Raw genomic sequence first — 144179 nt, 5'->3', positions numbered from 1 at the left:
TTCAGCATGAAAATTCCACATCAGTCCATACATAACTGCTTACTATAATAAATTACAGCTAGGTACAATGAGAGCAAACTGTAGGCAAAATCAATGCATCAAGTCAACCACTGACTGCCAAAGCATAACCAGCATCAACTAGGCATAAATCATCATATGAAAGTCATATGGACATCGAGCACACATTCAAACATATCAAACGAATCCATTAGTAAGCCGGCACACCCCCTAAGTAATAGGGCAAAGTGTACACAACATTGGCAAGACCTGACACAAAGAGGTGTATGCTTAGGGAGTGCGAAGCCCAAATCAGCCCAAGTGCATGTATGCGGACCACAACATATCAAACATGCAACATCCAAGTGAAGAAGATCCCAGTCTTAGAAGACTCAAAGCTCAATAGCATAAACCACATGCTCAATGTCTATCAAACATCCAACGATGCTTCCACTGGCACAAAAGACATATGGATCAAGCCAAGAACCTCAAGAAATGCATATGAGAGCGCCAGTGATGAAAGATCCAAGACTAAACATCAATAAGACATCATGAGCATATAGGCTCTGTAGCCTCCAATTAGAGTATCCATATACATCAACTGTATCCCAAATACAACTCTGGCAAGCCAAGAAATATCCCAAGTAAGTTCAGGGAAGCAAATGCAAGCCAAGTCAAGGCACTAGTAGCAATTGGCTCCAAACAATGTAACTAGCATGTAGTAGTGGCATAGGCCAAGCATGTCAAGACCAGTCAGACATAAGTAACATACATGCCATATGTACATCCAAGACGGAGCATAAAATGCATTCCAAAGATAAGCTCAAGCTCAAATGAAGATCCGAAACCAAAGACAAGCTCAATGTTGTACCCCAAAGGTCAATACTTCATTGCATATCCCAAAGACATAGCCCGAAACCAATAGGCATAACCAAAGTGGAGGTAAAATAACCTGTCAACCAAGATAGCGTAAATCCCAACCAACAACGAAGCATCCACATCCAAATCAAGGCTCAATAGCTCTCAAATAGCATATCTTGGCATAAACCATGAGGACCAAGCATCAATACATCCAACAGGACACCCGAATGTTAACAAAGAGCATTATGTAATAAGCCGTCCCTGATAAAACATTGCTGCCCAAACAATGTATAGCAGTAAATCCTTGCATAAATCGAGCTATGGAAGCTCAAAATAGGTCTCGAAGCATCTCAAAACATTGGGCAAATATCCCCAAAGCATCTGGGCATTAAATACCAAGCCTTGGGAGTATCACATAAGCTAAGAGCATGACATTTTCTTACTGTAAATCAACTCAGATTTGTTGCAGAAAATGCTATGATCAGAATTTGGCAGATTTGACATCACCATCACATCTGGAGCATGCCAAAACCCCAACTTAGACTCTTACCTTGCCTAAATCGTGTTTCGGATGCTCAAGATATGAGAAAAAAATGGGATTTCTGAGCCAGATTTTGAAACAAGCGCAAAAAATGTGAGCTGCTACTGTGGGGCCTATTGGTTATGCTAAGGATAAGAGGGGAAATGGGGGCATACAAGGTGCCCAATGAAGCCAAGGAATACCTGCAAAGAGCCTATGAGGGCCAGGGAGAGGTGGGAGATGAAATCTTACCTCGAGTAGAAGAAGCCATGGCTGGCATTGAAGCTCCATTCTCTAGGTCTTCAATCCGGGCTGTTGAAGTAATGCCAGGCCAAGCTCCATGATCAAGCTCTAATCCAAAGCTCTTATACCAGTTGAAAGGTGAGAAGGATCGAAGGTTGCTTGGAAGTGAGCTATGGCGGAGAGCAAGAGCAAGAAGAGAGAGAGAGACACAAATGGGAACTTCAACAATCACAATGTGTGACTGGGCCTTCCTTTATTCAAAATGTCACTAAAGAATAAAGAATAAAGTGATGGTGACGGGTGCCCTCCACCTGCAATGTGTAGTGGCAGGTACTGTCAATGTAGTAATACGCGGCCGGCTAGGCAGAGGCACCTTTACCCTCGACATTAAGTACACATATTGCATTCTGACAATATATTAAGGATGTCTAATTAGTACATTAGATGTGTGCCATGATTCCCTCATTACATGTCTCTTTAAGCATTGCATTACTTTATTTTAGGTTGAATCTGTGAAACAAAATTTCTATATTTTTACTAATATAAATCCTCTAGAATATTAGCTTTCTCAACTCCATTATTGCATATCGTATGGATGAATAATATGGATGTGCTTGATACCATGGTTTTTCCATCCCTTGAGTTGACTAAATTGATATACTATTATATTTTTTTGGGAGCCAAGCAATGTGATTCTATTTGTTGTGTTGTCAAAGAATTCAATGAATTTTAAATTAGTAAATCACCTTGAAACCCAATGTTAAACTAGTTAAGTATATGACACTGTTTGTCTGATACAACTAAACCTTTTATACAAGCAAAGCTCCAACAAATAAGATTTCTATCACAAAGGATTTGTTACTTTGACACATTCAATAACATTCTAATATATGTATCTAAGTGCTTTTTAATTGAATGGATAGACATATTTTCAAAAATCTATGGTTTATTTCAATAAAGCAAGGGAAAAATATTTGAGATATAGAAATAATGAGCATCAAGAGATGTTTAGAAAATATCTTACTTCGTTACACGTATCCTCTTCTTTTTTATATGAATCTATTGCAACTTCATATCCTAAATATCTCAAAGATTTTTGTTATATTACAAAATCTTAATATTTCTTTAGAAATAAAAGACAAAAAATATTATGTAAGGATTTATACTTATCACGATCAAGATCATTGTGAAGATAATGTACATCTTGCAGCTGCCTCTCTAATGTAGATATGACCATCTCCTCAAACATTTGTATATATCAAGCTTGACAAGAGGTGCTACATCTCTCTTATACCTCTTTGATGATGTCCATCTCCCTCTATAATGTTGATCTAGCCCAAGCTTACAAGGCCCAAACTTGAGTCCAAATCTCCCCTAATGCACCTAACTCATTAATGTAGCAAGCTATAAAGTGGTGTGAGATTCATAGCAAATGCTCCACAAGGACAACATTAATTGTAGGAGATTTTAATATGATTATGATGGTCGATCTCTCATCCATAGCCAAGGGTGTTGAGGCAACATCATTCATCTGTCAAAATCATCAAAAGGATGTTTCATGAAGAGCCACCAAGCTTGATCAAGTATATAACAATAACGGTTCATGGTGGTTGGCTCTAAAATCAAAGATCAGACTAGTGGTAGATATGACTTTCAAGCTCAATACCTCTTTCTTGAAGGAAAAGGATTATATAAAGCAATCAAAAGACATATGGAGGAAGGACACCACAAAGTATAGGGATGCATTTAGCAAATTAGAGAGGTGCATCCAAGCTTTAGTCAACTACTATTAACATCATGCTAGGCTTGCTAACAAAGATGACATGGATTATGTTGTGTCTTGTTGCCCTGTTATATCTTATGCTATTGCTTTGCACCCTCATGATCCCAATCTTATGTGTTTCATGCAATATCTTATTCTTAAGGCTAAGGAAAGACACAAAATTAATGGTATTAAAGTCCAACCGAGAGCCAAATTTAAGGAGATTGAAGCTAATCATCTTGTCTTTTTCTTAGCACTGCAAGTTAAAAGGCACCAGTCCACTACCTTGGTCATGAGGCTCTTCTTTGTGAAAGACTTGGAGTTTGTAATTAAGAAAATGAAGACCTAGGTCCTCATGGAGTTCTACAAAGATATAGGTGAAACTTGTAGGCAAAATGTTTGTAGCTCTACCAACTACTTTAGAAGATTGGGAACACTCCTAGAGTCAATACATCATGGCTTGGTGAAGCTTATCCCTAAATTTGCAGACTGCTTCACCATAAGACCCCTCTTTATACACTAATGGTTGTCACCTTTGTACCTCTTTACTATGGTAATGAGAAGACACATTACGAGTGAAAGTAGCCAAATGAGAGGTGAGAGTAGCTATGAGAGATGGAGAGAGAGAAAGGTGCACATATACACATGTAGACACTTTCTAACGTTGTATTTGCTATTGCAATGTTTGCTTTATTTTAAAGCATGTTAACATAGCAAGCACATGCAATCTGTGGTTTTAAAATAAGCTCAATCTACAATCTTCTACTTGCTATTGAATTATGAGGACCCCAAGTTAGCCATTATCCCATTGTTAATATAAGCTCAATCTAGGATGTTCTACTTGCCATTGAATTACTGGAATCCAAGTTAACTATTATCCCATTATTGAAATAAGCTCAATCCAGGATGTTCTACTTGCTATTGAATTACTGGAATCCAAGTTAGCTATTATCCCATTATTATGGGGTTTTTTTTAAGGAATGATTGAGAGCATGTGGGATGGGTTTGGATGGTTTGAAGTGGTTTTGGTTTGACCTGTATGATTTTTATACCTTCTGTTTGACCCTCTGAAGTGTTCTATAGAGCCTTTATCTCTATTCTATAAGCCTATGTTTTCTTCTGTATCTATTTTGATGGATGGATTTTAGCTTGGGAATTTTTTGCAATCCTAGAAGAGGAAGAATGCAAGCTTGAAATAGCTCAAAGAAGCTGAAGAAGTAACTGAAGAAGACTTGGAGTGAAGACTATAGTGATAGTGACAGTAGTGAGCTCTCAAGGGACACTGCAGTGGCTCTGGTGACTCTTCATATCAAACATACCTTTGAGGATGGGTATCCACGACCAAGAGAGGGTTATTGAGGATTATTCATGATTATTACAATGTACTATTGAGTGAGAGCATGTGTGAGAGAGGTCAAGTATGAGATATAGTCATTTTTATGCTTAAAAAACATTGCATCTATATGAGAGGTTGAGTGAAGACATTGAAGACATTGAAGATGAATACTATGTGATGAAATTCCATTCAAACTGGAGAATTCTTTTGTGTTTTTGTGGTTTTTTTATTGTTTCTAAGAAGAATATGAAGAATGTGATCAATTTTTTTAAAAGAAAAGTTTGTGGGAGATTCTTTTTATAATGTTGCGTGAAGATTTGTTGTGCCTGGTGTTCTTTTTCATGTTATGGTTACATAAAGGATGAAAACAAGATTTTTTATTAATATAAGATAGATTTTCTTGCAGTAAGATCCTCATTTTCTTAGTTTTCTCTTGAGAGATCCATGTTTTTTGTACACAGCCAAGAAAATTACCATCAATAAGTGCCAACAAAGGTTGAAAATGGAAGAAGTGTCATTGTTAAAGAGGAAGAAAAGCAATGGAAGATTGTAGAATTCTTGCTACTATTGAAGAATTTGAGATCTTCATTTTGCCAAAGCCACTTTCTACAAGAAGTGCATTTCTCAATGGTGGAAGCATGTCACTATCTTGATGTGGACTCTATGTGATAGACTAATCTCACTATCTTCTAAAGCTACAATAAGTTGTCTCACAATAGCCAATTGTTTCCCACCACAAAACTGAAGAGCAAAGCAAAAAAAGAGAGAATGACCATCAAGGGGAGATTTGTTCTTCATTGAAGAATTTTCAAACATCATCAAGTGCAAGATTGTGAAGAAGCTTTAGGAGTGGTGGTCAATAGAAGTTTATAAAAATATATATTCTTATGTTGGCCTCTGATCTAGTTGAGAACATAGGGGATGACTTGGACACATGCATTAGACGCTTGGATGCTACCTTCACAATGCTTGCTAAAAGCTACAAACGGTTGGACCTAGGCCTCCTAGACAAACCTTTAGCAACTGATGTATGCACGATGCCATGTACCTGGGAAGAATTCGAGTTCATGTTCATCAAAGTCCCCAATGTGGTAGTAGCCAAGGAATTGATCACCACTAAGATCTCTCATGAGCAAGCTTGCAAACGAAGGCTTATCACCTCCTATAGCAAGAGCAAGGTCTTTGCCACAAACAAAGAGCTAGAAGAACTTAAAACACTGGCCGTCTCACTAAATCCTCCTTTCTACGTAAATGATACACTCTCCACCTTCAATGGGAACAAGAAGGATGCCCAATCATGACCAATGCCAAGCAAAGATGTGCTCTCAAAACCTCTGAGTATGACCCTACTTATCTAGCTCCCACCTCCTTTAGAATATCGGTCATCACTCGCAATGGACCCTTAGAAGATCATAACATGGTCCACCCCTATTTAGATCAATTCCTTACTAAGGAAGAGCCACACATTGCTAGCTGAATCAACTCTAGTGACTTCCTAACTAATGTCTTGACCTACATCATGCATGTAGGTATTAGACTGCACGACATGGACCGTCATGCTCACTTGGAGTATAACCCATATTTCTACACCTGGCTAATGCAAAGTGAAGCATCAAAACCCTAGCTTAATTTCCTTAACCCTTCATTCTCCAATCCTAGGAAGGATTCACATCATTCCTAGGGGGAGAGGGGGTAAGGTGGAAAAGAAAACATGTCTCAAAGCTCAACCAATGTTTAAAGAAATAAAAACTAACTTATGATTGAGAAAAATTGTCATAATTTCCTTTGGATTGTGTGGACTACTTGAAGAAGAAGTCTTTATTCTATACTTAAGCACTTCGCCTTTCCATAGCTTACATTCATTATCTGCTTATTATTTTGCAAGAGTTATCTCAAGAAAACTAATGGTAAGTAGTGGCATTGTGACATGTACCTATGATGGCAGCCCAAGACAAAGGGAAGCTTCCATTCATAGAAGAAGAACATGAGAAGTACAGCCTAACGATAGAAATCAGGGCCTTCAACTGATTCAAGTTCAAGAACATCATCAACTTGGACAACATGGTCATGGAAGAACCCATCGTGAAGTGGCTTGTCGACCAATGCAACCTGGGAAAGTACATGGAGAAGGTCAAATAAGTTATTGACTACAACAAGCGCACGGAGTTCCTATGGACCTTCAATGCTAATAGGAACCGTGGCACTGTAACAGTGCGACAAGGAGACGAACCCTACAGGGTCGAGGTGGAATTGAGCCCAAAAATGGTGGAAAGAACATTGGGCCTGGTCAACAAGGTTGAGAGGCAATCTAAGAGGGACATCTACTCTACGACATGCTGGGGATGGACAAAACCCTGGTCCACATCAATGATGGAATCAGTCTAGCTGATATTTCAGATCCAAAAAAGTCAGGTTACAAGCAAAGACAATCCATGTACTATTCTCTAGTCAAAGATACAATGCCTTGATGTGAGTAGAATTGGAGTGCCCTTACTAGAGAGCCTTGTAGCCAAGTCCTTGGATGAAGTGAATTGGAATGGCTACATGCAAAAAACCACTGAAGCTTCAGCAAAGTCACTCGCCACAGGGACAAGAACAATGGGTGGGGATGGCAAAGAAGAAATCATCATCAAAAGCATCAATTATAGGGTTTGATAGGGTGTTAACTGCCATAATCCAAGAGGTTGTGGGAGAGGTGGAAGATGAAGAGGAAGTGGGGGAGACACTTGAAATATCACCACCCTAGGAACAAGAGCAATCGAGCAAAAGGACAGTGAGCGAGGGCAAAGAGCCGGAGACACCATCTGACCAAGGAGGGCCTAGGAGGCCAAAGAAGACAACTCCTCAAAAGCAGCACAAGAGACCAAGGAGAGAATGACCAAGGAAGAAAAGAATTTTAGAGAGTGTAGGTGGAGTCAAGGAGGTTTGAAGAAGAGAGGAGGAGGAAAGCTGAGGCAAAGGTAGAGGCAGAAGAGTTGCATAGAAAGGAAGAGGAAGATTTGGCTCAAGCCATCCGTATATTGGTGGAGCAGCCTTCTAGAGGGAGGAGGAATTAGCTGTTATGAGTCCACTAAGGGAAGAAGGCCCAAGCACTAGCACCAAAGTACCAAAAATTGAACCACCACTAATGAAAGAAGGCAAAGAAAAGGGCATGTTGAATCCAATCCCGCTTGCTCTTGTGCCCCAACCTATAACTACCACAACCACCCAAGGCATCACTAGCACAATGGATGCAAGAAACCTCATGGCCTGGGTACAATACCTACTGAATAAGGTGCAAGAAATAGTTGTGGATTCAAGAGGAGGAGCTCCGATGGTTGGAACGAAGAGACCAAAAGTTGTAGATGTTGAATGTAGGCAAGACCCCATGAAGTAGAGAACAGAGGCATCGACGCAACAATGGCCATACCTATAGCACCCCTGCCATCCATGGGCTATGATGAGTACTTCAAAGAGCTTCTCACATAGCTGGATAGAGCAAAGGTGGAGAAGAAGACATTTGTAGCTGAATTGGAGGCCAAACAAGAAGCATTGGAAGCCTTCCAGTTGGAAAGGACTTGCCAAGTAGCAGGATACCAAAAGGAAATCTACAAGCTGAAGGGAAGAGCTCATAGATTAGCCAAGGAAAAGGAAAAAGATAATTGGCAAGGAAGGCTCGAAGAAGAATAACAGGAAATGATAGGCTTGCAAAGGGAGTACAAGCTCATTCTCATGCAACACAAAGAATTAAGAGAACAATTGAAACGGATCGAAGAGGCAGCAGACAAGCTTGAAGCAAAGGACACAGAAAAATCTCAAAAAGAGGAAGAGCATCGAAGAGACATGGAGCTAATGGAGCATAGGCTACTAATGGGTCTGGAAGAGCAAGAAAGGCTAGAAAGGGAAACTGAGCACTTGGAGAAGGAGAAAGAAGAAGCAATCCAGAGGTGGAAAGAGCTGGAGCTGAGGATGGTGGCCTTAACACAAAGGCAAAATGAAAGCCTAGAGGAGGTGAAGCGAAAAGTAGAGGAATGGGTAGCCAAAAGCGAGGGAAGAGTGAAAGAATTGGCAAGTCATCTAGCCCATGCTAAAGGTGATCGAGCGTTAGCAGAGAGTAGGGTAGAGGTGAGAGACGAGCATGGAAGCCCAGCAACGTGCCTTCCTCAGCACTATTTTAGATGTCATGCATCTAGAAGAGGAGGAGGCCATTGAAACCTTAAAGAAGAAGTTGAAGATTACCCGCATGGCCATAAGGCACGGCTTGTGTGTCTAGGTGCATGAAGTGGAAACGAGCCTAAGCCAATGAGAGAAAAATGAGTACTTACTAAGGGAAATACTAATAGTTCAAGAGATGTAATTGCTAGGGTATGCGGAGTAGTAGTAAGCACATGAACTAGTGAGAGAAGAAGAGTAGTAGATACCACTTCCTGAAGTAGGACACAATTTTGAGGTTGGGCAACAAGATGAAGAACAAGTCCCCCAACCACCCTCTCCAAGGCCAAAAGCTCAATAGGAAGTGCCACGAGAGGATGCAACTGCAAAAAGAAAAGTAGAGGTTAGGCAAAAAAGGAAGAAGATGTTGCAACAAGCATGAAGAAGACTAAGGGTGCAACCCCTAGCAATCTCGAAAGCTCCCACTCCACAAAAAGAAGAATGATTTCTTGTCAACTAGAACATGGAACTCACAGTGTGGGAACAATGGGAAAACAAGTGCAAGCCCTTTGAATTTACTTTTTGATACCCACCCACATTGAGCAGCCGAACCGTTGACACGTCGTCGAGTACGTCGGCGTCGAGGGCTCACTCCGAAAAAAAAAAAAAACTTCTAGAAAGATAGAAGAATCCAACACTGTGGGGCATAGAGGCACAGGACTATTGGGAAGACAAAGTTATGGAGGTGCCCAAGAAGAATCCAACATTGTGGGGCATAGAGGCACAGGACTATTGGGAAGACAAAGTTATGGAGGTGCCCAAGACCATAAAGGGGTACTAGTCATAGCCAAAGTGGAGGCAAAGAATTTGGGATGGGAACATGGATGCATGGACGTCATTTTGCATCACCCTACCCTATAAGAGAAATGGCCCAACATACATGCCGTATCCAAGAAGGGTAGGGGTGTATACAATGTAAATGCTACTAAGCCAGAGGAAGCCCTTACATTCTCCAAAACTGACCTAGGGCTCTCCAACTCCCATTTCCTTAGTGAATTCTCTTCTTGTCTCGACCTTGCTTTCATTACAACTAGTAACTACCTTAGGCTACTCAAAGTTTTACTTAAGCAAGAACCTACATCTCATGAATACCGCTTATCGCCCTTGTTTTTTGACTTGAACGTTGGCATAGATAGATGTGCAATGGTGGCTAGGCTCATGATGAGAGCCACCCTCCTCCCATCCTTTTGCATGGCCCAACTAGAGGACTTGAACAACAGCCAATGTACTAGATGTAGTCATCCATTTTTATCAACAACCCCTCTGAATACACATGTAGAGTAGGAACTTCCTTAGTAGGTTCCTTAAGTCCCCAACCTCTTCCTCTCGTGACCCCAAACACAAGGACTATCTCCTTATATACATTCAAAAAAAAAGTGAAAAAGAAAAGAAAAAGAATGCAAGAAAAAGAAAAAGAAAAAAAGAAAAAAAAAAGGAAAGACAAGAGCAAGGAAATAAAAGATAGAAAGTGGGAAAGCACACCTCACTTGATGAATGCCACAGCCACTGCACCTAGGGGTCCTCAAGTTAGGCATGTCTGGTGTGGTTGGTTGGCTCTGTCCTTGACCCTCTAGCCCCTTTTGCTTCCCACTTCACGCTTAGGGCACATCAAGGGTAGGACACACCTAGGGAGATCACACTCACCTATGATTAGACATGTCTCCCTAAGCTATACCTATCGCACTTTTCTTATGCATGAACTGGGTCCCCAAGTGTGGGACAACACCCTAGGCTCGACCCAGCTCCCAGTTCCACTAGCACACGAACACAATGTACCGCATAGTAAGGTAGGCATGCCCACTAGGTAGTGCACTCTCTTTTCTTTTCCAGGTGAGTCTAACAACCCGCGCCTAACCATCGACTTTTTGAAGGCCCCCGTCACCCACTCAATATACCCTTGGTCTCCACAACCTCAACCATTTCCATATGCTTCTCTCCCATGTCCAATCCCCATAAAAGCCCCATCATCGACTCACATGACCACCCTTCAATCACGTAGCCCTGATCAACAAAGCCCTGCAAGTGCCATGGGACTAGCACTCAAGTAGGAGGGGGGTGATATTAACCCTAGTACAAGATAGAAAAAAAGGAAGCAAAGAAAATTTGATAAATTTCAAAAATGTGGAGCAAGATAGAAAAAGGTGATTTGACAAAAGGGTAAGAGGAGAAAAGGCCAAAGAGCAAGGGAAACGTTAAAAGTCGAGGCAAAGACAAAGGCGCATTTTAAAATGTAAAGGCACCCCCAATTTTTTGTAAAAGAGTGCCAATCTCCCTCCTGTGCAAGTTGTAAAGAGTAGTCAAGCATAGGTGACGGCATAATGTAAATAAGGGAATAGGAAAAGAGAACCTTGGCAAGATGGTCAGCTATGTAAAAAAATGGGGTGGGTGCCCAAAAGGATAAGGGCATGTATAAAAGCCAAAAGTGAAGGGAGAAGCTCATTCTTGGTGTGTGGCAAAAGTGGCTCTTCTTCTTCTTCTTCTTCTTCTTGCTTGCTTGTGCTTGTGCTTGAGAGCGGGAGTGTGAGAGTGTGAGGGTGAGGGACCATGGTGGAGAAGCTCTCCACCTTCTCCTCTCTTCTTCTCTTCTCTTCCCTTCTCTTGTCTCGCACGCACGGCTATGGAGCATGAAGCTTGAAGGAGAAGGATTGTGTTTGCTTGAGCTTGCATCTCAGATCTTGGAGCTACCAATGTGCTTGAGAGAGGAGGGTACTTGATCGGGCATTGCAATAAGCTCATTACACTTGTAGGCTTGAGAATGCGTATAGCTATGTGAGAGGTAGCCATTAGCATTCGGCTTGAAACACTTGAACAATAAGTGGTGTGTGGGTCTTGGTGGTTGAGAAAAGGCTCCCACATATTACATAAGCAATGATGCCATATCCTTTATCTATAGCTAAGGATTTATTCATGTGAGATGTTAGAAGGGTTGTATTTCAACATCCTCCATGGCTCAATCACATGCTAAAAAGAAATATAGTTGGTTTGGTGCAACTCACTCCCTAGATCAAACTAAAAATAACCAACACAAAACAAATGTCTAGAACAATCCATGATTTCAAAGCAGAATCAAACATTTGGAAATTTCAAGTTTTATGGTTCTCTTAAAAATCCAAGAAACAAGAACTAACATACACAATCAAGAGATACATAATATGAAACATTGAAGATTTATGGTTCTCTTCAAAGTTCAAGATTACAAAGAAATGGAGGAGTTTTCTACATACATAATATTGATTAATATAAAGTAAAGATATTAATTAATGGTAACATGATTAAGCAGATCCATATGCAAAGTCCTTAGTAGGAATTCTAGTCCCATATAAGTTCCAATGGTCTAAGAGAAAGTTGGAGTAGTCTCTTCATGGAGTTCTCTTGCCTCAACTTTATTCGAGCTTCAAGGACTTTTTGTCTCTTCCAATTCTAGTGAACTCTATCATCCACTTTTTGATTATATACTTGGCTTCTTTTCTCTTGATATGTTTGATGCTAGATGACTCCATGAAGCTTGCCATCTTGTAATGAGGAGGAATGAGAGTGTGAAAATACTTAGCAAATCTTTAGAAATGAATGTTAGTAGCTTAAGAACATTTGGAACTGAGCTTGGGATGAAAATGGCTATGGTTGGCATAGGAGGTGGTTTGAGAAAAATGGATATTGTGACTTGCTAAGAGGGAATTTTAGGGAGCCCTTTTAGTTGATGTTGAGAGACTGTAAAAACCAAAAGAGCCCTATGGTACCACTCAAGATAATGTTTTATGATGAGAGAGATAAAATCATGAGTTTGTAGTATAGAAAAAAATGTTCCAAATTTGGGGAGAATGATAATGCTAGGTATTACATTGCCAAGGATTTATGTGCTAACCTAGGATGCCTTGATGTTAGGGATATTCCCACAAAAGAATTTGAGAAATGGTGAAGAGAATATTGAGATTTTACTTCTCTGATGTAGGTAAATAGAGAGGGCTAAAGATAATGATGAGAAAGGGAGAGTATAAATGAAGGGCAATAGAGAATACTTAGCTCCTCTTGCTCTCACGCTCTTGGCTTTTCTAGATACAACAAAGCTATTAAATGAGCTTCACTAGTGCCTCAAATGCAACTAGGATTACAAGTGGAGTAATGATCTCATGGATGATAACATTCTAGTATTACATAAGGAATGATTTCATAGCCTTTATCTATAGCTAAGGGTTTATTCATGTGAGCCTATTAGAAGGGCCATATTTCAACCAACAAGCCATGGTGTATAGAATAGGCCCAAAAAATGCATTGTATTTTTTAGCCTGATTCTTGTTGCTAATAATCATCATGTTGTTTTTGGTGCTTCTATTGGTTTTTTGCAAGTAAAATCCTCAAGAAATCGTGAAGATTCATGGCATTCTCTTCCTCTCCAACTTCTACAAACCCTAGCTATGGTAGCAATGAAAGCTTGAGTTCAAGCTTTAGCTTCTCACAAATTTCTTAAGCATTTAGGGAGTATCCAAGTCTTCATCAAGTAATAAAATAGGTACTTCTTATGAATTCTTGGTCTCTCATATTCATCCTTTTATTGACCTTTATCCATTTTTGGGAGAGATTAAAGAATTGAAAGTTTTCCATCAAATTTATGCCCTTCATTGGTTAAATCAACCCTTTCATGGATTGTATTGCTCTATTGATTCAAACAGTGAATTAAAAGCTTTTATTTTATCATTTAGCATTGCATTCAATCGTATTTTGCTTGAGAATTAATTGGTTGATTGTAATTGTTACTCTAATCATATACCTTGCTAATGTTGTTGCTCATAACAAAATGAATAAAAGCCATGTAAAGGGTAAGTCAAGCAATGAGTCACTGCATGGTAAGACCCTCTCCCTATTCATTTTATGGATTCCAATTCTATTCAATTGCATTACATGGAATGAGATGAATGATTCTTTTAGGGGGCTCTAGAGTTCCAACTTATCCATCATTTGATGCTTCAAGGCCTTATAGTAATTTCAAGATAGCAAATAGACCAAGAATGTATCATAAACAAGGGGAGCAAGCATAAAAGTACTTTATCATTTCATAATCTAAAGTCTATTTCTATGTACTTATATAATGAAAGAAAGGAGAAAGTGTTTTATTTCAAATGTGGTGAAAAGAATACAATCAATCATGCAACAAATTGTGCTTATAGAAATGCAAAAGTCAAGGTTCATAGTATGTTAGCCCTTGAAAATTCAGAGGATGAATATGATGATGCAAATGCACTTATGGCTACTACTGAAAATGAGGATAATGGGTAAGAACAATTCTAAGATCATGTTGGTACTTTTCCTTTTGACCTTGGTGACAATATTTCTTTTAATCTAGGAGGGATTGATGATGAGGCATGTCCTACCACTATTTATTCCATTTCAATGGTTGCATGGATAGAATCAAGAAGCCCCAACACACTTCATATCTAAGGGAGCATTAATTAAAAAAATGTATTTATTTTGGTTGAGAATGGTAGTACCTATAGCTTCATTAATAGCTCAGTCATAGACCAATTGACGTGTTTCCCTATTGATTTACAGTAGCCTATGAAAGTTCAATGAGCCAATGGAGATAGAAACATCAACAACCAAATGTCTCCTAAGGTGTATATTTAGTTGGTTGAAAATTATGGGCAACAAGTAGACTTAATTGCTTTGGTTATGGATTCCATTGGCATTGCATTAGGCTGTGACTAGCTAATGCAATTAGATAAAATTGTTATGGACTTTTCTCAGCTATACCTAGAGTCTGTCAATGGTGGACAACTTAAACGCTTGGATGGAATCCATAACAAAACTAATTTTTAGATCATTACAATATAGAAAGCCAAAAAGAAGTTCAAGAAAATATTGCAAATCTTTATCTTGCATCTCAATAAAGAAATGTTAGATCAGCCTAGAGAATTACCCAAGAATTCAGCTACTGTAAAAGCTCTTTTGGAAGAGTACAAAGATCTGTTTTAGATATCTATAATATTATCCCCTAAAAGATAACTTGAATATCCAACTGATTTAGAGCCTCATTCAAAGCCACTTAACAAACCCTACAGGCTTTCCAAGTTCAAAAGAGAAGAAGTGGTGAAGTAGATTAAACAGATATTAGAGATGAAATTTATAGAGTCTAGTTCCTCACCTTATGCATCCCCAATCCTCTTGGTGAAGAAGAAGGATGGATCATTTTGGATGTATATATATTACATGGAACTTAATGTGATTATGGTGAAGAACACGTATCCTATTCCTAGGGTCCATGAATTACTTGATGAGGGGGAAGGGCAAGAAGTGGGTTTTCTGAGCGAGATTTTTTGGCAACCCCTCTATTCTTGTTCCACATAGTTCACTTATATCCATCCTTAGATGTATCCATATCCACTTCCACTTCCACCACTACCACCACCACCTTCTCTCTCTCTCTCTCTCCATGAAAATATTTGTGCAAGCACTCCAATTCGATAGAACTTGTATAACATTGGATTGTGACATGTAATCTAACGAAAAATTCTCTCTTTACTAGAGTATAGATCTCTCTCTCTCTCTCTCTCTCTCTCTCTCTCTCTCTCTCTCTCTCTCTCTCTCTCTCTCTCTCTCTCTCTCTCTCTCTCTCTCTCTCTCTCTCTCTCTCTCTCTCTCTCTCTCTCTCTCTCTTGTTTTCAACATGGAAATATTTGTGCAACCACTCCAAATCAATAGAACTTGGATAACATTGGATTGTGACATGTAGTCTAATGAACAATTATCTCTATACTAGTGTATAGCTCTCTCTCTCTCTCTCTCTCTCTCTCTCTCTCTCTCTCTCTCTCTCTCTCTCTCTCTCTCTCTCTCTCTCTCTCTCTCTCTCTCTCTCTCTCTCTCTCTCTCTCTCTCTCTCTCTCGTTTACAAGACAATGATTTTTCAAGTAACCAGATCTAGATTTGTATTACATTGACCTCTTGCAAGTGTACGACTGTTCCACAAATTAATAGATAATGATAGTAAAATATTTTCATAAATTTAATAATAGTTAATCAAGTGAGGTATATATGTATTTTTTCAACAAAATAAAATGCATTTTCTCTAAAAATTAGCAGAGTCTTTGCTTTTTTGGCTATATTATGGGTGACATTGGAAAAGTTATTCTCTTTCTAAATATGAGATGTAAGTTCTTTTTAGGTAAGCATGAGTTGGTATATAAATATGTCTACATTTGCATCCATTCCAAATACTCACTAAATATTTTTCTTTATACATGGTTCTAGCAACCTCATTAAACATTGGTTAAAAAATAAAAACTCGTTATTAAATCTTATACATTTGTAGATTATTTATTATGGTGGCAAATAAGAAGGGATATTGATTGGTGAAAACAAGTATAAATTCGATGCTCAATTAATATGCTTAGAGAGAGAGAGAGAGAGAGAGAGAGAGAGTATAATCTTGACCTCTCATTGTGTATGTCTTTACTAACTTGACATCATGTTATTGTAATATTAATATTCATAGACTATAAAATATACTTATACTTCTTTGAACTAATCATGTGTGTGTGTGTGTGTGTGTGTGTGTGTGTGCGTGTGTGTGCGTGTTAGGACTTTCAATACACACACACAAGTACATGTACACATACATATGCATATATATTAATGAGAGAGAGGGAGAGAAAGAGAGATATTTTTAGTGGCAGGTTTGAGAGAGAAAGAGAGAGAGAGAGAAACAAGTTCCTAATAAGACACACATGCGGGGACATATGCATATACACATATACACAGTGAAAACAATCACAGTAAGTTTGACTAGTGTATATTGCATGACTAAAGATATACCTTTAAAGATTATTTCTCATACAAACTCTAATCCACCTTGACTAAGTAATTCATCAATGGTTTGCCTGGTCTTTAAAATCAAAAATATATTCTAGATACTTTGAAGGTAAGGAATTTCAATTGGAAGGGTATTATGACTCAATGGAGAAAACAAGAAGAAGAGAGAGATAATAATAACTTTTGGATATGAAAGAGAGGAGATAAAAATAATTGTTAATGAGAGACAAGAGAGAGAGACGTCTTTTAAAAAATCATTCATAAGAGAGAAGAGAAAGAAATGTGAACAGTAGTTTGGATAGAGAGGTACCTTTTTCAAATTAATGTAGCAGAGGCCTAAAAGTAGTATTATACCAGCCCCTACTTTAGCTTCAAAAATTTCTAGCACTCTCTCCTATAATGCTCATTGGCTTAAAAATTTTCTAGCACTCTCTCTATAACACTACCTTCTTAGACCCTCTTCTACATTAATAACCTTGGATCTTTATTAACACACACACTCTCTCTCTCTCTCTCTCTCTCTCTCTCTCTCTCTCTCTCTCACACACACACACACACACAATACTATAATACTATCTTTGGGTCTTTCTTACACATTAATAACTTTAAATTTTTATCAAAACACATATACACATAATCTGTGTGTGTGTGTGTGTGTGTGTGTGTGTGTGTGTGTGTGTGTGGCTTTAAAAAATTCTAGCAACTCCAGTCTCTTATAATACCACAATACTATCTTTGGACTTGTCATATATTAATAGCTTTGGAGATTTAACAAAGTACACACACACACACACTCTCTCTCTCTCTCTCTCTCTCTCTCTCTCTCTCTCTCTCTCTCTCTCTCTCTCTCTCTCTCTCTCTCTCTCTCTCTCTCTCTCTCTCTCTCTCTCTCTCTCTCTCTCTCTCTCTCTCTCTCTCTCTCTCTCTCTCTCTCTCTCTCTCTCTTTGTGTGTGCGTGCGTGCGTGTGGCTTTAAAAAATTCTAGCAACTTTCACTTATACTACTACATTTGGGTCTTTTTTACACATTAATAGCTTTCTATCTTTATCAACACACACACACACACACACACACACTCTCTCTCTCTCTCTCTCTCTCTCTCTCTCTCTCTCTCTCTCTCTCTCTCTCTCTCTCTCTCTCTCCAACTTAAGATTCAAATTTCTCTACTTAAATGTTTTTGGCCTAAGTATAATTAGACTGAAAAGTCATATTTGATTATAATTTCAATAGTATAAAACTTTTCAAAATATTTGATAAGGTCTTTATTCTTCCAAAAACACAATGCAAAAGACAATAACCATTAACATTATGTTAATAATTAGTTTTCTATATTAGATTTAAAAATTTTCCAAAAGAGAGGATGACTTTTTGTTTATAAGGTCCAAACATTTCAATATAGTTCATTCACAAAGTCTCAATTTAGTATGTCTCACATTAAAACATATCATAAATACACACATAATATGATATTCTTAGCTAGCAATTATTTTTTATCTCTTTAATGAGTCTCTCTAATTTTTTTTCATTGAACAAGAGGCTGTATGTAACCCCTTCCCATCTAAAAAATTTTCATAAGTCCCTTCAGAGAGATGGAGGCAACATTTGAATTTTTTTTGTCGAGAAGGGGTTGTCAACAACCCCTATCTAATGAAAAAAAAATTATGTCCCCTTAGAGAGATAATAGAGGGGAGTTGTGAATCAAAGCTCTGTGTGTGTGTGTGTGTGTGTGTGTGTGTGTGTGTGTGTGTGTGTGTGTGTGTGTGTGTGTGTGTGTGTGTGTGTGTGTGTGTGTCTCACCGAGAAAGGGTCAGTAACCCCTATTTGGCAAAATAAAATTTCATGTCCCCTTAGAGGGATGATGATAAAGTGATATAATCTCTCTCTCTCTCTCTCTTAATGAAAAAACTATTGCAACATTCAAGTGGACTAAGATTTGTTCTTCTAGTTCATATCAGAGATAAAGAGAATTTCAAACGAGATGATGATATTGAGTATCATAAGTTGTGCAAGTTAGCAGCATGGAGACTTCTCTATAGGAATAACTTGGTATGGTTCTATAGAAGTATATTTGCAATGGTATCTTGTCAATGTATTCTCTATATGTAATAGAACTATGAATGGCATGTTCATGCATAGGTAATTGGAGAAGGAGGTGTTGCAAACTTTGCCATGGGAAATGTAGGGATTAAGTGTACTTATAGGAGGAGTATCTCATAAATAAAGATCACTAGATTGAGAAACACTAAAATGAGAAGGTGTATTAGAGATGCCTATCTTCTTCGACTATCTAAAGGGGAATTCCCCTCGAATGAGAAGGCATTATACTAGAAATATAGCTCGAAGAAAAAAAATTGCAAGAGACATAAGGATCTACATTCCTGATAAGTAATTCTACATTTATTCTTTAGAATACGTCACACTTTTATGTCTTCTTCTAAAGAGACTATGACTGATTGTGGAAAAGTGATACCATCAATGCCTTTGTTCTCATAATTCATTCTTTGCGAATGAGCTAGGATGAAAACCACAATTTTTAAAATACTTTGATGATATTGATTGGCCACACTTTAGCTCTACAATGATACTATTTGTGGATGATAGCATAAAAAAGATGCAATATAACCCACCTAACTCCTTTATATGTCCATCTACATTTCAAGAAAATCCCATGGATAACATCATCTTCAAATACATACTTCCCTATTTGACCGAGGAAAATCCCATGGATACTATCCTCTTGGATATATGCTTCTGTATTTGAAATAGCTAGTAGGTTTTCATGGGTGAGTCTAGGAGTTTGTTAGAGAACACCCATTTTACCCTCTAGCAATGGAGTTGGATTGATATTTAATATTTGCAATAAATATATTCATTTACTTTACCCATAGTAGTTCACTAACTTGTAAATGCATTTTTGGATTTAGTATATGTTTTTGTAGTTTTTGAAGTAAGTTTATATAGCACAATATGAAATATATCAGTATATTAAATTATATGATTGTTAAAGTTTGGGATTCAAAATAAAAATTTCTTTGAAAAAATAATAGCTATAGGTAATGAAGCGATACAAAGCTATATTTTACGGAGATCATGAAGGAATTGCTTGCAAGGGTCTATTGTAAATGGATGCATAACTTCAATCCATATATAAGCATAATCAAATGAGAGAGAGAGAGAGAGAGAGAGAGAGAGAGAGAGAGAGAGAGAGAGAGAGAGAGGACTGTTTAAGTGGGTGTGTTTGTGGTTTACTTGTGTGTGCATAATTGAATTACTAACATACCAAGATATAATTATAAAATATGTGCAAAGAAAGGAGAGAGGGGAGATGTAAATGTATATATAGTGTGATATCTCATATGTATGCTTACTTGAACCATTAACATTGTGATAATATTATCAAAGATAAGTACATAAGCTTAATCTAGTGACGTAAATAAGTTAAGAAGAGAGAACTGCTAATGCATTGTTTGAGAGAGAGAGAGAGAGAGAGAGAGAGAGAGAGAGAGAGAGAGAGAGAGAGAGATGTTTTTGAAGGGGAATGACATATCAATGGTTGGTTTCCAACATATGAGAGAGAGAGAAAGATGCATAAGTGTAAGTGTATCTGGTTTTGCTTATGTGTGAACTATTGAAGTACTAATACATCATGATATAATTGTAACATGTATGCAAATAATTGAGAGAGGGGATATGTGAATGTATATGTGAGTGTGATATCGCTTGTGTATGTGTAATTCAACCACTAACATTGTGATAATATTATAAAAAATAATCACATAAGCTTAATGTAGTGATGTAAAGTAGTTATTAAGAAGAGAGAACTACTAATGTGTTGATAGAGAGAAACAAAGAGAGGTAGACAGAGAGAAATGAGAGAGATGGGGGTAAAAAAGAGAAAGAGATAGAGATAGAGAGAGGGGGTGTTATTGAGGGGGAAGAGGAGAGGGAGTTGCATGTTGTGGGTCTCCAACACATACATACATATGTACATACATACATACATACATACATATAGAGGGAAGTGAGATGTCAATGGTTGGTCCCCAACATATGAGAGAGAAGAAGAAGAAGAATTGGTTGTGGTTCTAATGAGGAGGGCAAGAGTAAGATGTGGTGGTAGTGTTAGTGGTGGTGGTAGGGATAGTGGTGGAGGTGGTGGTACCAATGGAGAAGTAGTAGTGGTGCTTGATATATGCCTAAAAGAAAAAGAGGACTAAGTGGACTATTTGAAATAAAACTAGAGATTGCTAAATAAAGCTAACTCTAGCTCACTTCTCACATACACTCATTGATGAGTTGATATCAAAATAGATTTACGATCTAGCTATCATCAGATTTAAATGAGATAGGGTGATGAAGTTAAGACTACTTTCAAGATAGATCATGGCCTCTATCATTTTCTAGTCATACCCTTTTGATTCACAACGGCTAGGCTTGCTACCTTTCAAAGTCTTGTGAATAAGATTCTACATCCTTTTCTATTTCACTTTGTGCTAGTATTCTTTGATGAGATACTTATCTATAGCAAGACTTGAAGGGAGTAAGCCTAAAGTGAAAGCATGCAAGTGGAAGCAAGAGCTATGGTGGAAGGAGCAAGAGCAAGAGAGAGAGGCAAAAAATATAGGAACTCCAACAGCCACGATGTGTAACCAATCTTTCCTTATTCAAATGTCACTAAAAGAATAAAGAAAGAAGTGATAGTGATTGGTGCTTACCACTTGCAGTGTATAGGTGTGCGGATACTGTTAATGTAACTAATACATGGGAGACTAGGCACATGTACTTTTATCCCTTACAATCTCCCACTAAATTTAAGGCGAGTGTTTTCCTAGTGAGGAGAGAAGAAAAAAAGTGACAAAGTACAAATGTATATAAGTACAACAAGATGAGAAAAGAAGTCATCTCGTCCAACATCCATAAGCTTTCTAAGGAAGGCAAAATGCTCCGTTGAGAGAATTTTTGTGAGTAGATCTACAAGATTTTGGTTAGTTGAGCTCTTCACAAGATCAACATACCTACCCTCAATGACCTCTTTGATGGAGTGGTAACGCACCTCAATGTGTTTCATCTTTGCATGAAAGACCATATTCTTGGCTAATTGACAAGCACTCATAGAATCTGAATGCAATGTAGGGATCACATCAATCATATCAAGGTCTTGCCACTAGATAGCCTAACTAGAGAGCCTCCTTACCAGCCTACTAGTTGTAATATACTCGATCTTGGTTCTAGAGAGAATTGTGCATTTATGCACCCTAGACATCTAAGAAACAACACATCCAGCAAAGCTGAAGACATAGCCAGAGGTGAACTTTCTACTAACATCATGTCCTACATAACTAGAGTTAGTGTTTCCCACGACTCCTGTATCCTAGCCACCATAACATACACACATAGCTTCTCTACCTTTCAAGTATGTCATTATACCCTTTACAACATCCCAATTCCATTTGCCAGGTGTAGCCATATAGCATGTCGTAACTCCCACTACAAATGCCATGTTAAGACGAGTGGCTATCATGGCATAAATCAAATTACCCATTGTGGATGCATAAGGGATCTTGGCCATCTCAACCTTTTGCTCATTAGACTGTGGACAATCAGCCTGACTAACCTTCACATGAGAACGAAGAGGATAGCAAATAGGCTTACTATCTTGTATATAAAATTGCTCAAGGACTTTCTAGATATACTCCTTCTATGATAGATAAAGGGGCCCCATAGAGCGGTCATGCATGATCTACATCCCAAGAATATGTGAGGCCAGCCCCATGTCCTTCATGTCAAAGCTCTTATTGAGCTGAGTTTTCAAGGAATCCAACTCATCATGAGCTTTTCTAGTAATAAGCATATCATTCACATAGAGTACCAAAGTCACAAGGTTGCCATGATGAGCCTTTTCATGTATAAACATGGGTCCAAGACACTATGGCTATATCCCTATGAGTGCATAAAAGAATCAAACTTATGGTTCCATTTTCTAAGTGCCTACTTAAGGCCATAAAGACTCTTTCTCAACTTGCACACTAGGTGTTCCTTACCTTTTTTCTCAAAGCACTTAGGCTACTGCATATAAATCTCATCATGCAAGTCCCCATATAGAAAAGCTATCTTCACATCCATCTAATAAAGGTCCAGATCGAGTTGAGAAACCAATGCTAGTACCAAGCCTAGGGTCATCATTTTCACCATAAGAGAAAATACTACATCAAAGTCACTACCATGTTCCTGCTTGAAATTGTTAACTACCAATCTAGCCTTATAAGTGGACTTGGTGTGTCTAGCAATGCTTTTCAACTTGTATACCTATTTCGGTGGCAATGCTTTCTTGCCACTAGGCAAAGGAACCAAATCCCATGTATGGTTTATCTAAAAAGAATCAAACTCTAATTGATAGCCATGTCCAATGAGCAACTATCATCTCAATGCATGGCCTCATCATAAGAGATAGACTTACCTACATCTGTCACCATAACATAGTCCATGTAGGATGTAAAGCACTCCAAGCTGACATCCCTAGCTCTAGTAGAGCATCTCAACATAGTCTAATCTGGCACAACATGCAGATCCTGGGCCACAAGAGTATCAACTAATGCAAGCTATCTAGTTGGTGGTATGGGAGTAGGAGGCTCCTCTTGAAAGATCACGCTATGTACCTCAACTGTATGCTCAAGCTACTTATACATATTTTCCTCATGAAAAATAACATCATGGCTATAGATAATCCTATGAGCTTGTGGATCCCATAGGTGATAGCCCATCTCACTTGCATGTACATAACCAAGAAATATGCATTTCATGGACTTAGGGTCTAGCTTATTACACTTGTCCTTGGGAACATGGTAGAATGTCAACTAAAGATGCACAAATGAGCATATGATGCAGGTTTCCCAATCCATATGTCCTTTGTAACTTGGCAATCATTAGCAATGCAAGGGAACCTATTAATCAAGTGTATGGAAAGAGTAACTGCCTTTGTCCAAAAGTGTTGTGGTAAGCCGGCACTAGTTGGACTCACTCTTGAATCGTCCGGTTCATGTGTTCAACGATACAATTTTGTGGTGTGGTGTAGGGTGGACAATTAATTATTAATATTCTTCTCACCGCAAAGTTGCTCAAAATCTTTCGACACGTACTTACCCCCATTATCAAACCATATTTTAGTCTATACCCAAAATAGTTATCAACTAGAGCAAGCCAACGTTGAAAGGTAGATAAGAGACTTGATTTCTACTTAATAGGGCAAGCCCAAACCTTATGTGAGTAGTCATTAATGAAGGTGACAAAGTACTTCTCACCACCTAATGACTAATAGGGCATGGGACCATATATATCCAAATGGACAAGAGTCAAAGTCTCATCCATGCGCTTCATGTGACTTCTTATGTGTTCTACGAGTTAGTAGTCCTCTTGGTGAAGAAGATGGATGGATTATTTCGGATGTGTATTGATTACAAGGACCTCACTAAGATTACAACAAATAACAAGTATCATATCCCTAGGGTGGGTGACTTACTTGATGAGTTGAAAGGAGCAAAGTATTTTACCATGATAGATTTATGATCTAGCTATCAGTAATTTCACATGAGATAGGGTGATGAAGTTGAGATTGCTTTCAGGATAGACCATGGCCTCTATCATATTTTAGTATGCCCTTTGGATTCACAAACACCCCAACTACCTTTCAAAGTCTCATAAACAAGATCTTACATCCTTTCCTTTTTTGCTTTGTATTAGCATTCTTCAATGGCACACTTGTCTACAACAAGACCTTTCATGATCATATAGCACATGCGAGGAAGGTATTTGATGTTTGTTGGCACCTCCCTTCTCATTAGAAAAAAAATTTCACAAGTCCCCTCCGTCTCTTTGAGAGGATTTGTAGAATTATTTTTTGTTGTTGCTAGCAATTCCTTCACAGTCGTGAAACAAATTCCAAGGAAGTCACATTAATCTCTCTCCCTCTCTATCTTTCTCTCTCTAGCTTGTTCCCTCTCTCTCATATTTCTCTTCCCCCTTTCTCTCTCCTTTGCCTATAAAAGGACCCCTCCCCCCAAATCTAGATTGCAATTTGTCTCCTTGACCCTCTCTCTCTCTCTCTCTCTCTCTCTCTCTCTCTCTCTCTCTCTCTCTCTCTCTCTCTCTCTCTCTCTCTCTCTCTCTCTCTCTCTCTCTCTCTCTCTCTCTCTCTCTCTCTCTCTCTCTCTCTCTCTCTCTCTCTCTCAAAACATGAAATGAGCGAGGTGTAGCCTTGAAAGCTTCATAAAGATGTCAATCACCTAAAGCACAATTAGTAAGCCTAGCCAATAACATTGATCATGCTAGCCAATATTCTTAAATTATCATGGTGCTGCCATAGACGTTTGCACAAAAATACCGCATTAATGGAAAAATCTGTGTGTGTGTGTGTGTGTGTGTGTGTGTGTGTGTGTGTGTGTGTGTGTGTGTGTGTGTGTGTGTGTGTGTGTGTGTGTGTGTGTGTGTGTGTGTGTGTGTGTGTGTGTGTGTGTGTGTGTGTGTGTGTGTGTGTGTGTGTGTGTGTGTGTGTGTGTGTGTGTGTGTGTGTGTGTGTGTGTGTGTGTGTGTGTGTGTGTGTGTGTGTGTGTGTGTGTGTGTGTGTGTGTGTGTGTGTGTGTGTGTGTGTGTGTGTGTAATGTCTTACAATTTTTTAAAACAAAAAAGAAAGGAAGAAGAAAAACAAAATAAGATAGTTGTCACCTGTTCCAAGGCCTCATCATGTTTGTCAAATATCAATGTCATCTTTGAGGCCGTCATCACAGTCATCACCTCTCACACAAGTCCTAAGCTAGGATACACATCCACAAAGCAAGGGCAAAGATCCACACTCAATTAGCTAATGATTCTCCATTTTAAAAGCACAAGCATGTGTCTGCAAGGGCTAACAAGTGTACGGATAGCTTAGAGGCTATATAAGGCTCAAGTATCAAGCTATAAAATACTAATAATTACCCCCCTTTTCCCATGCGCACTAAAAACACACAAATAGAGAGAGAGAGAGAGAGAGAGAGAGAGAGAGAGAGAGAGAGAGAGAGAGAGAGAGAGAGAGAGAGAGAGAGAGAGAGAGAGAGAGAATTAAAGAAGATGAAGAGGAGGAGGAGGAGGAGGAAGGGAAGATAGTGGGGGGGGGAGAGAGAGAGAGAGAGAGAGAGAGAGAGAGAGAGAGAGAGAGAGAGAGAGAGAGAGAGAGAGAGAGAGAGAGAGAGAGAGAGAGAGAGAGAGAGAGAGAGAGAGAGAGAGAGAGAGAGAGAATTAAAGAAGATGAAGAGGAGGAGGAGGAGGAGGAGGAAGGGAAGATAGTGGGGAGAGAGAGAGAGAGAGAGAGAGAGAGAGAGAGAGAGAGAGAGAGAGAAGAAGAAGAAGAAGAAGGAGGAGGAGGAGGAGGAGGAGGAGGAGGAGAGAAGGAAAGGAAAAGAGAGGGAGAGGGAAAAAGAAAGAAGATCATTAAGAGAAGGAGAAGGTGGGATTGAGAAGAGAGATAGAAGAGGAGAGAGAGAGAGATACAGAGAGACAGAGAGGAGGGTATGACAAGTGATAGCTAGGGATGCACGTGAGCCAAGGGAACTATTTCCACACTAGTGTTGCATGGTAACTCTCACTCACATCTACAGCACAGAGATTTCTTTTCACCGAACTACTTGTCATTTCCTTTGCCCTATTTGCCTACTTCAAAGTAATAACTATCCACTTCTATCGATTTCTCCCACTACATGTCATCACCACCTTGCTCTTATCATATCTCTTATCCATGGAATTATGCCTCAAACTCTTCTAGGATTTTGCCATAATCTCATGACTCAACCACCCCTTTAAACCAAATTTCCCGATCTCTTAAATCCCACTCACACTTTCCCTACACATATTCCCTTACTTCTATAAACTCTCGCTCAAAGTTCAAGTCTAAAAAATACTAAAGAAGGAGGAATTGAGAAAGTGCTGATAAGGATGGCCCCAAAGCAATGGAGAGCTGGAGCGGGATAAGAGGTTGCATGTATGAATGAGGTCCCATCCGCACTAACTTTTGTTCAAGTGCCTTGGATAAATTTAATGAAATTTTGCTTGATTCAAATGATTGATTGATTTGATTGATTAGTTTATTGTCATTACTTGCAACAATGAAGAGAAAAGGTTAATTTCTATTCATGTAGGCAAGTACCTTGAATACCCTTAAATTATTATGCATTTAGGAGGAAATCACAACTTACAATGACCTTAGGATACGGAAATGAATTGTTTGTCTAATTAAAATCGTTTAAAGGACAAAACTAGTAGGAGCAAAGATAGATGCTCATGCACATTAAAGTATTACATGCTAACACGTTATATCATCTAGGAGAAAAGATTATGACATTTGAAAAATACAAAAGAGGGTTAAGGAGTATTGCACCCTAAACACTAGGGGGACTATTATATATCACTCTATATGATTACACTCTAGGAGAAATAATTTGTGGATTGTATATTCTCTTATGGGGTTGAGGTGGAGCTTTCCCTATGGGGTAGACTCAAGTAGCTCAAGATTGTGAATGTCCAGTTATTCTAACAAGTTTTGGATAGCAATAGTCTTGATTACTCCTTGATGGGCTATTAAAATAGGTGCTATTGATATTTTTTAGGTAGATACATTATGCACACACACACACACACACACACACACACACACACACACACACACACACACACACACACACACACACACACACACACACACACACACACACACACACACACACACACACACTATATATATATATATATATATATATATATATAAAATCTTAGTTCTCTAATTCAAGCTAACATAATGTATAAATTTTCCATTACATAATTGTATATCTCTTAGAGTCTATGATATTGTGATGTAGAGGTAGAGAGATTGTAGGTGCACATGTGAGCATGTCTCTATAATAAGTAAGCACACAAAACATATGTTCAACTATTAGATTATAATTATTTTTCTTCGTCTTTTTTCCTAATGAGCAATATGAACCATTCTAACTATTGGGAGGTATCACTTCATTGAAAACCACATCTTACTTCAACAAAGTTAAAGGATCACCTAGAGCTAGTAAATGACTATGATGTTCTCCCCTTCCTTTTATTTCCACATATCCCAAGAAAAATTGAGTAGTCCATCAAATATTTCCCTACTTGATATCCAAGAAGGCTAGTCCTTATGTCATTTATTGATGTATACAATCAACTATGCAAGTGCATATTTGCCAAATTTAACTTTAAAAATACATGAACAAAACAAATCTTGTTTGATTTGCTGCAAGTACTTGATAGTGCTGGATAACTCATAAGATCCATCAAATTCAACTCCAAATATGAGAACCATCTTGACTTGTCTCCTTGACTTGAGAGATTGAGAGGAGGACCTTACCTTCGCAAATTATAAGCAAAGGCAAAACCATCTAGAGGCAATGGTAATAGATCAAGTTTGGCAGCTCTTAGCTACATCTTTCTTTCAAGGAGAAGATTGGGAATCTCTCTCTCTCTCTCTCTCTCTCTCTCTCTCTCTCTCTCTCTCTCTCTCTCTCTCTCTCTCTCTCTCTCTCTCTCTCTCTCTCTCTCTCTCTCTCTCTCTCTCTCTCTCTCTCTCTCTCTCTCTCTCTCTCTCTCTCTCTCTCTCTCTCTCTCTCTCTCTCTCTCTCTCTCTCTCTCTCTCTCTCTCTCTCTCTCTCTCTCTCTCTCTCTCTCTCTCTCTCTCTCTCTCTCTCTCTCTCTCAATGAAGGTGTGCAACATTACCTATGGTGTATCCACAGCTCCCCACTATGCATGTCCATGGACTCAACATGGATAGCAGTCTACTTTTCTCATTGTTTTTCTACAACCTTAGTAAATAAGATTACATCTTATTACTTAAGAAATAGTATCTATTTCCTAAAGAATTTTTTGTATTTACAAATAAAAATGAGATCAAGCGTTCTAAAAGTGCCATACATCTCACCACCATACATGTTAAATGGACTCAACCATGGATAGCATAGTCTTTTTCTCATAGTTTTGCAATAACCTTAGTTAATAAGATAACATCTTATTACTTGAGAAATAGCATATTTTTTCTAAATAATTTTTTGTATTTACAAATAAAAATGAGGTCAAGCGTTCAAAAATTTCCATAAATCCCAAAATACAATATGTGCAACCTAATGATGTTTGTACCTAGGTAGGGGGTGTCAACCCAAAAGAATCTACTACCACATCATCCTTGATATGACCACCTCACATATGAAAAACTAATTGGTTTATGGGGTGTGCTATCACACATATCCACCGTGTCTTGCTCCCACATTTTTTCTAACTTCTATCTTTTATAACAATCCTTCATTACTTGTAGAGAAGTTTGAGAGAAATCAAACCCTCACATAGTGTGACAATTGTGAGGCCTACATGCAATGTTACAATTACAAATATGAGTTCCAAATTAAAAAATGAATACCCTTAGACATCTTGTGATAAACATAAAGCCTAGTTATAGAATCAGAATGTATTCTATACATTATTGGGAGCTTTGCCTTAGGGGTCTCGAACCAACAAAAAAAGGCTCTCAAGCCTATGTGGCACAAGGACAAGAAGTTTGGTATTCAAGAAACAAAGATGGGTTTTTCTTGCAGGGTGAGTGGGGATTATATATATTTTCCATCATCTCCCCCACCCAATTGAACACACACACACACACACACACACACACTCTCTCTCTCTCTCTCTCTCTCTCTCTCTCTCTCTCTCTCTCTCTCTCTCTCTCTCTCTCTCTCTCTCTCTCTCTCTCTCTCTCTCTCTCTCTCTCTCTCTCTCTCTCTCTCTCTCTCTCTCTCTCTCTCTCTCTCTCTCTCTCTCTCTCTCTCTCATTTCTTTTTTAATTAGATATATGAAATGATATAATATTTTAATAATTGAACATGTGTATGCAATGTATACATACTCTAAAAACATCCACAAATACACATACACTATTTAAAAAAAGAGTTGGATTTCTTTTTTTATTGAGCATTATGAGAGGGGACAATAATTTTAATGGTTGAACATGTTCATGCAATGTATACATACTCTAAAACCACACACAAATGCACATAGACTATAAAAAGATATGAACAATATATGCGCGCGCGCGCACACACACACACACACACACATATATGTATGTATGTATGTATGTATGTATGTATGTATGTATGTATGTATGTATGTATGTATGTATGTATGTATGTATGTATGTATGTATGTATGTATGTGAGAGAAAAATGGAGAGAGAGAGAGAGAGCAAAGGAGAGAGAATGTATATACATTAATAAAACGTGCACTTGTAAATATGCATGTATGCACATATGTAGACACATATCCACACACAAATACATACATATACATATACATACAATGCATATACATATATACACATGTGTACATATGCATATATACAAGGTGACGAAATGTGAGATATAGTAGAAAAAAATGAAAGAAAATAAAAATGTTGAGAGAGAAGGAGAGGACACACATTTATGAGACTACACAAATAGACACACATATATGTACACATATATATACATACGTACACACATACGTGTGTGTGTGTGTGTGTGTGTGTGTGTGTGTGTGTGTGTGTGTGTGTGTGTGTGTGTGTGTGTGTGTGTGTGTGATCATCATTATTAATATGTACATAATAATCAATACACATTATTAGTATCATTATTATTATTAGTATAAATATATAATAACTTTTATATAGTATTATATATATAATTATTAATATATTTACACGATTTATTATGTATTAATTATCAATAAAATATATATAACATATACATATATAATAATTAATAAATAGGTTAGTATGTATGTGTGTGTGTATACGTACGCACATGCACATGCGTGTATGTGTTATGTATATACCTGAATATATAACTATAATTTATAATATTAATTAATATATGTATACTTTAATATGTATAATAATTATTATAATGCTACATATAATTTTCTTTTATATTAATTATACTTGTTAATATATTTATATTATTTATTATTTATGAATTAATAATAATTAATATATCAATTAATTATTCATTAAATATATATAATATATATATATGTAATAATTAATAAATATATTAACGTGTGTGTATATATATTGTGTGTTATGTATATATATTAATATATAATCATAATATATAATATTAATTGATATATTATTATTTTAACCAATAATTATCATGTATACTTATCTTTCAAGCATTACTTGTATCAATAATTAATTATATATCTATTTATTTATTTATTTATTTATATTTTAATTAATGTATTTTATATATATACTTGTATACATATGTTATTAATTATTAATTGAGAGAGAGAGAGAGAGAGAGAGAGAGAGAGAGAGAGAGAGAGAGAGAGAGAGAGAGAGAGAGAGAGAGAGAGAGAGAGAGAGAGAGAGAGAGAGAAGAAGAAGAAGAAGAAGAAGAAGAATGTCTCAATATAGTTTATGGGTTATCAAATTTATGTTATGTTATTGGCTCTGTGGGTGATGATATATGCATGCCATGATAGGCTCAATGTGAATAAAACAACCATTAAATGTGTTTGTCATTGCGAAACCCTGAGAAATGGTATAAGGTTTTGTTAGAGATATAGTTTAAGCTTGATCTTGTTAATGTCAGTCTTTCGCTCCATATGTATTAGTGAGTGCCACATCCCCATATATTGTATTTTCATGCATTCAACATTATATTAGTCTAAGTTGAGAAAGCTTGCAAAGTTCGGATAATGTTTATATATTAACCTCCCATAAATCCTCTTGCCATACAAAATATGCACATAGGCCTCATACAAAAAGGACTAAAAGAGAGTTGTAAGAAAGCAAGGTAGTTATGAATTAGAATGGATTTTATGGATTAGTTGCAACAAACTGATTTTGCAATTAATTATAGATTACTAAAAGTTTAATCGTACAATCATGTGATTAATGATAAGTTATTATGTAGCTGATTCGATTATCTTATCATGCCTTTGGTTTTATGGAACTATGGTGATAAAGCTAGTGAGGTTGGCTCGGCCAAAGCACTTGGCGACAAAGACTATGGCATGGCCATGGGCCTTGGGGACTCCATCCACTACAACCACAAGTGCAGGATGCATGAGTCGTTGTATCCTTTCCTGGTAACATAGGGCTATTCTAGCCAATGAGCCCTACAAGAGTCTCGAATTGTCCGCTGCCTATGAACTATCTAGCTTCATTGAAGATATAGAAAGCAAGCTAATTTGATTTATTGTAAGAGAATTGTAGCCAAAAGAAGGCTTCGGCACTTCCTTTTTCAAGCTATCAGACTTCTTTTTCTGAATCGGATTGAAAACTGGAGATGCTCTTCCCATTTAAAGGAGCTTAATATATTACCTATCGAGACATTTTTGTTTCTTGATTGTGGTAGCAGTATGAACAAGTTCACCAGAATGCTATGAACATTCATTAAGAATGTATATAAGCTAGGACAAGACACAAGCATTCGGCCTTTGCCTAGGTGACAAGATAGGACATGGTACACCAACTTAGACACGACGGAATGGAACACATGACAAAAGAAGACGAAGGTGGAGATGTAGAATAGAAATGTATCCCTCCATAGCTACACAATAGCCACACAACCGAATGATGTCGCGCATTGGAAAGAAGAGGTGGTGAGATGCATTCATGTTATACTCTATACATACATACATAGAGAGAGAGAGAGAGAGAGGGAGAGAGAGAGACAACTATCTCATCTCACCATCGCAGCAAATTGCATTCCACCATGATCTGCAAAGCATAGCTACATTGCCCACTGATATGCGAGCACTAATGGGCACGCTCACACGTTCGTGGCATATGTATATAGGTTTTTCCGATTGCCAGCAGAATAATGGTTGTCCTTCTTGTGGCATGTAGAATCAATATCAAGAAAGCCATACTAAGATTCACTTGCAAGCTAGAAATGGCTATACTAGGAAAAATCCATGGAGAGGAGGGGAGAGAGAGAGGGGGGGAGGGATGTGTGTGTGTGTGTGTGTGTGTGTGTGTGTGTGTGTGTGTGTGTGTGTGTGTGTGTGTGTGTGTGTGTGTGTGTGTGTGTGTGTGTGTGTGTGTGTGTGTGTGTGTGTGTGTGTGTGTGTGTGTGTGTGTGTGTGTGTGTGTGTGTGTGTGTGTGTGTGTGTGTGTGTGTGTGTGTGTGTGTGTGTGTGTGTGTGTGTGTGTGTGTGTGTGTGTGTGTGTGTGTGTGTGTGTGTGTGGAAGGTGTGCATTAAAAGAAAGGAGAAAGAGAGATTTGAAAATAAAATAATACTAGCACTTTGTGTGAGGATCTATGCAAACGTGGGTCAACATGGTGCTTGTAAAGAGTGGTATTTACGTTAGCCTTGCATTTTGTTCTACCAATCAATCATCTCCTAGTCGTAAGCTCTATTAGAGTTTGACACTAAGACATTGGAGCTCTAACTATATTTTCCATTCGATTTTGTGGGCATTTCATTCCCCAGTCTATTCAAGTGTGTAATGCACAATGTTTCTAGATATTCACACATATCCTACTAGAGGTTGTGCAGCTCCAGACATTAATGATCAATCTAGATAGTGTCACATCAGCATATTCTCCACCAGGCAAGGCTAGTAGGCTAGTTTTGGAGTAGGTCGATTGCATATTTTTAGGGTAGATTTTAGGTCAACTAGATTTGGAGGATCTTGGCTATTTATAGCTAGTTAGTTTTGGGGTAAATCATCATCTTTTGTCTTTTGCAAGTTGCACACTCCATCTCCATCTCTAGTACTACCATCATCATCTTCAATCTAATCCAGTAACCTGAGGTGATTGATGCTTTGGGCTACATGCAAGGACTAATCAATCCATCATTGTATTGAACAATATTCTTTCCAGATGCACTGTAGATTTCTCTTTCGTTTCTACTATCTTTCTCTTCTCCTTTTCTCTCTGTGCTCATGTTTCTCTTCCATTTTGCACCCTCACATGGTATTATTTCCTAAGTGAGGACATAGAGGTTTCCTACAAAGAAGTCCATCCTACTTGTGAAAACATAAATTTTCAACTTACTATTTGCTACAAAAAGCATGGATTTATTATAGGTATAGCTAATTATTCTCTCTGTTTGGGCTTTTCTAGACCAAAACACTACAAATTTAGTGTGTTTGTAGGTCTAGAGACATAGATTGTTATTGGGTCCAAGTCTTTGATGACTTAGATGAGGATTCCGTTTCATACTCCCTCTGAGATGCATCATGATCATCGCAAAGATTGGAAGCCAAAATCCCATTGTGCATGAGAATGATTACCTAACATGTCACAAAGATTGGAGCAGCCATCTCCTACTCCCTCTCTTCATCTTTACCATAAGGCCTGTCCTTCTAGCCCTAGGATGCCTATCATGGCACCTTCTATCCAGGTGCTTGTTCTTCCTTCTCTACCCAAAGAAGATTGTTTGGATGGATCTAAGTACTCCCTTTGGTCCTACAAAGTGGAGTGTATTCTTGATTCATTTTATCTTTGGGATTTTGTAACTATCCCTATTCCTCAGCTTGTGGAGGATCCGCTATTCATCTATGAATCAAGCAACCCTTTGGGATAGACTTAACTCTTGAGCTAGATTCTTTCTCATTATGAGCCTACAAGATTCCATATTTTTTAATGTACACAGGTTAAAGGCAATGGAAAAAGTATGGATAAAGCTTCCTTCTCTCTACTGTCAAAAGACTTTTTCCCATCACATCAACTTGGAGAAGAAGCTTCGCATTTGGGGGGTTCACTAGACATATATCCAATATATTATGTGCATTCAAGGCATATTTATAAATACCCTTACCTATGAATTTTTTTGAGAAAATTTCCATGAATAAAACACAACCTTTTTCTATTCAATCTATAAATAACCCCTTTGTATGACATCCTTCTATAGTATAGAAAGAATATGTAGAAATGGTATGTAACAAATCACTTATCTTGAACCCACATGATACACATATATATTTATGAGTGGCCTCCCCAAGCTTTGCATGCTCTCAATTGATGATACTCCTTTTATGAAGGATCACACAAACAAATAGAGGATATGAGGGATGAGCTTGCATCCCTTAGATAAACATTAACTTTGGAGGATATGGCAATGGTTCTTCTTACCCAACTACCAACTCCTAAGTATGCTTTTTTCTACACTAGTATTGTTACTTTGAGAGTACAAGAGGCTCTTCTTTTGGAGGAGCTAGCCATGCTTGTCTTGGAGCATGATGAGCATCTCAAAGAGATAAGAGCCAATGGATCTGACTCTACTAAAGCTTTTACTACAAGTCTAGTAAGGGGACCAAGAAGGGGAATAAGAAGGCAAACAACAACAACAATAGCAAATAGGAGGATAAGAAGGATGAGGGAAATCCAAGCCCAAGTGCCCACATTATGGAAAGGGCACTCATCCAAAGCAAAAGTAGTAGCAGAAGTATCCCCATTGAACCCAAAAGATGGTTTGAAAGAGTTGAAGGCTACCCCTGCTACTAGAGTCTATTTTTATGCATCTATTTGAGGTTGATGATACAATTTTTGCCTCCTCCATTGAGGAGAATCCATGGCTCATTGGCAATGGGGCCACTTCCCATATGACCTATCAATAGTATTGGCTTCAAGATCTTCATTCCAAAGGGGTTTTGATCACCATTGGTGACAACTCTTCTATGCTAGTTCATGGAGTGGGGACTATTCTCCTTCTTCTAGATTGTTAGGCTTCAGTGCCAAAGTCCTTTCTATACTAGATTTGGGCTTTAACCTTATTTTGTTGGCATAGTTAGGTAATCACGTGGTCTTTACCCAACATGTTGTGACCATTGAGGAATCTTCTACATGTTATATTCTTTGATTAGGTACTCAAGAGGGTGCACTTTATAAGCTTGCTTCCCTTACTACACAGAATTTTCACAAACTTGGGCTACTTTGGCATGCCTGTTATGGGCTCCTTAATTTTGGGGTCATATGCAAGGCTTCTCAGAAGAAGTTAATGGAGGGACTTCCATATTTTCCTTTCATTACTTATGGGGCAAGTGGCATAAGTAGTTTTGTATTATAATTGTGCATCATTTTTTGAGAAATATGGAATAAAAGAGTTGCAAGAACTCATGAAAGTATTAGTTTGCCACAATGAACTTCTATGTGTAATACTGACTACTTTGTGTCTTGTAGTAGGGTTGTTTATTGGCCTTGATTTGGACACATGTGACATGGTTCGACAAGTGGAGGTTTTCATATCTCAAAAGAACAAAAACCAACAAGGTATGCATATACTAAGAGAATATCCTCTTGCCTGAGAAGATATGGTGAAGACTATTTGAAGGTCATATCATACAAGAAGTTAAGGTTTTGCTTATATTTGAGGCTTTAAAGGTATGGTTGACATTGAGTGTCATAGAGAGGATATGCTCTTAGTTTGTGCATCTATCTTCTTGGGTATTTCCCTTGTGAGAGAATCTTCCCTTCATGTGTTGGACTATTCAATGTGAAAACTATTCTCAAGGGGTTGCCGATAAATATGTAAGCATATCACGTGGATTCAACAAAAGAGATTTTCATAATATCATTTTTACATATTTCTCACATACAAAAGGGTGCTATATAAAGGGGTTATTCACATATTGAAAAGAAAAGGGATGTATTTTATTTAGGAAACATTCACTAATAAGGGTATTATTTGTTTATTCTTATAGGTTGTGACTACAACTAACACTATGAGCTAAAGTCATCAATTGATAAATGAGGAGATATTTTCCTTCATAAATAGCATGCATGTTAGCACCACTCAACAGTTCATCGATACCACCATGATACAGTCATTGTCATTAGTGCCACCATGGCACAATCATTTTCACACTCAACATCAACAGAATTGGAGTGCTTGATTATATTGGATAGATTTAATGCACATATTATTATCACTTGGGTTATGGACATTGTAATGGTTACAACATTGTGGTGTTGATGATGCTATCTTTCCATCATGGTAGCAACCCTAAACATAATAAATCCCCATTCTCCCCTTGTCATAGGGACGATGACTAGCACCTTCTTGTTTAATTCCTTGTCCATTGGGCCATTAGAAGAGGCTACTTTTAGGACAACCTCTTAGCCCCTTTCTCAACACACACTTTGGGGACAAACACTGGACCCATATAAGTATGGCTTCACAAGTTTTGGTAGTTTCATTTAGTAGTCTCCAAGGTTTGGCTCCTACCACCTTGGATCCACCTCCAATACTCTCTTGCCCCTAACCACATCCTCCCTTTTCTAGCCATCAACACCGTGGGTTACAAGTTAAGAATATATAGTGTCCTTAAGGGCCCATCCCGTAGGATCCCCCCTCTAAATCCAAGGCATCCACAACACATCAGCTCACTACAAGGAAATGGCCAATAGTGATTGCCGGTTCCGATGAAAAATATTGGCATTGCTATTGACATCACTATTAGCGTTGCTAATTTGAGTTTGCGACACTAAGAGCAATGCTCATAGAGATATTGATAGCAACACTCATAGCGATGTTTCTCTGAGAAAAAAAATACCAAAAACCTAAGTGCAACATTTCTCGAAACCATTTGTGAAAGAGAATGAAACAGACAACAAGAGAGCTCAAAGCTTTGGGAGAAAGAAGGAGAGGAAGAGAGGGAGGGAGGGAGAGCTCATCACCACCTCTGCCAACCGCTTTCATCCTATGCAAAGAAGAACAAGAAGGGTGTAAAGAAGAAGGGAGCACACCCGCAACGAAAGGGAGGCACAAAGGGTTTCATCTTCGAGCCTTTAAGATAGGTACATTGCCTCTTCTTGCTTTGTTTTTTTGTTTTCTTCTTTTCTTTCTCTCTTTTTTTTGTGGAGAGATGCATTGGGAGGGAGGGGGAAGAAGGGAGGGATAGAAAGAGGGAGAGAAGGAGGACAAGGGAAATAAAGAGGGAGGAGAAGAGAGGGAAAGAGAGAAATAGAGAGATGGAGGGAGGGAGAGAGGGGGGAGAGAGAAAGGCAAGGAAATAAAGAAAGGGAAACAAAGAGAAAAAGAGGGGTGGGAGAGAAATAGAGAGGGAGGAGAAATAAAAATAGAGAGAGAGAGAGAGAGAGAGAATGGGGAGGGAGGGAGGGAGGAAGGGAGGGGAGATAAAAATAGAGAGAGGAAGAGAGAAGGAAAGGAGAGAGGGAGGAGGGAGAGACAAATAAAAACATGAAGAAAAAGAAAAAAATAGAGAGATGGAGAGAAAAATAAAAGAGAGAGAGAGAGAGAGGGGTGAAGAAATAGAGAAATAATGAGAAAATGAGAGAGGGGAAAGAGAGAAAAAAAGAGGGAGAGGGGGGAGAGAGATATATATATAAAAAGAGGGAAAGTAAAGGAGAGAGAAAGGAAGGGAGAGAGAGGGAGATTCATGAAAAATAGAGAGAGGGAGAGGGAGAGAGAGGGGGAGAGAGATAAACAAAGAGAGAGAAAATGAGGGAAAGGAAGAGAGAGAAAGAAAGAGAAAGAGAAGGAAGCGGGAGACAAAGGAAGGGAGAGGGAGGGAGAGAAAAATAGAGAGATGGAGGGAAATAGAAAAATAGAGAGAGAGGGGGGGGAAGAGAGTTATAGAGAGATAGAAGGAGATAGAAAAAGAGAGATGGAGGAAAAGAGAAAAATAGCAAGAGAGAGTTAGGGAGGGAGGGAGACAAAAATAAAGAAACAAAAATAGAATGAGAGAGAGGGGAGAGAGGAGGGGAAAGAGAGATAAAGAGAGGGAGAGAGAGAGATTTCTTCCCATTTCTTTGTCTTTTGAGTTTTTTATTTTCTCTCATTACTTTTGTCTGTGGAAAGACAAATGGGAAAGAAATAGAAAGGGAGACACAAATAGAGAGATGGAGAGCATGAAAAGAATAGAGAGGGAGAGGGAGGGAGAGAGAAAAGTAGAGAGAGATGGGGGAAGATAAATAAAGAGGAAAACAAAAGCATGTCGTCTAGTATAACATAGACGAAATGGAAACGATGATGGCCACGACATTCAAGATCATGAAGCGTATCTCAATCAGTATGTGTCCTATGCCCTTGCACTCAGTGCAAGTTGGTAATTCGATAAAAGTGTCGCTTGTCTATAGACCACGTATGACACTCCAGTGATTTTCAAAGGAAGATCATTAACCAAGCAATCTTAGACTTTGAGCTAACGGTGATAAGAAGAGTGTGTACCAATCATGCTTTATATTCAAACTGTGATTGAATATTATATACAATAATATTAGATGTGCCTTGAAAATATCTATACAGAGGTGCCATTTCGTCCCAAGAAATGCACCTACTATTTCAGCCTGTAAGAAGAGTTCATGGGCATGTAATGGATGGAGTGCATGAGCCGATAAACCCATTGGAGGGCATGCCACTAATTACTCCCTTTATACCAGAAGAGATGGTGGACCTTGTAGACCTTCCTCCAATCTTGGAGCCTGAGATGGATGCAATGATTGATGCATTAGGGTCCATGGATACCGAGTCATCTGATCAATTGAGAGAGGAGGCATCCATACCATTATATGATATGTATTGAGTATCTTTCTTAAAGATGCTACTGGGCTCTGAAGTGTATAGGCAAAGTACGAATTGAGCGATGCAAGTGTGACCGAGTTGTTTTGGTACATACTACGCTCATTTATCTTTGACTCCATTATAAAAACAGTTTTTACGCTCTTCAAAGGTACTTGGATTTTTTTCAAGTTACTAAAATATCACATATTGCCACCTAGAAATATGATGCCCAAGTCTCATAATGATGCATCACTGGTGTTATGAAAGCTTGGCATAGACTACAACGGCATTCATACATGTTCAACAATTGTGTGCCATTTTGAGGAGACCAAGACTATGGAGACATATTCGAAGTGTGGTGTTCACAGGTATCGATAAGACTTGCAAGGGCAATTCATCTCTCAGAAGGTTCTCAAATACTTTTCACTTTTACTGCATATATATCACATATTTTGCACGTCAAGCATGGCGAGCTTGACAATGTGGCATGCGTAAAAGAGATCCACATATAGAGTCCAATGAATACCAGTTGATTCACATGCATAGACTCACATTGACTCCACCTTTCTAGGCTTTTCACAAGATCCAAGGAATCTTCGGCTCAGTCTTGCTATGGAGGGTTTGAATCCATTCAGTCTCTATACTCCACTTCTTATAGTGTGTGTCATGTAGTGCTTGTAAACTATAACATCTTGTTATGGATTTCCACGAAGAGGGGGCACCTAATCCTTAGCTTACTCATTCTTGGGTGCTATAAAGTCAAGAACATAGACATCTATCTCCATCCATTAGTTGATGATCTTTGCTCTGGGAAGACATGGCCAACCATATTGGTCAGTGGTCTGCTAATATACGAGTCATTCTTCTATGGATCATGCATGACTCTTTGGGATTTGAGGAGTGCTCAAGTAAATGAGATTCCATTCTCATTTTTTATATCTAACATGGCTCTTTTATATTTGTGTTGATTAGATAGAAATATTATGACAAGTCTAGTTACCTCAAGTTATCATGCATATCCATTATGTGGACCACAGTTAAGACTTCCAAAGGTCGTGGACCATAAAGAAGATGGCATATCAAGGACATGCCGCTTTCTTGCTAGAGGTCTATAAATTGAGTGCAAGTTTTCTTGGACAACCTCTAGCACAAATGAATACCCAAAGCTTATATGAGTTGAAAATGGTCCATGAGGAGTTGCTTCTAAGCCCCTAAATGTGATGGTTCTTAGTTTTCCATGAGTTGCCATATTGGACCCACTTTACAGATCAACCACTTGTTGGATCCTATGCACATTTTCAAGAATAGGGACAACTTATTGTGGGACCACATCACAAGAAAGAGAAAAACTATAGGGGCATGGATGGATTTGAACGAGGTAGGCAAGGTGGAGGTGCTCTTATGGTCATATGCAACTACATGTGCTCCCTTAGGTCCTATCTACTAGAGAACAGTGCATGGTGAAGCAAATTATCAGGTCTATTCGCACCCCGATGGGTATGATGTGTTTCCTTATAATGCTTTTTCTAAAGATGATCAACTAATATGACTAAAATCACATGATTGCCACAAATATGCCAGGTTTTTCCTAGTCCTCATAGCACACACAATCAATATTTTACTATTTTGTGTTGATTTGATATTCATAAATCTTTGAATTTTTTATAATTTGTACTACCAATCATGATTGCAGGGTGTCTCACTCTAGAAATACGCTCAATGATTAATAAGTTGTCGAATCTAGTACAATGCATCTTACAGAAGGAGATCAAGACATCCTCCTATTGAATCCACAAGGCAAGGAGCGATAGACACGATTTGTCTCCTCTTTGAGAAGTACCCACAAGTATGATCTTGATATAAACTCACCTCCTAGTACATCCTCGTGGATGAAGTGGAGACTATGAGACCCGTCCATACCTGATGGATATTCTTCTTGGAGCACTTCATGAAAACCTTGAAGGGCTTTATGCGACAAACTCACCTCCTAGAACATCTCGTGGGATGAAGTGGAGATTACAAGACATGTCCATACGTGATGGATATTCTTCTTGGAGTGCTTCATGAAAACCTTGAAGGGCTTTATGCGACAACGAGCTCATCCAGAGGGCAGCATAGCTAAAGGTTGGCTAGTGTGGAAGGCATAAGTGCATATTTCAAAGTGACTTTCGATAGTGGATTTGATAACAGTATACTATGGACATTGAAGGGCGATGATAGACTGAGAGGAGATGTGGTGATTGAAAATGGGATAGAAAGGAGGACGGATGGTGCCATGGAGGAGAAACTAAATCGTTTTTTATGTTGCATCATACATCCATGGAGAAGTGGCTCAATAGGTGCAAGCATGCCAGAAGAGAACGGGAGGAAGTATGATCTGAATTCTAATGCAACACATGTCATCAACAGGTTTGATATCCTAAGAGCATGGAGTAGATGCCACAGTTCATACCTATGAGGTGGTTACATGAAGCATTGAATGCAACTTCGCATGAAGAAGTAGAGGTCTCTAGGAAGGAGTGGAAATTCTCGAGGGAATGTAATCTGAAGGAAACTGTATGCTTTTTTGTTGTCATATCTAGATTTTATATGCAACAACCTAGCCATTTGAATGTACAGTACAAAATCTACAACAGGGCATGGTCAAGTGAGGGACATTTTTGAGTTGAGTGCATCAACAAAATGCGCTCCACAACAAACTGTGGTATCATGTGAAGTTTGAGCAAGAGAGTCAACGACAGGCCACGAATCTAAATATGTAGTACATGAGATGAAGTGCTTTGGCAACTTACAAAGTGTTATCTCAGTGGATTACCATAGCTTCTCCATAATCATATTTGATATACACTGGTTTGGAGTGGTATTGGAAGGAACTAGGACAACCGTTCGGCAAGGTCCATCTTGATTTTTTGAGATAGATTTCGAGAAAAGATAGAACAATCTACGCAACACATTTGTCTTGCTGTTGGGTCATTGTGAAAATGTGCATGGCTTTTTTTGTTTTAATTCTACTATACAAAATAGTCACAAATGCTGATTCATTCTTTACAACACACTTATATGTGATATTAAACAAGTAATATTCTATCTAAATTTCCAGCAACCTCATTGGTGGTATGTTGTGCCATCAACACTTCAAAGCACTCGTGTCTGATGAAAGAAATGTCCCTAATGTGGACGAGGAGAGTATGCAGGTAGAGGAGTCCACGTTCTAGGGGGGGTGGAGAGTGAGGAGGGCTTGGAGCATGCGGAGGAGACAAGCATAAGTAATGTAGACGAAGAGACAAGAGGCCAAGAATTTTTTGAGAAGGAGGTGGACTTCTCTTTTTGTGGAGACCTATGTATAGACCTACTATACGTCGAGCTATGCCAAGAGCTTGACGTGGAGCCATATGGTTGATTGTATTTGCGTCCACTTGCTCAATTTTTTGGATAATTCACTTTTACTTATACTTTAGTATATGCATTTTAATTAACATCCTTTTTTTTAGACTTATGTTATCATGCTTTATCTAAATCCTTATCTTTATTACATTAACATCATTTTTTGATTGTATACGTTACCTTTAATGATACCCAAAGAGTAGGATGATTTGAGGGATGACAAATGAGGAGCTTTAGGAGATCTTCACATGTATGTCTCTGGATCAAATGGCTTGCTTCAAAGATATGGTAGACCAAGAGTTGTCTCGGTCTCATCATCTAGCCATTTTGCAACTGTGGTCTACCTCAGTATGCTTTGATGCTTCAATCTCCAATAGGTGAAGTCGACACTCTAGACTAGCCCCGGAGGGAGGCTTAGAGACACATTGCTCGACCAGGAAGGGATGGTTCTAGGGGGTGTTGAGGAGATGCAAATGTTGTGACCCCATGGCCAGTTGCTACTCCTCGCTCTCGTATCGATGCAGTTCCCTATCTCGTCAATCCAGTGGACACTTATCACCTCTAGGGTTTGTCACACTTGTAGGGACGTCTACTCCTATGACTTCAGGTTTCACTCAGTCACCCATAGGTGGCACCCCTATGGGTGCTACTCCAAGAGATACCACCCTGTACGTATGCCAAATGGACAAGAATCTCTTAATTATCCCTAAGAGCATGGTCATAGGCAAATACCTAGTGAATGAGAAAATAGGTGTTGTGATCATGAATGATCAAGGGAGGAGGGTGATGGCTCGCATGAGAGAGTTGTGCCAACAAGTACTTAGGCACAACATTTTATACCACTAGAAAAGTATACCGAAGGGGAGCAAGGACTATGTGGTAGTATCCTTGCATGAGGAGTTCTCGGTAGTACCTATTACAATGGCAAAGAGGTTTTTCACATGATGAATAATGGATTTTATGTGTGCATATATGTCGCATAGACAATCAGATGTGCACAAGGCAATCAAGAGTGGCACTTCAAAGTCTGAGCGATTGGATGCAGAGGATTGGTGGAGACTCAAGGATGCCACAGACTCTCCAAGACGATGGTGACAATGATAAGGGCACAATTGGAGGCAAGGGTTGTGCATCATCTGGGAAATGCGACCATAGTCTAACTTAATTGGAGGATTTTGTAAGTTTTCTTTTGGTTATTCTCACTTTCGTTTTTGGAATAATAATAACATTTTTTGTCCTAGTTGTATTGAGAAAGACAAGTGGAAGAAAATAAAAAAGTAAATTAAAAAAGCTAGACAAGTGGATGCACACTGTAAACCATCATGTGAATAAGCTTTTCTAACATAGGGAGGACCACTAATCATAGACTTCTATAGGAACTTGCATGTAAGGTTTAACCCACGTGACCTTAACTCTAGTTTTTTTTATTGCACGATTGCCATGATGAGTGACATTGCAGGAGGACGAGAACTTTGATTAGGGATCTCATTATACTATAGTTCATTTTTTTACATATTATCATTATTGAAATTGATGCATCATATCCCCATGAAAAAATTGATGCCATCAAGAGAGAGTTATAACCTAGAATGTGGATGCAGTCACATGGGAGAGGAACAATTTGCATGTCCTAGTGGGCTTACAAGAGCTTGCTACTCTATCAATCTTTGATTTGTCCTCCGTGTAGGTGGAGTATTTCTAGAGGTAGCTTGTGGAGCCTCAAGTGAGTTTAAAATCATTGATGCTCACTAATCACTCATATTTGTCAACTTTCTATCAAGAGGTCATCACCATCTTATGATATGTATAAAAATCCGAATATCAGAAAAGATGAATTTAGCCTTTGCAAGACAAATAAACAAGATAAGTTTAAGGCGAATGAAGGGCATGGTGGGCAATGATGGTGGCATGTTGACATTGTATATATAGTAGCCCCCAAGCACATATCATACTTGTGGGGAAGAATGAGGAGATCCATCTAGCACTCATATAGAAAAACTCCCCTTCAAGCTACTAAAGAAGCCAAAGTTTGGTGAGTCAAAAGCACCGATAAAACTCCACAGTTCAAAGCACAGATCCCAATGGGCTGGTGCACAAAAAGAGTGACAATCTCTATGGCGAGATAGCAACATGAATGATAGGGAGCCAACACAAAAAAAAAAAAAAACACACACACACACACACAGTGTGTGAACACCATATTGGGGAATATGGGAATTTCCCATAGGTTTGGGACACGTGATCAAATCTTTGGATTTGACATAACTTGAACATTATAACTCCAAATCGAGTGCTCTATAGCTCAATAGATTCCATTTTTCAAGCGCTTTCCAATGATAGGTCACATCATATGGTTTTGAGAAACTTATGGGCATGTTATCTAGGTGACACATTTTTAGTATTAAAAAATGAGAATTGGGATATTCCCAAACTCACTAATATTGTATTCGTGTGTATTTGCACATGCACGTGCATATGAGAGAGAGAGAGAGAGATCCTTTGACATGGTGGGCTGAAAGCATAGTTTGGTGGTGCAAAATGTGGTGTCCTTGATACTAACATGCCTTTGGTGAATTGTGTGTAGAATAATGAAAATTGCAAAGAAATGAAATAGTTAAATTAAAAAGGGAAAGGGTAAAACAATCCTTCCTTTATTTTCTTTATTGTGGACGTGGAGGGAGTGGTGGTGTGTGGCAAGGGGAAAGGATAATGGACTAGAGCCACTCGTTGTACCAAGAGCTCCATCACCATAGTGTGCCCTCTTTCTCCACACACACACACACACACACACATCAATGTGTATATCTATATGTATGTATGTATGTCAATAAAAATTTCCATATCTTGCTCAAGGGGGTGGAGGTAAGTAACAATGTATCGAGAGTTCCATCGCCATAGCCTACCTCCCTCTCTCTATGTACATGTGTGTGTGTTGAGTTATCGAGAGTTCCATCGACATAACCTACATCCCTGTCTCTATGTACATGTGTGTGTGTGTGTGTGTGTGTGTGTGTGTGTGTGTGTGTGTGTGTGTGTGTGTGTGTGTGTGTGTGTGTGTGTGTGTGTGTGTGTGTGTGTGTGTGTGTGTGTGTGTGTGTGTGTGTGTGTGTGTGTGTGTGTGTGTGTGTGTGTGTGTGTGTGTGTGTGGGCGCGTGCGCGTGCGCGTGCGCGTGCGCGTGCGTGTGCGCGTGCGCGCGCGCGCGCGCGTGCGTGCGTGCGTGCGTGCGTGCGTGCGTGTGTGTGTGTGTGTGTGTGTGCACGCATGCGCACTAAAATAAAGCATAGCAAGATAGCTATTGTTTTAATTGGATTCTAAAGAATATTTTGAAGGAAAATCTAAATAAAATTTTCTTATACAAAATCAATGAATATAAGGCTTGAAATAAAATTATACAATCCATTTTTTCCAAGAAATAGTCAAGACACAACCAAGAAAAAAACATGTACATGAAGGAGGGGTACCATCTGTTACTTGCAAACTAAGTAAGTTGATTATTAGTAAGAACTAAGTAAGTTGATTATTAGTAAGAACTAAGTAATCATACTTATGTTGCAAGTGTCAACAGCATTATACAATTGCTATCCTTGTCACCATCCTAGAACAAGTTTAACTTGTCCATGGAACTATTCCAAGAATGGTTGAAGTAAGACTTGAGAAGTGTAGAAATGCCACAATAGCAACAATAGTAGGACAATACAAAGGTACAAAGGTTTAAACCCAAGAATAGGCTCTTCAATAAGGAAGTATTTTTCCAAGATTAGGGCTTATGTATTTATAAGCCTCCAACTATGTACACACCAGCTAGAGTTCCAAGAGATTTAGTTACCACACATGATGGTGGTTATCCCAGAGGGGTATGATTTAGTTTGAAAGTAGTACTTCATGTTGATTACCAAAGTAGCAAGCTAACTAGCACTCATGTATCAAAAAGGTATGTGCTATAACTCCATAGCAATACCAATACCTCCACACCCCTTTTTTGGCAATAGGGATAAAGAAAAGGGCTTGGTTATCCCTTATTCCATAAAGGGATTTGTTTAGGATTATCAGAAAAATACTGAGAAATTCACGATGTATTAAAGAATCTAAAAAGTTAAATCCTACCATTAAATAGGGACTAAATAGTAGATAACATACAAGGAGGAGCAAAGGCAATAGCTTTAACTTCTCAATTAGAGATTTCTTAGCATATTAATACGAGGATGGGATACTAACCATAAAGTTTCAAAGTTAAAAACTATAATCCTAAAAACTTTGAAGGGAGAGTAAGTCAATCTAGTAACAATCCCAATAATCTTAAGCAATGGCAAGTTACTTAAAGAAGAATGAAGAAGTTAGAGAGAAACTAATACTAGCTATGCAAAAACATTTTCAAAAGTAAAAGGCATAATGGATGCCAACACATTTTAACTACGCTCATGAAAGACAAACATAGGCTAAGTGGAGTGCCATAGTAGGAAGAAAATCCACCATCATAGCCTCTAAGTACTAGTAATAACCTAAAGTTTTAACCAAAACTGAAAGATAATAGATAAGCAAACACTACTTACAAGGTAAGTAGAGTGCCATGGGAGGCAACAAATCTACCATCATTGCCTAGAAACATTAGGTATTTACAAAAAGACACCACAAAAGCTGAAAGGCAACAAATCTGAGCATGACTGAGATTAGGAAAAGTTATTTGTAATCGAAAAGGAGGGTTAGGAGAGAGACACTACCACCTAGGGTTAAGCAAAGACAATTAGTGTACTTAAAGTACAATATACATTATTGAAAACTATAACATTCAAAAAAATTAACTATTTATACAAAGCTGAAGTAGTATCTCATAATCACATAACTATTAAGTAGAAAGGAAGGGAGAGTACCATACAAGAGATCTATTCACAATTCATCATGACAACAGGTAAATTGGTAAATTCCATGTAGTTCATCTCAAAAACTTGCTACACCAATTCAGGGTTTAGGAGGAGACACAATTCTACTAAACCAAAAACTTATTTTCCACCATATGTATTAGCACTAGACTTGTATACATAAAATGCTATTACAAATAGAGTATCATCCATCAAAGATATGGAACCAACAACATGCAAAGCCTAGAGAAACTTGTATAAAAAGATTGAATCCATGGAGAATCCATGTACAAGAGAGGAGATGCAGATCCAATGATGGCTAACTAAGCAGCAGCATGCAACAAAAATCATACCCATGATGCACAAGATAAAAGCTAAAATATCTTCCATCCAGAGTGTAAATGATGTATAACAGCATCAACACAAATGAATTAACAAAATTCCAAGGAATGCAACTTATTTTATTTTTTAAAAAAATAAAAGTATCACCATTAGTTATACCAAAAATTGGCATCCAAGACATTATTATTCAGAGGAGTTCAAAAATGAAAAATTACTATGCGCACAGAAAACTTGCCCATGCATATTCAAACAATAAAGCAAGGTGCAAGTGGCATATCATCCATAACTAGAATGTCAGATGCCATGTGATCACAAGCTATGTGATAGGTAGCATAAGGTGAGAAGGCATGTGAATCAAAAAATGTAGCTAAGAGGAGTAATCACATTATAGTGAGCAAGCAGCCGATTAAACATATACATTTTCTCAACGTGCCTGCCTCTATGGACACTTAAAACAATAGCCTTACGGTATTTAAAGGCCCATGTGATTATTTGTCCTATTATTTCAACTGGACCAAAATCCCCATGATGAGGAATGTTTTAATAACACTTTGTTATGTTTGCAGAACATCAACTAAAAATGGTATTCGATAAGTTAATTAATGCTTATTGAGTAGAATTTACAATCCAGTAAGATTGTATACACAAACCAATAATTAGATGAATATTGTCATTGAGTTTCGCGAGCACTTCTTTCATGACATCATAACAATCCTCTAGAATGCATCCTAAATTGAGAATATAGTCAATATAAATTGTATTGGTTGCATTAATAAGCCACCGGAAGTCATTTTTATGGGCTTTAGAAATACCCATAAGAAAGGGCAAGTTGGACATAGTTTGGTGAGAGAAGTCAACCTTCCCAATTTGTTGAATCTCTTGTTAAAGAGTATTCAGGTTAACATCAGTTTGCAAAAAAAACCATGAATTGAACCTTTCATTTGGAAGTAAGAGAATAAGTTTCTTGCAAAAGAAAGAGGGGTTGTTAGAGGCTTTGTCTACACTAGAAGTATAGAAAACCTTGAGAAGTTGTATCAAGTCCTTTGAATACATACTATCATCAAAGAAGAAAAAATTATACCTAGGGAAGCTTCTCAACTTATTATCTAGGAAGGATCCAAATCTATCCAAATACTTGGATTCATCAAGTTTTAGCAGCTTCAGAAATTTGCAAAAAGCCATACATGAGTGAATATTTGGCATCTGCCTGATTGAACGACACCATGGGGATACAATTTAGTCATTTTGCCAATTGTTTCCTTAGATATAAATTGGAAACAATTTCAAGACAAGTTGTGCCAACATGTGCATATTCTGTGAAATAAAAACCATGATGATAGCTATGACAATTACAACCATGATGATTTTGAGGGCGTCTACTGCCCCATGTCACCAGAACTCCTTGTAGGTGGGGTGCCATGTGCACCATGTTGCATCTTACATGGATTGAAACATCTATCAATAATCTTAACACCTTCCCCCTTCATGTTTGGTAGAAGGCTATGACCTTTTTTTGAAATGGTATGATTTTTTTTTAGATGTAGGACCATTTCCTTAAAGTATGCAAATACTAGAGAAGGCTTGATTGCCTCATTAGAAATCCAATTGAAGAATAAAATCATGGAGACCTTCAAGCTTTTTGCCACAAAAATAGAATCCACATTATGCATTATAATCCATAATGCGTAAGTAAACCAAAGAATAGTATTGTTTTTACATTCTCCAGGATGGCTAGATAAATCACAATAGCATTTGATGAATGGCTTGAGCAAGTTAAACACCCCGTACAAAAAGTTTCCATCTAGCTTTTGATCATTAAGCTTGGTGAATTTAGCAGCCAAGCAAACACCATGCAGGGGAGGGCGTCTACTTGCGTCAAACAATGGCATGCTAATTGGGCCATTTAATATAATAGTTTTGGAAAGTGAAGAAGCGGTGTCCAATGCCAAAGAATAAAATTATTTACCAGTAGTAGAAATATTGACTTCACCCAATAATAGGAACCACATTTCATTCGGGATAGGAGCAGTAAGAGTAAATACTACATACGACCAAGGCTGATGATTGATAGGTTGCAAATAAACTTCTACAAGACACGGTGAGATGAAAGCATCCACATCTAAACCTTGCTCCTATTTCTTAACCCATTTTGGGGTCTCCCACATAGCATTTAGAAATTCTATATCTTATTCACAATAATCCAAAGGGACCAAAGCTTTTCTATATGTTCCATCAAGGGGAGTAGGGGTGTCGAAATCCAAAGATTTTTTAGGTCTTGGATTCTCCTCTTGGAAAGGAATACCAATTTGCTGAAAAATATTCTTGATGAGTGTCTTGGAAGAGTCCATATAATTGTTGCGGTTGGCTTCATCTTCCTTTACAAGACTATTAATATTGTCCATTAAAGTTCTAAGTTTAAAGATGGCCCATGAGGGATCGAGTGGGAGATATGATATATCTTAAGCTAACTCGCTAAATCCAACTATAATAGCAATAAGTTCTCCATATCCTAATTGATATGTTGAGGCTAGCTTTGTCAAGCTAGATTAGAGTCTAATGGAAATCTCTAGCATTGATGCAAGCTAATAGACCTTAGACAAAAATGGAAGGTACGAGAAGAGGATATGCATAGCCAAAGGCAACTAGCTCAGGGTGCCACCCATTGTGCCACATAAAGAAACAAGGAATCAATGGAGTATTAAAAAAGAATATTACGTGGAATGATTGCTTTAGCATAATTCCCATGAGTGTTAAAACAAAGCATACCAAGATAGTTACTACTTTAATTGGATTATAAAGAATATTCTGAAGGGAAGCTAAATAAGATTTTCTTATACAAAATCAATGAATATAAGGTCTAAAATAGAAATTATACAAACCATTGTTTTCAAGAAATAGTCGAGACACAACCAAGAAAAAAATGTACATGAAGGAGAAGTACCGCCTATTACTTGCAAACCAAGTAAGTTTATTATTAGTAAGGACTAAGTAATCATATTTACGTTGTAGGTGTCAATTGCAGTACACTGTTGCTATCCTTGTTACCATCATAGAACAAGGTTACCTTGTTCATGTCCATGGAACTATTCCAAGAATGGTTGAAGTAAGACTTGAGAAGTGTAGAAATGCCACAATAGCAATAGTAGTAGAACAATACAAAGGTGCAAAGGTTTAAACCTAGGAACAGGCTCTTGAACAAGGAAGGATTTCCCCAAGATTAGACAACGGGCTTATGTATTTTTAAGCCTCCAGCTACATACATACCAACCAGAGATACTCCAAGGGATTTAGATACCACACACAATGATGGTTATCCCAAAGGGGTATAAATTAGTTAGAATGTAGTACTTCATGATGGTTACTAGAATAGCAAGCTAACCAACACTCGGGTATCAAAAAGATATGTGCTATAGCTCCATAGCAATAGCAATACCTCCACACCCCTTTTCTTAGCAATAGGGGTAAAGAAAAGGATTTGGTTATCCCCTGTTCCATAAAAAGATTTGTTTAGGGTTATCAAAAAAAGACTATGAAATTATCGATGTATTAAAAATTTTAAAAAGTTAAATCCTACCATTAAACAAGGACTAAAAGGTAGGTAACATACAAGGAGGAGCAAAGGCAGTAGCTCAACTCTCAATTAGAGATTTCTTAGCATATTAATATGAAGATGGGATATTAACCGTAAATTTCCAAAGTTCAATAAATTTTCAAAGTTAAAAATAATAATCCTAAATTTTTTAAGGAAAAGTCAATATAGTAATAATCCCAATAATCTTAAGCAATGATAGGTAACTTAAAGAAGAATGAAGAAGTTAGAGAGAAACTAATACCAGTCATTCAAAAACATTTTCAAAATTAAAAGGCATGATTTTGACTGCGCTTATGAAAGACAAATATAGGCTAAGTGGAGTGTCATAGCAAGCAACAAATCCACCATCATAGCCTCTAAGAACTAGTAATAACCTAAAGATTCAATTGAAATTGAAAGATAATATATAAGAATAGAAATTAAATTAGGGAAAATAACATCGTAGAAAAGTAGGGTTATGAGCTACCTATTACCACCTAGTGTTAAGATGAGATAAACAAGTTATAGACTAAGTAGAGTACCATGGAAGGCAACAAATCCATCATCATTGCCTATAAACATTAGATGTTTACAAAAAGACTCCACAAAAGCTTAAAGGCAATGGGTCTGAGCATAATTGAGATTAGGAAAAGTTATTTGTAATAGAAACTGAGGGTTAGGAGAGAGCCACTACTGCCCAGGGTTAAGCAAAGACAATCAAAACTTAAAGACAACATACGTTATTGAAAATTTGGAAATTTAAAAAGGTAGAAATTGGCAATACCAACAATAATATAAAAAATAGACAGAGGTAGTATCAAAAAGCACCAAACATACTAAAGAGCACCAAACGTACTAGAGAGGACTAGAACTATCAAAAGATGCCAATAATAGCATGATACCAAAAAAAAACCTTAGTACCAAAAATAACTAGATGTAGTATCAAAAAGCACCAAAGGCACCAAAGACTACTAGAAAACAATGTAGTATCAAATGTCCCAGAAGGCACCAAATGTACCAAAGTCTACCAAATGCTTCAAATACTAGAGAGCTTGAAATGTACCAAAGAGGACCAGAACTACCAAAACATACCAAAAAGATCCAAAGACAATGTCAAAAAGCACTTTAGTACCAAAAAGAGCTAGAGAGATTACCAAGAAGCACTAAGCACCTTAAAGGTTTCACAAAGCACCAAATATACCAAAAACTACCAAATGCACCAGACGTACCAAAGAGCTCCAAGTAGATCAAAGAGGACTAAAACTATGAAAAGATACAAAAATGCCTACAAACAATTTCAAAAAGCATCATAGCACCATAAATATTCAAAGGCAATACTAAAAAGCACTAAACGTACCAAAGATTCATAAAGCACCAAATATACCTTATAGTTTCAAATTTACTTAATTTACCTAATGTACCAAAGAGCACTAAATTTATCAAAGAGGACCAAAACCACCAAAAACTTTGAGAATCTGTACCAAAGCTAGTCAGCTAAAGAACTCTATTAAGGGTTTCCATATAGCAGTAGTACTAAGGACAAACTAAGACAAAGTACATAGTGTAGCTCTTCAAACTCTAAGCTCTTTTTTGAGCCATTGCATGTTCTCATGACCTTGAGGTGTTGTAGCATTGGTTGGCTCGCTCCTAGATTAGCTTTCACCTCCTTTCCCTCTACATCATTATACTTGGAGGCGCATTTCATACACTTCAATGTCATCCTTTATATGCTCGACCACTGCATCCAACCCCTCATACCTAAGCAATGTCTCCTTTTGCTGGATCAAAGTCTTCAACTTCGACAACCTATTCAATGTACCCTTGGTCTTACCAACAGCATCCTCTCCACTAGTGACTCCAAGGCAACAATGTTATCACAAACTCGCCCACATATCCAAGCCTCATCTCTACAAATATTGCTCGCGGACTATGTCAAGTAAGGGTTCTTCTCAAGAGGGACAACAACCTAGGAAGCACCATTCACCCTCCTCAATGTCTCAATCTTCCATTCCAACCCCCCTAGCTTGCTCCTACACATTTGAATACACTTTCCCCAAACCCGACCCATGTCACTTTATGGCTTGCAAGGTCTTTTATCACAACATGGTATCGCTCAAACACACAGCAGCATGCAAACTTGGCAGTAATCTCACCATAAGATGGGATGCTTGATACACCTTATGAAAAAGTGACTTGCAGTCATCCACCAAGGAAGGGTGCACGTGGTTTAGATAGATCTTTGCATATTTTTTGTGCTTGTGCTTGGAGCTTGTCGACCACTGGTCTTCAAGGAGAGCATTGTTGCTTAGGTCCTTTGGAAGCACCCCTTCCAAATTCTTTTTGCTCATCTAAGAACCAAAGTATTATACTCTTTTCGTGCAACACAACACTAACATACCTTTCTTAGATCATTGAAAAACCTTGAACCTTCCATATCTACAACTTGCCCAACTATCCTTTCTAGTACCCGTGCACTAAACCCCCAGTAAAGCTAATTCCATATCTTGATTGTACTCAAATGGCAATAATATACATTCTTTCACCATCCCACACTGACCATCAAATGACGAATGTAATGCTAAAGGTGACACTCTATGCCAATACATCAACTTTGTTAATCATGAACCTCTTAACAAATTTATTGGAGGATAATTTGAAAATATATTCACCTTTTTTGTGAGCAACTTTGACACACATTTTTTTATTTGAATGTGTGTCTAAACAGTATGGTAATACAAAGAATGGAGATCCCTAAATTGAAAGTTTTTGCTAACATGAAAGGGTTGTCAATCTCAATTATCATTCCTAATAGAAGTAACCATTGGTTACTTTGACCTTTAGTTTTAACACAAATTTTGTGGGTAGTAAATCCTTTGAGCCAGATCTGGAAATAGAAAACTTATTGTTTCTATTGTAGCAAAACAATTGAGTTTTTAAAAAAAAATCGTTAAGAAAAGGATGAGCATAAGGATTGGGGATAGGTTGTGGCTGCTCTAGTTGAAAGATGGAATACGGATGAGGGGTTATGGAGAATCTTCAATGTCTTTCCTAAAATGTATAGATGGTTCTTGGAACATGTTTGTAGGAACCTATTCTCCCACCATTGAACTATTCTTTAGAGCCTACCAAAGCTTCTATTGCAAATAGCTCTCCATTGCAAGTAACTCTCTATTGAAGGGTACAAAAGTTCTCACCTTTCTTGCACTCCATCAGTTTCCCTATGAATCGACTGTCATGCTTTTAGTAAGCCCCCCTCTTCTCAAGTCTAATGCAGTACTTTAGCCAAGAATCCTGCTATAAGTTGCTTTAGTTCTCTCCATGTTGCCAAACGTGTATCCATGGGTAACCTCCTCAACAACTTGACTCCTGCAATCTAATGTAAGAATATAATTTCAAAACAAGAATCAAGCACAGTACACTTGTTTCCAAGGACAATCCTCTCGAACGCACATCAGACAAGGTTGGTCAAATGTCCATATTTCAAGTTAAACTTGTTACATCATGTAAACGTTCTCACCCATCAACTGCTAGTAACAATAAACTATACATTGATGAAACCATGACAAATGTACACTCAAAAATGCTCAAGGTCATGCTCAATATATTTTTATATGCTGGTCTATTCGAATTATTTAAGCCGTAAAAATTGATCTTCAATATTCATGTTGACAACCTTCAAAATGGACTTAATTGGCACAAATCTGAGTGGGAGTGGAGCACCTCAGGGTATAGAACTGTACTATCCCTGCTCGTATGCAAATGCAGTCTCCCCCTGGAGCTATTGAACGGATGGTGGAACAGGAGGGGCTACTTCCCCACACAAATCAAGTTCTTTGTATTTCAAGGATTGAAGCAGGGTTTTCCTTGCTTTTAGAGCTCTCATTCCAACACTTTTCTATCAATAAGGTTGGACAGATCTCTCTCATTCCTGAACCCGACTTCTTAAGTTGGGAATGAACCACACACACCAATTTTAATACAAAATAATCAAATCTCTCTCAAGATGCAAAGATAGCAAACACTAGCCAAACACCATCATAAGATACAGCCACTACTAGCCTGAATGCACTTTTGAGGCCACCATCAGGTCATACTCAAGCCCTTTAGTGCTTGAAGCAACATTCATTGTCTGCTTTTGTTAGGCCATACTGCAAGATACTTTCTTGCAGCAAGCACAATTCATTATCTATTTCAGCAGCCACCTTGACATTGAATAACAAAGTTTGTTTGTATCAGACGCAGAAATTGGACAATTGCACTAAACAAAAGCAAAAGAACAGAGTCGGTCGATATATGCAGCATGTTAATGCAATCCACTCAATACAATAATGTAAACACCTCCTTATCCAAAACGAAAGAGACTATTGAATGTTAAAAAGGTTTAGTGTGAAAAGACCATCCAGCAGTTTGACTTAAACAATACCGCTTAGAAAAGCTATCCAAGGCTCCAATTACTACAAAATGAGTCACAAGGTGAAGAGACTACCCTAAAGATGAGCTTTACCTCCAGTAAAACTCCCAAATTGTCATGCTTTGAATCAAACAACTCAAAGAAAGACAAAAGTAGGCATAGGCTTTTCATTCTGCACACACATTCATTGACCTAGCACAGTATCAAAATAGAACCAGCTTGATAGCTAAGGGGCTGGACAGACCCACTTTCCGTATCCTTTTACACTGTACATAAGTTTGTAGAGGCAATCATCAGAAAGGCTTCTGTGATTTATTCTAGCCTCCACATCTTAGCCCCTTCATGGATTGTTAAGACTCTCTCAAAAAAGAACGATAAACCAATTACCTTGATTGATCATTCAAATCAAATTGCTTTCTCTTTCATGCACCTGAGCCTTTTTTACCAGAACAGGAACCTCAAACTCCAAAACCACGGATAATCTACTATAATCTAGCTAAAGTCAGTGGTCCATTTAAGGATCGTAAATTTGAATCGTACCATTTACATTTTGCCTACATACAGGACATCTGCAATTAACATCCTGTTCCACCCTATGTGCACAACCCATGCAACAAACACGATGTCCACAGGGGATAAAAGCTGCTCGCCGGCGTCTGAGTCGACAGACCACACAAAGTTCTCCATCTGGTGCATCTGTTGTATCCTCTTCATTTTGTTCAGCTATAACTAGATTTTGTCTGGCTGCTTGTCGTCGCCGCTCTCTCTCAAGCCTCCATACCTTATATTTTTGCCAGTTTCTGTGTTACAAGACCAGTTATGTAAAAACCACTTGAACATTGTACAAGTGCTGATATACTAATAGACTTGCTTTAGAAGCGTGAAAACTACGGCTTCTTTTTCATCGAATATGAAGTACAATGCCCTACCAAAGGCAGGCTAAAAACTTGAACCTCTAACCTCAACTTGATAAAACAGCATGCAAGCTCAGCACTTTCAAGGGACACAGGCACTCACACAAGTACACAGACATATACAGGAACACGCAGCACCCAGGGGGGTGGGGGAAGAGAGAGAGAGAGAATAGTGTATACTTGAAAGAGGCATAGCCCAGCACACCAATAGCGAGAGTGCTGAATAAGACCCCAGTCCAAAACAGAACTTTTGTGCTAGTGGTCATCTCAGTGATCAACTGCTCCCTTGTACAAGAAGTCCTGATTATAGAAAATAAAACCTTAGATTATCCTCCCTCACTCACTCTCACACTCATCCTTTTTGGTAAAAGCAATCTTCAAGATACATTATCAGTGATCAGCATCAGAAAGAACATCAAGAAGCATTGTTGTCTAAATCTTCAAGTAAAATTTAGCAATGCATTGACTGCTGTAATAATGACATATGAAAGAAGGATGGAAGGTCTCCAACTGTAACATGATTTTACATTCATATAGATAGTCCAAACACTAAGTAGGCCGTTCTGCAGGATGCCTAAAGCTAGACCTGTCATTCAAAATGTGTTTGGGAACTTGCATCTGAGTTGACTTGACAATCCATCAAACAAATATCGATTCTCTGACCAATGCCATTATATATGTAGCGTTCCCCCATGAAGCAAGGAAACTCAATGCTATGGAAAAACAGTTCTAGTTGAGATTGATCTATGTATCAAAGTCTAAAATAATCACGCAAAACTCAAAACACCCCCCCCCCCCCAAACCCAAAACACACACACACAAAAAAAAAAACGGGTGATGTAATCACAAGCACCTGCCCATTTGAGTACTTTGAGGAGGCAGTGATCATAGCAACTGTAGTAACACATTATTTAAGAAGTCTAAAATAATCACGCAAAACTTACAAACCCCCCCCCCCCCCCCCCAACACGCACAAAAAAAAGGGTGATGTAATCACAAGCACCTGCCCATTTGAGTAGTTTGAGGAGGCAGTTATCATAGCAACTCTACTAACACATCTAAGAAGTAAGAATGCATGAAGGTAATTTTCATATAATGGACTTTTGAGAATGACATAATGCCTTATATATTAAGGGTAGAAGTTTCATTAAGAATAAACAGACATGCTTGATAGAAATTTAGTTTTGTTAACTTTCTTATTGAAGATAAATAGTGATACATGTATCAAAGACCCTCAAAACTTACACCGTTAGAATGTACTCACTGTATTAATTTGGGCAATAAAACTCCACGCATTGGTTGAAAACATCCCTATGTGCACGCATGCAAGTAATGTATATATGAAAGTATGTTTGTTTGTTTGACCCTGCGTGCGTGCGTGCGTGCGTGTGTGTGTGTTTGTTTGTTTGTTTACCCAACAAAGTGTGTACATTTTCTTTATGTGCGTTTGTATGTGTATGTGTTGATAAAGTAGGTTGATGAAACATACCTTCAGTATCAACCAAAAGGAAATTTTGCATTGAGTTGCAAGCACAATAATCTAAAAACAGTAAATCAACAAAGTAGATACCCACAAACAGTGAAGCTAGAAGGCTACTAAATGGCGATGACACCAAGTGGCCCCAAAACCTGATGCCCCTTGTGGTATGTTTTTAAGATTATTGAAAAGTTTTACAAAAGCTAGTTGCCCAGCTAATCAAAGTTTAGGATGGACTTCACCAGTGACTAAGTACTCCTGATAAACCAAACAATGCCCTATTGCAAACCCTGATTGTAGCCATTGCAAATCAGTCCCAATTTCACTCCGAGTACATAATTCCCTATGTATGAACCCCACAACTAACCAATGTACCTGAGCAGCACTATTCCCTATGAATGTAGAATTGTTTCAGGGGCACTATTCCCTATGAACCCTGGTTGTACAACAGCAAAACTATGCTGAAAACCCTAATTAAAAGCAGTAAATCCATCCTCATTTCTGGCCCAAATTCTCTATGTTGGCACTTCCAAATCAGTCTCACTTTGTCTTTATGCATGCACCACAAAGAAGAACCTTTCATGCAACAAAGCTGATTAGTATTCCCTCTAACCAGTCCTACATTGTCCCCCCTGACTTGGCAAGTTGTTCCTCACATAAACAAGGCCTTTCACACATTACACAACTGATAGGAATCCCCTTTGATCAGTCCCTCTTTGTCTTCAATGCACTTACCATTGGTTGCTGTCACCACACATGACCTTTCTCACAACAATGCTGACTAGAGTTGTTTGAATCATAGTACAGAATCACATTAACAAGGCCTTTCACACACACAAAACTGATTGGAATCCCCTTTGATCAGTCCCTCTTTGTCTTCAATGCACTTACTATCGGTTGCTCTCGCCACACATGACCTTTCTCACAACAATGCTAACTAGAGTTGTTCAAATCATAGTACAAAATCTGAATGCTCAGCTAATTAGGATCATAGCTTCAGGTGCCAAAGGTACAATACAGTGCGGTATTAAATAGTATCATAAGATTGTATAAGATACGCTACAATAAAAGTACTTTTTTCTACTTAGTTATATTCGGCAACTCATGATAGAACACATTTTTGAAGCCAAAATAGCAATGTTGTTAGAGTATAAGATGAATACAAGAGGGTAGCAAACTATAAACTCTAGCACATGCCTGGATGTGCAACATGCACTAGAAGTAGATATTCAATACATCAAACAAAAAGAGAAGTGTAGGGCTAGGACCATGGATGGAGAGAGGGGCCTAGGAGGAGCTATCACTATCATCATCAATGTAATCGGCATCAAAGTGATCATCAATGAGAATCCAAAGATGACTCCTCTGAGCTGGATGATAACACACTCTCAAGGCTCATCCTCACTGATGAGGTTACCATCATTGAATGACAATTCTCTAAGCAATGAGGTATCATCATGAGATACGGGATTGGAGATACTAAAGCCCCACCTTGCATGTGTCTATATGCCACCCTCCATTTATATTGAAGGACAGCGAATAATCAAGCATTTGCTGCCACCTGCCCGGACTCCTCTCCCACATCCATGCTAACTTGAGTGTCGTGAGCGCTTACTTCCATGAGCTCTCTATTAACCCATAATTGCATTTTCCCAAGAATCACCTTTACCATTTTTTCCCATTGTTCTTGCTTGAGGACATTAAAGAAGAGATTGCACTCAATAATGGTACACACGATCTCTATGTTCGCAAGTCATTGCCACTCTCTAAGTTGCCACTCTCTAAGAAAGGCAACCAACCTCTCACACTACCCACGGCTTGAGAGAGAGTGGATTGCATCTCCAATTATGCATGAGGCTCCAACCCCTTGTCTTTTGCATCTTGTGGAGCCGGACATGGATCTCAATCCAAAGCCACCAATAGTGGAGGCATTAGTGGAAGACAAGCTGATGTGGAGGCTTCATTATGGGTGGGTATTGGTGTCGATGCACCTCTGCTAGATACACCTCTCATCTTGGAGAGAATCTCGTCCATGATACTTCAAGGATCACTTTGCATGGAGTGACTGCCCCCCCCAAAAAAAAGAAACTTGGATAGGTGTTGGAGAAGCCTAGTTGCGCTACTTGTGAAACACTTACCACAATACTTCCATGTCCAATGTTGGAGTTGGACTTCTCTTTGTCTTTCTCCATGTATATGGCATGCAAACAAAAGGCTTCACGCTTCTCTCGTGTCATGATAATAGAAAATGGTTGGATGAAAGGAGCAAGAGAGGGTTGGATGATGGAGGAGAGAGTCACAAGCACATGATGGAGTTGGAGTAGAGGATGGAGGGGAAAGAGAGAGGGGGGGAGATGTGAAGATATGCTAGGGGTTGCATTAGGAAACATAGAATACATGAACACAACTAACTCATACCAAAACGCAAAAACAAAAAACAAAGGCAGCAAAAACCCGGCATGTAGGAGTGTATCAAAGTAGGTGGCCCCTCCAGAAGCAATATGACGGCAGGGTAAATGATCGCACTAGAAACACGACTGTCTACCAAGGCTGAATGGGCAAGGCAGCAGCTAGGAACAACGAGTTAAGAGCTGGAGCAGTCAAGAAAGTTATCCAACATGCAAGAGAGTGATCGTCAGACTATTGCCTGGCTGTGGACAGCAGAAACGGAGGCTAACCATGTTGTGCAGATGGGCTGAAGCAGAACACAGTAGGCACCTCTAGCAGGCTGGGTGACAGCTAGAAACAAGGCTCCAAGCTGTAGAGGACAGGTGGCAGTTGCCAATGATGGAGCTAGCAGCAACTAAGTGATAGATATTGGATAGGACAAGCTAAAACTGAATGACCAAGATGCTAAGTGACTGAACACACCGTCTATTTATATATGAGGAATCAACTAAACTGTGGGAGTTTGCTTATGGGACACAAACTCTTTTAGCATTAAAGTTGGGTTTTGGGGCTGTTTAAATTAGTTTATTTTGGTTTAATGTGAATTGCAACTCTTATAGCTTTACACCCCCTCTCATGCCCAAAACTAGAACTAGGAGAGACTGCAACCATGGCTCAACCCCATGTGTACCCCAAGAGGTCCCACCCCAAACCAGTCAAGACATTGGTCAATGGGTGCACGTCGGCTGCCCAAGAACCTACCAAGACTACAAAGGGAATGGTTATCTTCCCTTGAAAGGTCAAAGAAGCCAAGGCCTCAAACAAAGGGTACTTGTTGGCTGCCCAATGGCCTACCAAGACCTGCAAAGGCGATGTAAACCACTTTGAACTTTATTTCTTTTTTTTTGTTTGATGAATCTCTACCCAAGAGGGGGAAAAAAAGGAAAGGATGCCAATATCAAATACAAGAAGACAATGCTGAAACTTGTAGATACCAAAGAAAGGGTGGTAAACCCCTCTCATCCATGAATATCCATGGAGGAGGAGGGGGAGCCTGATGTCAGGCCTTGTGTGGTGCCAAGAACCATAAAGAAGGATGAATAAGCACCCTAGCTGGAACAAGGGAGAAGCAACCACCATGGTAGTATCAAGAGAGACTTGAAGATTATCCCGAAATGGCATTTTGGCAGCCCCAAAACAGAACAGCCGTTTTGGACCAAAAAGGGGACGGGGAACTACCGTTTTGGCACCCCGTGGCAGACGGACAAACAAGTTATATAGAGAAAAAATGCATGTTTTTTTTCAATTTTGCCTTTGTCTTCTATGCAATGGTCTCCCGACTCCACCATCTCCTCCTCCTCCTCCTTCCTTCCTTGCTTTTTCTTCTTATTCTTCTTTCCTTCTTCTTTTAAGTCGTTCTCCTTCCAAGTTCCTCTTTCCTTCTAAGTTCTTCTTCGTCTTCAATCCTCCTTTATTCTTCTTCCATCCTCCTCCTCCTCCTTCAATCTTCTTCAAAGTTCTTAACTCCTTTCATGGCGCCGGATCTATTTTGGAGACACGTCACTCCAATGAAGGGATACAAGAGTTTTGATGGATCGAAGTAGCAATACAACTATTGTGGATTGGAGAAATCAGGAAGTGTAACCCGACGTGAAAGACCATTTGGTGTGCATCCCCAACAAAGATATCGAGTCTTGTGCAAATGCATGGGTGAAAGTAACGAGTAGGTCTCCATCTTTGGCACCCAATACATATAGGGATTGATCTACAAGTGAATGAATCCTCTCATCCAATACCACATGGGGATAATGAAGCATAAGTGGGGCAAGGAGAGGCTAGTGGGTCTAGTAGCGCTACCCAAATTAGAGGTGCCAATGGCCTATCAAAAAGAAGTGCATCCAAATCTGTATTGGATCCAAGTGCAAAAAGGACTCCATTGTCATTTTCTAGTACTAGTGGGCAAAGGGCTCCTTGCATGGTGCAAGTATCCATGTAGCACTTCAGAGGCAAGCTATTGTAGAGGTCACTAGGGAGCTCACATGCTTATTTATTCGGTATACCATCCCTTTCAATGTGGCCACTATACATCAATGGAAAAAGATAATCATAGTTGTACTCGTACGTCGTATGGTACTATCCATACCATATGATTTGTACCGTACCGTATCCATACAATTTCGTACGAAAAAATGAGCCTTTTCTAGCCACCATGTCTACCACATCTCTCCGTATTCTTGTGCGTGTCTTCTTGCATGGCACTTTTGGGGGGGATGGGCTGAATACACTTCTTCCCCAGCCCCCCTTGGATTGCATCTAGCTGGCAGCCTTGTTTGACCATTGACCCCTCTTTGGCTGTTTGACCCTTCTCTTATCTACAAAAGGTGCTCCTCTCCTCCATGCTTCCACACCAATTCAACAAGCATTTGCCATTCTCATCTATCTCTCTTGGATCTCAAATTGATTTGTGATTTGTGAAGCTCTAACCTCTCACTCTCTCCTGCTTCGCGCATCCTATCAAGGCTCAAGGCTCAAGGCTCAAGGCTCAAGGCTCAAGGCTCAAGGCTCAAGGCTCAAGCATCCCCTCTCTCTCACCTCTCGTTGTTTCAAATTTACCCCAACCCTCTCCCTCTCTTTCAAGTTTCAACTTTCAAGTTTCAAGAGTCAAGACTCGAGCATCTCACTCTCCCTCCCTCTCTGTCTCACTCTCCCCTAGGCCTCTCCATCTGTCATCGGCACCATCACACCTGAGAAGCACGAGGCCTTCAATTTGCACACAATCCATGTGGAGAGGGACACAAAGAAGTCCAACTTCCACCATTGGATGTGCAAGTATTACGAGAAGTAATAAAGTCGTGCAATCCGGCTTCTTCAACATCTTTTCAAGATGGGGGAGCAAGTTGCTCCATGCAAGGAAGTCTCTCAAAACATCGCGAATGAAATTCTTGCCAAGATAAGAGAGGGATCCACAAGAGGAGAAAGTCACATATTGGCACCAACTCTGATGATGGTAAAAGCCATTGCCAATGTGGGTCCATGTGAAGGATGGACCAGTATCACATACAATAACATGAGGACGAAAAAGATTGATGAAAAGAACGAGAGGATTGATAGAGCCCTTGATCCTATTCAAGCCGCATGAATAAAATATGGTTGCTCCATTCTCACCGACGGATGGAGTGATCGTAAGAAATAGGGCATCATCAACATACATCTCATGTCCACTCAACACTAACTTTTTGTGAGCCGTAGATATCGGCAAGATGGGAAAAAAAACGACGTGCACATTCATCTACCGCCACATTCGACAAGCTATCATTGAGATATACATTGCCTTTTAAATTTATTTCACTTTCTTTCATTATAATTTATGCATAACTATCTATCTCCCTATTCTCTTTAATATCTATCTCGATTCTCTCTTTCCCTCAAAACCCTATCTCTTGTCATTCTTAAATCTTGAAAGTTGAAACTTAAAAGGCTCAACTCTCTCTTTCTCTCTCTAACCTCTAAGTATTGTTACTTGTAATTTGTGGTTGTAGTTGGACCCCTCTAAATGTGATGCAAGTTGTTACCAACAATGCGTTGAATTGTCGACGCATGGGCGGCTTGCTTGAGGCCGAGTTTCCCACGATTGTGTGGATTCCATGTGCAAGTCATTATTTGGACTTGCTAATATATAACATTGGGAAGCTCAAGTGAGTAAAGAGAGTGGTCCACAAAGCTACATCACTTGTCACCTTCTTCAAGGTAAAGATAAAGGTGCTTGCAATATATTGTGAGTATAGCACAATCGAGTTGAAGAAGCCTTCTTCGACTCAGTTTGCTTGCATATTGTTGTTGCTCAAGCGCCTTTATAAGGTACGGTCCGTCTGATAATGGTGTCCACTCTATGAGGTGCGGTTAGCCTTGCGCCTTGATATTGGTGTCCACTCCATGGAATGAGTAGGATAAGCATGAGATAGAGGAGGCCAAAGCCATGCAACCCTTATGCCTTAATGAGCAATTTTGGCATAAAGTTTGTGATGTTGTCATTGTCGTTACTCCCTTTTATATAGGGTGTTTGTAACTAGCCTTCCTTCCGTGGATGGGTGGTGAATCCCTTATTACAACTTAATTACAGTAGCAAATAATTAATGCAAATCTGAAAATACAAATTTACCTACTGATCTTAAACAATGCACACCCGATTGGACCCAAAATTGGCGCCCCTTTCGGTATATTTCTTTAGCTTTATTGAAAGTTGATTTACAATGGGATTCTCTTGATCCCTTTCACAATCCAAACTCCCCTTGCTGTCCAAAGTGACCAGCAAGTCTTCAATCTATTTTCCCCTTGATTCCGGCACTTAATTGGTCTTCACCCACTTCACAGGTGATGGAAATGTCCCAAATTCAATGGCTGGCTAGTCCACTCGAATTTAGCTGAAATTCACCTTCAGCCCTGTTGAATCCAAGTCTTGGAGCTTCCAATTTTTGGCAACTTCCCAAGGCTGTTGCTAAACCCTAATTTCTACTGAAAATAAGGGTTTACAACAGAGAAATTTGCAATTTCTCAACCTCCAAGAATCCAAAAGCTGAGATCTTCAGAGCAAGGCTGTGAAATGGCTAAGACATGAGAGAGAAAGCTGTAAAGAGAGAAAATTCAGAGTTTTGTCGCAAAGAATGACTGAAAATCAGTCAAATGCAGCTGCTGCCCTACCTTGCCACAATAGCTTGTAGATGCAAAGAATTGAAGAAAATCAGTCATTTACTGCTGCTGCCCTGTCTCAACAATCTGTAGATGCTGTCACCTACTGTTGATTAGTCTTCTCTAGCCCGTGGCTGCCTCAGTAGATCCTCCAATGGCTGCAAATCAGACCAATAGCATCTCCTCCCTCTCTTTTGCAGGCTGAATACACTAAAAATACCTCTCTCCAACCTCTAAAGACGTTTTCAATCTTTCATGGGCATTTTTTTACAAGTGGCAACCTTTCCAAATGGTTTTTCCAGCATTATCCATAATTAAATATTAACTTTCAGTCTTTAAATGCTGAAAATTAATCTAATAATTATTTCAGTCTCCTGAAAAATAATCTGATTGGCCAATAATTAAATTGGCTAGGCATCTTCCACTGCCGAGTGTCTCTGCGCCATCTTTGACCATCAGATTGGTGTTAGGTACCATTAAACGCCACTTCTCTAGTATCACTAACTGACACTTATGGCCAAATGAATAACCTAGCCAACAACTGACACTAGATACCACCAAGTACCTGTGCTGCATCACTTATAGCAACTTTTGCCTTTGACATCTTGTGATTTCCTCGGGTCCCGGGCTCGTAAATTTATTCTAACCCCAGTTACACCTCACGTGTGCAACATTTACTTAACCATGTGATTAAAAATTAATCCACATGTTAAGTGAGGTTTCAAAAATACATGTCCTCATTATAGTGTTACATATGAGTAATTGCAAGGGAACCACCATGGGCATTCTTGTTCACTTCTTTAGAGTGGCATTGGTAGAGGCATGTGCTTGCACGGTAATCACAAAGACATAGCATGCACATGTTCTAAAGATAGCAGAGAGGAGATGGGCATGGATGTATAAGCCCATCCATGGTTTTTCCGCATTGGTATATCCGGCCTACAAGTCGCTTGCGGTCATGGATGATAGAGAGCTCAGTTCAAACCAGCTTGCTTATTTGACTCGTGTGGTTCCTGTGGATGACCACAATGTAGTGCCCGAGTAGCTGGGATACTATGCGGATCAAAGAGAATATGTGGCTTTTGCTTCTCCCACTTATTGAAGGAGAGAGTCACTTGTGAAGCCTTTATTTTGGTGGCAAAACTTTAAATACGCATTGGAGACTCTTCAGCTCTTAGCCATGGAAGCAGTCCTTAGCCATACGAGTCCTTGCTCAGGATTGCTCTTCAGGTGCATGTGAGAGAAACTAGAGTGTCTTCTCTCATTCACACAAAGATTCGCAATTGGCTTAGCACACGATAGTTAGAGCAGCTAGACTATTGCCGCACTCGCAATCGGCTTAGCACACAACAATTAGAGCAGCTAGTCTATTGCCGTACTAACTTACACGTGACGAGGGCTATGATGAGTATGGATAGTCCAAAACAGGTAAACACTTAACTATAAAATTTAAAATTTATTGTTTTTAACTTTTAAGTTTATACTTTACAATTTAGACTTAAGCATTTACAATCTTATGTGCATTGTGTAAGTGAATGTTGATACATTCAAGTTGACGGGCGACACTCTTCTGACTGTATAGATTTTGTGGAGCTCTATAGGGAGCTCGTAACATTCGTAAGCAGTATACTCGTGGGCAAGGAGTTCGAGTATGTGGTAGCAAGGGCACAGTCATTCAGTGCCCTTCGACATCGAGAAGGGGTGGTTTGAGTGGCTTGCAGATATATGTAAGGCGAGACTCTAATAGCTCACATCCTATGCCTCATTATGGCATTCCCTCCCTTACTTACACAGCCGGCACCTAGGAAGCCATCATTATGATGACAGTAACCTCATCAGTGTGAAAATGAGTATGTAAGTATCTCATCATCCGATACCGAGGAGTCATCTTCAAATTCTCTTAATGAGCACTCGAATGGTTGTGATGATGATGATAATGACGATAGTAATACCTCATCATAGATTCATAGATCTCACTCTTTTTCGTATGATGTTTCTGATGATGATGATGATAGTGATGCCTCATCATAGATTCATAGGTCTCACTCTTTTTTATATCTACTATCATTATATTCACATACTGCTATGATGCATCATCCATGGACCATGTATATACTAGACTCTAGTTATATCGCATGTTGAGTGCAACCCAGGCAACCGCGATGGCCACTCTCATGTATTCATCTTATTTTGTAATGAAATGGCTATTTCCACTTTAAACATGTGCAATGTGTTCTATCATTTAATGATTTATGGTTTTTTTAATTGTGTTTTTTTTTTGTATTAATATCGTACCATACTCTATAAAATCATAAGATACCATTTAATACAATATTTTAATGTACCATAACGTATCGTATCTTTCGTACCTAATAACTATGAAGACAATCAGGGCAATGAACCACATAGAGCATAAGTGGGAAGGCCTCTCCATGGATACATTACACACACGGAAGCTTTGAAAGAAAAAAGCATCCATAGAGACTCAATTGGAACCCTTGAAAAAGACATGGGTGAAATATAGATGCACAATTTAATATGATAGAAGGATAGATATGCACCCAAGGAATATATATAATGTTTTGGTGTCTTCATGTGAAGACACCATGTTCATTAAGGCCATCAATACCTCTATCTCAAGTCTTACCATCGCATGAACTTTCCTTTGAGAGCACATGTGGCAAGTCATCATGGATATAGAAGTCCAAAATGTGGTGTAGATGGTAACAGATAATGAAAGCAACTGTGCATCCATTGGACATATGCTTCAGAAGTTCCCCAGCATAGTATGGACTCCATGTACATCTCATTGCCTTGACATGCTCATTGAAGATATTGGGTAAATATCTTACATGAATGATATCTTCAAAAATGTAACACGCATGGTAAGATTTATCAAGAAAAGACCATCCATCACAAGCATGTTTCAAGCCAATAGCACACTTGCAATTAAAGCTCTCTGCCACTAGATTTGCTTAAATCTTTATTGTATTGAAGAAAATGATTTAGATTCGTCCGAATTTAATACGAACCATTGCATACCAAGAGTGGCTCACATGAAGTGAGAGAGTCTCTCCAAAGGCTCTTACTTTTAGATATAATGTTTTGAATAAGAGTTAGTGGGTTCAGACAGAGGCATTGATGAAAAATACCACTCCTATTTACATTGTATTACGCATCATTGATATGGAGAGGAGTACTTTGAACCTTCTATACGAGTATATGGATAAAATTAATGGAGTTTTGCTTCGCAATAGCTTTCTGCCCCAATACAAGTAAGTTATTATTTAACTTTACATATGCAATATGGATAATTGTTTAGTGTTAACGACTCATTGATGATTATTCTAACTTATTGTATCTATGATCCATCATCAATCGCTCTGAAGGGTTGATGAGATTCACGCAATGTGCAATACACGATGGGATTGGTTTCATAAACCAATCCATACTGTCACACACATATTGCATCTCCTTTAGCGTCGTCAAGAGCAATACACTAGCGAGAAGTTTAAGAATGGCTTCCTGGAGTACATGTGGTGCCTCACAAGGGATGATCTAGATATCATGAGGAGAGTAGAGGATGATTTGGTGGCATTCTACAACCATTCTCTTCATTTTGATTGATCCGTAACCAGGCTTCGAGAGATGCAATTTCAACATGTTCCTTAGTTGAAGAAATACGGCAATTGTGCTCCTACTTTGGTATATGAGTCATGATTTTTATCATTTGAATCTTGATAATCTAATGCATTATGCAACCTAGGTTTTATCCTAACCTCAATCTCTTAAAATTGAATAGAAATGCATTGTCATTCATATCCTCTCCCAAGATTTTAGTTCAAGGCCTAATGAGAAGTACTAAAGTACATGGACCCTCTTCTACACCAAAAAGAGACAAGATCACAACCACCCATTTGGAGCGTCTAGTATTTTGCCATTGTAATCTTCAGCTTGTTGAGAGGACTAATTTGTTCCCTAAGCCTTTATAGATAGTGAATCGTATTATGTATAATTTAACTTTTTACTTGTCACTGCTTGCAAGTTGGAGGTCGATTAATGGGCAAGGACAAGAGAATTATTAATTTCCATCCCTTAATTCATTGCTGGAAATTAGGTCTAGAGGGTAAGTCTTGCATTAGATGCAATGCCACTTGTCAGATGGAGAGAGAATCTTCCATGTAAGCCTATGGGAGGTTATTTGGGGCTGGTTGAGACTGAGGAGGCTGTTTCAGCTAGGAGAGAGTTCTTGTGTGCATTCTATGGGTTGCCAGATCAGCTTGGAAACGGGCAACAACAAATTGCTCATGTGCAACAAGACAAGGGTAGTAAATTCCTTCTCGGCCTCAATGAGAGGCTCCGACAGAAGACGAGGGCTTGCCAGCTACGCTCAACTGTGCTAGGGGTTTTACCCCCTTTTAGAAGTTGTTGGTGCCATCATAATTATCATTTCAAAGATTCTCTCTCCTTTACTAAATTCACAGACATTCTCAGCAGATTGGAGGTGGACAGCAGTGCATTCGCTATCAAAACCCTAATTTTTCTGCAGAAATTAGGTTTCTCAATGACCTTGAGAAACCTGCCCATTATCTTAAACCCAATGATCAGAGCAACAATTGCAACTGAAGAAATTACATCTGATCTGAAGGGATTGCACATCCGCATATGTATTGACCTGCATGCAAGTATTCTACATTCAATTTGTGCCTGAATTGTGTCAGAATCAAGGGGCAGATTGGATCCTGATACTGCTGGTCATTTATATCAGACCAAAGTATTGGATTTGAAGAGAGATCAGCCTATATCTCAGTGTACTAAAGATTCAAGGCAATACGAGTTTTAAAAATACTGCTAGGGGTGCCAGTCCAATCCGATGTCAGATGTCCAAGATAATGTGTATCTGTTTCAGATGTGTGATTTATTTGCTTGCTGGATTTGGTGTTAAATCAGGTAATCTACCATCCTATCCAAGAAGGAAGGCTGGTTTTATCCTTCCTCAATGGAAAACTCTTGCGGAAGCTATTAAGAATCAACAAATTCAACTTAGAATATGGGCTGGAAGAATCCAAGTTTATCACATGTAACTTAGGAGCATACATAGCCCAAAGTCTCTTGCTTGTTGCTGAACTAGCCCATTAATAGCAGCATGTTTGTGCACATCCTTGCATGCATACAGAACAGCATAATTAGTTGGAACATTCACCTCAACCCTACATGGACTCCCTTTTAATGTATCTATCTTTCCTCTTAAATCAGTATCATCATTTTACAATACCAGGTTGAACCAACACAAAGGCTGTAAAAGATACCTACAAGAAGATGGGTAACTGATCAGATGACTTGATTGCAGGCTGGCCATCGGCAGCAATATCTAGAATCCCCACAGCTGTAATCTCTTTTCCTGGAGGCAAAATTCTCTCTACATCTAGAAGACCAACCTGTAATTTTGTTTGGATAATAAAGACAAAATAGAGAGATTGAATAAGTTCAAAAACCAAATAGGCACCTCTTTAAATATGTTGTAGACACATCCAAGTTTAACAAAAAACAACTACAATTAGATGGACAAAAGTCTACTTGATTCTTACAGGATAAACTCCGCAGAATATTGCTTGCAGAAAAGTGTATGGAGATGCTTGAACAGGATGTAGGTGTTGATAAACAGTAACAAGTGGTAAAGAGTGTTTTGAAGAATCATCCATTTGTATGTGAGCAAAATCCAGATTATGAGGCCCTCTCTCCTCCACAAGTACAAATGGCACCTGTACAGAACAGTTATGTCAGGTTTGTAATTATATCCTGAAGATGACATACTCTATGCATATGAAGTAGTTTCAATAAAGAAATTCATATTTGATTGTCTGACACCTCCTCTTATAGCAAAGTCTAGGGATTTCGCAACTGCCTTAAGAACAAAGGCTATTCCCATGGAGACATTTAGTGGGAGAATTGCAAGTAGGCAAGATGTTGGAACAAAAGAAAATTGCAATAACCTACTGTTAAAAATTGGGGGCTGCTACTAATGACACGTGTCACCTCCTCTGGATGGCTTGCCTCAACCATAATCTCCATTGGATCAACCACTTCACAATTGCATGGCTGGTAAGCAGATTATGCGCCAGGAAGTTGTGTTTCTCTTGACACCTACTTTTTTGCATGGACTAGGGCATGACCCATCCTTCCTCTTCTTAAGCACGTCTTCAATAATCATTTTACATCGTATGCCCTAATGATGTTGACGTTTCCATCCTTTATGTATTCTCTCAATGTTTATAATGCATTGAATGTCTGTCCGATAGTTTAATCAAAACTTTTTTTGTGCATGTGCGTGTGTGTGTGTGTGTGTGTGTGTGTGTGTGTGTGTGTGTGAGAGACATCCATAGAACAATGTCAGAATACTAGGTAAAGCACATCCATAAGAGAAGCATTCGAAATGCCAACAAAGCAGCTATGATATAAGGATTGCTACAGTGAGCATCTAAAGAAACTAGATGTTGAAATGTCAGAAGTTCCAAGAATGCATGAGTTCTTTGAGACCAAATTGCCCACAAAACCCCGTATCTGAACTAACTAAATAAATAACTTGAGAGTAATCTAATAATCTAAGACAGAACCTGGCAAACGAACACAAAGATTTCCAAAATGTCCGGGCAGGAAATCTTGTATGCAGGTGATTGAAATTCCTACGGCACTCTCTCTGTAGCCAACAAACACCTTAGACAATGGGGCAAGGCAATGTTAGTGTAGATTTTGTCCAACTAGTGGCACTCAAATCCTGCACCTCCAAAGAACCATCCCTTTTTAAAGCTACTTTGCTTTCAAGATTTCAGTTACATTTTGCTTCTATCATTTTTGTGATTTGTCCAACTGCCAAAGAACAAGCATCATTGTCCCCTAAGTTCATGGTATAATTTGCATACAGGAATTACTAGAAGAAATTCCTTGAAGAGAGAGAGAAGACCACAAGGTACCTCAAAGTACTTCCAAACTTCTAGCTCCTTGGATTCATTGACAGGGATGGCCGATAATCCATTATATATGACTTTTGATTTCACTGACTTCATCTAAAAGTTATGGACTATACTAAATTGCTAAGACCACTATAGTTGCATCCATACATAGTATGAACTGGTTCTTTCCATACGAACCATACCATACAAGTAACAATACCATATGTATCCAGATGGTTTCATACAGAAATCTGCATGGTTTTGGCCACCATGTCTAATTGAGTTGACTCTGTGGACTCCCACATTTTCTTGCGTGTCCTGCCTGTTTGGCGCCTTTTCCCAGCCAAGGGGCCTTGGATCCCACAAGCCCACAGTCCCTTTCCAGCTGTTCATACCCCCCCAGTCCCCCTTGGATTCCATATGCCAGCCTCTCACACACTTCAGCCCTTCCACCTCCAGCATCCCCTTGGATTCCAGCTCTCTTGGATTCCAGCCCTCTTGGAATCCACTCTTCTCCGCCTCCAACAGCCTTCGGCATTCCCCACACTATCAAAGGAGCCTTTCCCCTCCCTCCTCCCACACCAAACCAGAAATCATTCAGCCTTCTAATCTCCCTCTTCTAAGCATCAACCTTGGCAAGCGCTCACACACTCTCCCCTTCCCCCACCCCCTGTTGAGAAACCCATTCATTAACAGCATTTCTTTTCCTTAATTCATTCTGGTTTCACATTTAAAGCCCCGAAAATGGATGGGCTCCCACATTTTGGGGTGCCACTCAAGATTGTTTCTGCCTATAAATAGGGCACTAACTCCCCTCATTCGACACATTCTCTCACACACTTTCAGTCATCTTCTCTTCATCAGATCAACTCTTCCTTCTCCATCTGTCCTATGCCTCATGGATGCTACTCGTAACTCGTGCAAGTGGTTCGCATGTTGCTGATTCGAGCTGTCTGGCTGCCACCCATTGCATCTGCAGCTGTCACCATCATCATGGGCTGTCACCCAGCTGCCACACTGTCCAGGACTGCTGCCCACTTGCATCTACGTCATCAGCATCTGCGTTTGCACCTTCTACTGCAGTCTACATTTGTGTTTGCTATCGAGACCGGGCACCCTGCTCCTGGAGCTGCCATTTTCACCATCAGCATTTGCATTTTTGCTGCCAGCAGGTCCTCGTCATCAGCCACATTAGCACTTTGCCATTTGGCAGTCATTCAGTCCTAATTGGAGTTGCTGGTCATCATCTTCTTCACTCTGATGGCATCTGAGGACTATGTTCCGCACCCTCTACAGTTGTCCTTCATCATTCAGCATTTACCTTGATACCAGCTTCCCATTTCCCCTCCTCCCTTGTTTAGCTCCATAGACATCGACTCGAATGTAGGAATCAAGGAGCTTATGTGTGATACCCCTCCAAGAGTTTATGTGCGATACCCCTCTCTCCCATCCCTCTTTTACTTAGGTTCAAGAGGCTACCTCTGTGCGCTGCCTAGCATCTATTCCATTGGAGCCCCAGATACCTTCTTTGGCACTGCCAACGGCATTTCCTTCGTCATCCGACACTCCGAATCCCGTGATCCATGAGTTTCTAGATTCCCTCTCTCTCCTAAAGGGAGATTCAGAGGAGGCTCATCTTTCTTCTACTTCCAAGGGGAATCCCATTCCATCAGCTTCAAAGGGGGCCCTACTCATCGTGCGGTTCTTTACGCACCCTTTACCTTCTTGGGTGATTGACATCCCCATGCCATCTCACCCATTGATACCCAAGATCCACAAGTTCTTCCTAGTTCGGGGCCTTGGGTGTTTCAACCATGACTTGGTGGCTATGCCTTCATATTCCTTCCACTATGGAGTCACAGAGCTTGTGGCTTCTCTCCTAAGGTTGAGTTTCAAGTATTATCAGCTCATCCTATCTATTTTTCTTCACTATAGTTACCTCACAGGTGAAACTCTAGGATTACAAGGTGGATCTTCTCTCAAGCATGTCTCTTATGGCTCCTTTTTGGGCCTGAGAGGGGGTGTTGAGAAACCCATTCATTAATTGTGTTTCTTTTCATTGATTCATTCTTGTTTCACATACAGTGCCAAAAAGGGCTGGGTGCCCACATTCTGGGGTGCCACTCAAGATTTTCTCTGCCTATAAATGGGGCACTGAATTCCCTCATTCCGCACATTCTCTCACACACTTTCCATCAAATTGACTCTTCCTTCTCCACCTATCCCATGCGTGGTGGATGAACTCACAGGAGTGGTTCAAGTGCTGTCGTTTGGAGTTGTCCAGCTGCCGTCCATTGCATCTAGAGCTGTCACCATCATCAATTGGCTGTCGCCCAGCCTGCCACACTGTTGGGGACTGCTGCCCACCTGTGTCTACGTCATCAGCATCTGCGTTTGCACCTTCTGCTCTGCAATCTACATCTGTGTTTGCTGTCTGGAATGGCTGTCCTGCTCCTTGAGCTGCTGTTTTCATCATCAGCATTTACATTTTTGCTGTCAGCAGGTCCTCATCATCAGCCACATCAATGCTTTACATCCCAGCAGGCTGCCCAGCTGTCCAGCAGTCATTCAGTCTTGATTGGGGTTGATGGTCATCATCTTTTTCACTCCGACAGCATCTGAAAATTGTGTTCCGCTCCCTCTACAGCTGTCCTTCATTGTTCAGAATTTACCTCAATACTCTGAGGTGCAGAAAACTACATTTTGCTCCCTTGACTATGCAAATTCCCTACAGACATTGTCGCCTGATCAGCCAGGACGGTGCACTCATCCTCAAGCTTTGCTCCATTGTATCAGCATGATTTATTCAACATGATTCAATGTTCATCATTCTTCACTCTTCTTCTAAGTTTTCTTCTCTAAGTGTTTGCCATACACTTGTGTTTCTCCCCATAAACCCTATTGTCTCTCTGATATGGTATGATTGCATACCATCCCATCACTTTTCTTGACACCCCCTCCCTCTTCAAGCACCAATCTATAAAGCCCTTCACAACCTCTCTCTCTCCAACTTTCAAGGGTCTCACTCTTTCCCCCCCCCAAGCCTCTCTCTCTCTCTCTCTCAAGCCTCCATCAGCATCATGACGCATGAAAAACACGAGCGAGAAGGGCTATACAAGTGGCACGACCTGACTTCTTCAACATCTTTCAAAGATTGGGGGGCAAGTCACTCCATGCAAGAAGATCCCCCAAAACATCGTGGACAAGATTCTCGCAAGATGAGAGGGAGATCTACAAGAAGACATGGCACATTAGCACCAACACCCACTCGTGATGAAGCCTTGAACATAGGCTTATCTTCGATCGACACCTCCACCATTGGTAGTGCCAGCTTTGCATCCACATCCAGCTTCGACAAAAGATAAGACTGAAGCCGCATGCAACACCAAAGAGGCAATCCACTCTCTCCCAAATCCCCAGTAATATGCAAGGGTCAATTGTCTTTCTTAAAGAATGGCAACAACTTGCGCACATTGAGATTGTATGCACCATATTGAGTGCAATCTCGCATTTAATATCCTAAAGCAAGAGCAATGGAAGTAAATGGTAAAAGCCCTCACCAATGTGGGTCCATGCAAAAGATGGACATGTCACCTACATGACACGTGAACAAAGAAATTTGATGAAGAGGAGAGAATCAATAAAGCCCTCAACCCTATCCGAGGCACATGGACAAAGTATGGTTGTTCCATTCTCACCAACGGATGGAGTGACCAAAGGAAACAAGGCACCATCAACATACTCATGTCTTGTCCGCTTGGCACATACTTTTTGCAAGCTGTAGACAACCGCAAGAGGTGGAAAAAAAGCAATTGCATTCATCTATCACCACATTTGACAAGCCATCATTGAGGTATGCATTGTTTTTTAAAAATTGCTACCATCTCAAGCTTTCAAGTTTCATATTTATGATTTATGTGCATTGTAGAATGTATTGGAATCCTCTACCCCCCCCCCCCCCCCCCCACAAAAGAAAAGCCTCTCTCTCTCTCTCTCTCTCACATCTTATAAGGCTCAAACCTCTTCTTCTTTTTTATAATAGGTAATTATATTATTAACCACATGAGAAATACAAGAGTCACAGCAATGTAGCACAAGAGATTGTTGTAAGCCAAGGGACTAAATCCTCCTTAGGGAGAAAAACAGCGTGCTAAACAAGATGAAGCTACCAATGAAGAAGACCTTTCAGCCTAGCATACTGACTTTGAACCCCAAAGGTAAAATCTGTGTGTGTGTGTGTGTGTGTGTGTGTGTGTGTGTGTGTGTGTGTGAAGTATTGTGCATGTAGGTATAGCCCTCAAATGTGGTGCAAGTCATTACTGACAATGCATCCAATTGTCAACGCATAGACCGCTTGCTTGAGCCAAAAGTTTTCCGCGATTGTGTGGACTCCATGTGCAAGCCATTGTATTGACTTGCTCATGGAGGACATCAAGTACTAAGTGAGCGAAGAGAATGGTGCTTAAGCTACATCGATTGTCACCTTCATCACAGTAAAGGTAAAGGTGTTTGCAATATATCATGAAGAAGCCTTCTTCAATTCAATATGCTTTCATGGGGCTTCTTTTGGATTGACTTTATGAGGTGTGGTCCTCCCTTCACCAAACAATGGTGTGCACTCCATGGAATGAGCAAGACGAGCACAAGACAAAGAAGGCAAAAGCCATCCACAGTGCTTGTGCCTAAATAAATTGTTTTGACAGAAGGTTCATGGTATTGTGACTATGGTGACACATTTTAATAGGATATAAGAGCATATGACCGATTGTGAGGGCTCCACCATGGGCCTTCCCATTCACTTCTTTAGAGCAACAATGGTGGAGATATGGACTTGCATAGTTGCTATAGAGATAGTGTACACACCTCATAGACATAGCAGCCAAAAATGGTAGAAATGTTTAGAAATAAAATGTTAGAAACCTATTTCATAAGTTCCTTTAAAGAGGGGGTAAAATAAGAAACACGGATTTTTAATATAGATATTTTTTATGTTTTTAACTAGGAAAAGAGATTTTAAACCTCTATGGAGCTCTCTCTTAAACAAAAAATGGCCAATTGAGTTTGAGTGATAATAGATGAGAGTCAATTGAGAATAATACGTCACACATCTATGATCCATTATTAACTTATATCAGAGTTAGTCTTTGGACAAACCTATACTATGGTTAAAACCTGAAATATTATGATTCATACATATCAGATAAAGGAAATAGAGGTTAACATGTAAATTGAAACCAGCCTTCCTTCTTGGAATGGGTGGTGATAACCTTGTTGGCCCCAAAATTGGCCACCCTTGCGGTATTTCTTTAGCTTTCATTCAATTGAAAGGAGCACAACTCGAGATTTCTTCAATCTCCTCCTGCTAACCAATTGCTCTTGTTGCCATAAATGACCAGCAAGCCTTTTGGGTCATTTGCCCCTTGATTCACCAAGGACTTCTTCTCCAATTTGACCCTTGGCTGGCCAAATGCTGCCCCAAATCAATTTGGGATGGGCTGGCCCCTGAAATCCCTTGATAATCTTCAATTATCAGCTGTTGATTTCAGTCCCTTGAACCTTCAATCTCTAGCACGGATCCCAAGGTGGCTGCTAAACCCTAATTTCAGCATTACTACAGAAATTACAAATCAGCCCACCAAAAATGCCTGAAATCTCCTCCAAATGGCTAAGAATTGCTGAGAATGGCTGAGCATAGGCTGAAGGAGATGAGAGAATGCTGTAGAGAGAGAAAATTCTGAGATTTGTCGCGAATAACTGAACAAAATCAGCTGCTGCCCTGCTGTACCAGCCCCAAACGGATGCACCAACAACAATAGGAGCATCAGAGACTGTGATCTTCAGGAGAAAGTGTATCAGCAGCAATTACCAGCTTCCCAAGGTCAAGAATATGCAATCTCCATCACCAAAATGGTCTCCAATGGCTGGGAATTGGCCCCAAGAGCTGGCAACAACAGTCCAACGCCTCTTTCCAACAGCTCCAAAATGAAAAAACGAGATTTCCCTCTCCCTTCAGCCCTATTTAGCCTTTCCCCCACTTGCATGGGAAAGTTTTGCCAAGTGGCAGCTTTCTTAATCCATTTTCAGCAATTTCCAATCATTTAATTAATTTTCAGAATTAATTAATTCTGAAAATTAATTCAGCCCTTAATCCATGCCCAAAAATTTGACCTTGCCCATCCAAAAATTAATTGGCTAGGCCATCTGCAACCCAAAGTGGTCCCATGCATTAATTGACCCTTGGACAAGCATTAATCCATTAATTAATGCCTAGTCCCTAGTGTCACCACTGACACTTAATGGCCAATTAATGGTCCTAGGGGCAAATTGACACCAAAATTCACCTAGAATCTAACAAGTGTAACTTGTCACAACTTTTGCCTTTGACACCCATCTTTTTCACTGGGTCCTTCGGCCTTCAACTGTGAAAAAGTAGCTTGCACCTCACATGTGCAACACATGTGCATCTTTTAATTGCACATTTGATTAATCCTTTAATCAAATGTCAATTAAATATAAGCAAAGCATCAAATTTTCACGTCCTCGTGACATAAATAGCCCATGTAGAATATGGACTAAGTCAAGTTGCAACATCATGATTCTCATTCCAAAACAAACGGATAAAATCTCAAAATCCATAATGAATCATACTATATCATAAATAACTCATATAATGAGACTAAAGTCGTATAATAATAAACTCTCAAGACGAGAACAAATACTAGATAGAGTCTAATAACTAAACAAAATCTCAAAAAAACTAAGTCTTTCAAACTCTCATTCAAAACTTTAAGCCCTCACAAGTCATTACTCATCATCATCATGATGTTCAACATTGCCCAACAGTTTTTGTCACCCGGGGGGGGGGGGGAGGTAAGTTTCGAACTCGAAGAATCGTATTTCTTTGTTGCTATGCTCATAGATATAACACAGAAGAGATGGAAATGAATACGTAATCCCATCCATGGTTTTGCATCTTTGGTGCATCCAACCTACAAGTCACCCACCATCTTGGATAACACAAAACTCCAATCACATCAGCTTGCATACTTGACTCATTTGGTACCCATAGATGACCACAATGCAATGTTGGAGGAGCTTGGGTGCTATATAAATCAGAGACTCAAGAGGGCACGTGGAATTTTCTTCTCCCACTTTTTTGAGGATAGATTCACTTGTAAAGTCTATCTTTTGAAGGTAGAATTTTGGCTCTGCACTAGAGAGACTCCAACCCTTAGCCATGAGAGTTCTCAACCAAGATTGCTCTGCAAGTGTTTATTCTCTCATATACATAAATATTCACAATCGACTTAGCACATGATAATTAGAGTGGCTAGTTTATTGCTGCACTAACTAGTGCATGATGCAATCGATGCTTAATATGGGTAGTCCCAAGCATGTAAACACTAAACCATAAGTCCTAAAAATATATATTTCAATTCAATTTGTTGTTTTCAACTATAAGCTTTACAATTTACAGATTTTACCTTTATATATAGATGAATGTGAATACCTTCAAGTTGATGGGCAACAAACACTCTTGTGAGTGTGCATCAAGAGGTTGATGATGAGGAGTATATCTTTGTGGAACTCAATAGAGAGCTAATGGCAGCTAACACTCACAGTCAAAATGCTCGTGGGTGAGGAGTTTGGGCAAGTGGTTGTAGGGACTTTATCATTCACCGCCCTTCAATGTCAACAAGGAGTGGTCCAAGTGGTTTGCAAACATATGTGAGGTGAGGCTCTAGTGGTTCCAATCCCATATCTCATGATAACATTTCCTTGCCTAGAGAACCATTGCCTAGAGAACCATTGCCTAGGGAGCCATCATTTGATGATGATTACCTCATCAATAAGAATGATCACATGAGTGTTTTACAATCTGCCTGTGAGGATTCATCTTCAAACACTCTTGATGAGCACTCTAATGCAAATGATGATGATGTTGTTGTTGTTGATAATGACAGTGATATCTCACTCTAGGCCTCTTTTTTGTATTAACTTCTATCTATGTAAGTTGGAACTTGTAGCACATGTTGCACATGTGGCTGTTAGCATATTCCAGAGAGATTTTGGCTTTTAAGCTCATGTATTTGTCTTATATACTCTAATGAAATTGCTCTTTTGACTTCAAGCATATATTCTATCATTTGTAGTTTTTTAAATATCAAGTTTCTTTTTTCGTACTAATATTGTACCACACCTTATAAAATCTTTAGGCACCATTTAGTATCATATCTTATCGTACCGTACCATATTGCACCTAACAACTATGAAGACCGCCTCGTGTCCATATAAGAAGATAAAATCCTCTATGGAAAAATATGTTTACAAACACACATAATGTCAACTTAACAAAGTCAAACAACATAAAGATGTTGGGGCCTCATACCCCTTACCAAGGTTGTCCACGTCCAATGGACGGGTCAACATATCCGATCCATCCTGTCCAGTCTAACACGGACAGGTCCTGTCCAAAGGCATCCGATGGCTTCACTACATCAATCAACTACATCCCATCTGAGGTCAAAATAACTATTTGGTGACCGCTTTTTGCACTTTTTCCTTCCATTTTCTCCAACGGCTCTCTCTTCTCTACCACCTAGTCTCCTCCAACAGCTCTCTTCTCGTCCAATGGACGGGTCAACATATCCGATCCATCCTGTCCAGTCTAACACGGACAGGTCCTGTCCAAAGGCATCCGATGGCTTCACTACATCAATCAACTACATCCCATCTGAGGTCAAAATAACTATTTGGTGACCGCTTTTTGCACTTTTTCCTTCCATTTTCTCCAACGGCTCTCTCTTCTCTACCACCTAGTCTCCTCCAACAGCTCTCTTCTCTTCTCTCTTTAATACAAAGTCTCTTTCCCGCCCTCCCTCCCTCCCTCCCTCCCTCCCTCCCTCCCTCCCTCTCTCTCTCTCTCTCTCTCTCTCTCTCTCTCTCTCTCTCTCTCTCTCTCTCTCTCGCGTCCAGCTATCGACGTTATTACTGGATGTGATCGACAGGCACTGCTGGACATCGCCCAGGCCACAGCGCCCCACCCTTGTCCAGCTATCGACATTGTTACTGGATGTGATCAACAAGCACTACTGGACATCGCCCAGGCCACAGCGCCCCGCCCTCGGCCTTCTGATCTGACCTGCCCGCTCTACTCTGGCTCCGCCTCTACCTCGGCCAGTTCCTGCACATGATCAGTACAAGCGTCCCACCAGCTCCTGATGTTGACCACCCATGCCTTTGCCTCCAGCTCTAGCTCCCAACCTTGACATAAATAGCTCCAGCTCCAGCTCCCGACCACCCATGCCTCCCACCTCCCCCCCACGCCTCCAGCTCCAGCTCCAGCTCCAGCTCCCGGCCGCCCACACCTCTAGCTCTAGCCTGGAAAAGGGCGGAAATCACACCACTCCAGGAAGGGCCTAACAGGAAGGGCACTGGAATTATATTCGAAGGCCCTCAATTGTGTTCACACCGGTGGAGCAATATGTCATAATCAACTTGTGCCCGACACAACAAGACGGAGTTCGCCCCCAAAATGGAGAAGGTCCAAGTAGAGCAGATGATTACCAATGCCATCAACAAAGTCAAGAAGGAGTATGACAATGGATTGAGCATAGTGAACAGGCAGCTGAATGATAAGATCAAAAAGCTGAAATTAAAGATAAAAGCCCAAGATGGGGAGATTCAATCACTTAGGCAACTACTGATTGACATTTAGTTCAGCCCCAAGCTAGAGGAAGGAGATATTCAATCTAGCATGACCGAGGAGCTCACCCACATCAAAGAGGAAGTACAACTCCAAAAAAAGGAGGAGACGACGACGAAGGAGGCTGTTTCTTGGGCAGAGATGCTCAAGAAAACCCAACAGCAAGTAGAGGAGGTGGAGCAATGGATTCAAATTGCAAAGAAGGGGAAACACCTAGCACATGCACCTACAACAACCATAATCAATGACACATTGGAGAAGGAACAAAAAAGGAAAATGAGAGCACTCCATGTTCGGGTGACGGGGCTGAAGATGCATGAAAAAGTGGATGAGGACACCAAAGTGCTATACACGTTAATAAATATCAAGAAAGACACGCATGTCTCCGCTTGGAGAGTGGGCAAGAAAAGCACAGAAAGGGAGAGCTCAAAAGAGCGTGCACTCATTCTCCGCTTCCCCACCATGGAGGCTAGGAGAGACTTCCTAGCTCAACGCCGTACATTGAAGGGGACCGGTGTGTTTTTGGGTGACAATCTCACACCAACCCAACTAGCCCACATGAGGGAGTGCATGCCAAAAATTAAGGCAGCCAGGGAGGAGGGCACACTCGCCTTCTACAAAGGAGGAAGAGTGGTAGTCATGGAGAGGCGCCACAAAGGACGGCGTGAGACCTATGGGACCTATGGGACCTATGGGACCAACCTTGCAATGGCAGTTTGGAACTGTAACGGAGCCCTCCGATTGGATGTGGGAGCTTTTGAGGAGACATTCAGAGGGAGAGATATAGTGTTCTACTTAGAGACACATCAAGGACCACATACTACACTTCCACGGGTGACAGGCTATAGGTGGGAGTCAGCTTGTAGGAAGGAGACGCACAAACCACAGTAATCGCGGGTCGGGAGGAGTGGCAGTGTTATTCAGGGAGGAGCTACAGCAGATGATCCAGGTAGTCTGCAGAGATGAGCATGCCAGATACATGTGGGTGAGAGTGCGTGGTGAGGAACGCACTTTGTATGTTGCCATATGCTATTTTCCCCCTATGACATCCCGATATGCCCCATCCAAGGGGTAATCACCATATGTGGCTTTGGATGAGGATATTTGGGAGTTCTCGAAGGAGGGAGAGGTTATCTTACTAGGAGACTTTAATGCTAGGACAGCCTCCCATCAGGTGTCTTTCTTTGATGCATCTGAGGAGATGCTACAAGAGCAGGATGTGTCAGAGCTACAGCTGGAGAGGACATCTCAGGATATGGGGGAAGTCGCCGAATATGGGAGATACCTTGTGGAGATGGGCACAGCACACAAGTTGGCCATTCTTAATGGCTTGGCTAGATACCCCCTATCCAGCGCCTTCACATGTTATTCTCACTGACATGGCGCCAGCATAGTAGACTATGTTCTTGCCCCACCGATGCTGATATCTCACATCTAGGACCTCTCAGTATCCCCACGTCTTCTCGGAGTTGCAGTGGATCATGCCTACCTATCATTCACCATCGACCTCCAATGCACTGACACGCAAACCCATCATGCAGCTCACCGGCACCTGAGATATCTCTTCTCCAGAGAGACAGAGGATACCTATGAGACAGAGATCCTTAGATTGTTACATAATGCAAACCCCGACATTCCATTACAGGAGCTGACTCAACAGTTCAGTGAGGCCCTACACATCGCTACAGGTGTAGCCTTCCCACACTAATGACCCACACAGAGAGCCTCCACCGGGGTGACACATCGAAACAACTAGTATGATGATGAGTGCCATGAGACCAGAGCACGACTACAAAGAGAGATAGCACTGGGGTCCACTACCCACAGACACGCACAAATACTCTTTAGATGCCTCACACAGTGGAAGAAGAGAACATTCTTGGCCCAGCTAGAGCAAGACCTATATTAGTTATTCTTGAGCCATGACTCTAGAGAGGCTTGGAGGCTTTTTAGAGAGCATTGCCCGACCACACCTATTACGTCCACTGCTGTATGGAAGGAGTATGCAGCTAGTCTTTATACTGTGGAGGGTCAGCCACCTCTTCCTGACCCACTTGAGCCTTGTCCAGAGACCACCACTTTCTTTACAAAAATTAGGGTCCGAGAGGCCATTAACAGACTTAGCAGAGGAAAGGCACAAGATAACGATGGATTAGTAGCCGAGCACTTGATCCACATGTGTGAAGGCCTACCAGAAAGCTGGAGCACGAACACTATTGTGCCTATCCTCAAGTCACGGGACCCTACTCTACCCAATAACTATCGGACTATCATGGTTGGGCATACATTGACTAAGTCATACGCTTCCATCCTTGAGGATGAGTTAAGCAGGTGAGCAAAGATGTGGAGTCTTAGAGCCCAGGGACAAGCTGGCTTTAGGAGAGGCCTCTCCACATTGGATCACATCCTCGCACTCAAAGCGATCATTGAGGTGGGCCCATGGCCGACGGACCTACTGCTGCTTTGTGGACTTCCGTAAAGCCTTTGACACAATACCGAGAGACAAGCTAATAAATAGATTGCATACCATGGGAGTACTGAAAGAGCTCAGTTGGGGTATTTTGGCACTGTATGAGAGAGTTGTGGGCAGATTCCGGACACCTGAGTACCTTTCGGCACCTATTAACTCCACCATTGGGGTGAAGCAGGGATGCCCCCTCTCTCCAACATTATTTGGCATGTACATTGATAGGATTGCTAACTACATTTCACATGAAGGAGATAGAAGAGCTCCACAAGCTGACACTTGGATACCTCTCCTACTGTATACAGATGACATTGTATTGATAGCTGACTCTCCAAAGGATCTACAGAGACACTTGGATGCACTACACTCCTATCCTTTGAACAATGGGCTTTCAGTGAACCTTAGTAAAACCAAGGTGATGGTATTTAATACTACACCACAGTGGGTCAGGAGATCAACACCCAAAATTCACATATGGATCTGAGGAGCTGGAGTATGTGGATTCGTATACATCCTAGGAGTCTTATTCACAAGGCCCACCTTTTCTATGCGAGAGGCAACAAACACTAGACTGACTCGCAATACACAGCACTAGGTGGTTTGGAGAGGATGTGCTCACAAGTGCAATTCCAAGAACCCCATACCAAGCTATGGCTCTTCAATACACTAGTCACATCCACACTACTTTATGGAGTACAGATATGGGGGCCTAGTCTTGATCACTGTAGCAGATCAGGGCGCACTTATGACAGATGGAGGTCGATGGAGAAGCCCCTAGTGTCCATGATATCCAGGATGATCAGATATAAGGCCTCAGTGCTATATGAGATCATCAAAGCCGAGCTAGCAGCTACATCGATTGTGATAGAGGCCCTCACCTGATCGGTCACATACATACATAGCCTATGGGACTTATCCAGACACAGATATGCACGGTTGGCCCTTGAGTCCTCCAGGCAGCTTGCCAGAGAGGGTGATACTTCATGTTGGTATGCACAGATGTCGGCCTGGTTTGAGCTGCATGGCTTTAGCATAGACAAGTTACCCCCCTTCCAGTACTCCCTTGATGCACCATCTCTTGATCTGAGCAGGTTAGAGATCCGCAAGATCATCAAGATGGATCTTACCCAATTGGAAATCACGCGGGCATGGTTGATGCCAGGGCAAGAGCTAGGGACAAAGATGGCTTTCTACCGTGTGCATTTCCTTCGTACTATAGATGATGGATTTATTGTTCGCCCGAGATACATGGACACCCACCTTTCCCATGGGATCAAATGTACTATTGGCTAGTTGCGCACCTCCTCACATCAGCTAGAGATTGAGACTGGCAAATATAAATCCATCCCACCAGATGAGCGCATATGCCAAATATGCCAATTAGAGCCAGAGATAAAGGAGCATTATATTTGCCGCTGCCCAGCATATTATGAGGTCCATGGTCGTTTCCACTATCTCTTTAGAGACGGATTTGGACCACTATCTAGAGTCATGGATTTTACCAATCAGCGATGCCTTGGCCTCTATCTTCTTGAGATACGACAGCTTCGTGACATGCGCCTCAGGAGTACAGCTGCCCTAGGACATCGAGGCCCTTCACAAAGGCAGCTCACACACTTCTTTGCAAAGGAGACTCAGAAGACTTCAATACAGTTACAGCCACAGTCCACACGAGAGCCTCTCTCACCACCACAGTCCACACGCAAACAAGGAGTACTGATTGATCGAGCCGTTCAGCTTAGCCAATCCAAACGTCCTAGGCCTTGGCACAGACACCGGCGACACCTTCATAGGCGGATACAGGGGATTATTGCTTGGGCTAGAGCTAGGTCCTCCATACCCATATGAGACTGTACCATTTGGAGGTCAGTGTTACTAGATAGAGCTCTATGTTTAACACATAGCTATAGTTTGTTTCCTTTCTTATTTTGCTTTGTGCTACATACATATTTTGCCCAAACAGTTGTACCATCATACACATGATTGTAACTCATGGTCTCATAGGTCATTTTGGCCTTTTGTAGACGTTAATATATCATTTCTCTCTCTCTCTCTCTCTCTCTCTCTCTCTCTCTCTCTCTCTCTCTCTCTCTCTCAACTCTAAACCCTAAAACACTCTCCCTCTATAAAAACCTCTCCCTCTCTCCCATCTCATTCATCCTTTCTAGTATCTACTCACTTGACTCTTGAGCTTCCCACACTCTCTTTTGCACCTACTTTTGAGTAAAGTCTCTAAATTTATGTTTTAAGTCCAAACGTTAAGTATAGCCTTTAAATTGAATGTAAATTTTTTTCATCATACATAGGTCCAAGATTTGATAGTCCAATTAGTACCGTCCTAGTATCGGACGGTACTAACCGGACATCATCGGACATGACAACCCTACCCCTTACAAATTCCTATATATCCATACATTTTATAGTAAGATTGCCCCTTGCCATTTTGCATTAGCAGTGCCCCTTATAGCCATTTGCCTTGATGTTGGGATCTCATATCCCTTACAAGTCAAACCCTGTAAAGCCACAAATTAGCTCTCTCAAGAGATTGATACAAAGAAAGTAGTTTGCACACCAAAAATAGGCACGGACTTTCAAAAACTGAAGACCTACCTATATATAAGGTTTTTTTCCGGGTGAAATATTTAGTGATTGTCATCCTTCTCACCATTTTTTGTGAATGAACTTCTACACTCGGAGTGTTGCTCCTCCATGCTATCTCGAAACTAAAGAAATCAAAAGATAAACCATACAAATAATCAAGCTTTGAAAAACATGCATCCAACATCTCTCATTACCAATCCAATTGGGATCGTTATCTTACAAGAACCACATATTGAGTTTGCTTGTAGTAATGCTATGCACTTTGCTAAATGCAATTCCCAATCGACACTCTACAATGCAAGGAACATTGATGATTGCTTTTATCCTTAGCACATTCACACCTAGTGATCTAGTGGTCAGCAATGAGTACATAGTGCTGCAAGCATCCATTCTCAATGTCCAAAGATGTAACAAGGCACATCCACGCTCAGTTGAGGATTTGTGGGCAATGCTACAAGTGCATATCCAAGATGTCCAAGAATGTAACAATTTTCCCTTTGTGCATGATTGTTGTCCTCAACAATATACTCAAGGACAAAGTCAAGAAATCGACTCTTGGCTAAGCAAACCAAGGCCCATGTTGTCTCTGCCTTCGGCAAAAAGCAAACTCTTGACAAAGAATAGTTGCCTCCATGCATGTCACCCAAAGCTAGGGATTGAGGATAAAAGCCTTTTCAAAGCATGATGAAGAAATAGTAGGTGTAGTTGCAATGTTGGATTGCGATATGGGCTCTTATACAAAAGACAAAACCTTGTGTATACACTTCACCTTGGTCAAGAATATAGGACCTTGTACATAACACAAAAGGTCACATAGCAGCTTTACCTTCGCTTGTGGGTTGCAAAATTTTGCAAAATAGCTTTACCATTGTCTATGGATGGCAAATGCAGTTCTAGCTTGTTTCTACACCAAAAGAGGACCTCCATGCTTGGAGGTGGCCACAACATTCACAACATGTTGATAGTGTCCATTGTTGAGCTAAAAAATGCATTACATGATGCTGATTAGCCTCTTAAACAACCCCAAAACATACTTATTTAATGAAAAACGCAAAAACAGTGCGCAATTTGAGAGAGTTTCAGTGAAACCCTAATTTGGGAGGGGTCCATCCACATCTATAAATAGACAAGCTACCCCCATTTAATCTTCATCCTTTTGTGCAGGTTTCTCACTCTACCGTGCACATTTCAACCATCAGCTACCTACCATTCTCTATCCAACCATCACTGACTGCAGCCCATCACCATCCAGCCCTAACGAGCCTATTTCCAGCCATCGCTCTACTATCTAGAGGCCTCCATCTGTCGCATCATCATAGCACCTAATCAGCTTGTGTTTTCAACATCCGATGCCAGGCAACAAGCTGTTGCCATCTCTCCCGCCAAGCAATTGCTGCAGTACCTACGTTCTTGTGTCCAACGAGCCACCTACATCAGCACACACCTGTCCTATTGTCACTTGACAATTCTCTGCCTCAGGTGAAACAGTTTTCAACCTTCTTTGGTAGTACATTGATGCGTTTACCAAATTCAGCCTCCAACTATTGTGTTCTAGTGACCAAGCTGCTGCTCTTCCTTATTCAGCATTCTCACATCTCCAACTAGTGGTTACAGCACTCAGGATCCATCTCCGGTGGACATAACACTCCGACACTCTGTTACTCTATCCTTGAGCATTCTATACACTCTTACATTCATTTGTTGCATTGATTCATTCACTTCAAAGTTCTCCTCCTCTCTCTATTTGTATTTGTGTTTTTGCATTGTGAGTTTTAAGTTTTATGTTTTGCATTTAGGGTTTGAGTTTTGCACATCTCCTTTATGCAAACCCTAGCAACTACTCCACAATTTTCTTCACACCCACTTAAGAAACATCTTCTCCTGAACACGTTGACCTTGACCACCCAATCAGGCTAAAGCTTCTGAATTTTCAGTCAGTGTTGAAATAAGCCCAACTTACATTGTGTTGCATGCATCCCAAAAGGTAAGCCTAACTTGTCCTCTCAAAATCTGCCAGAAAGCTTTAACAGCATTTCAATTTATTTTATAATTAATTAACTCATGATTATTATATTTATCAAAAATTCAAGTAAATCTTGAATTCTTGATTGAGTCTGTTCATTAGATTTGAGATTACCAAGACTATTAATTATCCATAATTAAGACTACCACAGTGTTAGTTAATTATACACTCTACGTAGAGCACCTCGTATGCAAGTTGCAGGGTAGGTAACGGGCCTGCATTCACAACTGCAACCATCGGTTTCGCACCAATTGCAGCAGCTTCAAGCCTATCCCAAAAGTGATCGCTTAGCAGATAGCACTTGGGCTCATAATTGTAAGGTTGAGGGTTCAAGCCTCACTAGGTGCATCACTTGGTTGGACACGTCTGTTTATGTAAGTCCAAGCTCTTGCCCACTCAAATACTCAGTCGGTCATCCTCCTTGGTAGGATCACTGGGGAGGAGGGTCCAAATGCGATCAAGCTCCACTGTTCTTCGGCTTGTGAGCTCTCCTATCTGCACACAGGAAAGTGCCAGCATAGCTCTTGCCCGCTCTATTGGCTAATATTTGGAGGAGAGGTGTCTAGATTTTTGAGCATGTGTCTCTATCAGCTAATATTTGGAGGAGAGGCGCCTCCCCCCCCCCAGATGTTCAGATGTGTGTGTCTTATCTCGCAGTCCACAGGTCACCTTTTTCAGCCAGGCGACATTTCCCAGGTTGCGCGCAGGTCAGTCAGTCATTTTCTGGTCAGCTCGTCACTGTTCTTGGACAGTGTGCAGTCAGGCGTGCAGTTCCAGGCAGCGTGCAGGTCAGGCGCAGGTCAGAAGTGACGTGTTTTGCACAGGCCCTGGTCACGCAGGTCACGCCAGGTCAGTTCGTGACTTTCCAGGCCACGTGCAGCTGGCGGCAGGTCAAAACGCAGCAGTCGTCACGTTACGGGACAGTTTTCGTCAAATTTCTCTTGCAAAATTTTTTAATTTTCAAAGGTTTACTGGAAGCTGCCCCCTTTGCCCACTGACGGGAGTTCGCGCGTGTAAGCACAGTTCTGTGTTTTGGGCAGATTTGAGCCACAAATTTGGGGATTTGTCCGGATTTGACACGAGCAAGACACACAGTGAGATTCTGTCTCAGAAATTGCAGGAATTTGTGACATTTTGCCTCCGAAATTTGGGGCTTTTCATGTACATGTTAAAATTGGGCTGAAATTAACCCAATTTCTTGACATTGATGCACATTGGACCCCGTGCAATTTGGGGCTTTTGCTGTTTGAACAAAATTTGTGCGCAAATTGGTCATTTTATGTACATGCGGGTTTAATTTCATGCAATTTGGACGCCCGACACTTGAAAAATTTGGGGGTTTTGCTGAAATTGCTTCATTTTGGCAAAATTGGTCTATTCTATGCATGTCAGAGACAGTGCAGATGTATGGTTGATGTTTTGAGCACAAAACTTTGGGGCTTTTGACCGTGCGGGTCAAATTTTATGCCCGTGGGTGCATGTACAGCAGAAATTGCAGCTAAAATTTGGGACTTCTCATGTAATGTGATGTATTTGTCCTTGGAACAGCTGTCATCAGTTGTGGAGTGCTGTAGCACAACATTTGGTGCTTCTGAAAATTGATTTGCAGATCTGAAATTTCTGCTTTTAACTGGTACTTATTGCTGGTTGGTACTTGTTTGTACCTTGGTCACTTGTTTGACAGTTTGGGCCTGCATTTGCTGAATTTGTGGTCATATTTTGGACTGAAAATCATGGCTGGCAGCAGCAATAGCAGCCATCTTATGCACATCAAGAAACTTGAGGGTGCACATAATTTTGCAGTGTGGCAAAAGCAATGCTACAATATCCTGTTGCAGAAGAAGCACGCTAAGCCGATCAAGGCCAAAGGGGTAAAGCCCGCAGATGTGGAACAAGATGACTGGGATGAGTTGAACGAGCTTGCACGCTTGACCATTGAGCTATCTGTCTCTGATGCTCTGCTGTTTAACATAGAGGGTTTGGACACTGCCTATGCCATTTGGACTAGACTGGAGGAATTGTATGCTCAGAAGAGTGCAGCTAGTAAGGTGTATTGGCTAAAAAAGCTTATGGATTTGCGGATGAAAGAAGGAACTGCTATGTCAAATCATCTGAGTGAATTCAACTCAATTTTCAACCAACTGGTTGCTTTGAAGTTTGTCATTGATGACGAGTTTAAAGCTACCTTTCTGCTTTGCACTCTACCAGAGAGTTGGGATACATTCAGGACTGCCTTGAGTAACTCGAATGCTATGCTTATGTATTCTGACGTGGAAAGCTCTTTGCTTATGGAAGAGATGAATAGGCAAAATAATGCATCAAGTAAGTCGTCTAGTGCCTTGCATACCAGGGGCAGATCACAGCAGAAGGGAAAATCTGATGGCAAGGGTCGCAGCATGTCTTGCGGCAAGAATGTGGAATGCCACCACTGTGGCAAGAAGGGTCACTTCAAACGTGACTGTTACAAGTGGAAGAAAGAGAAAGGGAAAGGCAAGAAGACAGAGGACAGCAAGGAAGAGAAGAAAGAGAGCCAGCCCAAGAAGAGCAGCGTCAAGATCGAAGAGGTGAATGTAGTCACTCAGGGCAGTGACAGTGGGAACGATGTACTCTTCGTGTCTTCATGTTTTGATGCCCATGAATTGGTTGCCGATTCGGCTGATGACATGCATACCTGGATTTTAGATTCGGGTGCCTCCTTTCATGTCACCCCTTACAGAGATTGGTTTTCCGATTATACAGGCGGTCGACATGGTGTTGTCCATCTCGGGGACAACTCAGCATGTGATATTGCAGGCATTGGCAGTGTGCAGCTTCAGTTTCAGCATGGTTCTGTCTTTACTCTTCAGAATGTTCGTCATGTACCTGAGCTCAAGAAGAGCTTAATCAGTACTGGACAGCTAGATGATGATGGTTATCATACCACATTTGGTGATGGAAAATGGAAGATCAGTACAGGATCTAGAGTCATTGCCAGGGGTGCAAAGAGTGATACTCTGTATCCTCTTCATGTATCTAGTGTGCGTGACCATGTTGTCGCAGTAACCGAGCAGCCAAGTGTTTCTTTGTGGCATGGCCGGTTAGGACACATGAGTCAAACAGGAATGAAAGTTCTTTCTCGTTTGGGTTACTTGCCTTGTCTCCGTTATGCTGATTTTGAGCATTGTGATCATTGTGTCTATGGTAAGCATACGCAGACATCTCATAAGAAATCGCTTTCTTTGAAATCTTCACCTCTAGAGTTAGTACATTCAGATGTATGTCAGATGCCAGGATTGTCTTTGGGGGGGAAGAAGTACTTTGTCACCTTTGTCGATGATGCTACACAGAAGGTATGGGTTTACCCCATTCGTAGCAAGGATGAAGTACTTGACAAGTTTAAAAACTTCTTGGCATTGGTTGAAAATCAGACTGATAAGACACTTAAGTGTCTTCGCTCTGACAATGGTGGGGAATATGTATCCAAGGCCTTTCAGGCATTTTGTGACAGCAAAGGGATAAAAAGGGAGCTCACTGCCCCTCATAATCCACCCCAGAATGGAGTTGCAGAGCGTATGAACAAGACTATACAGGATAAAGTCCGTACTATGCTGTCTCATGCTGCATTACCCCATGGTTTTTGGGCAGAGGCTGTTATGACAGCCGTTCACTTGATCAATCGGTCACCAAACAGGTCTTTGGGGGGGGGAGTCCCTCAGGAAGCGTGGTCGGGCAAGCCATCTTCTTATGCTCATTTACGAGTGTTTGGCTGAGAGGCTTTTGTGCACATTCGTAAGGAAGACCGCAGCAAACTTGAGCCAAAGTCCTGTAAATGCATATTCCTAGGATATGGTGACGAGGGTGAAATGGGATATAGATTGTGGGATCCCGTGAAAAGGAAAACAATGCGCAGCAATGGTGTTATCTTCCGGGAAGGTCGCATGCATAAACAGCCCGAAAAGACTGAGGAGGTTCGTAGGGTTGTATTCCGGGAAGAAGTACCTTTTGGACAGCAAAATGTGCCCGCTGTACAGCAGCAAATACCTGCTGTAAATGAACTTGCGAATGCAGAAAATGATGCTGGAAATGATCAGCCAGCCATTGCCCATAATGATGAGCCACTAAATGTGCAGGAACAGCCAGGACAGCAAGCTGTTAATGTTGATTTGCAGGCTGAAATGCCAGGACAGCAAGCTGTAAATGATAATATGCAGGCTGAACAGCCAGCAAACAATGATCATTGGGTTAGGAGATCGTCTAGGGCTACTAGACAGCCCGACAGATTCGTTCCTGGTGCAAATAATGTGGCTGATTATGTCATGATCACTGACTGTGGTGAGCCGTCATGCTTCAAGGAAGCAATGGACAGACAGGACAGCAAGAAATGGTATAAAGCCATGCTGTCAGAGATGGAATCTCTTGAGAAAAACGGCACTTGGGACTTGGTGCAGTTGCCTAAAGGGCAGAAAACGCTTCCATGCAAATGGGTTTATAAGATGAAGGTCACTTCTGGTTCCTCGCCAAAGTACAAAGCCAGATTGGTTGCTAAGGGGTACAAGCAGGAACATGGAGTTGATTTTGATGAGATCTTCTCTCCTATAGTCAAAATGACTACATTGAGAACCATTTTGGGCTTGGTTGCAGCTGAAGATATGGAGCTCATACAGATGGATGTAAAGACTGCATTTTTACATGGTGATCTGCATGAAGACATATATATGCAGCAGCCTGAAGGGTTTGTGGCTAAAGGCAAAGAGAAGATGGTATGTAAGCTCAAACGGAGTTTGTATGGGCTGAAGCAAGCACCAAGAGAATGGTATCATAAGTTTGATACATTTATGCAGTCTCAAGGTTTTCAAAGAAGTCAAGTGGATCACTGCTTGTACACCAAGAAGGCCGCAAATGGCAACCTAATTATCTTGGTTCTGTATGTTGATGACATGCTGATTGCTGGCAGGGATACTCATGCCTTGGATTCGTTGAAGCAAAGTCTTCATGGCAGCTTTGACATGAAGGATCTTGGTGATGCAAATCACATTCTTGGCATGCGAATACTCAGAGATAGGTCCAAAGGATTACTCTTTCTATCTCAAAAGGAGTATGTCTCTAAGGTTTTGCAGCGTTTCAATATGGAGGGGGGGAAAGCAATTGGTGTTCCATTGCCTCCATATGTGAAACTCAGTGCAGAGGACAGCCCTATATCTGATGATGAGAAGGCTGAAATGGCCAAGATTCCATATGCTTCAACTGTTGGCAGCTTGATGTATGCTATGGTTGCTACACGTCCTGACATTGCCTTTACAGTGGGAGTGGTTAGCAGATATATGGCAAACCCTAGCAAAAAGCATTGGAAAGCAGTGAAAGGTATTATGAGATACCTCAAAGGCACAAGTGATTTGTGCATCTGCTTTGGAAAGCAGAAGGCATCTGTCGTTGGCTTTACGGATGGAGACTATGCTGGTCATGCGGACTGTAGAAAGTCCACTTCTGGGTATGTGTTTACCTTCACAGGAGGAGCAGTCTCTTGGATCTCCAGGCTACAGAAGTGTGTTGCATTGTCTACTACAGAGGCAGAGTATGTGGCTGCTACTGAGGCATGCAAGGAGGCTTTATGGCTTTCACGTCTGGTGGGAGATCTTGGCATTACAGAGTTACCCGTTCTTCATTGTGATAGTCAGAGTGCTATCATGCTAGCACGGAATCCCGTCTTTCATACAAAGACGAAGCACATACAGGTGAAGTATCACTTCATCAGAGATGTACTTGACAGCAAGAGCATTGAGCTTGTCAAAGTGCATACAGATGATAATCCTACAGATCTTCTCACGAAGGGTCTTCCAGCAGAGCGGTTTGCTCATTGCCGACAGATGATGGGAGTTGGATAGATATATGTATTTCAGCTTTGTACATACTTAGACTTAGCTGATTCTTTTCTCCTCTTAAGGCACATTGCCTTTAGGTGGGAGGTTGTTGGGAATAAAGGGCCATCGTGCCGTTTATATGTGCACGGGTGTGAACGCACCCTTAGCACACTTGTACTTTCATATATATCTATCTAAAAACCTAAAGTGATATACACTCCAATTGTACCCAAGAACATCTTGCATCTCTCGCTCTCACTCGCTGCTGTTGCTCACGTGTTTGCTCTTTACCTGACATTTCATCGCCGGACATTGCATCTCCGCAGCGCATCACTCACTTCAGTCTGAGCATATTTGAACTCTTTCAAAGTCCTTGTTACAAGAAACTCTCAACCTTTAGTTTGTAAATGACTACCAAATTCACAAGAAAATAGGATAGGTAGTTTGAAGAGCCTCTGTTTGCCTAAAAGCTAAAACTCTTTCACAGAACCCTTATTACCAAGACTGTCAAACTTAAGTTTTTAGATGATTGTCTCAATATTTCAGTGAGCCTTCAGAGCAGAAGTTGCAGGCTTGACCCCAAATCCTACCAGCTTCAAGGATAGCCCAAGTGCACTCAGTTTATGCATAAACTGCTTCTCAGTAACAGAAACCCAAATAAAAGCTTACAATCAAATGTTCTCAAAGTGAATTCATGGATTTTGTCAATTTGGTTGTGATTCATCATGTTTGATAACAAAGCAATCTTGTACTGTGAATATAGGAATCAAATAGAAGAAAGACATGAGACAATAATATATAAAGCAGCAATGACTAACAAGGGAAGAGAAATCATGAATAATACCTTCCTGATTGATGAGATAACCTCTTCTTTTACTGAGCCCCAACCAAGCAAACCTCTCCAATCAGAACTCCATCCGAACACGCCCCTCCATTCATTATACAAGCACTAGGACAACCAGACCACAAAATGCAACTTGTTGGAGGGTGCATTTTAGTTTTCAACCCCAAATCATGAGCAATCTAGTATAAATAACAAAGAAACTTCAAAAAAAAAAATTAAGTAACAACACTTGCAAGGCTAAAGCTAATGTTCAATTTGCATAAGCCCTCGTCAAATCTCAGTCCTTATGTTGAACAATAAGCACCAAGTCAGTGAGCCATGCTTCAAAGAAAACTGCAGAACATTCTTGCACATCAATTACACAGTTTATTTAATTTGAACCTGACCTATCACACAAGTCACACAAAGGCCCACTCAAAATTCTCCTTTTCAGATTGGCTGAAAAAAAAATAATGTCCTTAAGTGCATCATCCCTTTATTGGAGGTGCTGGTGCACGTGTGAGGCCTTGAAGGTAGCAATGGACTGACAGAAGGATACCTTGGATCAGGAGGAAGCAATGGACTGACAGACAAAATAACAACGTGCAGGAACAGCACTGGAGCAAAGCCACTTGTGACAGGCAAGGGTGAGACTCTAGCTCGAGCTGATCATTGATCTAGTGAGAGTGAGGGATTCTGACATCTGTCCTTGTTACTCCATCCAACAACTACAAATAGAAGGGAGATGCATCTTCTAATGACTTGGAAAATTCATAGTGGGTTTTTAAGTAGAGTCTAGACTAGGCCTATCAATTAACTTAATGGCCTCAAATCTTTTAGAGCTCCCTTGGACAGTACTTTATTGAAGCTTTAGCCAATTCATGCCATAGCCTCTTGCAGTTCCTGCAGTACTCATTCCTTTTGCCATCTCTCCTTATGGAACTCCACATGGGCCTGTGTCTTCACCCTTTTTACCTCCTCAGTGAGCTCCTCCTCCAAGGTTCTTTAGTTGTGAAAATTGCTCTTCCATGTCCTTTTGCCCCTATATGAGGCTTGAGAAGTCCATTTCTAGCCCCGTTTCTTCCTCTACCTTCTCCAATCGGAGTTCCTTTGCACTCTCTTCTTCCTTCTTCACCTCCATTTTCTTCCTTGCTTCTAGTTCCTTCTTTAGGTCATTCACTTGCCTCTGATAGATGGTTATCTACTTCATTTTCTCTAGCTGGTAGGCAGCAAATGCATCCTTCTCAATCTCTAATTCCACCATAGTGGTCTTCTTGTCTTCCTTCATACTTTGTGTAGGCCTGGCAATGTCCTTGGCCTACTTGATCATTCATCTATGTTTTACATCAGATGACTAGACAAAGACCAGTCACTGTTAATTTTTCGAGCTTATGGATACGGATGAGACAACCATACAGCACTCCAAGTGGGTTATTTAATTTCACTCTTGTTGATGGTATGCTACACATGGTGCAGCCTGTCTAAGGCAGCACATACAACTTTAAGAATATCTGCATGTAGGGCTGACTAGTAGTGTAGCATCATGATCAACTTTTACTTAAAAGAGCATGAAGGAACTTCCTTAATTGATCCGAGATAGAAAAGATTACGAATGAGCTGCAATGTGGCAGCACTTCCCTTGTCAAGGCTAGAAAGAAGACAATTTCAAGAGACAAAATGAGCCAAAACCTTGTCAAAAAGGTGTCAGCAATATGTGCTTATGTCATCTCCTCGTGTGTTTTGTGAGACCCATCACTAAGTCAATGGGGCACATTATGAAGCTCTAGCACTTTTGGTCCATTTGTGTGTTTACCCAAAAAGTGTGATCAAAATGGAGCTTCCTCTCAACAAGTTACAATATTTGGGGAAGCGAAATTAGAACTCAAATATGCTAAGGGGCAAGAGGAAAAATGGAATTGCAAAAAACTAATGAGAGAAAACTAAAAGACCCCCTCTCCAGATATGAAAAATGGGAAAAAGAACATGAGTCCCCAAATGGCTCTCAAAATGTATGGTGGGTGTGTCCAATGTCAACCTCGTACTGAAGAAACTCTATCTTGATCTTGGAATCTTCACTTGAACTTTCAATCTAGCAAAAACTCAAACTAGAACTGGAATCCTCCATCATATTAAACTTGGATATCTTTGAGAAAGATATAGTAAGAATCTCAAACATGGAAAAAGAAAATGAAGAGGTTATTGAGAAATGTGATAGCCCCATGTGGAACTAGGAAGGCTCACTTAAGGGCTTAAAAGTAGGTAGCTCTTTTAGAGATAGATGTCAATGGCCCCTCTAAGACTCCCTATGAGACTAAAGTATCTTCCACTAAAACTATCATCAAGTTTTCTACTCTCCAATAAGATCATGTGAAGACCATGTGAAGATGAAATGTTCTATGAATAGGCATCCCCTCGAACTAGAAGACGAGCTGAAAAAACTCATCAACAAAGTATCCTATAATCCATGCATCGAGTAATACATCCTTCAAATCATCTAGGACATCAGCTAAACATATACAAGCACAATCTAATCAAAAATTCTCTAAAATGTGAGCATTATGGGAAGTTATAGCCTCTGATCAAACAAGACCAAGGGACATTGAAAGCAGTCTCTAGAAATGATCTAAAGGGCAATGATCATAAAACAGCTTGCATACACATGAAATAAATTAGCAAATAAATAAATTACTCACTAAAAAGAAGAGCTAGAATGCTCTTGCACGATAGACAACACACCATAGGCCCCAAAGGTTGGTTCCCTTTCGATAATCTCTATCATCATTCGAAGCTTTCACAAATCACAAGTCACTTATTGATCATAAATCGGCACTCTCTTGATGCCTGTGATTCCCATGTGCCTTGCTCTTGAATCAACCCAAACTTGTCTCTAGCGCAATCTCCTTATTGTTCTCACCAACCTTAACCAAATCCATGACAAATCTATCCATTTGCACTAACAAATGGAATGTGTAAGTGTCACGAGGACATAAAATTTTTGAGATGCTTTGCTCTTGCTAGTAACATTTGATTAATTAAATGATCAAATGTGAAATGTTATAAGACACATGCGATGCACATGACAGTTATTTTATGTTAACAGGTCAAGGAACCCGAGGAAGCAATGGGTATCAAAGGCAAAAGTTGTGACAAGTTATGCCAACTGGATTTTGGATGTCAATTGGTGTCAATTTGGCCCTAGGACACTTAATTGGCCAATAAGTGTCAGTGGTGACACTAGGGAGGACTACGCACTAATTAATTGATTTGTGTCTGTCCAAGGGTCGATTAAGGCTAGGAACCACTTAGGGTTGCAAATGGCCTAGCCAATTAAATTGTGGATGGGCGCATCTAATTTTAGCAAGGTCAGAAGGGCTGAAATTAATTTTCAAAATAAATTAATTCTAAAAATTAATCAATTGGCTAGAGATTGCTAAAAAATGGGATTAGAAGGCTGCCACTTGGCTAAAATTCTCATGCGATGGGAGAGGAGGCTGTTTGGGGGCTAAGAGAGACTCATTCAGTGTGTATGGTGATATTGAGAGGGGGAGGTGCTGTTGATCAGTTTTTAGAGCTTTTGGAGACCATTTGCTACAAGCGACAACTGCCAAGAGCCCTCAAGAATCAGGCAACAGCTTTTATGGCATCAATGACAACAGGCGGCAACCATTAGTGCATGCAACATCAGGTTTTGTGGCTCTAGATTGTAGACGACAACATTTATACTGATCAGTCAAGGTAGTAGGCAGTTTTGAGGGATTCCCCACATGGAAACTCTGATTTTTTTCTCTTCTCAGTATTCTCTCATCTTCTCTAACCTACCCTCTGAGTATCTCAGCATTTCTAAGCCATTTGAAGGTGTTTTCAGCTAGATTTGGAGGACAACAATGAGATTTCTGCTCTAAACCCTAATTTAGGGCAGAAATTAGGGTTAAGCGACCACCTTGGGACTTGTGCCAACAAATTGGAGGCATAGTACACTAAAATCAGCAACTAGAATTCAAGGAGTTGCCAAGGATTCTAAATGCCAGCCCTGCCATTTGATTTGGGGCAGCATTTGGCCAATTTGTGGTCCAATTTGTACAAGTCTTGGGTGAAGATCAAGGGGGAATTTGCCTAATTGGCTTGTTGATCATTTATGACAACAAGGGGCTTTTGATCAGCGGAGGAGATAAAGATATCTCAGTTTGTACTCCATCCAATTGCAACACAAGTTAAAGAAATGTTGCAAGGGGTACTAGTTTTACAGCCAACAAGGTGTCCAATATCCAAGATTATTATGGTAAAGTGTGCATTTCAACTTTGTTGATTTATTAATTGTTATAATCAAGTGCTTGATCATGATTTCACCACTCTCTTCGAGAAGGAAGGCTGGTTTCAATAAGAATACATGTTGTTCTTAGCTCAACTGACCTACAAAAGTTACATTAAACGTGCAAATCTGGTCCCACATTGCTATCGGCTACTACAAACAATGTATAATACATGTAGATCTCGGTTCAAAACTGATCCAATCTACTTTGCTAAGCCTCAACCCAGTTCATGCATCAATCCTAGTGCTTTGCCCTAACCTTTGCAAGCCTAATCTATTGTCTAACTAAGTAAATTCTGACCTGCACTTCAAATTTGCATTGTTGCCACAAGCTGAATAGTGAATGGTGGGAGCATGTAGAGAAGCACTGCCCTAGGGTGCAAGCATATGTCGATGGAATCTTGATAGACAAGGTGAGCCATTATGAGTATGGATTTATTGGAGAGGCTAGGTCTCCCAATCCAAAAGGATGTCACAACAGTTTTAAAAATGACTGATGATAGCCTAAGATAATTGGAAGGAATGGTAACACAAATACATGTGACAATTGCTAACATTGAGTGCGTCCTTGACTTCCGTATTTTCCAATTTTCTACTTGGGGGCCAAGCTATCAACTGTTGCTTGGACGTCCGTGGATATTACATTCCGATTGTTTAGTGGATATCCCAACTGGTCGACTAATTTTTGGGCGTGGATTAAAGAGAATAATTCTAGATGCATACCTTGAGCGCCCGTTAGATGAAAGGGCATTATCTCCCACTATAGAATGGGAGGCACTCAAGGGAACTTTAGTTGTTGAAACCTCAAGTTCTAGTGATTCTGAAGAGGGTTCTACTACTGAGGAGGTTTACAAAGTGTGTTTAAATGAGGCAATAAAGGCAAAGGACAGGGTTCGTGATGTTGAGCTAAAACATACATTACTTGCTGATTAACCTCTTAAACAGCCCCAAAACACACTAAAAAATGCTCTTTTAGAGTAAAACCCTAAAACAGGGAGCGGTTTGGGAGAGTTCAATGGAAACCCTAAAACGGGGAGCAATTCGAGAGAGTTTAGTGGAAACCCTAATTTTTGGGATGCCCTCCCACATCTATAAATAGACAGGCTGCCCGCATTCAGCCTCATTCCGTCTATGCAAGTTTCTCACTCCACATGCAGATTTCAGCCATCAGCCTCCTCCCACATCGCTATCCAACCCTCAAGACTGCTGCCACTCCATCCATGTTTGCTCCTGCTGCTAGCGCCTTCATCCATGCTAACGTCAATTGCTAGCAACATCATCATTTGCTGCGATCTGATCATCCAGTCATCGCCAACTACATCAAACATTGTTTCAGCCTGCTGTTTACAGCAAACTGTGCACAGTTTCCAGCCTCTGATCGGTGGTACACTGCTGCATTTACCAATTTCCAGCCTCCAAACAGCTGAGTTTTGGTGACCAGCCTGCTGCCATTCACTACTCAGCACTCCTACACTCTGATTGGTAGTCACAAACTTGGAATCCGTCCCTGATGGACGTCACACTCCAACATTGCTCTGCCCTTGAGCACACTATACACTCTTACATTCATTTACAGCATTCATTCACTTCAGAGTTGTGTTCTCTCTCTCCCTTCTTATGTTTGTGTTTGAGTTTCTGTGTTTGAGTTTTGAGTTTTGTGTTTAGGGTTTGAGTTTCGAGTTTTGCATTTAGGGTTTGAGTTTTGCCCTCTATGTCTGTGTCTGTCTCTTTGTGTTTCTATCGTGGTCGTACACTTTGTGTGTCCTCAGTGCAAACCCTAGCAGTTTTCTTCACGTGGTATCAAAGCCGGTGCCTTGCAAAGAGTATCCTGCACATATTGTGGAGAGCTAGTCTTTGTGCAAGGCACACAATACGACTCGTAACCGAATCACAATGTTCCAAACACCTTCTTCTCCAATTCCTATGATGTCTTATCAGGCTTCTCTATCATTGGAGGCCCTGAGACGGCATTATGGACTTGGTGAGAAGGACGACACTCCACCTTCACCAAATTTCACTAACATGACAGAGGAGGACTTTGAGGAGTACTATCACAACAAGTACGGTGACGTTTACACCCCTCCTACCAGTTTTGCTACCACATTCGGACCGGTTGGTGAGACTGGCCACCTCTCCGATCATGGAGGACATAAGGCATTCGGAACGTCTGGCGATCCATCTTCATCATCTCAACCAAGTCCAATGTCAAGTTTGTACAATTCTTTTGCATTGCATGAATCAAAACCCTGGCTTGTTTCTTCTTTTGAGGTATAGAATCCGAATGGCTTTGCGTATATGAACTTCAATAGAGGGGGCTCATGAAGCAGACGGAATTCAAGTACATCTACAGCTTCTGTTTCATTTGAGCATATCACACACACTTCTCACTTCCCTCCCATCCCACCCCCTTCTATATCACACCTTGATCACCTCTCATCATCTTTCCAAAACCTTGGATTATACTCCACATCTGCATCACCCTACCTATGGATCCACCTTGCATACTATCCGCATACCTGGTGGGCACTCTAAGGCCCATTCCCAAGTGTACTCCACTCCCCCATCCTACCCACACTACACTTTTTCACCCTTTCTATCCTCAGCTTATGATGCATCTTCATACTCTCCTTGGGTTACACCTATGCAGGGATTCCCATCTGCTCCTCCCCGTATTCCCATCCCATCTCCTTGGGTTCCTCATGTGGCTACCATGCCCATGCCTAGCAGCCCATCCCTACCTATGGATCCACCTTGCACACTATCCGCATGCATGATGGGCACTCTGGGGTCCATTCCCAAGTGTACACTCCCCCATCCTACCCACACTCCACTTTTTCACCCTATCTATCTCCGAGCACTATCACTCCTGTTGCAATGGTCAAGAATGCCTTCACAGACGAGACACATTTTAACGGGTCAAATTTCACCACTTGGTCTAATTTCATGCAACAAGTGCTTGAGTCTCAGGGTCTTTGGAACCTCGTCATTGGTCAAGAGTCTATGCCGAGCCCTCAACTAGCTCACCCTGATTACATCCGTCAATGGAGAGCCTGCAATGCCACAGCCAATGTTGAGTTGATGCAAGGATTGCTTTCTGAGTTTCACTCTCAATTGCAGCACTTCCTGCTCGCATCAGAGCGCTGGAGTCACCTTCTCGACCGCTATGCGGCTCGTAATCGTACTCCGCACATCAATCTCAACTTTGAGCTTCAAGAGTTCTCTATTAAGGAAGGGGATGATCTGAAAGTCAAGCTGGCTGAATATAGGCGGTTACTTGCCGAGTTTGCCCATACTAGCTCTCTAAAGTCAGATGACGATCATTCTTCTTGAATAAGTTGCCCGAAAAATACTTCAATTTCATTCCACACATCATCTCCCAACCTCGATTGCTAACCTTCTACGAGTTTGAGTGTCAATTCTTGCGTTAAGCGAGGCTGCATAATCAAGTCCACAAGAAATCCTCATCACAACCTTATTCAGAGCAGAGCGGGTTGGTTGCCTCTTCTTCGGAAGGGAAAACCACCAGTGGTAAGAACTCGCAAGATGCGAAGGCAAGCCAATCAAAGGGTGACTCCTCTTCCTCAGATGGAACCAAAAAATCTAGACCTATCTAGCAGCAACTCCCTAAGAAATACTGCTTTTGCACACACTGCCAGCGAGCAGGCCATGTGGACGAGGAGTGTCGCTCCAAGGCCCAAGGTCTTTCACCTAAAAAGCCTCTGCAAACCACTGCGACTGCACAGTCCAGTGGGGCTACGCCTTCTGCTGCTCCTTCACCTGCTCCTTCAACACCCGCCATTGCTACTGGACATGTGGCTCGAGTACAGCCTCAACAACCCATCTCTTTCACTACCCCTAATGGACTAGCTAATTGGTCTGCAAATTCTAATCCCGTTGCACTTCATGCATCTATCTCACCTTCCTCCCCACCTCGTCAAGCGTTCCCCTGGTAGCACCCTGCTATTGGATGTACACGATGGTGGCCACCTTCTTAGACTAGCATGTCTCTAGGTCCTTTTGGATACCCTAGATCAGTCTAGCATTCATTTTTCGCACTCTTAGAGTCAGGCCCATAGGATTCATTGTCCTTAGCTTTTCCATTCTTTTGTCTTCTGCTGCATTTACTCACACACATGCACATTCATTGCATTTCTTTTAAGTTAGATTTTCTTTCTGTTATGCTTTGCTTTGGAGCATCTCACCACTAACATCTGTGTTTGCAGATTCTCATCTCTTTTGCAGGGCTTTGTCTTTCAGTGTAGGGCTCACTTACAGATTGCTTTGGTCCTACTTGGGCTAGAGACGTGGAGATGCGCACCGTTCATTTCATGGTTTCATCGTCCTAGGAGTGCTTGCTCTTCTTCTAGCATGGCGGTTTTCCCTCCCGAGGCGGATCGTGCAACATCTCTATAGATGCTATCATGGCGGTGACTTCTACCTTGCTCTTCTAGCAGGGTGCTTCATCCACTTCCTCTTCTTTCATTCCTTATGGTTCTCGGCACCATACGAAGACCGACATCAAGCTCCTCTTCCTTTTTCGACATCTACATCCAGGTTGAGAGGGGGATTCCTACCCTTCTTGGTATTCTATAGGCTTCAGCACTTTACCTTCAACATCGGCTTCTCCTCCCTCTTGTACCTTACCCTTTGCATTGCATGATTTCATCATCTTTGTACTAAGGCGCTTGGGCAAGTGAACAATTTTCCCATGAGGAACACTCCAAGTGGCACCTGTTGCATGAGCATTCTCCAACATGTAGCATACTTTGCATCTCATTGTGCAGAGCACCACTTGAGCGGATCCTAAGCTATTTCCACCAACGACTGTTGTTACCACACTGCCATCCTCCATTACATGGATACTTCATCACCTATTTTTGCTAGTCATCAACACCCTGAGTGGATGGGTTAGCTTGTACTATTTTGTGATGTGTTGGGTGTCACAACTCTATAGAAACAGAATTTGTATCCTTTTTCATTAATTTGTCTATATAATGATTTATTAAATTTGTTTCCTTTGCACTAATTATATATAAAGAAAAGTGCATTGGAGCTGGCCACTGATGAGTGGTCACAGGTTATGGTAGACCCACGCGGTGAGTTAGAGAAAAGATAGTTCACACTTCCACCTATATGGCCGATTGGGCACCTGTGATCAGAACTCACGCATATCAGGGTTAGACTCGCACACAGAAAGGATTGATGCCTTGAAGTGTGGGCTAGATCCACCAGAACAGACACTTACAATCAACAAGATGGCATGATCATGAAATGCTTGTACAATGTGCATGTGTGGGCTGAAAGCTTGAAATGCACATTTCTTTGCATAGGAAAGTCACATGAAGATTGCGATACCGTTTTTGCGATGTACACGGAAAAAGCTTTCATATAACACCCATATTGGGGGATCCCTAAATTTTAGGAGGTCCCTAAATTTTAGGAGCCTCGAATTAGCCTAAAAATACTAGTCCTAAAAAATAGGGATGTCATTCTAAAAATAGTAAATTTTGTACCCTGACTGTGCTTACTAAATTTGGTTGTTTCTATTTTTGACAGTATTCAGCCCAAAAAGGAAGGCCATAGAGAAGAGATAAGTGTCAAGACACTTGTCACACAAGTTTCCAAGTGTCCCACCACTCGTCACATCTCATGACATGTGGCTGGACACTTGTCTTGTGCTACTCCACTTTCCCCTTTTGTACTAGCTCTTCCCTCTCCTATAAATAAGAGCTCGTTTTTCTTCATTCAGCATCATCTTTCTTTGCTGTAAACTCATGTAAGCACCCACAAATAGCCAAAAACTGGCCCATCCATCCCCATCATCATCTCCCACTTCTCCATTATCAAATTCCTCCATATTCCCTCTTCTATCACTGCTGTTTTACAAGACAGCAAGCCTGTAAATTCATTACAGCACCTCCTTCTCGAGCTCTTTCTTTCATTTTAGCAACAAGAAGCAAGCCCTATCTATGTACTGCTGATCAACGATGGAGAAAAGCTGATTTCCCCTCTTTCTTCTCTCATACTATAAAGAAATCAGTTATTATCATTGCATAATAGATAATGCATGTGTGTTTATACATCTTTGCATGATCTTGTGAGAGTGAGAATTACTTCTCCTCACTCTCAAGTTGATTGTAACTGAGCTCTTTCCTAAGGGACTTGGGTTGAGCAGAAATACATTCCTTCGGGGGGGGAGGGGGGAGGGGGGAGGGGTTGCCCATCTTCAACCCTCAATCTTGTCTCCAATACTCTTACATTTTCATGGCTGTAATTTTGTGAGTGATTTTCATTTTCAGCTTTAAGTGTTCATTCTCTTTTATATTAAATCTCAAAAACAAGCAAATATCATAATTGTTAAGCATACTACATTGTTCGGGGCGTTTACATTGGGTGTACCCTCCCTACTCCCATCTTCTAGGTCACTATTACTTAATTGGCCGCATCCCATAAAATTTATCTCCCCTTTTTTTTTTTTTGAAGTTCCATGTAGTTCCATCCGCCTTTGTAAGGCTTGGTAGGGCACTGGGAAGCCAACGTGCACCCTTTGTCCGATGCCTTATCCTCTCTAGGGTAACTACTATCAGAGTGCAGCAATGCAGAAGCGTAGGATAAAGACTGAGAGAGAGTAAACACAAGGAGAAAAGAGAGAGAGAGAAAAGGAGACAGTGTAACGCAGAAAAACTGCAGTGTAGTATGCTGTACAAAAATATACACGGGGGCAGAGGAAATATCTATGTGTGTGTCCGTCTTGAAGACCTCAATCTCCATCAACCCAAGCACAATCAATCTCAACAGGCAGATCTCAAGATCAGAATGAATCAAAGAGTGTGCCACCACCTGGCTAAATATAGCCAAGAAACACAAAAACGCCCAGCACCAAGTCGGCTGCAGTAAATGCAGCCGGCTGAATAAAATAATGGAAAATTTGTCCAACTACAGCTATTGACGTGGCACCTGCTGACGTGGCACTATACTCTGCTGTACCCAGGACTGAAGACATGGCACGTGACAAATCTGTCCAACAGATCTGTAAACAGATAAACCCTAACATAGCCTGTCCACGGGATGACTCTACCTCTAACAACCCCTCTCAAATTCTGGACGAGGCATCAGGCTAAGGGATCTCAAATGTTGGCGAAGGAAAGCCTGGGGAAGCGCCTTCGTAAACAAATCTGCAAGATTATCTTCCATCTTGCAGTACTCCACATCAAGGGTCCCATCCAGAAGCTTCTCCTGAATGAAGTGATATTGGATCTCAATGTGCTTCGTCCAGGCATGACATACAAGATTCCGTACCAAGGCAATGCAACTCTCATTGTCACACCGCAGAAGAGTAGGACGAGTCTAGGGGTAGCCAAGCTCCTCCAACAATCTCCGAAGCCACACAACCTCACATGTGGTGGAAGACGCAGCCCGATACTCCGCCTCAGTAGAAGAAAGAACTACCATGGGTTGCTTCTTGCCACTCCAAGAGAACACCTGAACCCAAGGTAAAACAGTAGCCTATAGTAGACTGCCGGTGATCCACATCGCCAATCCAATCCGAGTCACTCCAACCTGCAAGAACAAGATCAAAAGCACTTGTGCCTGCTGGATAAGAAATCCCTAAGTCAGAGGTCCCCCTCAAATACCGAAGAATCCTTAGGGCAGCCTGCCAATGCACCTGTTTGGGTTAACTCATGAACCCTACCAAAAGACTCACAGCAAAACAAAGATCAACACGAGCATTGAGAAGCCAAATCAAGGATCCAATCAACTGACCTTAGCGGGAAGCATCCGTCAAGGGAGAATCGGATCCATAGGAGTACAAATGAGCCGATAAGTTTCCATCTCAAAAGTCACCAAGAGCTCCTAAATGTATCTCTGCTGAGAGATGAAAATCCCCCTCTGAGACTGATAAATCTCATGACCCAAGAAGAAATGAAAAAGCCCCAAATCCGTCATCTCGAATGTCTGATGTAAAGCTGTCTTGGTCTCTCGAACCTTCTGTGCATGATCCCCTGTCAGAATCAAATCATCAACATACAATACAAACAACACACGACCAACCTTGGAAGTGTGCACATAAAGCTGTGGATCGGCCGTGGAGTGCCCATATCCCAACTTCGACTAAAGAAATGAGTTAATCTTCTCGTTCCATGCACACGGAGCCTGCTTGAGGCCATACAAGGCCTTCTTCCACTTGTAGACTTTCCCATCCGAGGACCCAAAAGTCAAGAGGCTGCTCAACATAGATCTCCTCTTGCAAATCACCATTGAGAAAGGCCGACTTCACATCCAACTGATAGACAGGCCATCTCCTATGGCCAGCTAAGGCAAGAACAGCCTGAATAGTCGCCATACGAGCAGTGGGAGCAAAAGTATCATGGAAGTCAATGCCTGGGCGCTAAGCAAAACCTTTAGCAACAAGGAAAGCCTTGTGCTTATCCAAAGAACCATCGCTAAGGTACCTGGGTCTTGAAGACCCACTTGACACCAATTACCTTTTTGTGAGAGAGACGAGGCACAAGAGACCAAGTGCCATTCCTCTCAATAGCCTCCAACTCGGCTTCCATAGCCTTCCGTCAGTGATCAGACCGCAAAGCCTCCTTCACTGAAGTGGGCTCTCGATCCCACATAACACGGGTCATCAAACAATAGTTAAAGCAAACAAGCTCCGTAGAATGTGCCTAGTTCCTCCGTGACCAACCGGTCCATCTTGCGGTTTCCACTTCTCAGGGACCCCCTCGATCCCTGAATCTCGAAGGGTGTTACGAGCCCAACGAGGAGAAGGCCGGACCTCTCCCCGTCACTCTCCATCTTCTGAAGACTCCGGTGCAGCTACTGGCGGAAGCTCCTCCGGGGTGGCCGATGGAAGGGAAGACTTTGAATCAAAAGAAGAATCTCCATCAAGAGGCTCTGGCTCCAAAGGAACTGTCTCAAGAGCCCAACTCTCCCCTGGATCTCCAAGTACCGGGTGCTCCTCACCCCCCTCAGTGGCCGGAACTTCCACAAACTGCACATCTCGGCTCGTGTAGAAATCCCACTTAACAAGATCAAATAGGCGATAACCTTGGGACTGGAAGCTGTAGCCAACAAAGACCTATCATCAAGAAGCCGCCTCAAACTTGTCACACTGCGGCTTCGGGATGTGGACATAAGCGTCACACCCAAAGATCTTGAAATAAGAGACATCAAGCTTCATCCCAAAGTAAGCCTCAAAAGGTGTCATCCTGGCAACGGCCAAAGTGGGAGATCCATTGAGGATGTGAACTGTGGTAGCCACTGCCTCGATCGATAGAAACTGAGATGTATGTCGGTCTCTATCATGGTGCCCCATCTCGATCACACTTCGGTTCTTCTACTCCAAAATGTCATTCTCTTCTTGAGAAGTGTTGGTGTTAGCAAACTCCTGGTGAATGCCCCTATCTCCACAAAAACAAGCAAACTCATTAGACACAAATTCACCACTCTTGTCTGAACGCAAGGTCTGCAGTCGCCAGCCAAATCACTTCTCCTCAAAGAGAAGCCAATCCTTGAAGTGAGAGAAAGCCTCCAACTTCAAAGTCAATAAATAGGCCCATGTCATCCTGTTGTAGTCATCTACAATCAACACAAAATACAAGCTCCCCTTCAACAACTCAGTCCTCATCGAGCCACACAAATTTGTAGATACAAGCTCCAAAGGTGAAGTAGACCGCCGCGAAGCTTTGGTGGGAATCACATCCCGATGCAATTTCCCACAAATGCACGAGACATAGGGCTGATGACTCACCACTATGTTCGGCAACCCTCGTGACGCCTTCCGAAGGTACTCATAGTTCAGGTGGCCAAACCGAGCATGCCATAGCTCGGACGGTGTCTGAGAGGTAAGAAGAAGAGAGGTAAGAGCTGTAGAAGACTTCAATTTGTAGATGCCATTCTCCTCATACCCTGCAGAGAACCTTCCTCGATCCACGATCGAGGACTCGAACAGTGTCATTGTCAAACTCCACCAAGAGACCAAGGGCACAAATCTTATGGACTGAAAGCAAATGATACCCCAAGTCTAGCACATGCACACCTCGGAAGTGTGGGTACCACCATGTACATCTCGAATAAGCTACATCATCTCACCCCGCGCAACAATAGACACAGAAGAGCTATCTCCAATGCGAATCTACCCACACGAAGGTCGCAAATGGATAACACCAATGGGAGGAGTCATGTGCCAGGAGACACCACTATCCATGATCCACTCACAAGCTCGAGGAGCTGCCATCGTAGCATCAAAAGTCATCGGTGTGTAGTCTTCAATGATTGCTAAGTGCAGAAAAGCAGATGATGAGGGTGCAACCACGGCTCTAGAATCCTTCGTGTTCTTCTTCTTGGTGTCCTTCTTGTCTTTGTCGGGGCAATCCTTCTTCCAATGACCGGTCTTACCACAAATATGGCAGGTCGATTCCTTCTCCTTGTCCTTCTTGGATTTGTTGTCCTCCTTCTTCTTCTTCTCGTCCTTCCCCTTCTTCGGGAGGCTTGACCAACCAAGACCTCCAATTTGGAAGCATTCTGCCCCTTCAACTGTTCCTCTTGGCCCAAGACCGTAGGAACCAATTCTTCCCACCGAAGAGCTGACTCCTGCCTTGATGCAATAAGAGCGGAATAAAAAGTATCGAATCGTGACGGTAATTGGGACAACAAAGTGATCACCATGTCTCCGGAGAAAATAGGCTTCCCCGCATTTTGAACCTGCATCTGAAGCTGCCGAACCTTGTTGATGTGTTCCCGAAGCAAAGAAGACTTATTCACGGACAAGGTCCACATCTGCACCTCCAAAGAAACCCTCTTCATCAGGGTCATCCAATTGTACATCTAGTCGAGCTCCAACCATATCTCTCGAGCCACCGTCAAGTGCTCCATGTGAGATATCATGGTTGTAGTGCAAGACAAAAACAGAAAAGAACGAATCCTGGCATTCAGCTTCTCCCAATGAGACTGGGCCTTGGTCAACTCCACATGAGCATTGGAAGAGAGTTTAGACTTGTCTCTCATCGAGGGCCTGTTAATCTCCTCCATCACCAGTTCCGCCAAATCATAAGACTCCAAAATGGCCAACATCATCACCCGCCAGATGCGATAATTGTCACCATTAAGCTTTTAATCCGATGGAAGAGCCGGTAGGACACGCACCTTCCTATCCATGATCGCCTGAAACTCCAAATCAGTCTCTGTAGACATGTTCACCTACAATGCCTGCACAAACGCAAAATCAGCCTCCTCTGATTATGTAAACGTAGCCTTCTAGGGCTGGTTCCTCCATGCCCAAACCTTCTTTACCCGTCGAAGGCGATGAAAAGGTAAAATCTGCAATGGAAGGTCTAAAACGCAACCTTCCTCCCCTTTGAACAGCAATAACCTGCTGCAAATTCACCAGTTGGACTCCTTTCCCGCACGCCACGCTCGATTCAGCCTTGATCCAATGCGCAGCCCTCCCACTCGCCTTCAAATCTTGGAAACGCAACCTTGTGTCGCGCTGAAATCTCCTTTTCAAATAGGTTCAGCACTCAATTAGTCCAACTTCTTGCTCTGATACCATATCAACGGGCAGCAATGCAGAAGCATAGGGCAAAGACTGAGAGAGAGCGAACACAGAGAGGAGAGAGAGAGAAAAGGAGACAGTATAACGCAAAAAATCTGCAGTGTAGCATGCTGTGTAAGAGTGCAGAAATATACACGGGGGCAGAGGAAATATCTGCATGTGTGTCCATCTTGAAAACCTCGATCTCCGTCAGCCCGAGCACAATCAATCTCAACAAACAAATCTCAAGATCAGAATGAATCAGAGTGTGCCACCAACTGGCTAAATATAGCCAAGAAACACAAAAACACCTAGCACCAAGTCGGCTACAGTAAATGCAGGCGGTTGAATAAAATAATGAAAATTTTGTCCGAGTGCAGCCTACACTATTCGACTGCAGCTGCTGCTGACGTGGCACCTCCTGATATGGCACTGTACTCTGCTGTACCCCGGACTGAAGACATGGCATGTGACAGATCTATCCGACAGATCCGTAAACAAATAAACCCTAACACAGCCTGTCCAGGGGATGACTCTACCTCTAACAACTACTTGGATTCCCTTGGTAAAATAACCATCGCCTCTGTAGTCTTGGTAGGCCACTGGGCAACTAACGTGCACCCTTTGTCCGATGCCCTGGCTGCTTTGGGGTGGGACGCCTTGGGATAGATAAACATCATAGTGGTTGGCCTAACCTTTCGGCTCAATTTTAGGCCTGAGAGGGGGTGTTGAGCTAAAACATGCATTACTTACTGATTAGCCTCTTAAACAGTCCCAAAACACACTAAAAAATGCTCTTTTAGAGTAAAACCCTAAAACGGGGAGCAGTTCGAGAGAGTTCAATGGAAACCCTAAATGGGAAGCAGTTCGAGAGAGTTTAGTGGAAACCCTAATTTTTGGGGCGCCCTTCCACATCTATAAATAGACAGGCTGGCCCCATTCAGCCTCATTTCGTCTCTGCAGGTTTCTCACTCCACGTGTAGATTTCAGCCATCAACCTCCTCCCACGTGGCTATCCAACCCTCGAGGCTGCTACCACTCCATCCGTGTTTGCTTCTGCTGCTGGCACCTTCATCCATGCTTACGTCAACTTCTGGCAACATCATCATCTGCTGCGATCTGATCATCCAATCATCGCCAGCCACATCGGACATTGTTTCAGCCTGCCATTTACAGCAGGCTGTGAATAGTTTCCAGCCTCTGATCCGCGGTACACTGCTGTATTTACCAATTTCCAGCCTCCAAACTGCCGAGTTTTGGTGACCAGCCTGCTGCCATTCACTATTCAACACTCCAACTAGTGGTCACAGACTTGGGATCCGTCTCCGGTGGACGTCACACTCCGACATTGCTCTGCCCTTGAGCACACTGTACACTCTTACATTCATTTACAGCATTCATTCACTTCAGAGTTGTGTTCTCTCTCTCCCTTCTTCTATTTGTGTTTGAGTTTCTGTGTTTGAGTTTTGAGTTGTGCGTTTAGGGTTTGTGTTTTGAGTTTTGCATTTAGGGTTTGAGTTTTGCCCTTTGTGTCTATGTCTGTCTCTTTGTGTTTCTATCGTGGTCGTACACTCTATGTGTCCTCAGTGCAAACCCTAGCAGTTTTCTTCACATGTGATGCTCATGTGATAGAGCTAGATCTTGGGGCTACCAATGATCCCTGCCCCATTAAACTCGGCACTATGTTATCTGTTGATGGGCGTGCAGATTATGTGGCACTCCTACAAAAGTTGAAGGATATATTTGCATGGAGTTATGATGAACTGAAGGGGATTCCCCCTTCTATTGCCGTGCATACAATCCCATTGAAAAAAGGTAGTAAGCTAGTGAGACAAAAAGTTAGATGTATGCCTTTTGAGCAATTACCTAAGGTACAAACTTTCAATTAATGAAAGTTTCACATTGCACCTTGTTTCTTTTACCGTGTTTATCCAATGAATTCTCCTTGCTAAGAGAAGAAAATTGGGTACTGTCCTAGCTCCATACACACTATCAACTCATGTTCTATGGCTGAAAACTCCAAGTTCTACAACAAAGAACAGAAGAATGGATGTCTCCAAACTTAGATTGCTCCAAACTAAGAGAGAGAGAACCCCAACAACCAAGATCAACTTTCTAAATGAGTAACTTAATGCTCCTTAATCCAATCTTGTTTCTGATTAAGGGCTAATTGATGACTTCGCCATTAATCATAAGTGAGATCCTCACTAGACCAAATTTAAGCTAAGAACCTACTTTATAACTTAAGGGAATTTCTTACTCGGCAAAACTTTCAAATAATCATTAAACCTAAGGTGCAAACTTTCAATCAATGAAAGTTTCACATGGCACCTTATTTCTTTTTCCCTGTCCTTGTACCACATTAGCCTGTACGCTAGTCCACTACATAACCTAGTGTCAAATCCTTCACTGTTAGTGCAATAATCACCATGCCAGGAGCTAGGGATACCAAAGTTGAGTTTATTTTTAATTAAATCAGTTAGGCCATTTCTCATTCTGGTGACATACCCCCTCTTAAAACATTGCAAGTGATCCCAAGTCCATACATTTAAGATCCAATATGGCATACAAAATGACCAATACATGTTTCCCAACAACCAAGTATATTGTCGTTATTGCATATATTGTCAATGTATAATTGGTTGTACATGATTCCAAGTAACCAAGAATGTTGCTATTACTACCAGTAGTCATTGTGCTAGTAAACAACAAATCACAATTATACATATTCCTAGCTATCAAAGCAATACTCACTGAACTATTGAATAACTAAGCAAAGTTGTAGAAACACGTATTTGCCATGCTAATCATAGTAAGTCTCAAAGCTCGCCATCTACTAAGACAAAAGGGTGCAACAAATCCAATAGCTTCATACAAGCAATTCAAATTCTTTACAAATGCATCCATCTCTTGCCTTAAAGTTGGCCAACGAAAGTCTTATTTGCTTTCTCAATAGCATCGATACTCTCATGCTCTACAACTCTAGAAGAAAGTCTTAATTGTTTTCTCAATAGCATCAATATGTCAATGCTCTGTAACTGTAAGCCACAATTTCTTTTGATACCAAAGACGACCATACCTTTTCAAGAATCCATCCCATTTAGCTATCAAACTTAGTATAGCATATGCTTTACATGCTAGAGGTCCAAATACACCAAGCTACCACAATGAGAGATTTAGCTCGGATGAGCAATCTTAGACTCTAAAACATTGACAAGACTACCAATCTAGTGGTTCCTCACAGCCAAACCCTTCCTAGCCTTTATGAGATTCTTAGTTCTTAACCCAGCCTTATGCAAGGAGCTCAAGGACTAGGTGCACTCACTTCTGACTTGAGCACCTTCTAATATGGAGCGCATATGGCATTATCATCTACCCTACAACTCTCTCTACCAAATTTTGAATGACAGCTAATTGAAGGTATCCCAAAACACCTAATCCAGCAACAAGTCTGACATCAAGCTTCAAGCATCCTAAGGCTAATTCACCTCAATGTTAGTGGCCAATCAACCATCCCATCTTTGAATGATTCACTCTTTTATTTCCTCATAGTGGATGATTTGTCTCATTACCTGTGGGTTTACTTCCTAAAGCAAAAGCCAAAGGCTTTTTCTTATTTTGCTATGTGGTTTAGGCTAGTCACAAACTAGATGGGTGTCCAAATATGGACAGCCCAATCTAATAGCAGTGGTGACTCTTGAGAGTGTATACCCTCCCCTTTTAAATGGAGTGGTTAAGCATAAAAACCTGACAGTCTTAAATATGGCCTGCTCCATATTGTCCACAACCAAGTCTTTGGAGCATCTTCAATCAAAAATTAACCGCCACCCAGCTAAGATCGCCCCTCAAAAGACCCTATTCTATGCTTTCGTTTGCCAAAATTATTCTCTTTCCACCTTGTGCATCTTTGGTATCATGAGTATATGTTTTTACATATTTGGACATCTAGATGGGCTCCAACGGCATAGTCACAACCTTGAGTCATACAATGACCTAGTGCAAAGGGTACTTTTGGGTTAGGAAAATCACATCCTACTTATAGGACTCAAGGCCCATTGTGCACGTTCATTGTGTAATCACCACTCTTGAACTTTATGCCCAATGGGCAACATGTCCATTACACTTTGACAATGTGATCTAGTGATATGGGACACCAACTCTTGGAACACAATCATGGCCAAGTATGTTGTTGGCCCCGCCATGGGGGTGAGTGTTGAGCTAAAAATGCACTACAAACTAATTAGCTCTTTTAAATAGTCCCAAAATTCTAGTGTTATGAAAAGTGTACATGAGAGCCACATGTCACAAGTGGTGGGTATAAGGAGACATGGATCTTATCCGATACTCTTGTTCGGGATAGTATCAGGTTATTTGTGCATAAGTCTTTGAGTGTTGTGTTGGCAATCGAGGCTCAAAGAGCTACCACTCATGGCCATAGCAAACCATCATCAGCCACATCAAAAGGCTCGCTATGTTGGATGTAAAGTCCCTTCGTCTCCGTGTATATAGTCATACGGATGTGAACACACCCTTATTGTACCCTAACATATAAATACATTCTTCCATTCTTTGTGTACCATCACAATCTCGTACACCTATCTTTGCGTTCACTCTCTCTAACTCTAAACTCTGCTGCTCGCGCCTCTATCTCGCACTCCATTGCGCACTCTCCCCTTCAAACTGGTATTAGAGCTGAAGGTACAAGCCAAGAGTCAACTCGCGAATAGGTCGAAGCTCACAACGGGTCACAGGTAAGTGACATTGCAAAGATGACCTCGACTGAGCGTGACATCTAGCGAGCAGCACAGGAATGCGACGATCACCTGCAGGCAATTGAGTGTGACGTTCTGTGGCTAGCATAGGAACACGACGACAAACAAGTGTATGGAGTGGAAGCGACACTGCAGTAACCTGCGACCAGCGGCAGGAGGCACGTGGGCACCAGGTGTGACAAAGCGGCGACTAGGACCTACCAGTGCATGAGAAGCAACCAGCGCATGTGACGGACAGGTGACAATACGTGGCGTGACGGAGCGGCGACTAGCGCCTACCAGTGCGCGAACGGCGACCAGTGCATGACGGACAGGCGAGAAGCGACGTGATGGGTCGGTGGGTCAACAGACCTCATCACTCCGTTTTTCTCTTAAATCAAAAATCCTTTTTCTTCAAAATCTCCTTTGAATTTCCCCTTGTCTTGACAGGGGTTCGCATGCGCAAGCGCAGTGCTCAGATTTGTGCAGATTTATGCCCAAATATTTGGGGCTTTTCCAAATTTAGTGTTGTTCATGCATAATTGAGGCATCTGCGTTAGAAATCGCAGACATTGTGCGCGTTTAAATTGGGGATTTTGCCAAATTTAGTGAAACTTTGCTCATTTGAGTAAAATTTCTCAACATTGAACCCATAAAATTTGGAGCTTTTGCTGTATTGGTGAAATTTTGTTCAGCTGAGTCAGATTGGTTGACATTCATACACACTTGGACCCATAAATTTTGAGACTTTTGCAAAATTTTGTGAAATTTTGCTAAAATTGCCCGTTTTATACTCTCGGGAACATGTATTAATGCAATTGGGGCAGATTTGATAGTGAAATTTTGGAGCTTTTGCTGAAATCCGTGGATTTTGGCAAAGTTGATGCGTGAAATGTACTACTAATGTGCCCTCCATCTGAAGCGTCTGAAACACATAAAATGACAAACAAATGCAACGCTAAAGCTCCCAATGTTCTCATTTGACTCAAATTGAGGCTCACAGGCAAGACATGACCACACAAGACACACGACTGCTAACACCCTCTCTTAGATCCTAGATGTGGCAAAAGATCAAAGGAGATATGGATAGCAGGAAGAGTGCCAATGTTGATGTAGTCTATCGATGAAGAAAGCCAATCAAGGAGCAAGACCCCCAATCCAAATAAACATCAAAAGGCCACCAAAGGCCAAAGGAAATGGAGAGACCTCAAACAAATCACTCCTCAAAACTCCAGTTGAAGATGGGGGAGCCAAGCCTCTAACCCAATGATGAGATGATGGCGAGAACCTATCGAAGACGCCATAAGCTGCATAGAAACACCAGGGACTAAGGACCAAGCGGCAGCAAATGGTGGCTTGAGGACGAAGAAAAGGGGGAGCCGCATAAAAGAAAGGCAAAGTAAATTGGAAACTGGATTGAGTTAGAAATATTTTATGGGGCAGGTTAAGTCTTTTCCCTTTTAGACGGATGCCCCATGAAGTAAAACAGATTGTAGATAAATCCACCCTAAAGCAACTCCTCATGATCCCAAAAAACCCTCGCTGAAACACAAAGGGCCAAGAAATCCACAGTCGCATCACCAATATCGTCCGCCTTTGAAAGGGATGCGAGGTACAAGGGAACCACTAGAGGAGATGACACGGAATGGGATGAAACATGTGGGATAAATGGTGCACAATCGGGAGTGGGTGTGGCAATAGAAAACTACCATAGAGCAATGCACAATGTAAGAGGAATGAAGCATAAATAGCCCCCTCTCCTGCTAACCTGTCACAAAAGTGGCTCTTGTAGAAAAATCCCCAACAAAGATGATCAGCTTGGTGAAGCCAACATGGGTCCCAAGTCGAAGAAGGCCATAAACTAAGAGGAGAGGGAAGCCCAATTCACGAACATATAGGGCCTCAGAAACAAAGCTTGATGGATGGTTAGACAATAGAGGAAAAGTGCCAACACCACTAATAGGCACCAAAGAAAATGTCACAAGACAGTGACAATACCCCTGGATAATCAAAGAACTTGTAGCAAATCACCTCAAGAAGTCATAGGACATGACGCACCACTATCAAAGAGCCAAGGATGCTCAAAAGAAGAGAGTCAAAGAAGGTTGCTCCGCCTGATAAATGTGTAGAAACACTCACTCAGTGGATAAGTGGGTGACAAAGTAGAGGTAAATGAAGGCTCCGATGTAGATCCACCCTTCACTCTTAGACGAAGGTAAGGGTATATCCTCCCGCACTTCTCCTCAGGGTACAAGGTATTCCCACAATGAGGACAAGTGGGATATCCTCTATGCTTCCCCACAAAAGCTATATCAAAGTCAGAAGATGACTCCAACTTCTTCCTCTACCCTTTCTTTTGCTTGGCTTATCCAATATCTATAGATAAAATCACATAAACATAGCCATGTGCATGCACTCCACAAGAATCTTGCTCACTGTGATGCACATCCTGCTCAAGCACCAATGGGACTAGCTCCTCCCAAGTAAGAGTCCCCCAGCTAAGAGAAGTGAGAAGACTGGTGTAAAATACATCATATGTCGGTGATGAAATATGTGAGAGAAGTGTCACAGCGATGTCCTCCGAGGAAATGTTTATACCAAAGAATGAAAGCTCATTCCGAATCTCTTCCATCCAGTGGATGTGATCCCTCATCGTAGGGGAATCTACAATAAAGAGTTGTCGTGGCTTCAACTCAAGATAAGTGATGCCCAAATGTCTCAATCCGAAAGAGAGATGCCAATCTCCTCTAAATCTCTACAATGGTGTAGAGATGTCTAACATGCATAAGCACAAAATCTGTACAACTCAAAGAAGAGAATAGTAAGCTCTGGAATTCAACCAATCCCATAAACCTACCGAATCTGCGGTCACACTATCAGGAGGATCCACGATAGGTCAAGGAATAGGGACAAAAACAAAATCCCAAAGGTCACAGTCGTCAAGGAGACACTCCATGTGGCACACCCATAGAGGGTAGTTCGTCCCATCCAACTTATCAGATGCGGGGAGAGGATAGGATTGGCACCTACTCAGGAGATGCCATACCAAAAAGAGTAATAAGATGGTGGTCAGTCTGAATGATCCCGAACCACGCAATCCCCCGTGGCATACACGTTGGCCATAAGTCCTTCAATAAAGTACCTGCAAGAAAACAAAGAAGATGCCGCCATTGGAAAGTCCTCTACCTATATAGGATCCATCAATATGCTGATCAGAGAGCAAGATAGATAGGGAGTATTCGAGGTGTGAGAGATGACTCGATGCCAAGCTGAAAGAACAGATCTGCAAAGCGCAGATATGGTTGCAAAAAATGTAGTCAAAATAGGTCAAAAACATGTCGCTCAGCCACGAAGAGGTCACTTGGCAGAGAGAGAGTTCCTCCAGAAGAAAATATAGCATAAGGTTGTCTATTTGCCTGTAAAAAACAAGCCGCCCAATACAGAAAAGATGTTGCCCAGCCTTGAATCGCACTTTCCAGCCTGGATAAGGTCTCCAAAGGGTGTATAAAGCCGCCAAAGCTGGATCCTGCCCTATATGAACAAAAACACAGATATGGCAATCGTTCACCTGCCTCAAAACAGGCTGCCCAAGCTGTAGACTGCAAAGAACACAGATTGGAGGGGGCTCACCTGCACAAAACACAGGACAGAACCTGCATAAAGGGCCGTTGAGCAGTAAAAAACTGCCGCCCAGCACAAGCTGCCGCCCGGCAGAGAAAACCTGTCGCCCAGCAAGAGTAGGATATTGCATGCCTGAAACGTAGGTGTAAACCTGCTGCACGTGTGCAAGAGGGGGCTGCCTACAAAACGTAGATCTGAAAATAGGCCGCCGAGCTTGTCAGAAGGCAAAACGCAGGTCTGCTGCCCCCCAATTGGCGATAAAGATGATTAGAATCGCGAACAGAGTGCTCCTCTTCAAAACCTCCAGCTCCCACACATGGCGCTGATACCTAGTGAAAGCGCACAATGGAAAGAGGAAAGTGAACACAGAGAGGAGACAATGAGAACTCAAGAGAGAGAAGGAACAATGTGACTACAATGGCTGAAGGTACAAGGTTGCAATAGTCAGCCCCAACACGCAACTTTACACGTCAATGTGGGCACCAGACGGTAGCAAGGGGAGGAGAGAATGAGAGGGCTGGCTGATCACGAAGGATTGATGATGGATAATGAAAATGGGAGGGCAGGCTGCCTATATATAGGTGAAAAAGAGGGAAAACCCTAAAGATGGTCAAATCCCTTAAAAATAGCCAAAAGTGTACAAAAAGAAATGCACTAATGTGCCCTCCATCTTAAGTGTCTAAGACACATAAAATGACAAACAAATACAATGTCACAGCTCCTAATGTCCTCATCTGACACTCAAACCGAGGCCCATAGGCAAGAGATTACACAAGACACACATGACTGATAACAATAGCTAGAGAGGGGTTTTTTTCTGTGTGTGAACCACCATTTGGGCGTGGTTCTATAGTACCTTACAAATTGTATTTTCATTACATCATTCTCACATTAGTGAATACGACATTCTAGCACTCTTCTCTCTTGCTTTCAATGTTCACTATGAGACAATGTGTCCATGTACATATGCAACTGATCATTGACCTAACATGGCATCAAAACCACACCTCCTCTGGCACCACTCAGCTCATAAGTTGCTACTGCCAGAGTCACCATTGAGCTTCGAGCTTGGCTACTTTCTTCCTCAGCTACAACTACTCTACATGCAAAAACCATCTACTTGTTGCAACCCCACCACACCCCTAACTACCCGACCTACACATTTGACATAGTCTATCTCATGACAACTACCTACATGCTTTTTCACACCCTAAGATTGTGGGCATCTTCAAGGCCATTGACTAAGTCCAATGCTTCAACATACTAGCCAACATTAGACCCTCCGCCTCCTATAGCATTAGCTCTCGCATTCATGACGTGCTTGATGCACAAGGACAACATCATTTTCACACTCCACAAACAGTCTATTGGCCCCCATTTGTCACATCTACAATACGCATATCTTGACAATCAATAGTCTTGACCTGCACACACAAAATTTTAGAGGTTTTCACTTTTGAGCCACAATTTGACTAAATTTCATTATATACATTTGGGGCTTTTTTGGGACAAATTGATTTCAAGAGCTGCTGTTCATTTGTGATAGCCCATTGTATTAAAGTTTGAAGAGAGATCAGCCTATTTCTCAATGTACTTTGAATTGGGGCAATACAAGTTCAAGAAATACTACAAGGGGTACCAATTGTTGGGATCAATCGCATGTCAATAGTCCAAGATTAAGTAGGTAAACTTTTGTTTCCAATTTTTGAATTCATTGCTTGTTGTAATTATCGGTTGAATCAGGTCAATCACCACCCTATCCGAGAAGGAAGGCTAGTTTCACTTTATATGGGATGATATGCTATTGACTGGGCCCCATGAGAAACATATTGCAGCCTTGAAGGCTGAATTACAGCATGCCTTTTATGTTACAGATCTTGGCCATTTGTGCTACTATCTTGACATTCAATTCACTACAATTGAGGGGGCATTATTCTATGATAGCCTAAGTACATTGGGCAGCTCCTTCAGCCTATCTCTACTCAAGTTTAGACAAAGTCACAAGTTTACACTCAAGGATGCAAGAGATCCATTTGATGCTTCTCTCTTAGCAGACTATCAAATGTTTGTTGCACTTGTGTAATACATGGCTGGATATTCAATTTGGGTACTGTCAATTGGCAACTTCATGAACACCTCTAGCACATGATGGCATAATCATGAAACGTTTGTACAATGTGCATGTGTAGGCTGAAGGCTTAAGATACATATATCTTTGCATAGGAAACTTGTATGAAGATTTCAGTATTGTTTTTGTAATGTACTCATAAAGAGCTTTCACATAACACCCATATTGGGGATCCCTAAATTTTAGGAGCTTCAGATTAGTCTAAAAATGCTAGTCCTAAAAAACATGTCATGTTCACGCAAAATTTTATGCAGTAGTGCCATTTGGACAGTGCCATCACTATCCAAGGGAATTGTTCACTTTTGCCGAAGCATCCTTTTACAATGATAGTCATCCTAATGATGCGGATGATAATATAATAATACAAAGAATAATAATATTGATGAAGCAATCTGTAATCAAAATCCTGTCACCACCAAGAGAATAAGGTCATCCCCTCTCAATGTAGAAGGGAAAGTCAGAAGATAAGCACCTCCTCTCTTTCCAAGATATCGATGTCAATGGGCGGAAGGAGAAGCATGCCAAAGAAGTAGAGTGAGATGCATGTCCAGCTGAAAACCTATGAATGAATGGCCTCCAAGATCATCTCAAGAAAGGCAAGAACTCGACCTCAAGAGGGGAGGATTCCATGTCAATCCAAAGTGGGAAGCCCCATGAAGGAAGGGCAACCAAGAAGTGCCAAAGGATCCAAGTCTTTACTCCGATCAACCAATAGGTCCTCTAAGGGTTAATACCAACCTACAAAAAATAGGTTAGGAGTAAAAATACCACATAAGACCATAAAACACACATATCTTGTGAGTACAATGTGTTGGGGTTTTAGAGATCGTCCCACTACCAAAAGCTAGATGCACTAAGATGTAGGAAAATAAGAGTAGGACTATGCGGCAAAAGAGAGAAACTAGGCTACAACATGCCCATGCAAGTGGGAAGTGTGGTAAGTCTATGATCAATGTTGCTGACATCTGAACCAGTGGAAGGCTTCACGATCCACATCAAAGGATCTCTAAGGAAAGTAGGTTCAACTGCTTCTAGTTGCACACTCAATGTAGAGGGCAACTTGAAAAGAGATGGAGACTAATCAAGTCTATCCTCATGGAAGAAAAGGACTGCCTGAGAACCAAAGTCCAAAATAGTGGCATTGGTGGACCAATCAAATAACCCCTCAAGTGAAGCAGGGCACACGGTCTTGACTCTTGCCACCATGCAACTAATGGATCTACCCTATTAGATCTAGATCTACCCTACTAGGGTGGCCCGATGGAGAATGAATCCCTCTCCATTGTGGAGGCAATGCTAAAGAGCCCTCACTTAATGTGCTCAAGTTCCTAGGTGGGAAGAGAGTCTAGACCGTTGAGCTAAAAATGCATTATAAACTAATTAGCTCTTTAGAACAGCTCCAAAACATGTAAACTACCAAAAGTTTCATTAAATGGTGTGCGGTCCTAGAGAGTTTCTATGTCCCATAAGCAAAACCCTAATTGGACACCCTTACAAAGACACTCCCAACACTTCTTGTCTAAAAAGAATAGGTTTTGTACATTTTGCCAAAAATTGGCCCATATAGATAACAATTGTCGCTCAAAGGCCAAGGTCTTAGACACACACCCAATATCACCTCATCCCCAAATAAGAGTTTTCCACCCACACCAAAGCTCAATCCAATCCCCATCCCTCAACCAACCTCAACTCCTTCCAACAGTCGTAGTGCTACTCCAAAGAGGTTGAGAGGGGGGTTTCCCCAAGGAAGTAGCGCAACTTCTCCACCCCCTTGTGTCCATATTCATCAATGGCTGGCCATTGGTGCAAGGGATCTTAAATCTCCCGCTCAGTCAATGCCCCATAGCATCTCTAATTGGTTAGGTCATTACCTACCCCTAGGCTTGTTTCTTATGAGTCCTAGGTTCTTCTACCACCTTCACACCACACCTTCCATATTTCTTCACCTTTTTCCTCATCATTGACACTCTCAAGTGGTCTAGATAGCTTGTCTATTTTATGATAAGGTGGATCTACCTTTTCATTCTTCCCTCCACAGGTCACAATTAAGATTGCAAACCATCTACTCACTTCACCAAAAAAAAAAGATACAATGTGGTTCTCCCACCTCTACAGGTCTTTGTACACCACTAGTCACCCTTTGTCTAATGCCTTGGCGTCTCTTGGGTGATCACTTAGGCATCCTTGGTAAGATAACCATCGCCTCGATAGTCTTGGTGGGCCACTGGGGTTGCCGACATACACCCTTTTTCTAATGCCCTGGCTGCTATTGGGTGGGACGCCTTGGAATAAAAATGGGCTTGAGCTTTTCTTCCAGTCTCTTCTTGGTTCCAATCTTGGGCCTAAGAGGATGTGGTGAGCTAAAATTACAAACTGATTAGCTTTTCAAAACAGCCCCAAAATATGTAAACTACTAAAAGTTTCATCCTAGAGAGTTTTTGTGAGAGTGCCCAACGGAAGAGAGACACAAACACAAAGAGAAACACACACACACACACACACACACACACACACAAATGAAGGAAGAATATTGCATTGACTGAAGAAGAATGCTGATAGCCTGATACAAAGGGGATGGACTGATCAGTCCCTGCACACAGCCCACAACGTCAGTGAGGAAGAGTATTTCTCAACAATTTGAGAGTTAAATGGCTGTTGATGTCTGCAATTTCTAAAAATTTTTGAAATTTCAGGCTTCAATCCAAAAAAACTGCAACAGTAATCAGCTACTCAAGTCACACAAGAAAGAGAAAGAAAGATGGGGAGAGAGAGAGACGCAGTCTGAAATTTCAGACAGACAAAACCAGCACATGTAAACGATGAGAGAGAGGGACAGAACGATAAGAAAAAGCTTACTCTTCAACTTTGGGGCAATCAATATCAAGGCTGAGGGCTAATATCTGTTGCACAGTCCATGAGCAGGTTTTCCATGTTTCGGGGCAAGGAGAAGGCAGATGACAGCAAGCAACACCTTCTTAGGTGAAATCATCGAGTGTTTTTTTAATGTTTTTTGCAAGGTGACAGCCTTTTCGCAAAATTGTGATGTTTATTGCTTTTCCAACCATTTCTTTCCTCAAAAGTATGTCAAGTATGAAACAGGATTTCATACTCCTGTTTTCATACATTTTTCATACGTCTAATTGGGCAATCATACGCGTCTTATAAAACTATGATTGCACTAGTCAGTAAACCTATTGTGTCTTCCAAGACCAAGCATGTGGGGGTCCCATTTTGCTTCTCCAAAGAGCAAATAGAGACAAGTATCATTCGATTTGCATTTATATCCTCAAAAGACAATTATCTTGACCTACTCACAAAGGCAATCAATTGATTGATGCTCAAGCGCTTGCATGAAGGCATTGGTCTTAGCCCTCCTCCCCCTCAAGCATCAACATGAGGGTGGTGGGACCCCCTTGGCTCCTCTTACATCATCAGCGCTGATATGGTAGAAGGGGGGTTGCTTCCTCTCTTTGCACCTACAGAGTTGACTTGGCGTACCTCTTCACTAACTCCTTCCCTGTGTGCACATTGATAATTGTTGTAAAAGCGCACGTGGACAAGTGAATAATTCCCCTACAAGGGCATTACTCAAGCGGTACTTGGTGCACTCGTGTTTTTGCATTCCCCCTTGCATTACCCTTTAAATCGCCTAATCTCTGTCTCTAAAAAGAAAGAGTATGAAGACAAGACCAAAAGGAAGATCTCCATTCCCTTTGGGCTCTCCAAGTCGGGCCTCAAGTAGCACTGCATGGCACCCTTGGTTTGATACCTTGGTCTCCTTGAGGTGGGACCTCTTTTGGTCTGCGCATGAGGGGGTGGAATCTCTTTTGGTCTCAGCATGAGATCACGTTTTTGGGGGGTGGGTGTTAACCCATATAATTAGCCTTTAATTTAATGCATTTTTATTGGCTAATTTTATCAGCTCTCGGGCAGCCCCAAAGCACCATTTTGAATCAATTAATTTTTTAAAAACCAAGACATGGACACGTTGGGCCAATCTGCAGCATACAGTAGCATGGCACTAGTCACTAGTGACATAGCATTGCCTAGCCTAGAGCCACAATGGCCTCTACTCCATATGCATGTTTTGAAAGCAACCTGTTTTTGCTCAATGCCTAGAACCAACACAAGGAATCCCTATTTGTCATTATGAAATCTAACATCTTTAAGCCATGGCAAAGCAGTAGCATGCTGCCATGAGAAGAAGGTTGTTGGTCCAATACCATTAACCTTTAGCACATTTATTTCAAATTTGGAAATGCAGAAGCAAAATGCTGAATGTTAAATTGGTAGAATGGACTGCAAAGTACAATCTCTAAGAGTCATACACATTCATATGTCCAGATAACAGACCAGAACATACCACCGTACCTTTGAGGGCAATACACATAATGTATCCAGATATCAGAATAAAGCATGATGCATTGCCCTTGTGGTCTTGATAAGATACTATGCATAGTGACATGGAATGGCCATTTTCTAGCATCCCGTCCCAGTTCCAGCCTATCCTCAAAACGTCCCAATCCCATCCCCTGGCTGAGAACTAATGCTAGCTGCTGCCAGCCGCTACCATATCATAAGGCCAACTACAGCCACCTCCTCAGATCCACTGCTACAAGCTCATGCCCTGCTCACAAAAGTCAATCACAGGTCACCAACCACAGTACCTTTGAGGGCAATACACATAATGTATCCGGATATCAGAATAAAGCATGATGCATTGCCCTTGTAGTGTTGATAAGATACTGTGCATAGTTACATGGAATGGCCATTTTCTAGCATCCCGTCCCAGTTCCAACCTATCCTCAAACCATCCCAATCCCATCCCCTGGCTGAGAACTAATGCTAACTGCTGCCAGCTGCTGCCATATCATGAGGCCAACTACAGCCACCTCCTCCGGTCCACTGCTACAAGCTCATGCCCTGCTCACAAAAGTCGATCACAGGTCACCATCCATGTGCCCCCTAACACTTGGGCCATGGTTAGGTGTGATTGAGCAAGTAAGACAACTCAATGCTAGATTATGCACAGTAGAGTCATCAGAGCTAGGCCAGAGGTTGCCATGAGCCATAAGCAATCAGTTGTTACTTTCACAAAACCACTTCAAGTTAAGCATTTTTAAACTCAAAATTAGGAGGGCATTTGAAGTGTTGTCCAGCTTTGAACCTCCGTCAAAAAACAGTACTTTGTATGTTCAAGGTTCCTGGTAAGTGGCTCGTCTGGCAGTCTAGATAAGTGTGCTCACATATGGAGCATAAATTTATTTCAATCTAACTATTAACAATATTCTTAAAGTGTTATTTCCTGTTGTCCATAAATATGTGACAATGTCCTTCTGAATTGACAAACTTGGAAAGCTAGAGTTGTATAAGCACCCAGTGACTTATTTTAAATGATATTCTAGGAGCTCCCAAAAATGCTTTGGACCACAGTAATGTGGATACAAAATGTGTACCAACTTACAAACATGCAGAGTTCCAAGCTGCACAGATATAATAACACTGTACAATCCAATATAGAAGCCATGGAGGTAACATACTAACTCCCTGCCATCCTGACAGTCCATGTCTATACAAACGCTAGCATGTGATAATGCAAGCGACAGTCCAAATGCTCATTTGAGCCTGAAACCAAGGTAACTGCTGAATGTAAGAATATACTGCACCATTCATCTTACTGCAGAATTTGAGAATACCAATCCTCTAATTGCTTCAATCAACCTCAGTGACCATATAGACTACAGAGCATACATTCCATACAACTAGGGCATTTTACCTGACACCCCGACCATTATATCAGATTCCTTTAGAAATATTGACCACCGGTCCTCAATAAGTAGCAAACTCAGGAAAATACCGTTTGAGTAGTCTCCAAAATGACCCCTTTCTCCCCAGATTTAGGGGCTGTCAGCACATCGTCGTCCTTCCTTCTCCCCTGTGAATCCAGAGCCACCGTGCTGCTGACGCTTCCACGCACAATAACCAGCTTCCCTCTTCTGTCATGCACATAATGATGATTAACTGTAGCCTGGGAGTCTGAAATGCCATGGCTTTCCGTGAGAATCAAAGTCCGTAGGTCATGTATACGGAACTCGGGGGTCTCTTCGATTTTTCTGAGGTCCCGGGAATGGGACGAGAAGCGTACCCAGGTGCGGATGGCCATGAAGGCTAACCCGAATCCCAGGACTGCACCATCGCCAGCTAGAGCCATTCGTGTGAGAGCGCTGCATATTTCTTCATCATGCGATCCCATGGCGGCCTGATCAATCGGGCCGTTTGGCTGTCAGAGGCGTTCTGTTCCAACTCTTCTCATCGGTGCGCATGTGCATTGAAACCTAGTTTCAGGAAACACGAAGGCAGGGGCTGCCCCTCAGGGCAGGGCGGCGAATTCGCACCGATTCTGTGCAGCATCCGATTGTTAACAGACCAGAATGGATTCTTGCATGCGAAGTCCAAAAAGCCCGATGATGTGCTTCCCCTTCAGCTCGGGAACATGAACAGCAACCTCTCGTCGTTACCTTCTTGACGATGGCTGACCTTACTCAGATTAGAGTGGCCGTGCGGCAGCAGGGCTTTATAATCTTTGTCCAAAAGTTGCCATCGTTTCGTTTTTTCTGGCCTGCCAGGAAAAGCAACCCACCTCGGTAAATTACAAAGTATAATACTTGAGCTTTAATAGTTATCGATCATAGAAGAGAGACCTAAATATCCCTGTGCTTTGATAGTTATCGATCATAGAAAAGAGACCTAAATATACCTGTGCTTTTGATAGTTATAAATGAGATCTAAATATACTCGAGCTTTAATAACTATCATCCCTAAAAATGAAAACTCGAGAGAGGAAATGGAAGTCAGAGAAGACTAACACGAAGGCGAAGAGAAAAACTACATTTAAGCTAGTTTCACTCCAGGATATCAGCTACGGTCTTGGCAACTACAGCAAACAACTACTTTGAAGCCTAGCGCATCCCCCCCCCCCCCCCCCCCCCGCCCCTCCCCCCAAGGTTTATCTTACATCAATGATCTAAATATCTCTTTTTTTTAATAATATAAATCTATGCCTTTAAAAAGAAGAGAAATATAAAAATTAGATTGTAGGTTTCTTGTGAAATGCAAGTGAGATATTGAAGTTATAGGATCTCATATGCTTACAGCAAGTGGTTATGGGAAGGGATAGACTTTGCACGAGAAACTTGTTCTATGTGGATGACAAGTGGTTCTCCACCTTAGTTGCATGTAAGGGGAAAGGATTGGTGATGCCAAGGCCTTTGAGAGCAACAATAAACCCAAAGCACATGGAGCTTTGAGAGATGGAAAGATGGACTTGCACTCATATCCTTCTCATGCAAAGTTCAAAAGCTTAGATGTGCAAGTGGTTTTCAAGTTTCATGCACCAAAATTGTGATTTTGCAACTACTAGGTTATGTTTGTATTTTATGATTGGGTACCCTCTAAATAAGAATTTGCCAAATGGTTTGCTCTTTTTTAAATGCTCTATGTAAAGGTCTTGTATGTTATCCCTTTGCTTGCTAATCCTAAGGGGGAGAGAAAAGTGTGTTTTCCCTAGGATCAAATGATGGAACTGGTAGAGATATGGGGATTGGAGGTTATATGTGATGTTAAGTTCTCCCCTTTTCCGAAGGCTTGTTGCTCTATCCCATGAATCGGTCAAACAATGTCACAACAAGATATGAACGAACCTAGATAGTAAGAAATAAGAAGCATAGGGGTCAAAAACCTATCAAAGTTGATCATATAGCATAAGGCTTATAAGGCATCTATTATAGGTGCAAGGCAAAGCAAGAGATATATTTGGAGAACATTCCACCTAATAGAGAACTGAGTTCTAAACACATTCATGGCAACCAAAAGAAAAAGAAGTCAACAAAAGGACACTCTTTAGAAGCTTGCATGAAAGATTCGAGTGGCATTACTTTCTGAGAAGAATGGCCCAAGTTGTGTTTACTTGACACAGTAGACATCTCGATGCTACCTAGAAAGCAACAAGACTTGACCATTTATGTTTGTATAGGGGTGGATGATTAATTGCCCCAATTTGAAGTACTATACTCTTGAATTTCATTCATAGTTAGATTATGCCCTCCATTTTGATGACATTGGGCACATATGTCTGAAATGTACTTTCAAAGCTCCTCCTCCCCATTAAGTTCAATTCATGTTTCCTTTAGGATAAAGCCTATATTGGAGCAATAAAACATTGCTAGAAAGAGCATGCTATTCATGAAGTGGATCCATCATTAATTAGGAGCTTCATATGTTTAAACATAATACTCTAATAAAGAAACATGAGTGTCATAAAGCTTCTCATGACTAACAGCAACAACTAGTGCTTCACAATTCGGAAGCTTACTTGCTACTATTCTTCTCAATCCCATAGTTAATTAAAAATGAGGTTTGATGTTGATTTTGAGGCTCCTTATCAGTTTTGTTTTATTGCTCACCAAGCAAAGCTAAAAAGCAAAACTTTTGTGTCTATCGAAGATGCAAATGGAAGAATCCATATCAAGAAAGAAGCAATTGCTAAGTCTTTATAGATCACCTTGTTTTCTTTGTTGATGATAAATCTATGGTTGGTGTCAATCATCAAAACAATTTGCAAGCTTTCCTTGAGTTTCATGCAACCCAATTGAATGGTGTGTGGCTGTTGTTCTTGATTGGCCTTTTAGTCAAGACAAGGTGAAATATACTTTGAAGCTAATAAAAGAGAGTTGGGAGTTGCTTCTATGCTCACATGGGGGTGGGCAATTCGAGGTTGGAAAGGAGTGTAAGATGGATGGGGTGAGTACGACTGAGCAATTCGAGGTTGGGAAGAAGTGTAAGATTGATGATGATGATGATGATGATGATGATGAGAGAGAGAGAGAGAGAGAAGAAGAAGAAGAAGAAGAAGAAGAAGCAGCAGCTTGAGTTAAGGTGGCCTGCTTTGCCCAAGTTGATGATGAGAGTATTATAAGAGCGAAGATGCTGATTGTGAGGGAAGGGCAACATCTTGTGTGATGATGGTTGCATCTCCATGATGGTAACTCTTTATTTAGAGCAATATATGCAAAACCAACAATGTTTAACTCTAATCTAATTTGAAGAATCATGTACGGCTGCTTTGAACCTTTGAAATAGGTTGCTAATGGGGCCTCATTGTTGCTCAAGGGCTAAATCTTTGCACTCATTGCCTATTTATTGGACAATGATTTGGATACCTTTGGATTGAAATGGGGTAAAGTGGCTAAAATAGGGTGGTACATACTCAGTTCAATTACTCCTTACCATGCCATCAAGAGTTAGGACAATAGAGTGGATCCACTTGATTTTCTTTGCATGAGTGTATCTATTTTCTACCTTTTATGCAAGTCCATTTTTGCAGATCTTTATCACTTTTTAATTCATTTCAAGCTATTGTTTGCACAGCTTATCCATTTCTTCCTCCTTAACCTTGAGTACTACATCCCTTTCTCAAAGCTCAAAGTCCTTTTATTGAAGCTCTAAATCCTTTTCCTTAAGTTAAGTCTAGAGTTCTTATACTTGGTCTTTGGAATCCACAAGAAACTTCATATACTCTTCTTGGTTTCATCCAACAAATTTTGAAGTTCATGTCTTGTTACTATTGCTTTAACTTTTTCACTCTTGAGCTCTTTGCATAGTCATTCTAGAGCTCCCACTCTATTAGTTGTGTTTTGGCCTCCTATGGGAGGTTTGTGGGTGATTTAGATGATTCCTCTAAGCACGACATGGTTTCTTAATTCACAATCATGATCACTATTGCCCTTGTGAGCTTACTGATTTGTACCTTCTGTCCCTCTAATAATCGTGCATCACTCTTCTTCTCCTTCTCATTGTATTCCCCTAATGATGATGAGATCATCTATTTTTCTCCCTTAACTTCTTCCTTTGCCTATATGTCTCATTAATGGGGTCGAGATTCTCAACTTCTTCTTTTGCCTCCTCTATTTCTCTTGGGTGCTATGTTCTCCAATGTGATCCTTTGTCAATGAGTCTTAGACATGCATGGGATGGTATGCTGTCTTGTAGAGGGAAACCCACTCTAAGTGCTATGATATGGGTCAATATGTTGCCATAGTTGATAACACTATTTCATGCCACTATGTTGTTTAGCTTCTAATGTTGGGTCCTTCAAGAGGGCTTTGTGTGCCTTTACCAAAGATTCCATCATGCATTCTAGCCATAGATATGTAGGTCCTTATCAAGTATGTTTCAAGTTAATATCCTTCGGTAGCCATTTTGGAACTCTTGTTGGGATGGTGGTGGCCTTGTTGTATGTAGAAGAGGTAGTGAAATACCTATGCTATGACTCAAAGTACTTCATCAATGGTGGCCTTATTATAGATAGAAGAGATGATGGAATATCTATACTATGACTCAAAGTACTTCATCAATGGTGGCCTTATTATAGATAGAAGAGATGATGGAATATCTATACTATGACTCAAAGTTCTTTATCTGTGATGGCCTTCAACAGTACTCCCTCATTGTTTATTACCAAGTCATTCGATTTCTGTGTGACCTAGGGTGTTGTTGCATTTTGTTGTATCTATCTATTTCAGCCTTTATTCCAAGTGTTTCTTCCACCAACTTTGGGCTCAGTTCAAAGCTTACTATCCTCTAAAAAAATTGATCACCACTTTTCAAAGCATAGGAAAATTTGTTGGATCTGGTATCTGGGTGATAGTTTTTAATGAGAGATGACCATGTCATGAAGTGAACACTGATTGTCATGGGTTAGATATAGTCAACTAAGCCACATTTGGCTATAAGATCTCTAGTGATTTGGTATGTGTTCACCAAGCCGTCTAACTTAGTTAGAAGCCAAAACTGTAGATGTCCTACTCCCCACAAGCTTACCTACAAATCAAAATCCACCCTCTAATATGTGGTGAATATCAACTCATCCTCATTGGGAGGGGCTCTAGTCAGTGTTAAATAAGGGATGGATAACATTGGGGGGACTCGTTGGGTTGCCATCTCCAAAAAAGATATACATCCGTTAGAATTATCCATTGAGAAGAAATAAAATATAATTTACTTACCACTTTTTTCTATTTAATTGTTTACTATAAAAAACCTACTATGTGTAATATTTCCACACAATTAAAAATTAGTTGGTTAGTTCGAAAGTTAGTTAGTCAATTAATAAGTTAGTAAGATTACTAACTAAAGTAAAAACTAACTAATGTTAATAATTAACAATTTTTATTTGATTAAAAATATATGTTAAAAATTTTAGAGTCGTAAATCTGATATTTTTCTTGGATTGACAAGGATTGTAGCCACCCTTCACGGAAGTTACAACGTGAACGAGACTTATGAGCCATGTTAATCACTAGTGTTAATATGTATAGAATGGATGGTCCAAAGATATTAGATTTTTGGGAAAAACTAACATATTTTAGATATTAATTATTGTAAATATCCTAAAAAGATATGAATATTTCTTGAACAGGATGTTATGAAAAAAGGCAATTGATTTTTTAGCTAGTTTTGGAGATTTAATTTAAAAAAAGAGGGATTTGCAAAATCACGTTGTGTGACGCGATCGCAGTTTGCAGGTAGTAAACATCACTCCAAACAAGGAGAGAAAGAAGGAGTGACCTGAGAGATTTCCAATCAAGTGTCTTGGAGTTTTACCCTCCTTTCAGAGCCAATTGAACCATTAGATTTATGATTTGAGTGTTAGATCACTGATTTTTCCAAGATCCCCTCCACCAAGAGCTCTTTTCTCAGCCACCACAGCCCTTCTTCTCTAATTCACTATAAATATGAGGAATGGGGAGGCACAAGGGAGCACAAGGAGACCCTGAGATTCATTCCTTCCTTATCTCTCAAATCTACTCGCGGATGATGGCCCCCAAGCGAAGAATGCCACGTGCAAATAGCAATCCTACAACCAGTAATGAAGCTTCGGGTGAAGGCGTCATTGTCAATCCAATTGTGGTACTAGTCGTAAGTAATGCATTTCCAAATTGATAGATGCTTGCTTTGATTCTCGCGTGAGATACATTAGGCTCCATTCTTTGCCATGCTAGAATAGGTCATTGAAAAAGATAAATCGCATCTCAAATATTCAACAATGAAGTTGCAAAGTGCTTGTATCAAGGGAAGTTAATTGCACCTAGTTGCTATGCGACGAATCCATGCATAGCATAAGCAGCATATGGGACTCTAAAGTATTAAACACCGACGAGTCTTTGATTAATATTTATCAATGACAATATTGTTTAAGGTTCACAGATGCACATAGATGGGAGAGATTATGTGAATTTTACATCAACGACACACGACTCCTTGCATTAGGAGAAAGGAAGATAAAGTCAAGATAAAATGTTGCATAGTAGGGAAAGGCTAAAGATTTACGGGCCGAAGGTTGAGTGGTGAAAAGGCCAACCACGGAAGTTGTCTCACTCTCCTAGGTCGTTGGGGATCAGTGGAGCTCTGGACACCCCTTGTCTAGACTAGAACGGAGTTGTAGATTGCCATGAACCCAATGTCTAGGGCATTGGAAGATCCTATTCCAGATAAAGGATGGAAATTATGGTACCATGTGAATTGGACCGGGTACTTTTGTTGGACAAAAGGGATACATGTTTGGGGTAAAGGCACCTCCGCTTAGCCGTCCGTGTATTACTACACTGGTAGTACCTGCCATTGCACACTGTAGATGGCGGGCACCCGTCACAGTCACTTATTCTTTATTCTTTTAGTGACAGTTTGAACAAATGAAGGCCTGGGCACACATTGTGGTTGTTGGAGTTCCCATTTGTGTCTCTCTCTCTTCTTGCTCTTGCTCTTCGCCATAGCTCACTTCCAAGCAAGCTTCGATTCTTCTCACCTTTTAGCTAGTATTAGAGCGAGACTTCCCAACTTCCCGAGCTTGGTTCGTGGCATTCTTAGCTTCCATTCAAATACCTACAACATTGGGTCTCCTTCCCGGTAGCCATAGCTGACCTTCTCGAGCTCCGATCACTCCCCGGCTTCCCGAGCACCTTCCTGGCCTATTGAGCACCCTCAGGGCATTGCTATAGAGGTATTGAAGTGTTCTTTTAGTGTTTTTCTTTAGTTCTCAGGTTGCAGTCAAATAAGGTAGCCATAGCTCAAACCCTTGGAGCTTGGATCTTGCTCCCTCTTGCATTTGGGCACTTGAGGCTTGTTGTGGGCCTCCCTGGGCACCCCCCGGAGCCTCCAACCACTACCATCGATGTCACATGGATGCACAGGAGCAGAAGAAAGGATTAGCAAATTTGCGTCATTTTTTTGGCTGTTCTGGACAACACACTACAATAGCTCACCTACTTCTCATTGATGGCTATGGCATGCTTCTTCGGGCTTGGCAATGGTCTCTTACTTCGGTTGAAGCCTCCTTGATCATTGGCATCAGTTTTGGGTTTGATCTCTACATTCCCAAGATTGTTTATAATGGTCCCACAGTCATGTTAAACAGAAGTAACATTGGCATTTAATGATATGCTTGTTTGGGAACTTCTACTTAATCGGTTTGGTACCTATTGATGCTCGATTGTTTGGGGGATGCAAGGCACATGTTATGCCATCATTTTGGACTGATTTTCTTAATGAAAATACTCGATTTTGAATAATAAATCACTACTGTACCACAGTGGACTGAAGCCTATTATCTCATGTTTGGTTATGCCTATTGGTTTCGGGCTATGTCTTTGGGATATGCAATGAAGTATTGACCTTTAGGGTACAACATCGAGCTTGTCTTTGGTTCCGGAATGCTTTTGAGCTTGTATTAAGCTCTGTCTTGGTTGTTCTTCACTAGCATTTGGCTTCAGTTGGCATGCTTTGGAGACTGGTCTTTGCCTATTGCCACTGCTTGACATTTAGGCCTCTTGCATTTATGCTTTGGTTAGATATGGATGCCACTTGGTTTGCCCATGCTTGACAGTTACTTGGAGCTTCATCTTCAGATGTATTTGAGCATTTTGGATCTACTGGGCATTATATTTGGTTGTCAGTTACATGCTCTTTGAATGCTTTCAGGCTTATGCTTTACAGGTTTGAGATAGCTTGGGATTTATGCTTTGGATGTACCCTATTGGGATTTGGCATGCCTGATGCTATATATTTGATGTATTAGAGCATTTCTTGCTCTCTTTGCATTTGACTTCACTTCCAGTGTTAGCCTCTTGGTATATTCGGATGAACGAGTCTTATTTACAGATGAGCTTGAGCTTGTGGGACAGTTACATACATTTTCTCTCTTGAGAGCTTTATGTCTGCACTTTGTTTGTAGTGGACTGATTTGATACGCTTATTGGGGCATGCACCTCTCTCACAGGTTTGTCAGTTTTGTATGCATCTTGGATGGCTATGTATTGAGCTTCTTGCTCTATTAGTTATGCTTGTGCTTGGCCTCTTCTCTTACCCCGAGACCCATTACATGCATGACTTTTGGACCTATGAGATGTCTCTTGCATGACAGTTTATTGGTTTGACAGTTCTTGGTACCTTCTTGCCCCTGGAAACTCACTGTTGGATATATCTTGTTACCTAGTAGTTGCAATGACATATGTATTAGTGATTGCTCCATTTTTGGGATAGTTTTACATACTACTGTCATTTATTACAACAAGCTGAAATCTATAAATTTTGAGCACTTCTATGAGGGTCATGCTTACTATTTGATGTTATCTTGGTTATATTAGGTGGATAGGTGCTTCTCTTGGTGAAATCCACCCTTTCAACCAATTTTAGCAGTGGTTTTAGTGCATTTTTTGCTAATTACAGCAACATGCAATTTTACTTTTTTGCTTTGATTTGGGATAGTGTGGCTGGTCATTTGAAAGATATAGCTCTCTTTAACATTGTCAAGTTGGATGGTACCAACTATGGGTATTGAAAGTCCCAAATATGGCAGGTTTTGGTGCAAAAGTTGCAGATTAAACCCTTGCATTTCAAGGGTGTTAAAGCTAAGGATATGGATGATGATGTTTGGATGGAAGTTGATGAGCTATGCAAGTCTACCATTATTTTGTCACTCTCAGAAGATGTCCATCCTAATGTTGTTGAAGATGAGAATCAGAGTGCATGGGATTTATGGGAGAAGATTCAGGAGCTTTATGCACAGCAGAGTCCTGTGTCACAGATGTATTGGCTGAAGCAGTTAATGGACCTTTGCATGAAGGAGGGGACCTCCGTTTCATCTCATTTCAGTTAGTTTCATGCTATCATAAAGAGTTTGTTGTCACAGGGTATTGAGTTCAAAGACAACTTGCACCCGTTATTTCTGCTTGGCACCTTGCTTGAATCACGGGATGTCTTCCGTACTGCCATATGCATGAACAAGCTTGATGGGCTGAAAATCAAAGATGTTGAGAGTGCTTTATTGATTGAGAAAATCAATAGGAGAAATAATGATGCTTCCTGCTCTTCACATGCTTTGACTATTAGAGGTGGTAGAAATGGCAGGCATGATAATGATCATAAGGGCAGGGACTCTCAAAAGTCCAAGTCCAAGTCACGTGGTCGCAATAAGTCCTGTGGACGGAAGTTAGATCTTACCCACCATTATTGTGGAAAAGTAGGACATATTAGGCCGCAGTGCCATAAAATGCACGATGATAAGCGCAAGAAAAGGGAAAAGAAAAAGTGCAAGAAAAGTCTTCTGAGTGCAGTATTGCACCTGCAAAGTCCATTGTGAAGATAGAAGAGGTTAATGTCATGCGGGCTACTGATTTAGATGATGATTACATACTTGCAGCTTCTTCATGCGATGCCTTATGTGCTTTTGAGATACATTCTATGTATGTGCAGTGCTAGCTCTTGGATTCGGGTGCGTCCTTTCATGTGACACTGATAGGTCTCTTGACATTGTGGGCATTGGAGATGTTAGGCTGTAGTTTCCTTCTAGCAATTCTTTTGTTTTACATGATGTACGCCATGTACCTCTGTTGACTTGCAGCCTTATGTCAACTGGACAGCTTGATGATGCAGGTTATTTTGTGTCTTTTGGAGACTCTGCATGGAAGATTACTCGTGGCAGGATTTACTTGCAAGAGATGCCAAGTCTGGAAGCCTCTATCCCTTACTTGTATCAGAAGCTACATTAGATCATGTTTTGTTTGTGGGTTCTATTCCCCGTGTATCCCTTTGGCATGCTCATTTGGGACATATGTCTCTTAAAGGAATGAAAATGCTCTGTGCTTTGTACTATCTTCTGTCTTTTGACTCTTTGCATTTTGATTCTCGTGATCATTATTTGTATGGCAGGCAGACTAGAAATACACATAAAAAGTCTGGTAAGAAACGCATGGGTGAGCCCTTAGCTCTTGTGCACTCAGATGTATGTGGGTCCATGCCTTGTCAGTTACTTGGTGGGGCAAAGTACTTTGTGACTTTCATAGATGATTACTCCCGTAAGGTTTGGGCTTATCCCATAAAAAGAAATTATGATGTCTTAGACCCATTTCAGCATTGGGTTGCATTGACAGAGAACTGGTTTGGAAAAAAGCTCAAATGCCTAAGGTTAGATAATGGGGGTGAGTATGTATCACGTGCTTTTGAGCAATTTTGTGATGAGCGGGGTATTAAGCATCAGATGACCGCCCTTTACACCCCACCCCAGAATGGTATGGCTGAACGCATGAATAGGACCATTCAGAAAAGGGTATGTAGCATGCTTAGCCAGGCTGGCTTACCGCAACACTTTTGGGATAAGGCAGTTACTACTGCAGTGCATCTCATTAACATGTCGCCTAGCAGTGGCATAGACTTTCAGGTTGTAGAGGAGGTATGGGCAGGGAAGCCCCCCTCTTATGATCATTTGTGTGTCTTTGGATGTGAGGCATTCTACCATGTGCCTAAGGACAAACGCAATAAGTTGGATCCTAAAAGTGTCAAATGCATTTTCATTGCCTATGAAGATACAGGAGAGATGGGTTACCATCTATGGGATCCACAAGCCCGGAAAGTGATCCGCAGTCATGAAGTCATCTTTTATGAGGACAAAATGCATATGCAGCTTGAAAAAGTGGTTGAGATACGCATAGTTATCTTTCAGGAGGAGCCACCTACTCCCATTCAGCCCGCTCCCCAGCCAGCTAGACAGCGTGCAGCATCACCTGATGCTCATGGCCTAGATGTTAGACATGCTGATGTTAGACATGATGTTGGTCAAGTAGCAAAGCCTGGATTGAGGCGTTCTACTAGAGATAGACGACCTCCTGACCGTTTTGCACCCTGTATGGATTATGTACTGGTTACAAATGCAAGTGAGCCTCTCACTTATGATGAGGCTATACGCATGGGTGATTGTCACTCTTGGGGGAGGGCTATGCAGTCTAAGCTTGACTCATTTCATAAGAATCAAACTTGGGATTTGGTTTCCTTGCCTCAGGGTAAGAAGGCTTTGCCATGCAAGTGGGTGTACAAGCTGAAAAGTACCCCTGGACACCCCAAGCCGGCATACAAGGCTTGATTAGTTACTAAGGGTTTTAAGCAGAAGCATGGTATTGACTTTGATGAAGTCTTTTCTCCTGTGGTCAAGATGACCACCCTAGGCTTAGTCTTGGCCTTGGCTGCTCAGCTTGACCTGGACTTGTACCAGATGGATGTCAAGATGGCTATTTTACACGGGGACTTGCATGATGAGATTTACATGGAGGAGTCTAAGGGCTTTGCAAACCCTGGCAGGGAACACCTAGTGTGCAAACTAAAAAAGAGTCTATATGGCTTAAAGTAGGCACCTAGGGAATGGCACCATAAGTTTGATGCATTCATGCAGTCACTGGGCTACAACCGCAGTGCTATGGATCCGTGCTTGTACACGAAGAAAGCCCGTGACGGTTCTTTACTGATTTTGGTACTCTATGTGGATGACATGCTTTTAGCAAGGACAACTCATGAGGAGCTAGATGCTCTTAAGGCTCAGCTCAAGAAGAGCTTTGAGATGAAAGATCTAGGACATGCCTCTCATATACTTGGTATGCGCATTACGGGCAATAGATCTCAGGGACTACTCTATCTGTCACAGAGGGAGTACATTCATAAAGTCTTTGAGCGCTTTCGCATGCAGGATGTTAAGCCTATTGGTTGTCCATTACCTTCTCATGTGAAGGTTTCACAAGCCGATTGTCCACAGACAGATGAGCAGAGGGTCGAGATGACCAAGATTCCCTATGCATTAGCCCTGGGCAGTCTTATATATGCCATGATAGCCACCCGTCCAAATATTGCTTTTGTAGGAGTTGTGGGGTACATTGACTTTGATTATGTAGGACACGCAGATAGTAGGAAGTCCACGTTTGGCTATGTCTTCACTTATGCTAGAGGGGCTATCTCTTGGATGTCCAGGGCATAGAAGTGTATGGCTATTTCCACTACAAAGGCCGAGTATATTGCAGCCACAGAGGCTTGCAAGGAGGCTATCTCGTTAGGCCGTTTGATTGCAGACCTTGGTATGACAGATGCTATGCCTACACTGCATTCGGATTCTATAAGTGCCATTCAGTTGGCCAAGAATCCTGTCTTCCATGCGAATACAAAACATATGGAGGTGAGGTATCACTTCATTCGCGAGGTCATTGAGGATAGGTCGGTTGACCTTGTCAAGATTTTGACTAAGAAGAATCTTGCAGACTTGCTCACGAAAAGCCTCACTACCGAGCGCTTTGTCTTCCTTATTAGGAGATTGATGGGTATTGGATGAGATGACGCCTTTTTCCTCATCCTGTCGTACATGTTGTACTATCTTTTCTTCTTTCTCTCACACTGGGGTAGATTCGCCTTTAAGTGGGAGGTTGTTAGGGATAAAGGCGCCTCCGCCTAGCCGCCCGTGTATTACTACACTAACAGTACCTACCACTGCACACTGCAGGTGGCGGGCGCCCGTCAAAGTCACTTATTCTTTATTCTTTTAGTGACAATTTGAATAAAGGAAGGCCCGGCCACACATTGTGGTTGTTGGAGTTCCCATTTGTGTCTCTCTCTCTTTTTGCTCTTACTCTTCACCATAGCTCACTTCCAAGCAAGCTTCGATCCTTCTCACCTTTCAATACATAATTTCTTTTGTATGGGCAAGAGACAAAGGTTAACGTGAAGATAAGCTAAGGAATTCGCTTGAACTTATTTGTCAAAGGATTTCTTGCTTTGTATTCGTGTCTGTGCCATAAATTACGCAAACAAACCCCTATCTCGAAAAGGCCTAATTAAAGAAGCTAATTTTGATTGTCACACATAAATGTAATAGGACCTAATTAGAAAACTAAAGCTATCAAGGGAAGTGGGTGGGCGGAACCCCCGATGGGTTTGTCCTATAGTAGGGTGGTCCTAGAGAACTAGGAGGCTTCTCACAAGGTTTTACCATCGTTCAACCTTAGGCATTGCTAGGTTAGAACCTGATTCATGTCATTTTAGGGGATCGGAATGGGACTAAACCCTAAGTGCAGAGCGGCGCATCCCTCTCATTTTCCATTCTTTGTGAACCAAGTGCAGTATGGATCTGCTTTTCAGATTGGGTATCTCTACGTAAAGTATGATGTCCAACACCCGACGCTAGAATGCTATTAGGAGACCTTGACCACCATGAACCTAGATTTCAGGCCGATCCTAGTGGGTTCAGTTGCAAATGTTCTGTTGCGAGACCGACTCAGGAAACCCTAGGTGACAAACCTCGAAACGTTCCATGGGAATGCCAGGTGGCGACGCTTAGATTCATTTCTTGATGGACCGCTAAAACATGCTTGGATAGCCGATAGGTGGGCATGTTACACTATGTATGGATCAAAATCTTACTTGATGGTCAGTTTCCCTTGAAAGGAGGAGCTTGTAGATGGAAGTTTCAGAGAATATCTTGAAGCTCTAGCCCTACAAAAAAGAATGCAAGCTTCGAAGCTTGTAAACTTGGGTGTAGTGTGTGTAGACTTTTTGATTTTTTAATTTAAAAGTTATAGTCCTATTGATATGTACAACAATAATAATTTTATTTATTTACATTAGGTGTTTGAGGAAACAATCATAGAAATTTGGATTATACTTGAGCTCAGCAAGGGTGTCCAAGTATGTTGATTGAACCATGAGGATGCACAAGTAGGACATAATATTGTTGAGCAACCAAGGTCCATCAAAATGACTAGTGATGTGGAGCTCCTCTCAAATCAAGGTCCAAGAGTAGATGATGTACCAACTCGTTGGGTGCATCTAGTTTGTGGGACTTGATGATAGTTCTTAAGGATGTAGATTCATCACAATATGTCAGATCACTACTTAGCAAGCTGACTATATGACATTGTTCAACCAAGGTGGAAAGGAAAATGCTTTTAGTTTCCATGCCATAGCATAGATAGTACCAACTCCATGGGAAGAGAATGGAGGAGGTTCATTTTTGTTTTAGTGCTTCAATGTTGGATGGGTCTTTAAGACTTGTAGTGGGTGTGTGGATAGAAAGAATGTAACAATTTTGCAATTTTTGATAAAAAATTTGGTGGGAGAGTTGCTCTTGTATTAGAATGCTTTTGCAATATAAATACTCTTTTTCTTCCTATGTGGGGTGATAGAGGATGTAATCTTAACAATGTTGTCATCAACTAGACCTAAATCCATCATGGTGAGAAGATTCACAAAGGTGCAAAAAGTTGAGTCCACTCTATAAGAAGCATTTAGTGGTGGTGGGAGATTGCTTGGTTTGCTAGGCCAATTCTTTTTCCATTTTGTAGATTGAGCAGTAGTGCTGACTCTTCTTTAAATGGCTTGGGAGAAGTGGCTTGTGGTAACTAATCTTGACAGAAGACATACCAAGATCTTGCTCATTAGAAAGAGTAGTTGAGGCATGAGATGTATCGTGGGGTTACTCTTGAAGCAATGGCAATGTTGGCTCTTCTTTAAATAACCAAAGGGAGTTAGCTTGTGATCGCTAATCGTGAAAGAAGACATACTACGATCTTACTCATTAGAAAGAGTAGTTGAGGCATGAGATGTATCATGGGGTTACTCTTGAAGCAATGGCAATGTTGGCTCTTCTTTAAATAACCAAAGGGAGTTAGCTTGTGATCGCTAATCGTGAAAGAAGACATACTACGATCTTACTCATTAGAAAGAGTAGTTGATATGTGAGATCTATAATGGGGGTGCTCTTTAGCAATGGTTGGGAAGAGGTGGTAGGGGTGCAAATATCAATAGTCATTGTTAGGTGGTCATCTATGCACAGAGATTTTAGAGAAGAAGCACCTCAAGAGACTCAAGGGATTCACATGGGGGTGCTTAGGTTGATATACCATCATAAGCCTAGATTTCTTGTTCATTTGAGGTGGATGCCGTATGTGGTGAAAAGATTAGCTTGGCTCAATTTTCCTATGATATTTTGCTAGATACAGTAGTGAATCAAGGCTATTGCTACTATTGTTGGTGGTTTTGGACATGCATGTGGTTTAGCAATGGGTCATGATGATATGATTGCATCAGTGTGGTTTGCTTAGGGAGCTAGAGGTATTTATAGCCTTGAAAGTATCCTTGGGCATGTAGGAGAGAATTTAGTACTCATTAAGATGTCATGCATGATCTACAATGGTTAAGTGGCATTTCTAGTATGCTCACCAAGATTTGGTAATAGTTTAAGGGGATTGGATCCTGTGTGAGATTGGGATTTATGCATCCAATGGATTTTAGTAGCAGGGCATTGGTGCTCACAAGTTGTTGAATCTCAGCTTGAGTGGATAGAACATATGAGAGAAGAGTTGTATCAATCATGGGAATGTTTTTTTGGGTTAGTAAGGTGGGACTAATGATTGGCATGGGCCATAGAGTTAGACCCCCCAAGATACAATGCCAAGATAACCCTTGCACCAAGAAATTTGAAGTAGACGTGTTTATCAACATAGTTGACATTGCAATCTATGAGGAACTTGAATGGATGGCCCACTAGGATTATGGTCTCAATCCCTTCTTCATTTGGTAGAATATAGAAGAAATATGGAATGGTTCTAGTGTTAACTATCAACTTTACTTTGCACTTGCCCAACAATAATGAATATGGTTGGCCTCCATGGGGATGAAATTTAGTGTCAATTGGCTATCATAGTGGTTGACCTAATTCTTGCTAATATGATATATCAATGAGGAAGAGTGGTGAAGT

General features: G+C 41.0%; 1 protein-coding gene and 1 pseudogene across 2 annotated transcripts; one reads left to right on the top strand and one right to left on the bottom strand.

Moving 5' to 3' along the window:
* Window positions 1-56039: 56039 nt before the first annotated feature.
* Window positions 56040-128704, bottom strand: SPL2 (E3 Ubiquitin ligase family protein). Of its 2 annotated transcripts, none has more exons than XM_087676841.1 (6): window positions 127917-128702; window positions 95733-95837; window positions 70893-71066; window positions 70618-70742; window positions 56934-57053; window positions 56040-56639 (listed from the first exon to the last, which is right to left on the bottom strand). In XM_087676841.1, exons 1-6 carry the CDS (start codon window positions 128310-128312, stop codon window positions 56354-56356), a joined length of 1206 nt encoding a protein of 401 aa, XP_087532967.1. In that variant the 5' UTR covers window positions 128313-128702; the 3' UTR covers window positions 56040-56353. The 2 variants fall into 2 exon arrangements, with proteins under 2 accessions (XP_087532967.1, XP_087532968.1); XM_087676842.1 differs by having other exon boundaries at window positions 56424-56620; window positions 127917-128704.
* LOC148037882 (uncharacterized) lies at window positions 81886-83668 on the top strand (annotated as a pseudogene).
* Window positions 128705-144179: the final 15475 nt, after the last annotated feature.

This window comes from Lygodium microphyllum, chromosome 4 (genome assembly GCF_053477565.2).
Source record: "Lygodium microphyllum isolate KBCC chromosome 4, Lygodium_microphyllum_v1.1.10, whole genome shotgun sequence".
Taxonomy (NCBI): Eukaryota; Viridiplantae; Streptophyta; class Polypodiopsida; order Schizaeales; family Lygodiaceae; genus Lygodium; species Lygodium microphyllum.
Note: the sequence above shows the minus strand (reverse complement) of the source record. Positions and strands in the feature narration are given on the sequence as shown.

Coding starts and splice junctions, on each gene's coding strand:
- SPL2 (XM_087676841.1), bottom strand. CDS start 128,312: ATGGGATCGCATGATGAAGAAATATGCAGCGCTCTCACACGAATGGCT. Junction 70,743..70,892: donor TATTCTGCGGAGTTTATCCT/GTAAGAATCAAG, acceptor ACAAAATTACAG/GTTGGTCTTCTAGATGTAGA. Junction 56,640..56,933: donor CTGGGCTATGCCTCTTTCAA/GTATACACTATT, acceptor CTTGTAACACAG/AAACTGGCAAAAATATAAGG.